The 112,150-nt window shown below is 43.3% G+C and overlaps 1 protein-coding gene and 1 long non-coding RNA gene across 4 annotated transcripts; both read left to right on the top strand.

Moving 5' to 3' along the window:
- Positions 1-2,210: 2,210 nt before the first annotated feature.
- Positions 2,211-70,552, top strand: LOC124867126 (solute carrier family 2, facilitated glucose transporter member 1-like). Of its 3 annotated transcripts, none has more exons than XM_047363435.1 (10): positions 2,211-2,388; positions 9,670-9,762; positions 15,647-15,807; positions 15,899-16,139; positions 35,600-35,762; positions 59,051-59,238; positions 60,923-61,027; positions 61,115-61,216; positions 61,302-61,505; positions 69,489-70,552. In XM_047363435.1, exons 1-10 carry the CDS (start codon positions 2,371-2,373, stop codon positions 69,693-69,695), a joined length of 1,482 nt encoding a protein of 493 aa, XP_047219391.1. In that variant the 5' UTR covers positions 2,211-2,370; the 3' UTR covers positions 69,696-70,552. The 3 variants fall into 3 exon arrangements, with proteins under 3 accessions (XP_047219391.1, XP_047219555.1, XP_047219471.1); XM_047363599.1 differs by lacking the exon at positions 69,489-70,552 and adding an exon at positions 61,703-61,780; XM_047363515.1 differs by lacking the exon at positions 9,670-9,762.
- On the top strand, positions 17,709-18,913 carry LOC124867299. The gene is made up of 3 exons (XR_007038013.1): positions 17,709-17,842; positions 18,624-18,717; positions 18,856-18,913. It is a non-coding gene; the product is annotated as an uncharacterized LOC124867299 (long non-coding RNA).
- Positions 70,553-112,150: the final 41,598 nt, after the last annotated feature.

The following is a 112,150-nucleotide window of genomic DNA, read 5'->3' on the forward strand; positions in this document are numbered from 1 at the left end:
AATAATAGACTTCCGGCTAACCAATCCAGCGAATCCGCCACTTTTTTTTTCACAGTATTCTTGTAGTTCAAGTTGAAGGATGCCAAAGCAGCAAGCAGAAAAATCTAACTGTTCTGTTCTGTTACACCGTCCCCCAAAATCAGAACCTCTTCGGCGTGCCTGGTTAAATTTTATTTTTCATGGAAACGTGCCGACATCAGTGCGGAAAGTCCTCTTTGTTTGCGCGAGGCACTTCAGGGAGGAGTGTTTTAGCAACCTCGGCCAGTATGAAGGAGGATTAGTCGAAAGACTCCGTCTGTCTGAGGGATCAGTTCCTTCTGTCTATGGAAGCGACGGGCAGAGCAAAGACGTAAGTTGCAGATAACGGTAAAATGACAACCTGCTTTATTGTGGAGGTGGTGCTATAACTTACTGCCTTTTGTTTTGATAGCGCAGCTTCGTGCCTCCTACTAATGTTAGCTTTTAGCAACATCACCTTATTGTGTATTTTGAATAACAATATTAAACAAACAGTATTGCAAACTGTTTGGTTGCCCTTTTTGCCTTGGGAAACACATGATCCAAATGCATTCAGTGATATTCTTGATGCTAGCATTAGCTAACGCGTTAACTACATTGGGGCCTTGTTTAAAAGTTGTGTTCATTCAATTTGTGGTAGCATTAACATTTTAAAAGGTATCTTATCTTTTAGGTAACACTTCTACTATCTTTTTAGACATTTGTTAAAATTTATCGAGGGCAAGTAAAGTAATGGAATCTTGTATGGCTTGTATGGCTCTGCAGCCTGGAGGGGGGCGGGGTGTGAATTGCCTCATTTGCATTTAAAGAAACTGCAGCAAAATTAAAAGGTCAAAAGGGAAGCTTAAAAAATGAGTAAATGAATGCTTAAAGAGCTACAATAACGACAAATTCAAACCAAAGCATTGCAGTTCCATTTTATACAGACCACATCTGAATGATTTAAATAGAAAAACGAAGGATTTAAAAGCATGGTATCTCCCCTTTTAAGTGATCACACTAAGAAAATGTCTATGTAAGTTTAGTTTATTAACTGCACAAACAGATTGTTTAATGTATTGTTACTCGGAAAAACAAGTCTGATCTATTTACATCAGAGTACCCTGCCTGAATCCCCTGAAGCATCCTCTGTCCATTATCCAAGATTATTTAACATGACCCTCTTCCTTCTTCTCTGCTTTCACATTGTGCCTGGTTGGTGAGAAATGTGTGGAGAGCTTCTTAGGTCCACACAAGTACACAACAGATTTCTCTGTGGAGTAATACGTTAAGAGAAGCACCATCTGGTGGCTAAAACAGATACAACATTACACTCTGGAGTTGGTTGGTTTTATTTACAAAAAGAAATATACAAAACTGTGTAAATATTTTAAGTCACTCCCTCATTGTCTTACTTTTGCCTTTTAAGCAGCCAGACTTTTCTGTTATCATTTAAGTGATATTGATTGATGGTTCTCCACTTTAAACTTTATTTCCTTTATCACTCAGTTCTGTTTAGAACCTGACAATTTTTATAAGTTCACTTTGCTTTCACAGTCAAAATGTTAAAGCCAAATATTAAACAATTTTATAGGAGGACAGGGATCATAATTCACCGCTACAGGAGATCCTTCCTGCCCACAGCCATCAGCACCTACAACAGCTCTTTGAAAAAACCTGCAGAATATGAGCTACAACAACATTTAATTTCCCTTTGGGATTAATAAAGTATTTTTGAATTGAATTGAATTTAATAAAATTATTTAGATTAAGATAGATTTTACACCCTTTACATGAAGTAAATTGACTTAGCAGACAAATAAATCTACAGAAAATGCTCCGTTGCTGGACTAAAAACGTGATGAAAAGCTGCAAAATCCACATAAAATGAAATATGAATAAACACTTTAGACAGGATGGAAAACTATTGATCAAGACCACTTTACAAGAATAGAAAAAAATCTGTCTGGTTAAAAAAAATTAGATGAAGTTTTATAAAGGACTTTTCTAAAAGGAAAAATAATGTTTTTTTAAATAGGTCCTTATGTGCTCTCTGCTCTCATTAAGTTATCTCTTTAGGATTATCGATCTGCTAAAGCTGCTATTAGCACTGATAAACGTGTTAGTTTTGCGGTGAGCCCCTCTTGACCAATCAGCGAGTGAAGATCAACTTAGCGGTGACATCAGTAATCTTCTTACTTCTGCGGGTGAATGGAGGAGGAAACTGAACTCTTGTTTACATTGACTTCGGACTGAATAAAAGAGCAAAGCACATTTTGTTTGAAAGCAGATTAGTTTGAGTGGACGGATTAACGACTATTGTTCTCCTTTTCATATTCTGGAGGTCAAGAACAGTGGACCGTTTGAGGCGACATGGAGTGCAGCGGGAAGGTAACTGCCACCCCCCATCTGAGGATATCCTTCTGTGCCAGCAGCCAGTTCAGGCAGCATAAAGTCTGTCCTATTTTATAGCTAAAATATATAATGTTAATTTAAAGAGTTAATTTGTTCATTTTTTTATTGAAATGTTTTCTGGCAGTTATATGTTTTTCTGCTTCAGTCAGCATAAAGTGGTCAGAAGAAAAAGAGAAATTGGGCCTGACATCCCATAAAAAAAACAAACACACCCACAAACTTGAGTGCTTACTCATTATTAAATGACGTATTATGTAACATTAAGAAAACTTTTAAATGTGAATAAAATGTTGATATGATTATATTAGATCTAGATGGATAAATGACTCAACCTTTAATTGCTGTAAAATAATTCAGTTTAGTTTTGACCAGTAAAAATAAGGCGCTTTACTTGCTTCTTTCAACATAAAGTGGTTCCAATGCCATTAATGAATTGTTAAAAAGGAATTCAAACACATTGAGGGTTTGTATATACTTCACACTTTCCTTTAAAGAATCTGTTCAGTGTATAATTATTCAGTTGAGATATGACCTCTTCATGTAACACTTTGAACTGGAGATTGTCAAATGAAGTCAAGACACTTTAACATTAAAATAGCCCTTTACTTTTATCTGCATCGTAAACCACATGAGGGACAGCAATGCTTTCTCATTGTGTGCACACCATATGGCCTACTTAAACTGTCCATGGAAATATAATTCAATTTTCAATTCAGTTAAATTCAGTTTATTTAAATAGCGTTAATTCACAACACATGTTGTCTCAAGGCACTTCATAAAGTCAGGTACATACATTCCAATTAATCCTAACCATTGAACAGTGCAGTCAGATTCAGTTATTTATTCAAATTGGATACAAAGTTTTTCTATCTAAGGAAACCCAGCAGATTGCATCGAGTCAGAGACTTGTAGCAGTCACTCCTCCTGGATGAGCATGTAGAGACAGTGGACAGTCACTGGCGTTGACTTTGCAGCAATCCCTCATACTGAGCATGCATGTAGCGACAGTGGAGAGGAAAAACTCCCTTTTAACAGGAAGAAACCTCCAGCAGAACCAGGCTGAGTGTGAGCGGCCACCTGCCACGACCGACTGGGGGTTTGAGAGAAAAGAGCAGAGACACAAAGAGAACCCAGAAGCACTGATCCAGGAGTACTTTCTATGGGAAGGAAAAGTAAATGTTAATGAATGTAGCTCCTTTAGTCGTTTCATCTAGAAAGAAAGAACAGATAAACTCTGAGCCAGTTTTCAAGATTAGAGTCTGAAAGAGAGCACATGTAATTAGTTACAGTAAAAGCTCCCTCAGTAGCTATGTCTTGGAGAGAGATGGGGTTAAACACTGAAAGACAGGGCCAAGTGGATCATCAGTAGAGGGTGAGCATTAAGTTGTTGACAGCAGAAGCTTGGACGATGACGCCCTCCAGGAAAGTGTCACAGGTAGACACAGTCAGGCCAGGTGTAGCTTCTAGGGAGAGAAAAGAGAGAGAACATAAAGTTAAAGGCTGAAATAACAGTAAATAATGCAAAATTGGAGAGTAGTGTGAGAATGTAGTGAAGAGAGTGAAAGTGGTCGTTATGTCCTCCAGCAGCCTAAGCCTATAGCAGCATAACTACAGAGATAGCTCAGGATAACCTAAGCCACTCTAACTATTAGCTTTATCAAAAAGGAAAGTTTTAAGCCTAGCCTTAAAAGTAGACAGGGTGTCTGCCTCACGGACTAAAACTGGGAGCTGGTTCCACAGGAGAGGAGCCTGATAACGAAAGTATTTGCCTCACGTTCTACTTCTAGAGACTTTAGGAACCACCAGTAAACCTGCAGTCTGAGAACAAAGTGCTCTGTTAGGAACATATGGAACAATCAGATCTCTGATGTATGATGGAGCTAGATCATTAAGGGCTTTATATATGAGGAGGAGAATTTAAATTCTATTCTGAAATTCACTCACTTAAAACTGTGCACTTATATTTATATTATATTGTAGATATGTTTGTACTGTTTAATTTGTACTGTATTGCACCGACTACGCCAAAACAAATTCCTTGTATGTCCAAAAACGTACTTGGCAATAAAGCTTTTCTGATTCTGATTCTGATTCTGATTCTGAAATTAACAGGGAGCCAATGAAGGGAAGCTAAAATAGGAGAAATATGATCTCTCTTTTTAATTTTCATCTGAACTCTTGCTGCAGCATTTTGAATCAGCTGAAGGCTTTTTTAACTGCATTTCGTGGACATCCTGATTGTAAAGAATTACAATAGTCCAACCTTGAAGTAACAAATGCATGGACTAGTTTTTCAGCATCACTCCTGGACAGGATATTTCTAATTTTGACAATGTTCTGGAGATGAAAGAAGGCAATCCTAGAAACCTGTTTAATATGGGATTTAAATGACATGCCATGGTCAAAAATAACACCAAGATTTTTTACTTTATTATCAGAGGTCAATTTAATGCCATCCAGGTTAAGTGATTGACTAAGCAGTTTATTTTTCAAAGACTCCGGTCCAAAGGCAACAACGTTTGTCTTGTCTGAATTTAGAAGCAGAAAATTTAAAGCCATCCAAGTTTTTGTCTTCAAGACATGCTTGTAGTCTATCTAGTTGGTTGGGCTCATCAGGATTTATGGATAAGTAAAGCCTAGTATCATCTGCGTAACAGTGAAAATACTGAACCCTGTGGTACTCCACAATTAACCCTGGAGTTTTAAGATGATTTATCATATACATGAACAAACTGGAATCTGTCAGACAAATAAGACTTAAACCAGCCTAGTGCTGTTCCCCTGATCCCTACAGCATATTCCAGCCTTTCTAAGAGAATATTATGATCGACTGTATCAAACGCAACACTGAGATCTAACAGAACAAGTACAGACACAGGTCCATTATCTGAGGCCATAAGAATATCATTAATGGTCATTGCTGTGTAAATCCTCACACATTTGATTAGCAACTATTTTCTCAAGAATTGAACGGAAGATTGGATATAGGTCTGTAATTTTTCAAGTCATCTCGATCAAGCGAAGGTTTCTTAAGTAAAGGTTTAATTACAGCTACCTTAAAAGCCTGTGGTACATATCTAAGGAACTAAGGATAGGTTAATAATACCTAAAATGAGGCTGGTAATCAGAGGGAACACTTCCTTAAATACTTTGGTTGGGATTGGTTCTAACATACAAGTTGAAGGTTTAGATGAAGCTTATATTTCTGATAACTCAGGAAGCTCCAAAGGATCAAAACAGTCCAAACACAATTCAGGTTCTACAGTTACTTCCAATGTTGTCTCACTTGCTAAGGATGAAGTAAACATCTTTGGAAGTGTGTCAAAGATTTTATTTTTAATAGAATCAATTTTATTTAAGAAGAATCCCACAAAGCCATGACTGCTGAGAGTTAAGGGAATGGATGGCTCAACAGAGCTATGACTGTGTAAGTTTAGCAACTGTACTAAAGAGAAACCTAGGATTATTCCTGTTCTCTTCTATTATTGATGAGAAATAAACTGTTCTGGCTTGGCAAAGTGTCTTTTTATGCAACAGTAAGCTATTTTTCCAGATTAAGTAGGAATCCTCTAGGTGCGTACAGCGCCATTTTCTCTCCAATTTTCTTACATTGTGCTTTAAAGTACGCAGCTCTGAATTAAACCAGGGAACCAGCCTCCTATAAATAATTACCTTCTTTTTCAAGGGGGCTGCATTGTCTAATGCACCACACAATGATTAAGTAACACTATGAACAAGAGAATCAATTTGTGAAGGAGAAGAAACAAAATTATTGCCCTTCATTGTGTTTTTCTGTGATAATGAGGAAATTAAAAGTGGAACAGATTCTTTAAAGGTTGTTACAGCATTGTCTGATAATGATCTACTATAATGAAATTTTCCTTCAAGTGTGGACTACTCGGTTAAATTAAACTCATAGGTTATTAAAAAATGGTCAGACAGGACAGGGTTATGAGAAAATATTGTTATTTCTTTACACTCAATGCCATATGTCAGCGCAAGGTCCAGAGAATGAAGACAAATGTTAATGTTTTGAGCAAAGCCAATTGAGTCTAAGATAGCATTAAACGCTATATTTAAGCTATCACTTTCAGTGTCAACATGAATGTTAATATCCCCCACTATAATAACCTTATCTGTATTTAACACTAAATCAGATAAAAGGTCTGAAAACTGATCTAAAAATTGAGAGTAAGGGCCTGGTGGACGGTACAAAATGACAAACAGAAGTTGTTTTAGTGCTTTGCAATTTGGATGAGGAAAACTAAGGATTAAATATTCAAAAGAGTTGTAGCTATTAATTGGTCTGGGACTAATCAATAAATCGGACTGAAAGATGGTTGTTGCTATTCCTCCTCCTCGCCCAGTATTTCGAGGTATGTGAAAATTTAAATAATTAGTATTAGTTGACTCATTTATGGTTACATAGTCCTCTTGCTGTATCTGATTGTCACAAATCAAGTCACTAACTAGCAAAGTCTTTGAAGAGAGAAATCTTATGTTCAGTAAGCCACATTCAATTGTTTTATTTTTCTTTTTGTCTGAGTTGTGTTTATTTTTATGAGATTTTCCTGATTTCCTCCTTTTGGATTATTTTTGTATCTATTCAATTTTAATATTAATAGGGTAATGGGTGGGTAGCAGTACAGAAGCTGCAGAGAGGAGTGTTAAACTACGACCCTGCTTTCTGGTCTGAACCCTGGGTTGTCAGAGTTTTGGAGAACTAATAAATTCGGCCAGATTCCTAGAAAGAAGAGCAGCTCCATCCAAAGTGGGATGGATGCCGTCTCTCCGGATCAGACCAGGTTTTCCCCAAAATGTTCGCCAGTTATCAATGTAACCCACATCGTTTTCTGGACACCACCTAGACAGCCAGCTGTTGAATGACAGCATGCGGCTAAACATATCGTCACTGGTCAGATCAGGGAGGGGACCAGAGAAAATTACGGAGTGCGACATTATTTTGGCAAACTTACACACCGAAGCAACACTAACTTTGGTGGCCTCCGACTGGCGTAACTGGGTGTCATCCTTACGCTTATCCATAGCCAGCAGTTTCAGGTAGGATTTGATGTCACCCGTTCTGGCCCCTGGCAGACATTTGACTATGGTCGCTGATGTCTCTAGTGCCCAGTTCTGAGCTGCCAATTACCAGAGTTGGCTTCTCAGCGTGTGTGTCGCTGAGCAGGGAAAATCTGTTAGAAACGCAGACGGGTTGGTGGTGGCCTGTGGGCTGGAACCTAGGGCTTTAAATGTACCGTCACCCAGCCAGCCCGAGGCCCCGGCTGCGCGGGCTCTGCTGAAGGACTGCTACGGGGAGCTACCCTCGGTGGCTCCGCGCTGGCTATGGGGCCTTGGCTATCTGCTGGTTTTTCAACAGCACAGAGCCGGGCCTCCAATTCTGACACCCTCGCCTCCGAAGCTACAAACATGCTACATTTATTACACGTACCATTATCACTAAAGGAGGCAGAGGAATAACTGAACATCTGACACAGAGAGCAGGAAAGAGGAGGAGACTCAGAGAGAGAAACAGCAGAACGGGTAACCATGGTGGAGTTAAAGCTAATGCTAAGCTAGCGACCCCTTACCACTACTAGAAAAATCGTGTAAGACACGGAGTCCCCAAACGTTAAATGCAGCAACAGAAAGTATGTTTTTTAACGTGCTTATGTATTAGAACAAGTAAGAGATATCACAGTAGAGAGAAATCAGATCAAACGAGAGAGCCTTCACACACCAAACAATCCACCGAGTGCTACAGTGAAAACAGGAAGTGACAAATACACATTACCACGCCTTCTTACCCTAAGTAAGAAGTAAAGTAGTTTGTTAACAGTTTTAAGATTAACAGAACAAATTAAGACGAGTTTGATTTACGTCTTCATCTAGGCCTTAAAGGAATCTTTTGGGAGCATTTAAAAAGGATATTAATGAAACATTTCAGTTAAAATTGCGCTGTATAAATTCAAGCCATTTACTATTTAAGATGCAAGCATGTTGGGTGGTGGGGGGGGGGGGGGGGGGGGGGGAGTGCATTTGGCAAGGAAACATTGATAAAATATTTTAAAGGTAAATTAATGCAGCTGAAATGAACAGTTGTTGGCATATAAATTATACTAAAAAGGCACTTCAAGACTATGCCTTTGCAATTTTGTAACACTCTTTCATGACATGAAAGGGGAACCCGGCCCAAATAGTGACAAATGTCTACAATGGCTGACAACAAAGACGGTGGCGAAGAATCTGATGTTTCTTTAGATATCCCAACTTCCCCTCTGTCCCTCATCAGTTTTATAACTCTGATCCAGGCAGCTCTTATCTTCTTGGCTTCAGGAAAGTAGTACAAACTAAAGGTTGCTGTCATAGTATTGCTGCAACCAACAGCAATGCACCGTTTCACCATATTAATGATGTTATTACACAGCTTGGCTTCTACCTGAACAGTTTATCATTGACCGGGGAGTTTCCTTTCACATAATTTCCGGGTGACTTTGGACTTGTAAATTTTATGGTCATTGTCTAGGCCGATTGTGTTGAAGGTTGAGCTGAAGTCCAAAAAACAGAATCCTGGTGTATGTCTCTGGGTGGTCAAAATGTTGCAGTAGAAGTGTAATCCCAGGTTGACTGCATCAACTGCTGACCTGTTTGCCTGGTAAGCAACGTGCAGGAGGTCTAGCGGTGAGTGTTTGATGTCCTTCAGACTCTTCAACAAGATTTTATGACCACAGACGTCAAGACGAGAGGCCTGTAGCCATTTTATTCTGTGATGTTGTGTTTTTTGGGAACCGAAACCTTTGTGGGACAGATCCTTTGAAGCAGGAGGAAACCTCAAACAACTCCTGAGACTTACTGAAGATCTGACTGAACATGGGGTCAGTTGGTCGGCACAGGCTCTCAGGCAGATGGGAGAAACATCTTGAGGTCCTTTAGCTTTCCTGGTTTACTGATACCAAAAGAGCCTATTTACATTTTCCTCTGAGATCTTTAGTGCAGACAGGATGTTGAAGGAGGAGAGGGCAGGGAGTTACAGAGTTGTTGATTGGTGTGTGGATGAAAGGTGCAAATCATCACACAGCTCCTGCAGTTAGTAAGGTTGTGCAGACTCCACCACCCCAAGATTTTTAATAGCCCCATGTCCGACCCCCACCAGTCACCCCCCACCACCCCTTCTCCCATGAAATATTTCTCAGGGCAACAATGGTCTCTATCTTTTTGTAAGTATTTTCTAACTTTATATTTCTTTACCTGAAACAGGTGACGCCCAAGCTGATGTTGGCTGTGGGTACAGCTGTGATTGGCTCCCTGCAGTTTGGTTATAACACGGGAGTTATCAACGCACCTCAGAATGTGAGCAATTCTTTGTGACGAAGAAGGCTGTGCTCTTTATATAGATAGACAGACAGACAGACAGACAGACAGACAGACAGACAGACAGACAGACAGACAGACAGACAGACAGACAGACAGACAGACAGACAGACAGACAGACAGATAGATAGATAGATAGATAGATAGATAGATAGATAGATAGATAGATAGATAGATAGATAGATAGATAGATAGATAGATAGATAGATAGATAGATAGATAGATAGATAGATAGATAGATAGATAGATAGATAGATAGATAGATAGATAGATAGATAGATAGATAGATAGATAGATAGATAGATAGATAGATAGATAGATAGATAGATAGATAGATAGATAGATAGATAGATAGATAGATAGATAGATAGATAGATAGATAGATAGATAGATAGATAGATAGATAGATAGATAGATAGATAGATAGATAGATAGATAGATAGATAGATAGATAGATAGATAGATAGATAGATAGATAGATAGATAGATAGATAGATAGATAGATAGATAGATAGATAGATAGATAGATAGATAGATAGATAGATAGATAGATAGAGTTAGTGTTGGTTTTTCAAAACAAAGTAAATTTTAGGGTATATATATATATATATATATATATATATATATATATATATATATATATATACTCACTGGCCACTTTATTAGGTGCTCTATTGGATAAGATCTGATGACTGTGGAGGCCATTTGAGTACAGTGAACTCATTGTCACGTTCAAGAAACCAGTCTGAGATGATTTGTGCTTTATGACATGGCACGTTATCCTACTGGAAGTAACCATCAGAAGATGGGTACATTATAGTCATAAAAGGATTGACATGGTCAGCAACAATACTCAGGTAGGTTGTGTTGTGACTATGATTCTGAAAATATTATTTAATATTTAATATTAATATTTTAATATTTTATCAAATAATATTTCGGTCTGTTAAGGGTTATCCTGTGAATACCAGGCCAGTAAGGCAGTGGTATCAGGACAAAATAGAAAGGTGTGAGCCAAGCTCTGACATTATTGAACAGCCAAACTCTTCACACACATGGAAGAATTTATTAACAAAAATAAGTCAACTCAAAGTCAAACATATTTCAATCAACAAACTCTTTACTATGCTAAAACAATCCAACTAAAGTACCAAGCAGAAGGAGAAATGGGCCTAAGTATGCAAACATGTCCCTACCTGTTAGCAGTGAAAGGTAACAAAAGAAGCTCATAGCTTAGCACCAGAATCAAACACACACCTTTAAAATACCATCAATAAAAGGGTTACAATGCATAAGCGCAGATATGATCAATCTTCTATGTTTAAATCACCCTTCAAGTAAAGTTTTTCTTAACTTTAAAAACACACAAACACAGAACACAAAGCTGAGTACGTGTGCTACAGATAGCCTGCTAGCTCCAAGATAGCAGAGTTCAACACAAACAAAACCAAACTTCATAAAATGAAAAACGTTTAGATCATTTCATCCTAAATATCTCTCTATTACTCTGCCCAAACACCTAACCTCGTATGAACCATGCTGAGGAGTTGTCCGGGCGACGACGAAGTTTGAAGAAAGCTCTGTGAACAAAGGGTTAGCTTCCAGCTAACCTCTGTAGCTATTGATGGAAGACAGCTCGTGCTGTTCGCCAACCAACTGCACATTACCGTAACCACAGTGATCCAGGGCCATTTTCCTTCCTTCAGACTCAGCTTATAGAGAGAGTGTCTCTACTGGGGACTTCTCTGGAACACAGTTTGCTTCTGCAGGCCTCAGAGAGAGAAAGTCAAGCCAGGCTTGTACCTTAATTATTACCCCCTTTCTTGAATGAATACCGGATACACAGACAGTAATTCATTATTTCTGTACTTAACTTAGTGCATATGATCGATTATCTTATGACACCCTTGGATCCAGTTTGAAGAGTTTATGTCTGCTTGCCAGCAAAGAGACATTAGCACGCTGCCTCCCTTATCCTGGTCCCGCAGTGGAGAAGTGGAAGAGAAAGGACCATTGGAAAGGTGGGGGGTTTATACGGGCAGTGGCATCATGGGAAGTCCGCTGCTACCCCCCTTTCCCCTGCTGGAAGTCGGTTAAATGCAATTTATTTTGAAAGTTCCAGAAAAGTTTGTACCGGAGTTTTCATGTTGAAATCCATGGCTGTAGTCCCAACAGCTGTGGCGTTGACATAATGTTCAATTGGTAGGGGCACAAAGTGTCCCAAGAAAATATCCCCCCACACCATTACACCACCACCAGCAGGCTGAACTGTTGATACAAGGCAGGATGGATCCGTGCTTTCATGTTGTTGATGCCAAATTCTGACCCTACTATCTGAATGTCGCAGCAGAAATCGAGACTTATCAGACCAGGCAACGTTTTTCCAATCAGAGCAGTCAAAACAGAAAGCGCACAAATTTCCAGGAATTCTTTTTTACCCGGGACGGAGGAAAATGGGGTTATGCTTTCAGTAGGTCTTTCGGAATTTGTCTTTGGACTGCTTTTGTACTCCTCCCTTGTTAAACCTCATCAGGTGAAAGGATTCTAAACATAGAGACTGACCCAACTGGTCCTTCAACCGTCACATTACAATAAAGATTCTTTATTTTCAAAATATGCCTGTTTGTAAAAAAGATTTTGAAATTATATTAAAAGTTACATTAATATAAATTACATTAAAAGTTTTCATCATTATTTGTTTTCCTAATAGTCTTTGCAGTAGTAGTTCATCTCACCCTCTTTTCCAAAAACAAAATTGTTTGTCCATTGACAAAACTTCACTGCTCTAGTAAAAGGGAAATTTGTGGCTTACAGTGGGGAGAGCAAGTATTTGATACATTCCGGTTTTGCAGGTTTTCTAACTTGCAAAGCATGCAGAAGTCTTTCATTTTTATCATACGTACTGTGAGTGATGGAATCTATAAAAGAAAAATCCAGAAAATCACATTGTGTGATTTTAAGTAATTAATTTACAGTCTATTACATGACATGAGTATTTAAAATCAGAAAAACCAAACTTAATATATGGTGCAGAAACCTTTGTTTGTAATTACATTTTATTATCTTCAGACTTCTTGTAGTTCTTGATGAGGTTTGCACACACTGCTGCAGGGATTTTGGACTACTCCATACAGAGCTTCTCGGCGGGCTGGAGGGTGGGGTGGAGGGGTTGTTTTCAAGTAATTAATTTGCATTTTATTGCATGACCTTAGTAATTGATACATCAGGAACTGGTAAGAATTTCTGCTCTTACAGGCCTGTTAGTTCTTCTTTAAGAAGCCCTCCTGTTCTCCACTCATTACCTGTATTAACCTGTTTTAACTCGTTATCTGTATAAAAGACACCTGTCCACACATTCAATCAAACAAACTCCAACCTCTCCACAATGGCCAAGACCAGAAATATGTGTAAGGGGATCAGGGATAAAATAGTAGACCTGCACAAGACTGGGATGGGCTATAGGAAAATAGCCAAGCAGCTTGGTGGCAACGAAGCAACAAGGCGCAATCATAAGAAAATGGAAGAAGTTCAAGATGACGGTCAATCTCACTCTCACTCAGTCTGGGCTCCATGCAAGATCTCACCTCATGGGGCATCAATGATCATGAGGAAGGTGAGGGATCAGCCCAGAACAACACAACAGGACCGGGTCAATGACCTGAAGAGAGCTGAGACCACAGTCTCAAAGAAGACTATTAGTAACACACTATGCCACCATGGATTGAAATTCTGCAGCGCACGCAAGATCCTGCTGCTCAAGCCAGCACTTGTCCAGGTCAGTCTGAAGCCTGTCAATGACCATCTGGATGATCCAGAGGAGGAATGGGAGATGGTCATGTGGTCTGATGAGACAAAAATAGAGCTTTTTGGTCTAAACTCCACTCACCGTTTCTGGAGGAAGAAGAAGGATGAGTACATCCCCAAGAACACAATCCGTACCGTGAAGCATGGAGGTGGAAACATCATTCTTTGGAGATGCTTTTCCACAAAGGGGAGGATCAACGGGGCCATGTATCAGGAGATCTTAGCCAATAAAGCTAACTCCGACTGCACTGTTCAATTGTTAGGATTAATTGGAATGTATGTACCTGACTGCTGTGAAGTGCCTTAAGACAACATGTGTTGTGAATTGGCACTATATAAATAAAACTGAATTGAAAACTGAATTGAATAACCTCCTTCCCTCAGTAAGGGCACTGAAGATGGGTCGTGGCTGGGTCTTCCATCATAACAACGATCCGAAGCACACAGCCAAGGCAACTAAGGAGTGGCTCCATAACAAGCATCTCAAGGTCCTGGAGTGGGCTAGCCAGTCTCCAGACCTGAACCCAATCAAAAATCTTTGGAGGGAGCTGAAAGTTTGTTTTGCCCAGCGACAGCCCCGAAACCTAAAGGATCTGGAGAAGATCTGTTTGGAGGAGTGGTCCAAAATCCCTGCTGCAGTCCTCCTTGTCAAGAACTACAGGAAACATCTGATACCTGTAATTACAAACAAAGGTTTCTGTACCAAATATTACGTTTTGTTTTTCTGATGTTTCAAATACTTCTGTCATGCAAAAAATGCAAATTAATTACTTCACCAGAAAAAAAGAAAAATCCAAATTATTATTTATAACCTTTTTATTTATTAAATTGTGGCAATAATGACCTTCCATTCCTTACAAAAAAAAAGGTTGCAAATTATTATTTATTGGCTGCACGGTGGCACAGTTGGTATCACTGTTGCCTTGTAGCAAGAAGGTCCTGGGTTCGATTCCGACCGGGGGTCTTTCTGCATGGAGTTTGCATGTTCTCCTCGTGCATGCATGGGTTCTCACCGGGTACTCCGGCTTCCTCCCACAGTCCAAAGACATGCCTGTTAGGTTAATTGGTCACTCTAAATTGCCCTTAGGTGTGTGAATGAGTGTGTGCGTGGTTGTTTGTGTGTTGCCCTGCGATGGACTGGCGACTTGTCCAGGGTGTACCCTGCCTCTCGCCCATAGATTGCTGGAGATAGGCACCAGCTCCCCCGTGACCCACTATGGAATAAGTGGTAGAAAATGACTGACTGACTTATTATTTATACATATACATAATTTTCAATAAAACTCAAGATACATGTGCCAAATAAATACAGTATGTTTATATCAATCTTAAGCAAATAATGCAAATCATAGTCTTTTATTTTAATATTTGTGCAGTACACCATGATTGTTTTTTAACTCTCGGCCATACATCTCTAAATTACTCAGCAGGGCTAAAACTACTATAGAATTGATGACTGGTCAGCCACTGAGTCATACAGGTTAACCAGTCAGATGTGTAGGTTTATTTAATGAGACACAGTAGTAGTTTAAATTATTTTATAATGTATTGTAGCACAAGAAGTAAACATATAATTACCTAATTAAGTAATATATTGAGGTCTTTAAAATATGCACCTGAATTTAATAATGTTTTTGAAATGTCTATACCAATTTTGGATTTGTGTCACAGCCTTCTACGTTGGTAATAACATCTAGAACCTGTTTCAAGGAAGAAGACTCCTCCATAAAATATATGGAGGGGTAAGAAGGAAAACAGAGACAGAATGCACTATAAGCCATGTCTTTAAATGGTAAATATTCAATCATTTTCAACAGGTTACAGAATGCTGTTGGTCGGGGCCCAGATTATCTTGGGCCAGGCAATACTTTCAACTGGCCTGGCCTCAGGTGTCAGGGAAACACAAAAGTTTTTGGAAAGGCACAGTAGCATCAAAATGATAGGAGAGAAATGTCTAATCTGTGAAATCTGAACAGCAGTGGTAAACTGATCAATAGGGTCAAGAACTAGATCTGAGGGTTTGGTCTGACTGTTTTTCATTGTGCTGTTTGTCTTTAAGATCATTGAGAGCTTCTACAATGAGACATGGATCAACAGGTTTTCAGAACCTATTTCTCGGAGCACTTTAACAACTCTTTGGTCTTTTTCTGTGTCCATCTTCTCTGTGGGAGGAATGTTTGGCTCCTTCTCTGTCAGCCTTTTTGTCAATCGCTTTGGCAGGTAAGACGTCATTTATAGAAATGAGAATTTTGACTTAACTAAAGAACAGAAGAAAATATTCTTGATGGTAAAATTAATCTGATCTTTAAAGGAGGAACTCCATGCTTATGGCCAATGTATTAGCTATCCTTGCTGCTGTCTTTATGGGCTTCTGCAAACTGGCAACTTCCTTCGAGATGCTCATCATTGGACGCTTTGTTGTGGGTTTGTACTCTGGTCTCTCTACGGGCTTTGTACCCATGTATGTTGAGGAAATCTCTCCTACATCTCTTCGTGGAGCATTGGGCACTGTGCATCAGCTCGGAGTCGTGATTGGAATCCTCATGGCCCAGGTGAGAACCTTAAACCATCATTGCCCTCCTTTTCCTTCCTCCTTAAGCATCAGGTATATCTTTGCATGTCAAATGTTTCACGAGACTTTGTATTTCAAGAAAGTCCCTTTTGATTTTTATATTATTGCTTGGGGTACTCAGCATTTACTGCAGTTTCTATTTTAAAATGAATTTTGCTGCAGATTCTCTACAGATTCTGTCTGTATTAATCAACTGGCGGCAGAAGAAGAATCTATACATGCGGTACCTTTCTAATAGACAACAAAGTTTGACCCTACAGCTTGTGAACATTTATTGTTTTAGAAGTGTCAGTAGCACTTTGCAAAATTATTCCTTCTGTTTATACTCAACCACTTATATGCCCGTAGAAACAAATGTGGTTTCACACTACCCTACAGCTCTTTTTGCTTAGCAAGTTCCACTAGTGCTGTGCATGGAACATTCCAAAAATTGTAATGTGACTGATTGAAATGACAGGATACACCAATGGTGTTTACGCATCTGCTGCTTCAGAAGCTATAGGTTGGAATTAACTCAGTGTAGCATGTAAATGCTAAAGTCAATGACTGATATGTCCAATGGCCCTAATCACTTTTACACCCACTGGTTTAACTGGAATTAGCTTAGGAGAGCTTAAGCTGCAGATCACGCCCAGGAATAACCTTTTTTAAAAAGAGCAATATTTAAGCTTAATTGATGTGGAAGGTACATGTTTTTAGACCGGGTCTTTTTGATATTTGGTGAGCAGTTAAAAAATGGTAAAGACTATAGGGTTGGGGGGGGGGAGTTCAAGTGGAGGAAAGGGTTGTGACAATTCTATGTCTAAAAGCAAATAAAATTAGAAGCTTCTATACTGTCAAAGAGATTGTAGTGGGGTGGTTTAGGGGTGTATTCTTTTCCTAAAATTGTATTATTTTAAAATTCCACTTAAAAATGTATAACGTAGTAAGCGTCAAATCTTTGTTTTTGCAGTGACTGAGAATGAGGATCTGTTTTTTGTGTGAAGCAGCAAAGCTATCTAAGGAGAGAAAATTAATTACAAGATGGTAATGGGTCCTAGAATTGTAAGTTTAAACTAGGCAAATCTAATAAAACAGCAACAAATTATGTTAGTTAACACTACACTTGCCAGTACAGATACAAATCACTTCATATTACTTTCTCTTCTGGGCTGCCTTTCTATGAGAACCCCACATTGAGGGGGTATTCAATGGAACATTACCCAAACCTTGTAGAGTCTATGGAGGACCGATCCTGACAAAATAAAAAAAAAAGCAGAAATATATATATTTTCTTTTTCCTTTTCCTTAAACATGCGTTTTCATCAAGAAATGTATATATTTTCTTTTTCCTTTTCCTTAAACATACGTTTTCATCAAGAAATTTATATATTTTCTTTTTCCTTTTCCTTACACATGCCTTTGTTCTTTTTAAATTTCCTTTTCTCTCTTTTTCCTTTACTGTATATGCATTTCTCCTTCATTATGCAAATGAGGAGGGCTGCCTTCTTCTCTCCAGCTCCTCTACTATTGGTCAATAAACAGGAAGGAGGAGGATCCATGTGCAGGCCGAGGGTGTGTCCCAATTCAGGGGCTGGATCCTTCCAAGTCCGTACTTGTGGGCCGATTACGTCACAGCGCGGCACGGAAGGTCTTTCAAATGCGGCAGACAAATGTGTCCTTCTTTTGCCCGATTTGGTTGTTGTGAGTATCCTTCGCGATCCATCTTTTCATGATTCATTGCGGGTCGAAGCAGTTTGGTCAAACAGGGGCAGCCATGGCGGACCACAGTGGCAAAAGCTGTGAGTAAACTGTGAACAATTACACAATCTGTGACACAAATGAACTTTTACAATGTTTTTAGTGCAGGAATATAACTGTGTAGACGTGAAAAATCTGCTTGATTTATCAAGACATCGCTTAATTTCAAACGTGCTCCGACGTGTTCGGAGTTTTATGATCCAATAGTAACTGCCGGCTTGCCTCGCCGGACTATCGGCACTGAGCTCCCGCTGGCAGTCATCACAGTGAACGTTAAACACAAGTGATTTCTAACAGTTTGTGTTAGTATTATTTTAATGTATTGTGTCATTTGTTCATGTAAGTCAATTTGACATTACAGGTGATATTAAAGTTAACCTGAATAAATGGACAATTCTACGTAATCCTACCGTATCGCTGGAGAGTGTGATTGAGAATAAATAAGCTTTTAAATATTAATTTTTGATGAAGAAATGTGCTATGTTTTTAAAAGTATATTTATAATTCAGCTAGCATTATACTTCGTGATTCCAGGTACAGCTGAAGAGAAATACACTTTCAAATGCAAGCAAATCTCAGTAAAGAAGTGAAAAGTTTGAAAGAGCTTGGTTTAGGCATTTGCATAGAAAAATTTTAATATGTTCTGCCAATTAAGACAAATGTCAAATTAAAAAAGGCTTGTTTTACACTGATATTAATCAAGATGGGTTTTTTTGTTGTTTAGGGAAAAAGGAGCTGACGGGCCAGTTTGTTAAGCTCAGGGGTGAGAATGACCACCTTTTTACTGGAGCTAAAAACTCAGCCACCGTGGCTTGGAGGTAAAATAACAACATTCTTTGCAGTCAGTTTCTGTCCAGTTTCAAAAACTCCTATCTTTCTAACTTTCATAAATATCCATCCAGTGATTAACAAACTTCTTTTGGTTTTCCCTCTTTCCTTTTGCTTGTTGACGACAGTTCTGGAGAAGACGGGCCAACAGGGGAAGGTCACCCCCTTGCAGGACAAAAAAAAGTGGGACAATGTGAAAAGGAAATATAAAGTTTGTTCAGAACTTCTCATGTCACACACAAATAAAAAATATTTCTAAAAGTCTTATTGGTTTCTCTGTTTAGTCAACTCTTTTTTTTCTTCCTTCTAACTTTAGGATTGTAAGTATCCAGGGTCAGGAGAGGGAGTCAGTGAAAAGCCCACTGCAGCTACTTAGCCCTGGTTTGTCCTTATGGATGAGGTGTTGGGACAGAGGCCTTCCCCAACACCTCCTGTCCTAATTGCCTCCAGGGCCAAGCGGAGCGGTGGGCAACCAGATGGAGAAGGAAGACAGTGAGCCAGCAGGAAGGGGTCAGAAAAGAAAGAGGGACAGATATGAGGAGATGATGGAGTTGATCAGGGAGGACATGAGAGAACCAGAAGAGAGGAGGGCACAGAGAATGGACAGACTGTTTTCCAAAGAATGGCACCAAAATAAGGTGCTACATAAGAAATAAATAAAATAGTTTCTTAAAGTTTTAAGCTATTGTAATAAATTTCAAAATTGTTTTTGTCACCAATGTATTTTATTTCCATTTGACCTAACAATACATCAACTTCATTTAAATTTCTAAACACAAAGTTTATTTTGAAAATTAGAAATAGCATTTTAAACAGAATGTGGAAAAAAACATTCTAACAGATCAAGATTACAAGACACAAAAGGCTTAAAATAAAACTATGTACAAGTATTTACAATGGCGACAGCAGGAACAACCTAGTGACCGGTTCCTGGAACACCTCTTCAACAGAACAAAGAGGCAGATGTCTTTCTGAACAGAAGGTCTCTGGCGGTGGGCCTAAATCTCTCACAAGGTCAGAGATATGGATGGGATGAGACCTGTGGTTTGTCTTTCTGGATGGTGAGCGAAGCATCACACAGGTGGTCTGCAGATGTTTGTGATGCCTCTTTCATCCATCAAGTGTAAAGGGTTGGCTGGACCACATCACTAAGATATAATCAGGAATATGCAGAATTAGAAGATGGTGCTTACAAAGTATTACAATTAGTTATACCCCTCAAACATTAATCACATCTATAATATTATACTTGCCTGCAAACAGTAGTCATGTTCTGGTGGTGTGTATATACAGGTCCTTCTCAAAATATTAGCATATTGTGATAAAGTTCATTATTTTCCATAATGTAATGATCAAAATTTAACCTTCATATATTTTAGATTCATTGCACACTAACTGAAATATTTCAGGTCTTTTATTGTCTTAATACGGATGATTTTGGCATACAGCTCATGAAAACCCAAAATTCCTATCTCACAAAATTAGCATATTTCATCCGACCAATAAAAGAAAAGTGTTTTTAATACAAAAAACGTCAACCTTCAAATAATCATGTACAGTTATGCACTCAATACTTGGTCGGGAATCCTTTTGCAGAAATGACTGCTTCAGTGCGGCGTGGCATGGAGGCAATCAGCCTGTGGCACTGCTGAGGTCTTATGGAGGCCCAAGATGCTTCGATAGCGGCCTTTAGCTCATCCAGAGTGTTGGGTCTTGAGTCTCTCAACGTTCTCTTCACAATATCCCATAGATTCTCTATGGGGTTCAGGTCTGGAGAGTTGGCAGGCCAATTGAGCACAGTGATACCATGGTCAGTAAACCATTTACCAGTGGTTTTGGCACTGTGAGCAGGTGCCAGGTCGTGCTGAAAAATGAAATCTTCATCTCCATAAAGCTTTTCAGCAGATGGAAGCATGAAGTGCTCCAAAATCTCCTGATAGCTAGCTGCATTGACCCTGTCCTTGATAAAACACAGTGGACCAACACCAGCAGCTGACATGGCACCCCAGACCATCACTGACTGTGGGTACTTGACACTGGACTTCTGGCATTTTGGCATTTCCTTCTCCCCAGTCTTCCTCCAGACTCTGGCACCTTGATTTCCGAATGACATGCAAAATTTGCTTTCATCCGCAAAAAGTACTTTGGACCACTGAGCAACAGTCCAGGGCTGCTTCACTGTAGCCCAGGTCAGGCGCTTCTGCCGCTGTTTCTGGTTCAAAAGTGGCTTGACCTGGGGAATGCGGCACCTGTAGCCCATTTCCTGCACATGCCTGTGCACGGTGGCTCTGGATGTTTCTACTCCAGACTCAGTCCACTGCTTCCGAAGGTCCCCCAAGGTCTGGAATCGGCCCTTCTCCACAATCTTCCTCAGGGTCCGGTCACCTCTTCTCGTTGTGCAGCGTTTTCTGCTACACTTTTTCCTTCCCGCAGACTTCCCACTGAGGTGCCTTGATACAGCACTCTGGGAACAGCCTATTCGTTCAGAAATTTCTTTCTGTGTCTTACCCTCTTGCTTGAGGGTGTCAATAGTGGCCTTCTGGACAGCAGTCAGGTCGGCAGTCTTACCCATGATTGGGGTTTTGAGTGATGAACCAGGCTGGGAGTTTTAAAGGCCTCAGGAATCTTTTGCAAGTGTTTAGAGTTAACTCGTTGATTCAAATGATTAGGTTCATAGCTCGTTTAGAGACCCTTTTAATGATATGCTAATTTTGTGAGATAGGTATTTTGGGTTTTCATGAGCTGTATGCCAAAATAATCCATATTAAGACAATAAAAGACCTGAAATATTTCAGTTGGTGTGCAATGAATCTAAAATATATGAATGTTAAATTTTCATCATGACATTATGGAAAATAATGAACTTTATCACAATATGCTAATATTTTGAGAAGGACCTGTATATACAGGGGTTGGACAATGAAACTGAAACACCTGTCATTTTAGTGTTTTGAGGTTTCATGGCTAAATTGGACCAGCCTGGCAGCCAGTCTTCATTGATTGCACATTGCACCAGTAAGAGCAGAATGTGAAGGTTCAATTAGCAGGGTAAGAGCACAATTTTGTTCAAAATATTGAAATGCACACAACATTATGGGTGACATACCAGAGTTCAAAAGAGGACAAATTGTTGGTGCACGTCTTGCTGGCGCATCTGTGACCAAGACAGCAAGTATTTGTGATGTATGAAGAGCCACGGTATCCAGGGTAATGTCAGCATACCACCAAGAAGAACGAACCACATCCAACAGGATTAACTGTGGACGCAAGAGGAAGCTGTCTGAAAGGGATGTTCAGATGATAACCCGGATTGTATCCAAAAAACATAAAACCATGGCTGCCCAAATCACGGCAGAATTAAATGTGCACCTCAACTCTCCTGTTTCCACCAGAACTGTCCGTTGGGAGCTCAACAGAGTCAATATACACGGCCGGGCTGCTATAGCCAAACCTTTGGTCACTCATACCAATGCCAAACGTCGGTTTATATATATATATTTATTTATGTATATACACTGCTCAAAAAAATAAAGGGAACACTTAAACAACAAAATATAACTCTAAGTAAATCAAACTTCTGTGAAATGAAATGGTCCACTTAGGAAGCAACACTGATTGACAATCAATTTCACATGCTGTTGTGCAAATGGAATAGACAACAGGGGGAAATCTTTGGCAATTAGCAAGACACACTCAATAAAGGAGTGGTTCTGCAGGTGGGGACCACAGACCACTTCTCAGTACCTATGCTTTCTGGCTGATGTTTTGGTCACTTTTGAATGTTGGTGGTGCTTTCACGCTCGTTGTAGCATGAACCAGACTCTATAACCCACATAAGTGGCTCAGGTAGTGCAGCTCATCCAGGATGGCACATCAATGCGAGCTGTGGCAAGAAGGTTTGCTGTGTCTGTCAGCGTAGTGTCCAGAGCCTGGAGGCGCTACCAGAAGACAGGCCAGTACACCAGGAGACTTGGAAGAGGCCGTAGGAGGGCAACAACCCAGCAGCAGGACAGCTACCTCTGTCTTTGTGCAAAGAGGAACAGGAGGAGCACTGCCAGAGCCCTGCAAAATGACCTCCAGCAGGCCACAAATGTGCATGTGTCTGCACAGACGGTTAGAAACCGGCTCCATGAGGATGGTATGAGGGCCCGACGTCCACAAATGGGGGTTTAGCTCACAGCCCAACACCGTGCAGGATGCTTGGCATTTGCAAGAGAACACCAGGATTGGCAAATTCGCCACTAGGGCCCTGTGCTCTTCACAGATGAAAGCAGGTTCACACTGAGCACATGTGACAGACGTGACAGAGTCTGTAGACACCGTGGAGAGCGATCTGCTGCCTGCAACATCCTTCAGCATGACCGGTTTGGCAGTGGGTCAGTAATGGTGTGAGGTGGCATTTCTTTGGAGGGCCGCACGGCCCTCCGTGTGCTCGCCAGAGGTAGCCTGAATGCCATTAGGTACTGAGATGAGATCCTCAGACCCCTTGTGAAACCATATGCTGGTGTGTTTGTCCCTGGGTTCCTCCTAATGCAGGACAATGCTAGACCTCATGTGGCTGGAGTGTGTCAGCAGTTCCTGCAAGATGAAGACACCGAGGCTATGGACTGGCCCGCCCGTTCCCCAGACCTAAATTCGATTGAGCACATCTGGGACATCTTGTCTCGTTCCATCCACCAACGTCACGTTGCACCACAGACTGTCCAGGAGTTGGCAGATGTTTTAGTCCAGGTCTGGGAGGAGATCCCTCAGGAGACCATCCGCCGTCTCATCAGGAGCATGCCCGGGCATTGTAGGGAGGTCATACAGGCACGTGGAGGCCACACACAATACGGAGCCTCATTTTAACTTGTTTTAAGGACATTACATCAAAGTTGGATCAGCCTGTAGTGTGTTTTTCCAGTTTAGTTTTCAATTCAATTCAATTAAATTCAAAGATACTTTATTGATCCCCAAGGGGAAATTAGAATTCCAGTACAACCCATCCAAACATACATCATGACACAAGACAAGGGGGGAACGGGTCACCGAGGCTTTGCTGCCCACTCACAGGCGCTGCCCTTGCTAGAGAAGAAAAGAGGCCACATTAGGTAAGTAGAGGGAAAAAAATCATATTTCACAGTTTATCCTTAGCAGGATACAATTTGAGATTGCAAAAAACCTCAGCACAAAGAAGCAACAAGTTTAAAAAACAACATCATGCCGGGAACGGTAAAGGCGGTGTAAGTGGGTGCATATGTTTATCTTGAGCATGTGTGTGTGTCAAGTGAGTGTGTGCAAGTAAGTCCATGAAGCACTGTCCCAGAGGCCATTGTCCTTGATGGTACTTTGGAATGTTCATCAACCGGCCACAAAGTTCTGAGCAGGTCCACAGATGTCCTCAGGGAAGGGAGGGGGCAGAGGGAGCAGAGCGTCATGTTTACACAACTTCCAGGAGAAGTTGAAGATGGCCAGCCCTCAAGGCCGTGCAGGGGAGCCAGATTCAGAAAAACAATAATTATTTGGGTTAGGCTGACTCTAAATTTTCCGTCAGCCCTGAGAGTCTCGCTGGTGCTTCTCAAAGGCGAATCCAAACAGCCAAATTCCTGGTCTTTCGCCAGATCCGAGCGAACAACTTTCTCCAAGATTTATCCCATTTCACCCCTGAGTCCAGGAACTGCAACCTGCCTGCGATCCTGTGTAAGGATCACATCCAGTCTGCAATTTGATCAATTGCATTGAGAGACCAGCTGACCAAATCCATATTTTGGAAGAATTTGGAAGATATGCAAAAAGAGGCTCCAAAAAAAGACAAGACACAGAGCTGAAGCAAGGCAAATATGGGAGGGCTGCGGGAGACAGAGAAAAAGCGTCCTCCTCCACCGAAAGCAACTCCAAATCCAGGCCTCCATTAGTTAATAAATTTGATTTCCATTGATGATTTTTGTGTGATTTAGTTGTCAGCACATTCAACTTTGTACAGAACAAAGTATTCAATGAGAATATTTCTTTCTTTCAGATCTAGGATGTGTTATTTGAGTGTTCCCTTTATTTTTTTGAGCAATATACAGACAGACAGATAGAGAAAAATAAGTATTTGAACACATTGCGACTTTGCAAGTTCTCCAACTTAGAAATCATGGAGGGGTCTGAAACTTTCATCTTAGGTGCACATCTATTGTGAGAGACACAATCTAAAAAAAACAATGATTTTTAAAAATAATTTATTTGTGTGTTACTGCTGCAAATAAGTATTTGAACACCAGCCAATCAGCAAAAATTCTGGCCCTCAAAGACCTGTTAGTCCGCCTCTAAAAAGTCCACCTCCACTCCACTTATTATTCTAAATTAGAACCACCGGTTTGAGGTCGTTAGCTGCATAAAGACACCTGTTGACCCATCTTCTCCAGAATTGTCCTAAACAAGCAAAAGGCAAGAGAGAAAACCAAAAGAAGTATGTTAATCACTGGATGGATATTTATGAAAGTTAGAAAGATTGGAGTTTTTGAAACTGGACAGAAACTGACTGCAAAGAATGTTGTTATTTTACCTCCAAGCCACGGTGGCTGAGTTTTTAGCTCCAGTAAAAAGGTGGTCATTCTCACCCCTGAGCTTAACAAGCTGGCCTGTCTGCTCCTTTGTACCTAAACAATAAAAACAACAAAAAAACACATCTTGCTTAATATCAGTGTAAAAAAAGCCTTTTTTAATTTTACATTTGTCTTAACATATTAAAATATTTCTATGCAAATGCCTAAACCAAGCTCTTTCAAACTTTTCACTTCTTTACTGAGATTTGCTTGCATTTGAAAGTGTATTTCTCTTCAGCTGTACCTGGAATCACGAATTATAATGCTAGCTGAATTATAAATATACATTTAAAAACACATATAGCACATTTCTTCATCAAACCTGAATATTTAAAAGCTTATTTATTCTCAATCACACTCTCCAGCGATACGGTAAGATTACGTAGAATTGTCCATTTATTCAGGTTAACTTTAATATCACCTGTAATGTCAAATTGACTTACATGAACAAATGACACAATACATTAAGATAATACTAACACAAACTGTTAGAAATCACTTGTGTTTAATGTTCACTGTGATGACTGCCAGCGGGAGCTCAGTGCCAACAGTCCAGCGAGGCAAGCCGGCAGTTACTATCGGATCGTAAAACTCCGAACACATCGGAACACATTTGAAATTAAGCGATGTCTTGATAAATCAAGCAGATTTTTCACGTCTACACAGTTATATTCCCGCACTAAAAACATTGTAAATGTTCATTTGTGTCACAGAAAGTGTAATTGTTCACAGTTTACTCACAGCTTTTGCCACTGTGGTTCGCCATGGCTGCCCCTGCTTGACCAAACCACTTCGACCCGCAATGAATCATGGGAAAAGATGGATCGCGAAGGATACTCACAACAGTCCATGTTTCAAATCGGGTAAAAGAAGGACACATTTGTCTGCCGCATTTGAAAGACCTTTCGTGCCACGCTGTGACGTAATCGGCCCACAAGTATGGACTTGGAAGGATCCGGCTCCTGAATTGGGACACACCCTCGGCCTGCACATGGATCCTCCTCCTTCCTGTTTATTGACCAATAGTAGAGGAGCTGGAGAGAAGAAGGCAGCACTTCTCACTTGCATAATGAAGGAGAAATGCATACAGTAAAGGAAAAAGAGAGAAAAGGAAATTTAAAAACAAAGGCATGTGTAAGGAAAAGGAAAAAGAAAATATATACATTTCTTGATGAAAACGCATGTCTAAGGAAAAGGAAAGAGAAAATATATACATTTCTTGATGAAAACGCATGTTTAAGGAAAAGGAAAAAGAAAATATATATACTTCTTGAACAAAACGCATGTCTAAGGAAAAGGAAAAAGAAGATATATACATTTCTTGATGAAAATGCATGTCTAAGGAAAAGGAAAAACAAAACATATATATTTCTGCTTTTTTATTTTTTATTTTGTCATGATCGGTCCTCCATAAGAGTCGAGTAAGGTGAAGTTGTGCTGAGCAGGTACTAATGAAAAGATCCCAAACAAAGTCCAAGTAGTGCCAGGACCATCTCCCATACATCATTCTAGGGAGTCATTCAAGGGATTGGGTGACCAGCTTAAGGAATGGCAGCAGGCAGGTGTTTCTATATGCACAATGAGGTGGAGACGTTTGGATGCTGGCAGAGTGCTTAGCTGTGCTTTTTCATGGGATCTGCTTAGGCCAGCTCCACTCCATTTACTGTATTCCAGTTTGCAAGCGTTTCCATTACAGTGTTTTTTGGCTTGGTACCTGCTTTTTAGTAGTAGAGTGTGGGCTAAATGTGACATGAACAAACTGCTGTTCACTAATTGGTCATTAAAACAAGGAGACTTTTTAGGGTTTTTGCTGAAGATGTGCAGGAAAATGTTAATAAAACTCAAGAGCAACTATAGGAATATTAAGGACCACAAAGGCTGGAGTGGGTCAAACCAAAACATAGTTTTACTATTTACAAATCATAAACCCAAATGATCCTAGAGGCTATGTTGTCTGGAGCTTAAATGCTCCTGGCAGAGTCTCCCATGGCAAACAGGCTCTAGGTAACAGGTCAGACAAAGGGCGGTTCAAGACACCCTCATGAGGACTAAACAATCGAGGCACATGACGTCGTCCGGTACGGTGGAGCCGGGGTCCCACCCTGGAGCCAGACCTGGGTTAAGAACCCGTCAGAGAGTGCATGCTGGCTGGGTTGTTCCTCGCGGGACCCGGCCGGGCCGCATGTTTTGGACACTCGGGTGAAGAGGGGGGCTGAGCTGTCCACTGATCACCACCTGGTGGTGAGTTGGATCTGCTGGAAGAGGAGAAAGCCGGACTGATCTGGCAGGCCCAAGCGCATAGTCAGGGTCTCCTGGGAATGTGTGGCAGAGGCCTCAGCCAGGGACGTATTCAACTCCCACCTCCGGGAGAGCTTTGACCAGATTTGGGGGGATGTTGGAGACATAGAGTCCAAGTGGACCATGTTCCCCGCATCTATTGTCAATGCTGCTGCCTGTAGCTGTGGCCGTAAGGTCTGCGTTGCCTGTCGCGGCAGCAATCCTCGAACCCGGTGGTGGACACCGGCAGTAAGGGACGCTGTCAAGCTGAAGAAGGAGTCCTATCGGTTGTGGTTGGCTTGTGGGACTCCTGTGGCAGCTGACGGGTACCGTGAGGCCAAGCGTGCCGCGGCCCGGGCTGTGGCAGAGGCAAAAACCCGTGCCTGGGAGGAGTTTGGTGAGGCCATGGAGAAGGACTACCGGTTGGCCTCGAAGCGATTATGGCAAACCGTCCGGCCCCTCAAGAAGGGGAAGCAGTGCTTCGCCAACACTGTTTACAATGGGGGTGGGAGGCTGCTGACCTCGAATGGGGACATTATGAGGCAGTGGAAGGAGTACTTCCAGGATCTCCTCAATCCTGCCATCACGCATTCCGTGGTGGAAACAGAGGCTGGGGACTCGGGGTTGGACTCTTTCGTTACCCAGGCTGAAGTCACCAAGGTGGTTAAAAAGCTCTGCGGTGCCAGGGCTTCAGGGGTGGATGAGATCCACCCTGAGTACCTCAAGTCTCTGGATGTTGTAGGGCTTTCATGGTTGACACGCCTCTTCAACATTGCGTGGCGGTCGGGAACAGTGCCTCTGTACTGGCAGACTGGGGTGGTGGTCCCCCTTCATAAGAAGGCTGACCGGAGAGTGTGTTCCAACTACAGAGGGATCACACTTCTCAGCCTAGCTGGTAAGACCTACGCCAGGGTATTGGAGAGGAGAGTCCGGCCAATAGTCGAACCTCGGCTTCAGGAGGAGCAGTGTGGTTTTCGTCCCGGCCGTGGAACACTGGACCAGCTCTATACTCTCTACAGGGTACTCGAGGGTTCATAGGAGTTTGCCCAAAGTTTTGTGGACCTGGAGAAAGCATTCGACTGTGTCCCTCGTGATGCCTTGTGGGGGGTGCTCCAGGAGTATGGAATCGGGGGCGCTTTATTAGGGGCCATCCAGTCTCTGTACAAGCGGAGCAGGAGTTTGGTCCGCAACAACGGCACTAAGTCGGACCTGTTCCCTGTACATGTTGGACTCTGGCAGGGCTGCGCTTTGTCCCAGGTCCTGTTCATAACTTTTATGGACAGGATTTCTGGCGCAGCCAAGGGCCAGAGGGGGTCTGGTTTGGGGACCAGTGGATTTCGTCTATTCTTTTTGCGGATGACGTGGTCCTGCTGGCCCCCTCTAGCCAAGACCTACAGTATGCGATGGAGCGGTTCGCAGCCGAGTGTGAAGTGGTTGGGATGAAGATCAGCTCCTCCAAGTCCGAGGCCATGGTTCTCGACCGCAAAAGGGTGGCTTACCCTCTTCAGGTTCGAGGGGAGTTCCTGCCTCAAGGGGAGGAGTTCAAGTATCTCTGGGTCTTGTTCACGAGTGAGGGAAGAATGGAGCGGTTGATCGACAGACGGATCGGTGCGGCTGCCGTAGTAATGGGGTCACTGTGCCAGTCCGTTGTGGTGAAGAGAGAGCTGAGCCGAAAAGTGAAGCTCTCGATTTACCGGTCCGTCTAAGTTCCTACCCTCACCTATAGCCGTGAACTTTGGGTCAGATTAGGGTGAGGAGCTTGGCCATCCGTGAGGGGCTCGGAGTGGGGCAGCTGCTCCTCCACATCGAGAGGAGCCAGTTGAGGTGGCTCGGGCATCAATATTGGATGCCTCCTGGACACCTTCCTCGGGAAGTATTCCAGGCACGTCCCACCGGGAGGAGGCCCAGGGGATGTCCCAGGACACACTGGAGGGACTTTGTCTCTTGGCTGGCCTGGGAACGCCTTGGGCTCCCCCCTGAGGAGCTGGAAGAGGTGTCTGGGGAGTGGGACGTGTGGGCGTTTCTGCTGAGTCTGCTGCCCCCGCGACCCGGTCCCGGATGAAGTGGAAAACGACGAGTACAAGTACGTCTCCAAATCATAAACTATGCCTGAAGGCTGAAAGAAAAGAAACATGACACATCATCTTTCTGAATTACATGCAAGAAGGGTGTTGTATTCAATAATAACCTAAATCTGCTCAATACACATAAAATTAGCTGTTCAGATGCACATACATTTCCCCCAAAACACACAAAACAATACCACCATGTACAAGCTCGTGCAATAGTCCAAGGGTGGACAACTACAGTCCTTGAGGGCTGGTGTCCTGAATCTTTGGATGTGTCTTCCACATCAAATGTATGGCTCATTAGAAGAGCTAGTCAAGAAGGGCTTGATCCAAGAGACGTGAAACATGGGATGGATACGGAGACTTGAAGGCAGACGAAGGCGGACAGCAGTGAGCCTGACCACAGACTCTATCTCACAAGGCCCGATGAAATGGGAAGAAAGCTTCCTGGACATGGACTTGAGGGGAATGTCTTGAGAAAGCCAGACCTTTTGACCGGGGCGATATTCTGGAACCGGTCTGAGTCTTCGATCAGCAAATTTAATATTTTGTTCTGCAGTGCGGTAAAGAGCTTGAATGGTCGATTCCCAAATGTTCTTACAATGGCGGATGTGGTGGCAGACTGAAGTGACAGTATTTCTCTTTCGTCAACAGAAAAAAAGGGTGGTTGATAGCCAATGGACACTTCGAAGGGTGAGAAGCCGTTGGCAGAGGATTTGTGTGAATTGTGTGCATAATCGATCCAAGGAATAAATGAGCACCAGTCTGTTGGGTTGGTGGACGTGAGGCATCTGAGAGAGGACTCTAGCTGCTGGTTCATTCTCCGTTTGATTGAGGATGGTAGTCAGAAGTCAATGACACTTTAGCCCCGAGAGCTGAGCAAAACTGTTTCCAAACCTGTGAGATGAAGTGGGGTCCTCGATCTGAGAGAATATCCTGAGGGATGCCATGCAGGCAGTAGACGTGCTTGGTGAGTAGCTTAGCTGTCTAGGGGGGTGGATGGTGGTTTCCTTAGAGGAATGAGATGGCAGGCAATCTAAGTTCTTATGATCAGTCCAGACCAAAACAGGATGTTCAGTGCCCTCTAGCCAGTGACGCCATTCCTCCAGGGCCAACTTTATTGCTAGAATTTATCTGTCCCCCATGTCATAGTTTCATTCCCTGTTGTTGAGTCTGTGAGAAAAAAAGGCACAAGTGTGTAGTTTTCCATCAGTTTGAGAAACCTGTGACAGAACTGCCCCCACTCCTGTGTCAGAGGCATCAACCTCCAAAACGAACTGTTTGGAGGGATCAGGATGAACCAGGATGGGAGCCTGAGATAACTTTTCCTTTAAGGCTAGGAAAGCTGTGTTTGCTTCCTGTGTCCAGGTGAATGGGGTCTTGGAGGAGGTTGAGGCAGTAAGGGGAGTAGCTGTCTGACTGTAGTTCCTTATAAACCTCCGATAAAAGTTTGCAAACCCTAGGAAACGTTTCAACTGTTTGCGGGAGTCTGGTACTGGCCATTCGAGAACTGTTCTTATCTTTTCAGGATCTGAGCGAACCTGTCCACCCTCTAGGACAAAACCCAAAAATGTAACAGGATCGGTGAAATCTTGCTTTTCTCGGCTTTTACAAAGAGTCTATTTTCTAGAAGCCGCTGAAGGACCTGGCAGACATGGCGGCGATTCTCCTCAATGTTCCTTGAATAGATCAGAATGTCATCAAGCAATACAAAAACGAAGACGTTCAGGAAATCCCTGAGGATGTCGTTAACCAGGGCCTGAAAGGGCATTGCAAAGGCTGAACGGCATCACCAAATATTCAAAGTGTCCAGTAGGTGATTTGAAAGCAGTTTTCCACTCATCCCCCTGGCGGATTCTGACTAGGTGGTAAGCGTTTCTGAGGTCCAAATTTGGGAAAACAGTTGACCATTAACTGGTTCAAAGGCTGAGGTGATAAGAGGGAGAGGGTACTTATTTTTTTACAGTTATCTGGTTTAAACCTCTATAATCAATGCAAGGACGGAGGGACCCATCCTTCTTCCCTACAAAGAAAAAACCTGCCCCTAGGGGAGAAGATGAGTGGCGAATAATACCAGCTGCCAGAGACTCATTAATATATTTCTCCATGGCTTGTTGTTCTGGTCGCGAGATGCTATACAATCTACTAGAGGGAAGAGGGGCCCCTGGAAGTAGGTCTATGGTGCAATCGTAAGGTCTGTGATGAGGCAATGACAGGGCTTTGGTCTTATTAAAGACTTGCTTTAGGTCATGATACTCAGTGGCAACCTGTGAGAGATCTGGAGCGTTATCTTCATCGATATCTAGGTCGGGGGGCGGCTTAGGGAAACAGCAGACTGGAGGCAGGAGGAAAGACAATTGGTGGACCAGGACTCTACGCGACACTTGGACCAATCCAAGTGGGGGCTGTGTTTCTGTAACCAAGGAAACCACTTTCAACTAATCCCTGATCTATGAGGTTCTGTTCACTGCCCGAATCGATCAGGGCTGACAAGTTAATAATAATATTGAGGCAAGGAGGCTGAATCTAGGGGCTCTAAGACAAATGTGTTGGTCCGTCAGGCCCCCATTTACAGCTGACGAACCCTGTCTTTTGGCCACATGGGACAAGCGGGACAAGTGGCTATAAAATGATCTAAGGAGCCATAGTATAAACATTGATTAGCCTGCCTGCGTCTCTGTCTTTCTTCAGGCGAAAGGCGAGTGCGTTCCACCTGCATGGGTTCGGGCTCGGAAATGGGAGTCTGAGGTGGAGCTCGGTTGGAGATGAGTTAACAGGAAATTGGGGTCTCACAGCCGCACGCCCTACTTGGGACTTTCTCCTATCTCTTAATCTGTTATCATCTTAAAGCTTTTCCAGTCAGTAATCCTAGAATATATGATATCTTTACATCATGGTGGAAAAGAATGTGGGAGCGATTGAAGACAAGCGTACACTGAAGGAGGAAACCCCGACAATTACTCACCTCTCCGGAGAACTTCTCCAGGTTACGGGAAATGACGTCACGTGAGTGAGGAAGCTGCTGTGAGACCGGGGTTGCTGCAGCGCCATCTGCAGTTGTGGGGGTCTGTCTGTTCAGGGTATGTTCTAGCATAGAAGTAATCTGCTCAAGCTCTAGGTTGGCTTGTCTCTGCTGTTCTGCAAGGGAAGGAAGGGTTGAACCGTGAGTTTGTAATTGGTGTGTGTTCAGGGTTCTCCTGAGCGCGTCTGCTGGGTCTGGATGGCCTGAGTGTTCTGTCATGATTCTAGGAATGGATCTGACCCACATGCAGAAATACACTCAGGAGAATTTCACAGATTTTTAGAGGTTTATTTTCACAGGAATTATTTTATGGCGAGAGAACCAGGACCAACAGATCACCAACTGCACAGAGAAAGGCAAAACAGGTAAGACTAGAGAGATGATATTACTATTGGACTTAAAGTAATATGAGATGCTTAGAGAAGGAGATGATTGAAAAGTGATTGGGGAAAGAGAAATGTGGAGCCTGGGAGCACGAGAACGGAGGAGACTGAGGAAGGTGATATCCAAGGTAAGTTGGTCTAAGGATGCTTGAAGGAACTTTTTGGGAAGTCCAGTCAAGCTCAGTCCGTGGTGTGAAGAAGGTGGTGTGGTGCGCTGGGTGGTGGTACTTGCACGGGAGCTCGTTGGAGGGTGAACATGGTTCGCTTATGATTTTGGACGGTTAAACGCGGAGCCAGGAAGCTGCCAGCTTGGAGTTTGTCCAGAGAAGGTAACTGGATGCTTTATCTTAGATCTAAAAGACAGGAAACAAACTGGAAACAGAACCAGGGCTTGAAAGCAACCTGAGGAGGGGAATGCACGAAGGTTAGTCGAAGCACTGAGAAAGCCAGAAACTTAGTCACAAGAGGCTTAGGTTTGGGGAGAGACTTTTACCACTGTTGACTAGCACTCAGGCAGTGAAGTGCTGGCAGCCTCCTGCTTAAATGCTCCCGGTAACAATCAACATGATAAGGAACACCTGTCACCTCTACATCCATGAGCTCCCACGCCACCTATGGACTGAGCAAAGTAAATAGCAGGCAAGAAAGAGAAAACAAACAAACTCCCAGTCCCCGACACTGACAAGCATTCAGAAATAATACATTGAAAATAACATTGGGCCCAAAGAAAACTCAGTCTGGGTATATATATGTAATGATTTATGATTGTTGATTATAAATATTTTTTTTACATTTTTATTAAAAATCATAATTCAGAAGTAATAAGTTGTAACCAAAATCATTTCTTATGAATCGATATCAAAGATACACTCTGGGGTTGTGATTATTGGGCGAACTGCACTTAACAATTACAATTAATTTCCTACTCTTTACCCAGCCCAGACTTTTCGAAAAGCAGCAAAATAAAGAAAAGAACAAATTTACTTTGATTTCCTTCCTTCTGCCTTCTGCATTCTCTGAGTCAGAGAATGGGGGTGTGTAGGCAAGTGGTCATGCATCCGTAAACAGCTTGAAAATGGTCAACTTCTCCTTTGGCAATAAAAGGAAAAATATGATAAACTGTTGGAAGTTGACTGAAACAAAAAAGGAGGAAATTCCATCTTAGAAAAACCTCAGTGTTTTTTCTTTCACTTTACCTGGGTAGCAGCACCACCGCCAGGTCTTTGATCAGTAAATCTTCGGATCTTTTTTCCCAGCAAGGTTCTCAGCTTTGTCAAGCTTTCCTCATAGTTGACAAATGTGGAGAAGGGATATAAACCTGCCTGCGAGCTTCTGCTTCTCCAAAGATTGCTTCCTGTGGTGGTCCAAACTGGAATAGTGGCTAGCATTAGCTTGAGCTAGCTATTTATTGCCTCTGCTGATGACGTCAGAACTGTAAGGTGTAGTAACAGTCAGTTTAACTGACTATATTGACGATGGGCCACAGTATCAAAAGACAATGAGGCGACTGTGGCTCAGTAGGAAGAGTAGTTGTCTTGCAATCGGAAGGTTGTGGGTTCGATTCCAGCTTCCTCCTGCTGTATGTTGATGTGCCCTTGGGCAAGGCACTTAACCTCAAGTTGCCTACCGATTTGCGTATCAGTGTATGAATGTGTGAGCGTTAGTGAGTACCATTGGGTGAATGTGGCTCTAGTGTAAAGCGCTTTGAGTGTTCTGTATGACTGGATGACTCAGTCCATTTACAACAAAAAGAAAGTCTCACCAAGTTGGTGTTGCTGTTTGCTAATGGTTTCCCTCTCCTGGCATGGTACAAACTCCAGTTAGTGAGTCTGTATTGCTCCATGTGGCGATCAATTACAGAGAAGTTATTGTCTTCATTCTTGCCATGTCTGAGACAAAATACTTCTTCATAAAGCCCAAATTTGTAACTTCTTCAGGCAAACTTTGGAATATTACCAGTCCAGACAGCAGCGTCTCACCTCTCAGCTTTTCCAACCACATGCCCCTCATATCAACACCCCTGACGCTTATTTTAGAATTTCTTGCTGGGCTGTGTTCCAGTGAATTGTTTTAATGAAAAAAATATATATATATAACACATTCTTGCATATACAATAACACAAATAATATTTATATCACATGTATGGATTTATTTTCTATTTATTTATTCATTCATTCATTAATTACTGTTTCACACTGACTATAGATGCTTTCCATAAAGTTTATATACTTTAAAAAAAGGTTGCTTACTTCATCATACACTAGAGACATCTGACAAGATGCTATTACAACAGTGAAGCAGTAAAGGTTTTGAAAAAAACACTTTTCTGTCAGTCCCAATATTGCTCGGCCAGGACTATATAATGGTTCACTTCTGTTGAACAAAAATTCAAGATTTTTCTGCCACTTGTTTGTTCAGGAATCTTGTGAAAACTGTTTTTTAATGAGTTAATCTAAATGAAGTTATTGTGATCTGGAAAACTCTTTCTAAAATATTTCTACTCTGTTTTTACATTTGTTTATATAAAGCCTGTTTTGTGTCTGTGCTGCAGATTTTGGGGATTGAATCTTTTTTGGGGAATGCCTCCCTGTGGCCATTCTTGCTGGGTTTCACTCTGCTGCCAGCCTTGTTACAGTGTGTTCTACTGCCATTCTGTCCTGAGAGTCCCCGGTACCTCCTCATTAACTGCAACGAAGAGAGCAAAGCCTGCAGCAGTAAGACACATACATTCAGTTATGCACTCCTTTTAATGAGTTATTTTATTTACCAATAGGTAATGTTGTGGAAAATTTGCATTTAACAAAGAAAGAAATCAAGGATCATCACTGAATCAGCATTATTAAGTGACAGTGTCCAGTATGGGGGAAATTTACTGCCAAAAATCAAGACCACATATTTTCAGTTTGAGAGCAGGAGTTCATTCTGCTTGTACTCAAACTTAATAATCTCGTGGTGCGACATTTTGGTCTTTGTTTGTGGTTTTGTGTTTTGTTTACCTTAGCTAGATGTTTCTCGTTTTTGGTTTGTATTCATGTTTGGCTATTGTTTTTGCTTTCCTGACTGTTCTGGTTTCCTTCTCCCTCCCAGTGTGTGTTCCTCTCACCCTTGTTCCCTTAGTTTTGCTCCCCTATTTTACTTAGAATGATTTCTTGATTATTATTATTATCGTTTCTTTGGTTCTTTAGCTTTTGCTCTCGTTTTAGATTTATGTTTGGTATTGGTCCCTCTTAGCCTTGTTTATCGTTATTTTCTGGTCCCTCCCTTATAGGTTAGCCTTATTATTGTTTACTCTTATTCCAGCCCTCGTTTCCTCTGTTCCATTCTCAGTTTGTTCCTTTAGGGTTGGTTTAGGTTTGTTTACTTTGTAATCAGGGTTTTCTCCAGTTTTCTCAGTTACCTTTTAGTTCTTGGTTATTCTAGATTTCTTATGTTTCTTTGGGTTATTCTATCTTTGTCTTTAGTTTTGCGTAGGGTTATTTCTCTTTATTGTATTAGTCCTTTCCCTCTTGTGTTAGTCTTCATATTAGGTTCACCTGCTCCCTCTGTCTCACTGCGTCCCTGTCACACCTGTTCCCTGTTTCTGTGATTATCTGCCCTGTGTTCCCCTCTCACATCTTTCTGTATATTAGTTGGTCTGTGTTCTTTGTTCCCCGGTGGTTCCTCTCGTCTCTCACCTCGTTCACTATCCTCGTCCATGCCTAGAGTTCCACATGGTCCTGCAGAGTCTCTGTAAGTTTGGATGTTCTGACTCTGGTTTACACCTGCAGTGTTTTTTTGTTACTTTTCATTTTTGGAATAAAACTAAAGACTGCTTGAAATGCTTCTCCCGAGCTCTTGTCTGCGCTTTGGTCCAACCTCAAACCTGAATGTGACAAGTAATGCTTGCACTCAAAACTAGTAATGCTTGCACTCAAAACGTCTGCTTTCTTTCAAATATACTCTGTTCTCTCTCAAATCTTTGTTCTAATGCTTCTTGCATAGATAATTTCTCCTCCTGGTTGCTTCATTCTCCATCTGCACAAACTTGCTCTCTGCTCGGATCAAAACTGCGCTCTCAAGTTTCTTCCCTGCTCGCAAATTCTTTTTGCCCTCTTTCAGATTAAAGTTGTATCATCCCCTAGCAACCATATCAGCTAATAGAATGACAGTGTGCAAATGCTAGGTCACAGGCTTAGTTTGGGGTGCGCTTGTTTCCTTCTACTGACTGTGCCTGTGTTGCTACAATTGATGACTGAGAATATACAGGTCCTTCTCAAAATATTAGCATATTGTGATAAAGTTCATTATTTTCCATAATGTCATGATGAAAATTTAACATTCATATATTTTAGATTCATTGCACACTAACTGAAATATTTCAGGTCTTTTATTGTCTTAATACGGATGATTTTGGCATACAGCTCATGAAAACCCAAAATTCCTATCTCACAAAATTAGCATATCATTAAAAGGGTCTCTAAACGAGCTATGAACCTAATCATCTGAATCAACGAGTTAACTCTAAACACCTGCAAAGGATTCCTGAGGCCTTTAAAACTCCCAGCCTGGTTCATTACTCAAAACCCCAATCATGGGTAAGACTGCCGACCTGACTGCTGTCCAGAAGGCCACTATTGACACCCTCAATCAAGAGGGTAAGACACAGAAAGAAATTTCTGAACGAATAGGCTGTTCCCAGAGTGCTGTATCAAGGCACCTCAGTGGGAAGTCTGTGGGAAGTAAAAAGTGTGGCAGAAAACGCTGCACAACGAGAAGAGGTGACCGGACCTTGAGGAAGATTGTGGAGAAGGGCTGATTCCAGACCTTGGGGGAACTGCGGAAGCAGTGGACTGAGTCTGGAGTAGAAACATCCAGAGCCACCGTGCACAGGCGTGTGCAGGAAATGGGCTACAGATGCCGCATTCCCCAGGTCAAGCCACTTTTGAACCAGAAACAGCGGCAGAAGCGCCTGACCTGGGCTACAGAGAAGCAGCACTGGACTGTTGCTCAGTGGTACAAAGTACTTTTTTCGGATGAAAGCAAATTCTGCATGTCATTCAGAAATCAAGGTGCCAGAGTCTGGAGGAAGACTGGGGAGAAGGAAATGCCAAAATGCCAGACGTCCAGTGTCAAGTACCCACAGTCAGTGATGGTCTGGGGTGCCGTGTCAGCTGCTGGTGTTGGTCCACTGTGTTTTATCAAGGGCAGGGTCAATGCAGCTAGCTATCAGGAGATTTTGAAGCACTTCATGCTTCCATCTGCTGAAAAGCTTTATGTAGATGAAGATTTCATTTTTCAGCACGACCTGGCACCTGCTCACAGTTCCAAAACCACTGGTAAATGGTTTACTGACCGTGGTATCACTGTGCTCAATTGGCCTACCAACTCTCCTGACCTGAACCCCATAGAGAATCTGTGGGATATTGTGAAGAGAACGTTGAGAGACTCAAGACCCAACACTCTGGATGAGCTAAAGGCCGCTATCGAAGCATCCTGGGCCTCCATAAGACCTCAGCGGTGCCACAGGCTGATTGCCTCCATGCCACGCCACATTGAAGCAGTCATTTCTGCAAAAGGATTCCCGACCAAGTATTGAGTGCATAACTGTACATGATTATTTGAAGGTTGACGTTTTTTGTATTAAAAACACTTTTCTTTTATTGGTCGGATGAAATATGCTAATTTTGTGAGATAGGAATTTTGGGTTTTCATGAGCTGTATGCCAAAATCATCTGTATTAAGACAATAAAAGACCTAAAATATTTCAGTTAGTGTGCAATGAATCTAAAATATATGAAAGTAAAATTTTCATCATGACATTATGGAAAATAATGAACTTTATAACAATATGCTAATATTTTGAGAAGGACCTGTATAAGATTGGGGATCCTGTGTGGTATCTCATTAAAGGAACACGTCATGTCAAGAACAAAGTCAAAAAGTTTCTTCCATCATATGAAGGACCCTTCTTCATTCTTGGACAACTGGACGACTTAGTTTACCGAATACAGAAGAGCCCAAGGTCCAGAGTGAAGGTCGTCCACCATGACCAGCTGAAGCGATACCTCTGTCGTGAGCCCCTGGACAACACCTGGGTTCTGGACCAAGTTCAACAGTGGGAGCCTATGGAGGTCCCACCACCAACTTTAGAGGAGGAGCAGGCGGACAGTGGTCTAGGTCTGCGCAGTTTGTTCTCCACTGATATCAGCCAAGGTTTCAGCTCTTTCCAGCCGCCTGTCCCAGTTGCAGCTAAACCCAATTCAGATGTGTTTGTCTCATCCTTCCCTTCCCATGTAAATTCTGAGAATGGTGGGGGCGCGGTGGGAGGTTCACACCATCTGGGCCAGCCGGAGAGACAGTCAAAGCGTCAGCGCAAAACACCAGATCGGTATGGTGAATGGATCGCATAGTTTGGTTCAGCTGCAATGGACAGTTCCAATTGAAGCCACAGGTTTAGTTTAAGTTCTTGTAATTCCAGTTCCCTGCAATGTAGTTAAACGTGGTTTAACAAAGTTTTCTTTTTCACTGTTCATTTGTTGAAAAAAAAATGTTTGAGGAGCCAATTGGTTTATCCGTAAGCACATATTTGTTTGTATTTCCACCCAGAGTCAGGGCGATGGGGGGTTATTAATGCCATGCCCGGTCGCCATAGAATAGTTACTATCATATAATTCCTTCTCTATGCTATAGCGCTTAAATCTTTCATTTGCACATAAAGTACACCTTAAATGGGCTAATCCTGTCACTTAGGTATGTTTGATGCTATGCCCCATATTTTCTTTTATGTAATAATTGTTGACACAGACATCTCTTGTGGACTTATAGGGATTGTGTACCAGTTTAAGCATTACAATGCTGGAGTGGAATTATTGTTTAATTGCCATCCAGAGTGGGGGTAGTGTTGCAGGAGTTGCCTGAGCTGTGTGTGGTTGGAAGCTCGGTGTGTGGGGTGTGTGTTTTGTGTGTGTGTGTGTGGAGGATGTTGACGTTGCTCCTCCGGACGGAGGTGGCGCTGTGTGCTGCCGTGGCTGAGGGTCAGGAGTGAAGGATTGACGTTGGTGTTGTTGTGTGTGGGGGTGGGTAGAGACGGCGACCGGAGCAGCAGTGTATGAGTCTGTAAGCCCTGTGTTTTACGTTCTGCAAAGTCATTAAAAAGAACCCCGAATCTCGTTAACAACTCAGTGTTTTGATGCAGTTTCTTGATGCTCAACTCAGCAACGTATGAGTGAGGGAGTTAACCCCGAGGAAACTAGTAACTTCGGCCCTGGAGAAAGCGTCTCCCCTGTGTCATCAGACTACGGTCAGGGGACAGAAACAGGAAAGGTTAACAACGTGTTCTTACCAGTTAGCGTTGAGCTAACAAAAGAAGCGGATAGCTTAGCACCAGAAACAAACACATAACTTCAAAATACCTCGGTTAATATAAGGGTTAAAATACATAAACGCGGACGGCGCGTTATGAGCAATCTTCTGTGTTTAAAATCACCCTTCAAGTAAAGTTTGACTTAACTTTGAAAACACAAACACAGAACACAAACAGGGCACGTGTGCAGCAGATAGCCTGCTAGCACTAAGATAGCCGAGTTTCACACAAACAAAACCAAACTTCATACAATGAAAACGTTCAGGTCATTTCATCCTAACTGTTAATCTGCCCAAACCTAACCTCTAGCCATGGTGAGGAAATGTTGTCCGAGGGGCGAAGTTTTAACAAACGTCCACAGTCAACAAGCGGTTAGCTCGGTAGCTTCGTGGGGGGGTTGAAGGTGCGTTCGCACTGTGAACAAAAGGGTTAGCTCCGGAGCTGTAGCTGGGCGGCCCGTCCTGTCCGCTGACCACACGGGTTAACACGATGATGCGGTCTCTGGTGTCTTCCTTCCAGACTGGGAGACCGCGTCTTTGCAGGGGCTTCTCTCGAACAGCGTTTGCTTCTACAGGGCTCGGAGAGAAAGTCAGCAATGCTTATACCTTAATTTCCCCTCTTTATGTATGAAATCACCGGGTACACAAACAGCAGTCTTCTGGATCAACTGCAGTTGTCTGATCGACTTCCTAAGCAGACCTGTGAAGACACCGTTGCAGTAATCAATTCTACTACAGATGAACGCATGAATACGTTTTTCAAGGTCCTGCTGAGACATTCGTCCTTTAATCCTGGAGATGTTCTTTAGGTGATTGAAGGCCAATCTTGTTACTGTCTTTATGTGCCTCTGAAGATTCAGGTCTGAGTCCATCACTACACCCAGGTTTCGAGCCTGACTGGTGGTTTCTAGCTGTATTAACTGAAGCTGTGTGGTAACTTTTAAACACTGCCTTTGGTCGAAATTACTTCAGTTTTGTTTTGATTCAGGTGAAGAAAATTTTGGCACATCCATGCATTGACGACTTCTATGCATTTACCCAGCACATGAATGGGTTCTGTTGAGGTATAATAATTTCACCACTAATAACAAACATCCTCAACCTCTTCCAGTCCGGATGTTGTGAGAAAGAACAGATGAAGACCAGGAAATTCAGATTACCACAAGTTTAATTTGATATATAAGTCCAATGATTTCCAATGCATACTTGAATACAAAACAATAATATAAAGAAGAAAGATTACCTAAGGCCTTAGGGAGAGAGAGACTCGGGTCAGCTAAGCTAGGGCTGGATTCACCGAGTGTCTGTCTCACTATAAGTGTTAAAGCTTTTTATACCTTTATCGAACTTCAAAGCTGACTGCTGAAACTCCCTCTCAAGGAATTATTTACGAAGCCAGAGGTCCCTAATGGAGTTTTCTACATTTCTGTAAATTAGTTACCCCCTATGGGAGTTCTTTATTGCCCATACCATGCCGAACAGCCCGCATTTACTGCTTACAGTTGCTGGCAAACATCCTGTCCTGAGGTTGAACCTTCTTCCACCCTGAAGCCTGCTGTGACCTCTCTCCCTGCGGTCCCAGGTTCACAATACATGATATACAGGGGTTGGACAATGAAACTGAAACACCTGCCATTTTAGTGTGGGAGGTTTCATGGCTAAATTGGACCAGCCTGGTAGCCAGTCTTCGTTGATTGCACATTGCACCAGTAAGAGCAGAGTGTGAAGGTTCAATTAGCAGGGTAAGAGCACAGTTTTGCTCAAAATATTGAAATGCACACAACATTATGGGTGACATACCAGAGTTCAAAAGAGGACAAATTGTTGGTGCACGTCTTGCTGGCGCATCTGTGACCAAGACCGCAAGTCTTTGTGATGTATCAAGAGCCACGGTATCCAGGGTAATGTCAGCATAAAACCAAGAAGGACAAACCACATGCAACAGGATTAACTGTGGACGTGAGAGGAAGCTGTCTGAAAGGGATGTTCAGGTGCTAACCCGGATTGTATCCAAAAAACATAAAACCACGGCTGCTCAAATCATGGCAGAATTAAATGTGCACCTCAACTCTCCTGTTTCCACCACAACTGTCCGTCGGGAGCTCCACAGGGTCAATATACACGGCCGGGCTGCTATAGCCAAACCTTTGGTCACTCATGCCAATGCCAAACGTCGGTTTCAATGGTGCAAGGAGCGCACATCTTTGGCGGTGGACAATGTGAAACATGTATTGTTCTCTGATGAGTCCATCTTTACTGTTTTCCCCACATCCGGGAGAGTTACAGTGTGGAGAAGTCCCAAAGAAGCGTACCACCCAGACTGTTGCATGCTCAGAGTGAAGCATGGGGGTGGATCAGTGATGGTTTGGGCTGACTTATCATGGCATTCCCTTGGCCCAATACTTGTGCTAGATGGGCGCGTCACTGCCAAGGACTACCGAACCATTCTTGAGGACTATGTGCATCCAATGGTTCAAACATTGTATCCTGAAGGCGGTGCCATGTATCAGGATGACAATGCACCAATACACACAGCAAGACTGGTGAAGGATTGGTTTGATGAACATGAAAGTGAAGTTGAACATCTCCCATGGCCTGCACAGTCACCAGATCTAAATATTATTGAGCCACTTTGGGGTGTTTTGGAGGAGCGAGTCAGGAAACATTTTCCTCCACCAGTATCACGTAGTGACCTGGCCACTATCCTGCAAGAAGAATGGCTTAAAATCCCTCTGACCACTGTGCAGGACTTGTATATGTCATTCCCAAGACGAATTGAAACTGTATTGGCCGCAAAAGGAGGCCTTACACCATACTAATAAATTATTGTGGTCTAAAACCAGGTGTTTCAGTTTCATTGTCCAACCCCTGTATTTCAGTTTTATGCATACACATGCAAACACATATTATGAAACTAAATGATTTTAATTTTCAACAGTTCATAGTCACCTGGTGACATTGTGACATACAGGTCCTTCTCAAAATATTAGCATATTGTGATAAAGTTCATTATTTTCCATAATGTCATGATGAAAATTTAACATTCATAAATTTTAGATTCATTGCACACTAACTGAAATATTTCAGGTCTTTTATTGTCTTAATACGGATGATTTTGGCATACAGCTCATGAAAACCCAAAATTCCTATCTCACAAAATTAGCATATCATTAAAAGGGTCTCTAAACGAGCTATGAACCTAATCATCTGAATCAACGAGTTAACTCTAAACACCTGCAAAAGATTCCTGAGGCCTTTAAAACTCCCAGCCTGGTTCATCACACAAAACCCCAATCATGGGTAAGACTGCCGACCTGACTGCTGTCCAGAAGGCCACTATTGACACCCTCAAGCAAGAGGGTAAGACACAGAAAGAAATTTCTGAACGAATAGGCTATTCCCAGAGTGCTGTATCAAGGCACCTCAGTGGGAAGTCTGTGGGAAGGAAAAAGTGTGGCAGAAAACGCTGCACAACGAGAAGAGGTGACCGGACCCTGAGGAAGATTGTGGAGAAGGGCCGATTCCAGACCTTGGGGGACCTGTGGAAGCAGTGGACTGAGTCTGGAGTAGAAATATCCAGAGCCACCGTGCACAGGTGTGTGCAGGAAATGGGCTACAGGTGCCGCATTCCCCAGGTCAAGCCACTTTTGAACCAGAAACAGCGGCAGAAGCGCCTGACCTGGGCTACAGAGAAGCAGCACTGGACTGTTGCTCAGTGGTCCAAAGTACTTTTTTCGGATGAAAGCAACTTCTGCATGTCAGTCGGAAATCAAGGTGCAAGAGTCTGGAGGAAGACTGGGGAGAAGAAAATGCCAGAAGTCCAGTGTCAAGTACCCACAGTCAGTGATGGTCTGGGGTGCCGTGTCAGCTGCTGGTGTTGGTCCACTGTGTTTTATCAAGGGCAGGGTCAATTCAGCTAGCTATCAGGAGATTTTGGAGCACTTCATGCTTCCATCTGCTGAAAAGCTTTATGGAGATGAAGATTTCATTTTTCAGCACGACCTGGCACCTGCTCACAGTTCCAAAACCACTGGTAAATGGTTTACTGACCATGGTATCACTGTGCTCAATTGGCCTGCCAACTCTCCTGACCTGAACCCCATAGAGAATCTGTGGGATATTGTGAAGAGAACGTTGAGAGACTCAAGACCCAACACTCTGGATGAGCTAAAGGCCGCTATCGAAGCATCCTGGGCCTCCATAAGATCTCAGCAGTGCCACAGGTTGATTGCCTCCATGCCACGCCGCATTGAAGCAGTCATTTCTGCAAAAGGATTCCCAACCAAGTATTGAGTGCATAACTGTACATGATTATTTGAAGGTTGACGTTTTTTGTATTAAAAACACTTTTCTTTTATTGGTCGGATGAAATATGCTAATTTTGTGAGATAGGAATTTTGGGTTTTCATGAGCTGTATGCCAAAATCATCCGTATTAAGACAATAAAAGACCTGAAATATTTCAGTTAGTGTGCAATGAATCTAAAATATATGAATGTTAAATTTTCATCATGACATTATGGAAAATAATGAACTTTATCACAATATACTAATATTTTGAGAAGGACCTGTATAGCTGTGCTTCGTCTGCACAGTTATGATAACTTACGTTGTTGTTTATTAAAATCTGAGTTAGGGGAAGCAGAAATGGAGTGATCAACAGTGTCAAATGCTGCATTAAGGTCCAATAATACCAGCACTGTGGTTCTTCCACAGTCTGCATTTATACGGATGTCATTGAACACCTTGACAAGAGCATCCTCTGTACTGTGGTGAGCACAGAAGCCTGAATGGAAGACATCGAAGCAGCTGGTCATTGTTAGGAAGTTGTTTACTGTTGAAACACAGCTTTTTCAATAATCTTACTGATGAAGGGGAGGTTTGAGATAGGCCTGTAGTTCTCAGTAGCAGCTTGTCCAAGTTGCTCTTTTTCAATAGAGGTTTGATAATTGCTGTTTTTAGGGCCTGGGGGAAAACACCTGACAAAAGGGATGTGTTTATTATTTTAAATAAATCAGAAGTTATGACAGGCAAAGCTTTCTTAAGGGAAGCTGTGGGTAAAACATCGAGACTGCAGGAAGAAGAGCATAGTTGGTTTACGATTTTTGGCAAAAGTTTGGCAAAATCAGTTTTGTCAATTATCACTAACATATCTAAGCCTCTGAACTCGGCTGTCTGCACCCATGTCAGTAAAATCAATGCTGAAGTCTTTGAAAGGTGCAGGGGGTACAGGAAACCAGCCTAGGGGACACTTGAACGGCTTCTTTGAGTTATTTTAACTACACATTTGACAGTCTTCCACATAGTTAGTGAGTATTTCTGCCATGAAGGGGTGCCATCAATCCACTTCCATGTTGGCTTGAGTCTTTTTCTTGCTCTCATACGCTGGGCCGTGGGCTTGTTTAAGCAGCAGATTACATAGATCCGCAACGAGATTTTCACAATTGTGCGGTTGATCAGATGTTTGCTGTATTGTGGTTGCCAGGTTAACCTGTTCTGTTCCATAAATAATGTGAGGTTACAACAGGATTTCAGCAATTTTCTGTTTTCTCCCTGCAGACATGTTGAAGGCTTGAGAGCCTAAAAAGGCTACAACACCATGATTTGTGTTGACTTTGAGTTCATGGCACATCACCATATGTGCTGTTTTTTGGATGGCTTTTATGAGGGCCGCTAAATGTCTTGTGCATCTTGTGTGTCCTGTCTCAATGTTATCCAGCTGAGTGGAGGGATACATCAGGACCCTTCTTTCTCCCTCTTTTTTCAGCAAAAGCACAACAGAAATTATTCCTGCTTTTTCAGAAACATCCAAGAAGTCATGATGATGAAAGCTTGATCAGCCTTGGATGTCCGGTGAGGTGTTGTTTCAACACGTAGTTACAACACGAATCACGTGACGAAATTACGTTTTGACCTACCGCAGAGCGTGAAGACTCTGCCTAATTTATAGCTATGTTAAAGGAACTCTATAGTTGTTATCAATCATATATGGAACTCCAGGAAGCATTTTTCTCTCGCCGTCAGCAAGATGGTGAAACACTACAGGAGTTTTTGTTGGCTCTAATGAGTCTTATGGAGGCTGTAAAATGCCGTGCTCCTAGAGATTTTCAAAATACAGAAACACTGCTGCGTGACCAATATGTTGACCACGTGTTTGATGGGGCTCTTCGTCGTTAGTGAAAACAGTTTGTGCGCGGGAAGCCAACACCTACCTGGCTTGAGGTTAGAGCAGAGGCACTTTACTGGGAGCGTGAGCTGGCTTTGGCTTAGAGATACCAATGGCCTTGCTATCCCCTACATTGGTTATCTAGAGTTGGATATTGAACTCTTCGGTAAGCTTGTTCTCCAATGTGGGGTACTGGTGGTCAAAGATCCTTCTGGTGGTGTGTTATTGGAGGCTCCAGGTGTTCTGGGGATGAACGTTATTAGTCGCTGTTATGGCAAGCTTTTTAAACACCATGGTTCAACTTTGTTTAAATCACCTGCAGTCTCCACTGCACCAGGGTCCATTAAACAAGCTCTCCACAGGTGCCATCATGCCACAACTCAGCCTCCAGATGTCTTGTCTTGTCTTGTGTCATGATGTATGTTGTACTGGAATTCTAATTTCCCCTCGGGGATCAATAAAGTATCTTTGAATTGAATTGAATGAGGTTGTTGGTGTTGTGAAGGTGTATGGTGAGAAGGCTCACCATATTCCTGGTGGCACGCTCAAGACTGTTCCAACCATGTGTTCTGATAGTTATTCAGGTAAAGCTGTTTTGTTTGAATCTTTGTACTCCAGCCTGCCAGCTGGACTCCTTATTTCATCTTCTTTGATCCAGGTCAAAATGGGGACTGCTTACATCCCTATTGTGAATGTGGGCACTACAGTAGTGGTGTTACACCCTTGTACCTGCATTGGTACATTGAGTGCTGTGGGAAAACAAGTTGCTAATCATTCAGCTCAGGATCAGATAGAGGCACTAGATGTTACTTGTTTGTCAGCTGAGGACCAGGGTGAGGTAAGAGCTTTACTTACAAGGTATAGCTTAGTCTGTTCTGCACATGATGGCAATTTGAGGTGTACCAATTTGGTCACCCACGATATCCCCCTCTTGGATGATACACCTGTCAAACAAAGTTATAGGCACATACCTCTCTCTGCGTATGAGACTGCTAAGAAGCACATCCACAAATTACTTGAAGCACAAGAAATTAGGCAAAGCAGCAGCCCCTACGCTAGTCCCATTGTGCTTGTTAAAAAGAAGGATGGGAGTTTGCGTATGTGTGTTGACTACAGGCATCTAAATGCTAACACCAGGAAAGATGCCTTTCCTCTCCTTCGTATAAAGGAGTCCCTGGATGCACTGGGGGGTGCGTGCTGGTTTTCAACTTTGGATTTGGTGAGTGGGTATAATCAGGTGCTAGTAACAGAGGCAGACCGGCCTAAAACTACATTTTGCACTCCATTCGGCCTTTTTGAATGGAACCGCATGCCCTTTGGCCACTGTAATGCACCCAGCACCTTCCAAAGATTAATGCAGCAACTATTTGGTGATCAGCAGTGCAAAGGTCTCTTGTTGTACCTAGATGACATTGTCGTGTTTTCCTCCACAGTCTGCATTTGGAGAGCTTGGAGGTGATTTTGAGTCGGCTCCAAAGTGAAGGCCTCAAAGTGAAGCTAACCAAAGGGGCCTTCTTCAAGCCTGAGGTGCAGTATCTGGGGCATGTAATTTCTGCAGAGGGTGTTGCAACCGATCCCAGTAAAACTGAGGTCATGGTTAACTGGCCCCCCTGCAACAGTTTCTGAGCTATGATCCTTTCTTGGGTTTACTAGCTATTACTGCCAGTTTGTGGAGGGCTTTGCAAAGTTAGCCACTCCTCTTCATAGGCTGGTTGCAGAGCTAGGGGGCACCAGGTCAAAGAGACGGCCAGAGCAGAATGTTATCCAGGGCTGGATAGAGGAGTGTCAAAACAGTTTGGAAGAACTGAAAAGCAGATTGACAACCCCACCAGTGTTGGGTTATGCAGATTTTTCACTTCCCTTCATTTTAGAGGTAGATGCAAGTCATGGTGATTTGGGGGCTGTACTCTCGCAGGAACAGGAAGGTAAGGTGAGGCCCATTGCCTATGCAAACCGTGGTTTAAGGCCAACAGAGAGCAATATGCTGAATTACAGCTCCATGAAATTGAAGTTTTTGGCTCTGAAGTGGGCCAACAAAAAGTTTCAGGACTACCTTTTGGGTCATAAGTGTGTTGTCTTTACTGACAACAGTCCATTGAGTCTTTTGGGAGCAACAGAGCTGCGTTGGGCTGCCCAGCTGGCATTATTTGATTTTGAAATCAAATATTGTTCTGGCAGAGCCAGACTGTTGGTGAACTTGGAAATGATGGTCCCTGGTACAGTTCTTCCTGAACCCTTGAGAGAGGTTTTTCAGGGGAAGCAAAGGGGGGTTACTCAAGTGGCTGTTATAAACCTGCCTAACCATACTATTTCTGAAATTGCTGCTGGGGATGTTCGAGAACACTAAGGGTTATAAAACTTTTGGCGGTAACTCATAAAACATGAAGTTGAAGACAAAGAAAATGGTTGATTTTCACCATAAGGTTATTATAGCAGTCCAGTTTCACAGCGCACCTGCTCTCAGGTGTTCACATGGTGAAAGCACAATCTTGCGAGACTCGGCGGCCTCAGAAAGCAACAGTAATCACGTTTCAAAAGAACAATGGCATGCACATACAATTCAGAACACATTAGACTATGTGTGGCGATTCTACATCGCACTAAAACCTCCTCTACCCTGCCCAGGCTATTCCTAATAAAGAAATAAAAATAAAAGGTGGATTTTACTTGTCGTTGTCTCCTCTGAGCAGAGGGAGAGGGGGGGGGAGGGTGAAGAGTTCCATGCGTCCGCGGATACTCAGCAAATTCCTTGGTGGCCTCCGTGGCAGAAAGGTAGAAAAATGATGATGGACCGTCACTAGTCAACTGGTACAAAACAAGGAGGGAAAGTTGCGTCTCCTTGAAACTCCGTGGTTTTTTGGTTACGTGTTAAACTCACGTCTCCGATCGGCAAAGTGACATTTCTGGCCTTCCTATTCCAGAAATCTCTTTCATGAATTTTTCGTTGGCCAACAAAGGAGAATAATAATCCACCTGGGACCTCTTCTTCTCCAGAGGGATGTTTCAGTTGCGTGGTAACCGTGTCGAGGTCCCCAGCTGTAGGCAAAGTGTGGGCTGTCTCATAGTCCGTTTATATAGTTCAGTGGGGCATCAGAACTGGGACACCGCCATCTTATCAGCCGCAGTGGCCGCTGGGATTTGTAGGACAGACTATCCTGCAGTACAAAATGGCCAATGACGTTGGAAAGGCATAATGGCGTCCAGCAACGTGCAAATGGTCCAATATTCAGCAAACAAGTGATCCAACAGTGGGTGAATTGGTTCCTGCTGCCAGCATGCCTTTCTGTGCCCATTCCTGTTTGGGTGGGAGCGAGGAAAGAGATCGGCCTGATCGGTATAGCAAACTCAGTAGCAAACTTTTATTTTTAACCTATTTACCCTAAAATGTAATGTTTTTACAGCAGGACTGGTAGACACGGTTCCAGTTACCACTGCTGTTTTGTCGAGTTTAGAATACCTCAGAGACGCCGCCCATCCGGCAGTGTATTGAAAGTGCCATCTGAGACACACCCAGGCCCCCTACAAGAGGGGAGAGGGGATGAAGGATCTTGTTCAGCAGTGCTGGCCGTATTCCAGACTTTAACTATTTTATTGTACTTCCTTACCTGTACCTTATTAGTAACTGTTGTATTTTTCTTTCGTTGTTTGTTTTTTTATGTACATTTTTGCAGATTGGTGGGGGAGGTGCATGTGTCCTGGGTGGTGGCGTCCCCTTTTTGGTGTGATTGCAGTGATCAGCACAGATAGGTGGAGGGATTCAACGAGTGTGTGTGAGTTCACGGGTGTTTGTAGTGACTTTTGTTTGGGAGCCTTCCATCCAGGACTTGGGTAGGCCTCGCCAACTGGGTTTTATTTTTTTGTAATGTTTTACATACAGGTACTTTTATTTGGGTTTTAATAAACTCAAAACCCTGTCTCTTGCTTATTGCAAAAACGAACTTGTGTGCTAATTGATTCCCTGGGTGAAAGTCCCGGGTTGCGTTGCTGGCACAAAATCCAATCTTTTTGTGTATGTTGAACCTTCGAACGCCACATCTATTTTAGGAGCAGAGGGACCCATATTTCATCTCCTTCCAGGACATCCTTAACATTTTATGACCTACCATAGAACAAGTTCGTCAGAGCATATTTTTACATTTCTACATGCTGTAGAGACATTTTGTGGAGCATTTCAATTTGCTAGACATCAATACAATCCTTACATCCCAATTTTTTTTATAATTTGTACATGATAACTCTATATAAACTAAGTAAATTGCTAAAAAAAAAAAGTGCAATTAACCACCACAACAAGTTTTATCATTTTAGTTTTTACACATATTTTCCTAAATACAGAAATAACATAGCTGTATCCCTGTAATGTAAAAAAGTTGCACAAAACCCTTTCAAACCACAGAAAATTTATTTGGAGTGTGTCCATAACTTCATTTTCAAAATACACAAATGTTTATAACCAGAGACAAAAATGGAAATAAAATGTACATTGTGAGCAATTTGAGAAAAGATAATATGTACATCAAAATATTTACAGAAGTGTAATCACATCTCTAAGTGTGCTGGATACCCATGAGCACACATATGTTCATTAGACCATTTTCAATAAAACAATAAAAAGTGTTTGATACTGTGCTGAAACCTTAGAACAGATTAACTCAAATTTAAATTATATTTTAATCAAGATACTGTCAGGATCTATCTGTTAGGGTTATGTTTGTATTCATTTCCATTAGATCTGGTTTCCTTTAGTTTTGTCATTGTGTCTGGTCCCTTGTTTACCTTCTGTTCTGTGCTGTCTCCCTGCAGCCCTGATCCACACCTGTTCCAGATTTCTCCTGATTGCCTGTCTCTCTGCTCTATTGTTCTCACTCAACTTCCCTCAGTTTATGAGCTCTCTGGATTGCATTGTTCTCGACTGATTCCTTCCGTTAACACCCTGTTATCATCATTGTTACCCTGTGTCTTTGCCCTGGTCCAGTCCTGAGTTCTTCCATGTCTGTTGCCTGGATTTTCATGCACCTGCTACCAACCTGTTTATGTTGTTTTTAACCTGTCTGTAACTGGTCATCTGCAAGTTCATTTTCTTCATTAAACTTTTTTTCAACTCCACTCAATCCTTTATTTGGGTCCTACCTCCACAACAAATCATGACAGAAGGAACCAGTCCATCACACCCAGCAGGATTTATTTCTGAGGAGACTTATACCGAACTCTTTTCGTTGGTTAAAATTATTGTGCTGCGGGTGCCCAGCCACATAGACCTTGGGAGCGTTGGCAGCAGCATGCCATTTTCTCCAGCTGCAACCATTTGTTCCTCATCTTCCTCCTCTTGGGTTCGAAGAAGTGTTGGAGGAAGCTTATGAACACTATTGTAAACCAGGGGTGGAGATCTCCCAGTGTTTACCTCCATCACAGCCTCCGGCTCAACTGCCTCCACCACCGTTCGGGTCACAGAGTACTGCAGCACAGCCAGCAGCTGTGTTCCTGAGCATTGCCATCCAGCCAGCTTCCTGCCCCCAGACTGCTAAGACCCAACCCATCTCTGCCTCCTTTGCACGCCGCAGATGGTGTCATAAGGTTGATGCTTCAGCTCCTGTCTCCACTGAAGGTCAGCGCAATGGTTCAGTTCCTGGCTCCACTGAAGTTCGGCATGACGCTTCAGCTCCTGGCTTCCCTGAAGTTCAGCTAGAGATTCCAGCTTTCGCTTCTCCTGATCAGCCATCATCACTGCTGCTGGCTCCTGATCAGCCACCTACTTTATCATCATCACCTCCTGCTTTAGGCTCCACTGAGGCTTCTGCCAGCAATTCAGCTCCTATTTCTGCTGGAGGTCAGCCAAACGCCTCAGCTTCAGCACCTGCTCAGTCTCTGGACTCTGTTCCTGCATTCTGTGAGGAGTTCGAGGACAAACCACCTCCACTCCCTGTTTTTGTTTTGGAGGGGTTCGAAGATGAACCGCCTGCCCTTCCTGTTCGTGTTCTGGAGGGGTTCGAGGACGAACCGCCTTTACTTCCTCAACCTGTTCCTGAGGGGTTCGAGGACAAACCGCCTCCCCCTCCTGTCTAGAAGGGTATGAGGACGAAAAGCCTCTCCTTCCTGTTCCAATTCAATTCAGTATTTTTTATATAGCGCCAATTCACAACACGTCGTCTGAAGGCTCTTCACAAAGTTTTTGGAATGATGAGGGGTTGTTGGGGAGGTTAGAATAAACTACTGAGTGTTAGTTTGGCCATTTTAGAATGGGCTATGTGTAGGGTAGTAAGTAAAATAATAAATTGATAATGTTTTTCCATCTAGAGCCCACTGGTGGCCATTGTTATACTAAAAACCACAAGGATTGGGGGTACCTCTCTCTGTCAGACTGATTATAACCATTGGAAAAGAAAAGGGGTCGCACAGGTAGCAGAAATGGAGGGTGTGTTTGGACCTCAACCATAACTGAGCCGGTTTAGGCTAAACCTGACTCTCCCTTACTCCATCCAGCAGGGAGGGAGGAAGGAAGGCAAAGGTAAAAAATAATTGGAGAGTGTTGTTTCCTGTTGCATTGTGTGAAAGGTGGGTAACTTTAAAATGGGCTAAATCAATTATATAGATTTCAAGTCAGGTACATATACTTTCCAATTAATCCTAACTATTGAACAGTGCAGACAGATTCAGTTATTAATTCAAATTGGTTAAAACGTTTCTATCTAAGGAAACCCAGCAGATTGCATCGAGTCAGTGACTTGTAGCAGTCATTCCTCTTGGATGAGCATGTAGCGACAGTGGACAGTCACTGAGTCCATTATTTGAGGCTAGGAGAATATCATTAGTGACTTTCAGCAGAGCTGTTTCAGTGCTATGATGAGCTCTGAAACCTGACTGAAAATCTTCACACAGGTCATAGCTGTGTAAATGGTCACACATTTCATTAGCAACTATTTTCTCAAGAATTTTAGATAGGAACAGAAGATTGGATATAGGTCTGTAATTTATTAAATCATCTTGATCAAGCAAATGTTTCTTAAGTAAAGGTTTAATTACAGCTACCTTAAAAGCTTGTGGTACATATCCATTTACTAAGGATAGATTAATCATATCTAAAATGGGGCTGGTAATCAGAGGGAACACTTACTTAAATAATTTGGTTGGGACTGGGTCTAATATACAAGTTTGAAGGTTTAGATGAAGCTAATATGTCTGATAGCTCAGGAAGATCCAAAGGATCAAAACAGTCCAAACACAGATCAGGTTCTGCAGTTACTTCCAAAGTTGTCTCACTTGCTGAGGATTAGGTAGTCACCTTCAGGAGTATGTCAATGATTTTATTTTTAATATAATCAGTTTTATTTAAGAAGAATCCCATAAAGTCATGACTGCTGAGAGCTAAGGGAATGGATGGCTCAACAGAGCTATGACTCTGTATAAGTTTAGCAATTGTACTAAAGAGAAACCTAGAATTATTCTTGTTCTCTTCTATTAATGATGAGAAATAAGCTGTTCTGGCTTGGCAAAGTGTCTTTTTATACAACAGAAGGCTATTTTTTCAGATTACGTAGGAATCCTGTAGGTGTGTAGAGCGCCATTTTCTCTCCAATTTTCTTACATTGTACTTTAAAGTACGCAGCTCTGAATTAAACCAGGGAGCCAGCCTCCTATGAATAATTACCTTCTTTTTCAAGGGGGCTGCATTGTCTAATGCACCATGCAATGAAGAAGTAACGCTATGAACAAGAGAATCAATTTGTGAAGGGGAAATTATCTATTATAATGAAAATGTCTTTCAGGTGTGGTGTACTCGGTTAAATTAAACTCAAAGGTTATTAAAAACTGGTCAGACAGGACACAGTTATTAGGAAATATGGAAATATTGTTATTTCTTTACACTCAATACCATATATCAGCACAAGGTCCAGAGAATGAAGACAAAGGTGGGTAGGTTTGTTAATGTTTTCAGCAAAGCCAATTGAGTGTAAGATAGCATTAAACGCTATACAGGTCCTTCTCAAAATATTAGCATATTGTGATAAAGTTCATTATTTTCCATAATGTGATGATGAAAATTTAACATTCACATATGTTAGATTCATTGCACACTAACCGAAATATTTCAGGTCTTTTATTGTCTTAATATGGATGATTTTGGCATACAGCTCATGAAAACCCAAAATTCCTATCTCACAAAATTAGCATATCATTAAAAGGGTCTCTAAACGAGCTATGAACCTAATCATCTGAATCAATGAGTTAACTCTAAACACCTGCAAAAGATTCCTGAGGCCTTTAAAACTCCCAGCCTGGTTCATCACTCAAAACCCCAATCATGGGTAAGACTGCCGACCTGACTGCTGTCCAGAAGGCCACTATTGACACCCTCAAGCAAGAGGGTAAGACACAGAAAGACATTTCTGAACGAATAGGCTGTTCCCAGAGTGCTGTATCAAGGCACCTCAGTGGGAAGTCTGTGGGAAGGAAAAAGTGTGGCAGAAAACGCTGCACAACGAGAAGAGGTGACCGGACCCTGAGGAAGATTGTGGAGAAGGGCCGATTCCAGACCTTGGGGGACCTGCGGAAGCAGTGGACTGAGTCTGGAGTAGAAACATCCAGAGCCACCGTGCACAGGCGTGTGCAGGAAATGGGCTACAGGTGCCGCATTCCCCAGGTCAAGCCACTTTTGAACCAGAAACAGCGGCAGAAGCGCCTGACCTGGGCTACAGAGAAGCAGCACTGGACTGTTGCTCAGTGGTCCAAAGTACTTTTTTCGGATGAAAGCAAATTCTGCATGTCATTCGGAAATCAAGGTGCCAGAGTCTGGAGGAAGACTGGGGAGAAGGAAATGCCAAAATGCCAGAAGTCCAGTGTCAAGTACCCACAGTCAGTGATGGTCTGGGGTGCCGTGTCAGCTGCTGGTGTTGGTCCACTGTGTTTTATCAAGGGCAGGGTCAATGCAGCTAGCTATCAGGAGATTTTGGAGCACTTCATGCTTCCATCTGCTGAAAAGCTTTATGGAGATGAAGATTTCATTTTTCAGCACGACCTGGCACCTGCTCACAGTTCCAAAACCACTGGTAAATGGTTTACTGACCATGGTATTACTGTGCTCAATTGGCCTGCCAACTCTCCTGACCTAAACCCCATAGAGAATCTGTGGGATATTGTGAAGAGAACGTTGAGAGACTCAAGACCCAACACTCTGGATGAGCTAAAGGCCGCTATCGAAGCATCCTGGGCCTCCATAAGACCTCAGCAGTGCCACAGGCTGATTGCTTCCATGCCACGCCGCATTGAAGCAGTCATTTCTGCAAAAGGATTCCCGACCAAGTATTGAGTGCATAACTGTACATGATTATTTGAAGGTTGACGTTTTTTGTATTAAAAACACTTTTCTTTTATTGGTCGGATGAAATATGCTAATTTTGTGAGATAGGAATTTTGGGTTTTCATGAGCTGTATGCCAAAATCATCCGTATTAAGACAATAAAAGACCTGAAATATTTCAGTTAGTGTGCAATGAATCTAAAATACATGAATGTTAAATTTTCATCATGACATTATGGAAAATAATGAACTTTATAACAATATGCTAATATTTTGAGAAGGACCTGTATTTAGGCTATCACTTTCATTGTCAACATGAATGTTAAAGTCCCCCACTATAATAACCTTATCTGTATTTAACACTAAATCAGATAAAATGTCTGAAAACTGATCTAAAAATTGAGAATAAGGACCTGGTGGACAATACAAAACAACAAACAGAAGTGGTTTTAGTGTTTTGCAATTTCGATGAGGAAAACTAAGGATTAAATATTCAAAAGAGTTGTAGCTATTGATTGATCTGGGACTGATCAATAAATCAGATTGAAAGATGGTTGCTACTCCTCCTCGCCCAGTATTTTGAGGAATGTGAAAATTTAAATATTTAGTAGGAGTTGACTCATTTATAGTAGCATAATCCTCTTACTGCAGCCAGGTTTCTGTGAGGCAAAATAAATCAATCTGATTGTCACAAATTAGGTCACTAACTAGCGAAGTCTTTGAAGAGAGAGATCTTATGTTCAGTAAGACACATTAAATTGTTTTCTTTTTCTTTTTAGTCTGAGTTGTGTGTATTTTTATGAGATTTTCCTGATTTCCTCCATTTAGATTATTTTTTAATCTATTCGATTTTGGTCGTGGACAAGACACTGTCTTAATAGGGTAATGGGTGGGTAGCAGTACAGACGCTACATAGAGGAGTGTTAAACTACGACCCTGCTTCCTGGTCTGAACCCTGAGTTGTCAGAGGTTTGGAGAACTAATACATTCGGCAAGATTTCTAGAAAGAAGAGCTGCTCCTTCCAAAGAGAGGTGGATGCCATCTCTCCGGATCAGACCAGGTTTTCCCCAAAAAAGAGTGAGAAACAGAAGACAAATTCACAGGGGTGTCGGATTTTGCAAAAGTACTGTAAGGGGTGGATGACTAATGTGTATGTTGGCTTCAGAATTTTCCGAAGGGTTTTCAAGAACAGGAACAGAGATGGAGAAATTGTTCCGTCACCCACATATATCTTTACTGTTATCCTGACTACCTGCCATTGGTTTAGAATATTTCTTTCTCTGGTGCTTCTCAGCTTCCCACTTCCAACATTGTATGTCAATGCTTTATGTTTTTTCAAAGCCTGCAAATCTTTCTGATAAATGTTCTTTTGTACTTCTAATATATCTCTTTTTTATGTAGCTTCCTCACCTTTTGGTAAAATGGTAAGAGTAAACGAACTACCTGAAGGAAAATTTTATTCTTTAACCCATACATTAATGCACTTGTTGCTTTTCACTCCATATTTTTTTCCATGTTGTCAAACATTTCTCCCTGAGGAGGAAGTGTTTCCTTAGAACTCGTCTGGCCCATTTTGCGTCTGGGTAATGGGGCGATATTCCTTAAAACCTGCAGACGTCTCCACGTGTTCAGAGCTTTATGGCACTCTAACGGCCTTCTCACTGTTTAAATAGTTAGGAGAGCCTCACTCAACCACACAAGGATGGGTCTTTGCCGGTGAACCACTGTTCACTGCACACAACAACGTCCTTTATACTGCATGTTCTAAGGTAGAAAAATCCCACAACACTTTCATCCTCAGTAGAAAATATTTTACAATTTTAATATTTTAATTTAATTAGTAGGACCTTTTAAATTTGTAAAAAAATAAATGTATCTGGGTATTTTTGTTATCATTTGTCTTAAATTAAAACCAAGCTTGTTAAGCAAAGTATTGATAATAATTTTTAAATTATGCTGATTCAGGATCTCACCGTCTCTGGGGAAAAATCTGGTTCTTTCTTGATTTCAGTGCTGAGTCTTCAAGAACCTTGACGTAGAGGACCTCCTTCCCTGTAACAGTAAATCGGGGTATGAGACAAGGAAACTCTTCCAAGGCTGGTCTAGCCTTTCTCCATCGATGTCCTCTGAAAAATTCAGTCAAGGAATCCTGCCATCAATGCCATATTGATCTTTACTTATGTGTGTGTTGCTTACCCCTGCTGAGATTTTTTTTTTGTACTGTTTCAGACTCTATTCTGCTAAGAATAGAGTCTGAAATATGATTTTTTTCCCTCCTATCTTACTTTACCTAAATGTGTGATTTAATTACTTTTCATAGATTTTACCAGCGAAAACCAAACATTATTAGTAACTTGGACTTTAGCTGCTCTTACACCAATGACCCAGCTTTCTTATTTAGATTACTTAGTTCAACTTCAGCACCAGTAAAAGCAATATATTATTAGCACCTGAAAATGTGGATTAAAGCTGTTTTGTACCAGTGACTCAGCTTCACTAGTTAGAATTCAGTGGAATGATGAGACTTCTTAGCACAAGATGCTTTCCCCCCTACATAGAGGACTTAATGATATAATTACCTCTTTAGAAAGATTGGTTTAGAACCAGCTCTTACCAGTAAAACCCAAAGGATTATTAATGTTATCTATATCATTGTATTAGAGATTTTTAGATTTCTCAGAAGGATTCATATATTTTTAGATTTCTTAGCATTTGATTTGTTTTTCTGTGTTCTTTGTGATTGTATTGTAATTGTATGTACAGCGCTTTGAGTGTCTCGTTACTGAAAAGCGCTATATAAATAAACTTACCTTACCTACCTTACCTATTGTTGAGGACAAATTGTGTTTATTAAAAGAAAGAGATCGATAATCAGTTCTCAATCAGCTTTATTAATTTAGCCTTATAAGGGAGACAGTTGGCAGTTAATAATTATCCATAATAATAGTGTGGCCCTGAACAGTCAAATAAATCTAAATCATTTGATTGGTCTAAGACATGTGAAGAAAGTTAAAACTGATTAGAAAATTTTGCCAAAGACCACATTTGTGGTATATGAAAATAATTGACTTATTCCAACATTGTATTTACCTTTTACTTTGCATCCATTAACATTTTGAATAACACAAAATTGGCATACAGTAAGAACTGTATTTGTGTCAAAGTGTTCCAAACAATGTTGATGTTGCTCATGTGTTCCAGTTTTAATGAAGTTGCGGGGCACTGAAGAGGTGAATAACGACATACAGGACATGAGGGAGGAGAGCCAGAAGATGATGAGGGAGAAAAAAGTGACTATTGCTGAGCTGTTCCGGTCTCCCATCTACCGCCAGCCGATCTTCATTGCCATCATGCTGCAGCTGTCACAGCAGTTGTCTGGCATTAATGCTGTAAGTTAGAAAAATGTTTTGTTTTTGTTTTTTATCAGCAGAGGGTCAATTATGAACAATCTCCTTGACCTCCAAAGCTTCCATGATTACAGATAAACTTCATAGTAGCACCATGACTAAAGAAGACTTTTAATATAAATGTGATTTCTTTGCACTCTATTCCAAATAATAAACAGCTCTTATAGCTACAGAACAAAGAAGAACAAACAAGCAGTGGCAATAATTATTGATACTTGGTTTGGCTTCCATGTCAAATGTTTCTTTGTGCACAATGGCATGTATTGTCGTTTCAGAACAAAGCTAAAACACCACCATAAAAAACATGAGAAGGTTGTATCATACACACTCACCGGCCACTTTATTACGTACACCTGTCCAACTGCTCGTCAACACAAATTTCTAATCAGCCAATCACATGGCAGCAACTCAATGCATTTAGACATGTAGACATGGTCAAGACGATCTGCTTCAGTTCAAACCGAGCATGAGAATGGGGAAGGTGATTTAAGTGACTTTGAACGTGGCATGGTTGTTGGTGCCAGACACTCTGGTCTGAGTATTTCAGAAACTGCTGATCTACTGGGATTTTCACGCACTATCATCTCTAGGGTTTACAGAGAATGGTCCAAAACAGAGAAAATATCCAGTAAGTGGTTTTAGCTGACAAAAAGGCAAGAGTAACTGAAATAACCACTCGTTACAACCAAGGCATGCAGAAGAGTATCTCTGAACGCACAACACGTTGAACCTTGAGGCAGATGGGCTACAGCAGCAGAAGACCACACCGGGTGCCATTCCTGTCAGCTAAGAACAGGAAACTGAGGCTACAATTTGCACAGGCTCACCAAAATTGAACAATAGAAGATTGGAAAAACATTGCCTGGTCTGATGAGACTTGATTTCTGCTGTGACATTTGGAATTTGGCATCAACAACATGAAAGCATGGATCCATCCTGCCTTGTATCAACAGTTCAGGCTGGTGGTGGTGGTCTAATGATGTGGGGGATATTTCCTTGGTGCACTATGGGCCCCTTAGTACCAATTGAGCATCGTGTCAATGCCACAGCCTACCTGAGTATTGTTGCTGTCCATGTCCATCCCTTTATGACCACAGTGTACCCATCTTCTGATGGTTACTTCCAGCAGGATAACGCTCCATGTCATAAAGCACGAATCATCTCAGACTGGTTTCTTGAACATGCCAATGAGTTCACTGTAGTCACCAGATCTCAATCCACTAGAGCACCTTGTGATGGAATGGGAGATTTGCATCATGGATGTGCAGCCGACAAATCTGCTATCGTCAATATGGACCAAACTCTCTGAGGAATGTTTCCAGTATCTTTTTGAATCTCTGCCAGGAAGGATTAAGGCAGTTCTGAAGGCAAAAGAGGGTCCAACCTAGTACTAGCAAGGTATACCTAATAAAGTGGCCGCTGAGTGTATATTGTAGGGCCACCAACTGAGTAGTTGCAGCATTGATCTAACATGGAGATATCCAGTTGTGATGAACCAACACATTTATTGAGTTTAAAACAGATTAGACTTAACTAATCTGATCTGATCCTTAAAGAGAAAACCTTAAATTCCATATTTCTCACCCTTATCCGAGTGACTCTAGTTCAGTCCTTTGGGAGAACCTAAATGTATCATTTCATTTCTGGTGATTGTTATTCTTTGCAGGTATTTTACTATTCTACTGGGATCTTTGAGCGAGCAGGTGTTTCCCAGCCTGTCTATGCCACCGTTGGTGCTGGGGTGGTCAATACTGCCTTCACTGTGGTTTCTGTAAGTTGATAAAGAACTTAAGAGCAAAAGATGTAAAGTCCTTGGGACATTTTGCAGTGTTATGACTTTTCTCTTTTTTTAATAAAGCTATTTGTGGTAGAGCATGTGGGCAGACGTCCTCTTCATCTTATTGGTTTGATGGGGATGGCAGTTTCTGCAGTTTTTTTAACTGTTGCCATGGCGTTGTTGGTAAGTATTTCTGATCATCCACGCTGCATCCATCAGACATTTTTGGTTATACCTAATATCCCCTATTGTGTTTTTTGTTGCTAAGGATCAGCTCCAGTGGATGTCTTATGTAAGCATTGTGGCCATCTTCAGCTTTGTAGCCTTTTTTGAAATTGGCCCCGGCCCTATCCCGTGGTTCATTGTAGCTGAGCTTTTCAGCCAGGGGCCTCGGCCGGCTGCTGTTGCAGTTGCTGGTTTCTGCAACTGGTCTGCCAACTTCTTAGTGGGGATGAGTTTTCAATATGTTGAGGTAAGAAATTGTTCGCAATATACTGTGAGAGTTGTTGATTTTGTTGATTTTTTTAGAATTTTAAAGCAGATCTATAAAACAGAAGCATTTACTTCAGGATGATTACATTGAATTATATCCTGTCCAATAGTTCATAGAGCTTAACCTGCACATTAATCTTTGTATTTAATGTCACCAACTATTCTGGAACAAAACAGAAAACAGACCCTCCACAAGCAACGAGATGAGACCTGCACCATGTAGGACATTCAAAAAAATCATTATCAACATCACAAACAGGTAGCTGTTACTACCAAACAGTATTTACAGCAGCTCTGTTCTTCACCAGTGATAAAGACTTTGTACAATAATTTCATATATCTACGGTTTTCTTGTGAATATTTCAGTTCGGGAAATAACCTTGTTCTTCTTTATTTAGCAAATTTCTGTTCCACTAGTAACACTCAGGAAGTTATACATAGATCAACAAATTATTCTGGGAAATATTTTTGAAAAGATAACAACACTTTGATTTTAAGTGTCCTATCTTTCACAGTAGTTTAAAACACCAATACAGTTTCAGGGTTTCCTTATTGTTAACAAGTATTAGGTCATGGGGTATTAACAACTGACTACTTTTTATATTAAAATCAGAAATGATGGAAATTAACACTATGTTCTGCTGGTTGCTATTGCTGTAATGGTTTCAGGAGTAGGACCCAAATGCAGACAAGCAGGAGCAGATGTAATATAAAAGATTTAATGCAAAAACAAAAGGCGACTTACAGGAGGCTAGATGAAGCTGAGGCAGGTATGAACAAAAGGCTTTAATGTAGCAACAGTTTAGAACATGGTCAGGTTTGGCTTGGCAAAACAAACAGTTGTGGACGGGTTTGGCATGGGTGACGGTATAATGATCCAGCAACAAACTGGGATGGGAATTGATAAGAATTTAGACATACCAATTCCATTATCGATCTTGCTTATTAATTCAAGTCCTTATTGATTGTCTAATCGATTCTCGTTGAGTTAGGAAATAAAATATAGTACAAATGGGTTTGGTTGCAGTAACTCTTTTATTTAAAGTAAGCACCAACATTTTGGATTGGAATCAAACAAAATTAAAGCTGACTTAAAAAAATTAAATATTCCTCTGTCAAATCAATATTTTAACATAAAATGCAACTGCAGTTATTAACTTTTGCATGTCAACAGTTTTTGTGCAGGAAAATTGAGCACATTTGCCATTTCAGGAATGATACAAGACCGTTCAAGTCTTAAGGTGTCTCCAGCTGTGGAAAACACCCTCTTAGCTATGGAAAACACCATCTCAGGAGTAAAGGATTATTGGAAAAGGAGATTAAATATGAAAAAGCTTTTGTGTATGTAGTTTAGTTTATTTATTTAATGTCAGTCAATTTACCTTGTACCATCTGGAAAGATCATTCCAAATGTTTTTCTTGATGCTCCTGATGAATGCAGAGTCATCATCTTGCACTGTGTAATAATTCGCCAGCTTCTGAAGGCTGGGCAGTATCTGGCCACAGGTTGGATGTTTTACAAACGAGACAGCAAGTGTGGATGTATAATGTTACATCATCAAAAACAGAGAGTTCCATCTTGTTCTCACATCTAAGAGAAGCATGTGCTGGGGCAGCTCTGAAAAGCATACATGCAGAAAAAAACATTACATTATCATTTTGGATTGATCCTAATCCATTCATTTACATTTTGGTTGAATTTAAATCAAGTATTTAAAATGCATTTTTACCAAGAAGTTGCTGCTTCTCCTTGAGGACTACTTTTGCCACGTGGGATCCCGTACTCGTACTCGTACTCGTCGTCTTCCGCTTATCCGGGACCGGGTCGCGGGGGCAGCAGACTCAGCAGAGACGCCCAGATGTCCCTCTCTCCAGACACCTCCTCCAGTTCCTCCAGGGGGAGCCCAAGGCGTTCCCAGGCCAGCCGAGAGACATAGTCCCTCCAGCGTGTCCTGGGCCATCCCCTGGGCCTCCTCCCGGTGGGACGTGCCTGGAACACCTCCCAAGGAAGGCGTCCAGGAGGCATCCGGTATAGATGCCCGAGCCACCTCAACTGGCTCCTCTCGATGTGGAGGAGCAGCGGCTCTACTCCGAGCCCCTCCCGGATGGCCGAGCTCCTCACCCTATCTCTAAGGGAGTGCCCGGCCACCCTACGGAGGAAGCTCATTTCAGCCGCTTGTATCCAGGATCTCGTTCTTTCGGTCATGACCCAAAGTTCATGGCCATAAGTGAGGGTAGGAACGTACACCGACCAGTAAATTGAGAGCTTTGCTTTTCGGCTCAGCTCTCTCTTCACCACAACGGACCGGCACAGCGCCCCCATTACTGTGGCAGCCGCACCGATCCGTCTGTCGATCTCCCGCTCCATTCTTCCCTCACTCGTGAACAAGACCCCGAGATACTTAAACTCCTCCACTTGAGGCAGGAACTCCCCTCCAACCTGAAGAGGACAAGCCACCCTTTTCCGGTCGAGTACCATGGCCTCGGACTTGGACGAGCTGATCCTCATCCCAGCTGCTTCACACTCGGCTGCGAACCGCCACAGCGCATGCTGTAGGTCTTGGCTAGAGGGGGCCAGCAGGACCACGTCATCTGCATAAAGAAGAGACGAAATCCACTAGTCCCCAAACCCGACCCCCTCCGGCCCTTGGCTGCGTCTAGAAATCCTGTCCATAAAAGTTATGAACAGGACCGGTGACAAAGGGCAGCCCTGCCGGAGTCCAACATGCACCGGGAACAGGTCCGACTTAGTGCCGGCAATGCGGACCAAATTCCTGCTCCGCTCGTACAGGGACCGGGTGGCCCCTAGTAAAGGCCCCCCGATTCCATACTCCTGGAGCAACCCCACAGGGCATCACGAGGGACACAGTCGAATGCCTTCTCCAGGTCCACAAAACACATGTGAACCGGTTGGGCAAACTCCCATGAACCCTCGAGCACCCTGTAGAGGGTATAGAGCTGGTCCAGTGTTCCACGGCTGGGACGAAAACCACACTGCTCCTCCTGAAGCCGAGGTTCGACTATCGGTCGGACTCTCCTCTCCAATACCCTGGCGTAGGCCTTACCAGGGAGGCTGAGGAGTGTGATCCCCCTGTAGTTGGAACACACCCTCCGGTCCCCCTTCTTATGAAGGGGGACCACCACCCCAGTCTGCCAGTCCAGAGGCACTGTCCCCGACCGCCACGCAATGTTGAAGAGACGTGTCAACCATGACAGCCCTAGAACATCCAGAGACTTGAGGTACTCAGGGCGGATCTCATCCACCCCCGAAGCCCTGCCACCGCGGAGCTTTTTAACCACCTCGGTGACTTCAGCCTGGGTGATGAAAGAGTCCGACCCCAAGTCCCCAGCCTCTGTTTCCACCACGGAATGTGTGATGGCAGGATTGAGGAGATCCTCGAAGTATTCCTTCCACCGCCCAATAATGTCCTCAGTCGAGGTCAGCAGTCCCCCGCCCCCACTATAAACAGTGTTGGCGAAGCACTGCTTTCCCCTCCTGAGGCGACGGACGGTTGGCCAGAATCGCTTCGAGGCCAACCAGTAGTCCTTCTCCATGGCCTCACCGAACTCCTCCCAGGCCCGTGTTTTTGCCTCTGCCGCAGCCTGGGCCGCAGCACGCTTGGCCTCACGGTACCCGTCAGACGCCTCAGGAGTCCCACAAGCCAACCACAGCCGATAGGACTCCTTCTTCAGCTTAACAGCATCCCTTACTGCCGGTGTCCACCACCGGGTTCTGGGATTGCCGCCGCGACAGGCACCGCAGACCTTACGGCCACAGCTACGGGCAGCAGCATCGACAATAGATGCGGAGAACATGGTCCACTCGGACTCTATGTCTCCAACATCCCCCGGGATCTGGTCGAAGCTCTCCCGGAGGTGGGAGTTGAATACATCCCTGGCCGAGGGCTCCGCCAGACGTTCCCAGCAGTCCCTCACTATGCGCTTGGGCCTGCCAAGTCTGACTGGCTTTCTCCTCCTCCAGCGGATCCAACTCACCACCAGGTGATGATCAGTGGACAGCTCAGCCCCTTTCTTCACCCGAGTGTCCAAAACATGCGGCCGAAGCTCTGATGATACGACAACAAAGTCGATCATCGACCTCCTGCCTAGGGTGTCCTGGTGCCAAGTCCACTGATGGACACCCTTATGTTTGAACATGGTGTTCGTTATGGACAATCCGTGACTAGCACAGAAGTCCAATAACAAAACACCACTCGGATTCAGATCGGGGAGGCCATTCCTCCCGATCACGCCTCTCCAGGTGTCACTGTCGTTCCCCACGTGGGCGTTGAAGTTCCCCAGCAGAATAATGGAGTCCCCGGGATCCCCGGATGCTTAGGCTGGCTCTAGGGACGTGGAATGTCATGTGGGATCTCTTCATCCATAATATCCCAGAACGAATCCTTGCTGCCCAGTTGGAAATATGTACGACCTCCAAGGTGTGTGCAAAACTCAGAAGCTTGATGAAGTTTAGCTTTTTCACATCTACAGGTCCTTCTCAAAATATTAGCATATTGTGATAAAGTTCATTATTTTCCATAATGTCATGATGAAAATTTAACATTCATATATTTTAGATTCATTGCACACGAACTGAAATATTTCAGGTCTTTTATTGTCTTAATACGGATGATTTTGGCATACAGCTCATGAAAACCCAAAATTCCTATCTCACAAAAGTAGCATATTTCATCCGACCAATAAAAGAAAAGGGTTTTTAATACAAAAAACGTCAACCTTCAAATAATCATGTACAGTTATGCACTCAATACTTGGTCGAGAATCCTTTGGCAGAAATGACTGCTTCAATGCGGCGTGGCATGGAGGCAATCAGCCTGTGGCACTGCTGAGGTCTTATGGAGGCCCAGGATGCTTCGATAGTGGCCTTTAGCTCATCCAGAGTGTTGGGTCTTGAGTCTCTCAACGTTCTCTTCACAATATCCCACAGATTCTCTATGTGGTTCAGGTCAGGAGAGTTGGCAGGCCAATTGAGCACAGTGATACCATGGTCAGTAAACCATTTACCAGTGGTTTTGGCACTGTGAGCAGGTGCCAGGTCGTGCTGAAAAATGAAATCTTCATCTCCATAAAGCTTTTCAGCAGATGGAAGCATGAAGTGCTCCAAAATCTCCTGATAGCTAGCTGCATTGACCCTGCCCTTGATAAAACACAGTGGACCAACACCAGCAGCTGACACGGCACCCCAGACCATCACTGACTGTGGGTACTTGACACTGGACTTCTGGCATTTTGGCATTTCCTTCTCCCCAGTCTTCCTCCAGACTCTGGCACCTTGATTTCCGAATGACATGCAGAATTTGTTTTCATCCGAAAAAAGTACTTTGGACCACTGAGCAACAGTCCAGTGCTGCTTCTCTGTAGCCCAGGTCAGGCGCTTCTGCCACTGTTTCTGGTTCAACAGTGGCTTGACCTGGGGAATGCGGCACCTGTAGCCCATTTCCTGCACACGCCTGTGCACAGTGGCTCTGGATGTTTCTACTCCAGACTCAGTCCACTGCTCCCGCAGGTCCCCCAAGGTCTGGAATCGGCCCTTCTCCATAATCTTCCTCAGGGTCCGGTCACCTCTTCTCGTTGTGCAGCGTTTTCTGCCACACTTTTTCCTTCCCACAGACTTCCCACTGAGGTGCCTTGATACAGCACTCTGGGAACAGCCTATTCGTTCAGAAATTTCTTTCTGTGTCTTACCCTCTCGCTTGAGGGTGTCAATAGTGGCCTTCTGGACAGCAGTCAGGTCGGCAGTCTTACCCATGATTGGGGTTTCGAGTGATGAACCAGGCTGGGAGTTTTAAAGGCCTCAGGAATCTTTTGAAGGTGTTTAGAGTTAACTCGTTGATTCGGATGATTAGGTTCATAGCTCGTTTAGAGACCCTTTTAATGATATGCTAATTTTGTGAGATAGGAATTTTGGGTTTTCATGAGCTATATGCCAAAATCATCCGTATTAAGACAATAAAAGACCTGAAATATTTCAGTTAGTGTGCAATGAATCTAAAATATATAAATGTTAAATTTTCATCATGACATTATGAAAATTAATGAACTTCATCACAATATGCTAATATTTTGAGAAGGACCTGTACACTGATGTTTGCTACATTATCCACAGTGGCTGCCACGACCTACTCTTTTACTCCAAATTCCTCAAAGATGCTATTAATCTCCTTTGCCTCAGCTCTTTCTTTCTGCGATTCATAGACTGCTTTGGTTTTGAGGACTTTTTCCTTCCCTTACATAGAGTAGTGTTACAGGGATTTAATGGTCTTGGGTAAAATTTGGCCATCCATCAACTGTGATGGCTGCCTTTGGGACATGCTTCAGGTCTGAGATAAGATTGCTCTTTTCAGCTCCATACCAAGCTGGGATCAAATGGTTTGTTAAGCTGTCTCTACTTGGAGGACGGTATTTTGAGTTGATAGTCTTTCTCATCCACCTAGAGAGAATATGTAATTGAAATTAAAAAAACAGAGCTGTACTGGGTAAAATAACATTTAGACAGTTTTAATTTTCATGCCAGACACTAAATTATCCTACCGAAATGCAGGGGCTTCCACTGTGCACAGATTTAGTGACTGCTCTGTGACATTCCTGTATTTTTGCCTCTGTCGTTTTACTCTTCCCTGCCTCGATGACAGGGGTAGCCAAAGGTATGCAAGAACCAGCATCTGAGACAGCCTCACTCTGGCAGTCCTTGTCAGCTAAATGTAAATATGGCCCTAAAATTAATACAATCAACAACGCCTAGATGAGTTCAACATTACCTGGGACATTTAAAGCAGAAGGCTATGTGCTGCAAGCTCCTACTCATGAGTAACCACTATTGATAAGCAGCGTATTGAAGACTTTACGTGTGTGCAAATTAGTTGCGTGTTGCGTGGTCAAATGCTTGAGCATGTTGGAGGTATTTCCTCCTTTTGTTGTGATCAAAGCTTTGCACATGTTGCAACTTGCCCAAGTATTGCGTTTATTTGTAAAATACAACCACACTTTGGAGCGCTTCTGCCTCCACGCCATCTTGGATATGTTCTGAATCAAAGGCCCTGTCCCAGTGCTTCCACTTCCACCCTCAATTGCGTGTTCCCATTGATGGGTTTGAGTGCATAATGTGTCCCAATTGTCCAGAGTGGTCTTTTCACCCCAGGTGACATTTTGAGCAAAAAACAATTACAACCATCAATGTAATCAACCATCAAATCAGAATAATAAGAACTGTGTAAACTTTAGACAGCAAGCTGACAATATATTTTTATTAGTAGTTTTCCAACCTCAACATTTTAAGACGCCATTGGTTTCAGGGTGATTCTGGGCAGTCAGTAGCCTGTAACTTTGAAATTAACTTTCGAACAAACACTGGTGCCGTGGCGAGTCTGGTATATAAGCCTCCTTCAGTTCCTGCATTTGTTTCTCCTTAACAATTGCTTGTTGCAATTTTAAAATATATTTTTAGCAGCAGGATGGCAAAAACAGCGAGTGGTCCCACCATTTTCTAAAGTCGCAGTTACTTTGCAGAGGTGCAAGTTGATGACGTGACCCCTACTGTCCCAATCCTCCAATTTTGCACGCTTCTAACCTGCACACTTCAACCCTTTGTGCACTTTTACAAACGACACACTTCATAGATGGACACAGGATGTAGTGTGGTTATCAGGACAGGGCCAAAATACGGAGCGTGTTCATGACGTCATCGTGCAGAACATAAACTACAATGCATGATAAAACGAATACATGAATAAGTAAAGAAAAAAGTGACACCTTGAAAACATTCACAATAATTAGAACAAGAAACTAAACTTAAAGTAAATTAACTAAAGCATCACATGGAAAACAATCATGAACAAGGTCCAAAACAAATCAAGAAATACCCTCAGATCATGACAGGTATGTTGCATACTTCGGTTTACATAGCAGTGTCTGCTTATATCAAATTAAACTCTTGTTGTTGCAGCAACTCCTTGGTCCATATGTCTTCATCATCTTTACCTTTCTGCTACTCGACTTCTTCGTCTTCACATACTTCAAGGTACCAGAGACAAAGGGTCGCACCTTTGATGAGATTGCAGCAGGTTTTTGGCATTCCTCTGGTCAGGGGGCTGACAAGTATTCAGCTCCAGAAGAATTTAACACTCTCAAGGGGGATGACCCTGATTTGTAGAAACTGCCAAATGTCAACATGCATCTGAGTAGTAAAAAGTCACACACTCAAATTTAACTGCTCAATGTAATACCACTTGTTTAATATTCACATTGTAATTTATAGATTGATAATGTAACACATGATTGTGGCCTTAGTCTGTAGCACAAACTGCCATAATAGAGAAAATAATCTTAACAACACATGAGGAACTAAACTGAAGGTGTTATGTGGTGCAAAAGAAAAAGATACAGGAATTTATAATTTCACCATCCATCCATCCATCCATCCCATCCATCCATCCATCCTGACACAGATGGATTGTTAGGAAAAATAGCTAGTTATCATACTTTTCCTGGCTACTTATTTGTCTACTCTTATTCTTTTTGTTGTATCTGAACTTCAAATCACATTAATTTCATTCAAGGTAATGTTTATTTTATAGATTTTCACAAAATCGCGCAACAGTTATAATAAAAAAACAAAGAACAAATTTCTTGTGTCTTGTGTCTTCTTGCATCAGCCTAAAGTTTGTTTTGCATTAGCTTCATTTACTGTATTTGCTGAAGTTAATTAATTACATTTGTCATTATGTGTTTTGTATCGTCTTCTGTTTTAAGCAGTTAATGCTGTTTCTCTATTATAGGTTGTGAGATACAAAGTTCAGGATCTTTAAATGTGTGTATGTCTAAATTAATTACATCATGTCTCCTACAGTGTACAAACTTTTCTATGTACAGTATATTTCTATATTTAACATAATATTTAGTCATAAAGAGGTGAATGTTTTTGTATTAAAATGTAATTCAACTTTACGTTGTGTGTAATTTACCATGTCTCACTGTGTAGTAGAAAATAAAGATTAAAAATCCAGAAAACATTGTTAGTCTTCCTTTTTTCAGTTAAAGCAGTACATTCAAACTATTGTCACCAGTGGTAGGCACAGCCAAGACGTTAGCTTCACTAACCTATATTCTGCTAACTAAACTTTTAGCTTTACTGACCACTAAACAGCTAAAATAATTAGGGCAAGCTGACACTAAACTTTAAGTACACCCATACTGTGACACACATCTTTTTCTGCTTCCAAGACTGGTTGGATTGACACTGCGCAGATTTATTCATGCGTGGAGGAAGCTTATTTCAGCTGCTTGTATCCAAGATCTTGTTCTTTCGGTCATGACCCAAAGTTCATGGCCGTAGGTGAAGGTAGGAACGTAGACCGACCGGTAAAGAGAGAGCTTCGCTTTTTTGCTCAACTCTCTCTTCACCACAATGGACCGGCACAGCGTCCCCATTACTGCGGCAGCCACACCGATCCGTCTGTCAATCTTCTGCTTCATTCTTCCCTCACTCATGAACAAGACCCCAAGATACTTGAACTCCTCCACTTGAGGCAGAAACTCCACTCCAACCTGAAGAGGACAAGCCACCCTTTTCCGGTCGAGAACCATGGCCTCAGACTTGGAGGAGCTGATCTTCATCCCAGCCGCTTCGCACTTGTCTGCAAACCGCCCCAGTGCATGCTGTAGGTCTTGGGTAGAGGGGGCCAGCAGGACCACGTCACCTACAAAAAGAAGAGACGAAATCCTCTGGTCCCCAAACCAGACCCCCTCTGGCAGGACCGGTGACAAAGGGCAGCCCTGTCGGAGTCCAACATGCACCGGGAACAGGTCCAATTTAATGCCAGCAATGGGGACCACACTCCTGCTCCGCTTGTACAGAGACCGGATGGTCCCTAATAAAGGGCCCCCGATTCCACGCTCCTGGAGCGCCCCCGACAGGGCATCACAGTCAAATGATTTCTCCAGGTCAACAAAACACATGTGGACCGGTTGGGCAAACTCCCATGAACCCTCGAGTACCCTGTAGAGGGTATAGAGATAGTCCAGTGTTCCACGGCCGGGACGAAAACCACACTGCTCCTCCTGAAGCCGAGGTTCGACTATCAGCCGGTCTCTCAAATACCCTGGCATAAGCCTTACTAGGGAGGCTGAGGAGTGTGATCCCCTGTAGTTGGAACACACCCTCCGGTCACTCTTCTTATGAAGGGGGACCACCACCCCAGTCTGCCAGTCCAGAGGCACTGTCCTCGACCGCCACGCAATGTTGAAGAGGCATGTCAACCATGATAACCCCATAACATCCAGAGACTTGAGGTACTCAGGGCGGATCTCATCCAGCCCGGAAGCCCTGCCACCGCGGAACTTTTTAACCACCTCGGTGACTTCAGCCTGGCTGATGAAAGAGTCTAACCCCAAGTCCCCAGCCTCTGTTTCCACCAGGTAATGGGTGATGGCAGGATTGAGGAGATCCTCGAAGTACTCCTTCCACTGCCCAATAATGTCCCCAGTCGAGGTCAGCATCCTCCCACCCCCACAGTAAACAGTGTTGGCGAAGCACTGCTTCCCCCTCCTGAGGCGCTGGACGGTTTGCCAGAATCGCGTAGAGGCCAACCGGGAGTCCTTTTCCATGGCCTCATCGAACTCCTCCCAGGCCCGAGTTTTTGCCTCTGCCACAACCCGTCAGCCGCCTCAGGAGTCCCACAAGCCAACCACAGCCGATAGGACTCCTTCTTCGTCTTGACCCTTACTACCGGTGTCCACTACTCGGTTCGGGGATTGCCGCCGCGACAGGCACCGCAGACCATACGGCCACTGCTGCGGGCAGCAGCATCGACAATAAATGCAGAGAACATGGTCCACTCGGACTCTATGTCTCCAACATCCCCCGGAATCTGGTCAAAGCAGTCCCGGAGGTGGGAGTTGAATACATCCCTGGCCAAGGGCTCCGCCAGACGTTCCCAGCAGACCCTCATTATGCGCTTGGACCTGCCAGGTCAGGCCGGCTTTCTTCTCTTCCATCGGATCCAACTCACCACCAAGTGGTGATCAGTGGACAGCTCAGCCCCTCTCTTCACTCGAGTGCCCAAAACATGCGGCCGAAGGTCTGATGATATGACAACAAAGTCGATCACTGACCTCCTGCCTAGGGTATCCTGGTGCCAAGTACACTGATGGACACCCTTATGTTTGAACATGGTGTTCATTATGGACAATCCGTGACTAGCACAGAAGTCCAATAACAAAGCACCACTCGGATTCAGATCGGGGAGGCCATTCCTCCCGATCACGCCTCTCCAGGTGTCACTGTCGTTTCCCACGTGGGCGTTGAAGTCCCCCAGCAGAATAATGGAGTCCCCGGGAGGGGCACTATCCAGCACCCCCGACAGGGACGCCAAGAAGACCGGGTACTCCGCACTACCACTCGGCCCGTAGGCTGAAATGATAGTCAGAGACCACTCCCCAACCCGAAGGCGCAGGGATGCGACCCTCTCATCCACTGGGGTAAACCCCAACACGAGACAGCTGAGCTGGGGGGCGACAAGCAAACCCACCCCAGCCCGCCGCCTCTCCCTGTGGGCCACTCCAGAGTAAAAGAGAGTCCAGCCCCTCTCGAGGAGATGGGTTGCAGAGCCCACGCTGTGTGTGGAGGAGAGCCCGACTATTTCTAGTCGATATCTCTCGACCTCCCGCACCAGCTCATGCTCCTTGCCCGCCCAGCGAGGTGACATTCCACATCCCTAGAGCCAGCCTAAGCATCCGGGGATCGGGCCGCCGAGGTCTCCACCTTCGTCCGCCGCCCAATCCCCTTTGCACCGGTCCCTCACGGTTCCCCCTGCAAGTGGTGGGCCCACTGGGGGATAGTCTCGCGTCTCTCGTTCGGGCTTGGCCTGGCCAGGTCCCGCGAGGAGCAACCCAGCCACCAGGCGCTCTCCGACGAGTCCCGACCCCAGGCCTGGCTCCAGGGTGGGACCCCGGCTCCGCCGTGCCGGGCGACGTTACGTGCCTCAATTTTGTGGTCGTCATGAGGGTTTCTTGAACCGCTCTTTGTCTGACTCGTCACCTAGAGCCTGTTTGCCATGGGAGACCCTACCAGGGGCATTTAAGCCCCAGACAACATAGCCTCTAGGATCATTCGAGCACTCAAACCCCTCCACCACGTTAAGGTGGCGGTTCAAGGAGGGGTATTTATATACCCCTCTTTGAACCGCCATATATATATATATATATATATATATATATAAACAACAACTTTCAATTTTAAGATGGGAATTATAAAGTATTTGATCCCCTCTGGCTGTTCTTAGATAATTTTATAATAATGCAGTGTTTTTGGTGTATTAGTATCTACTTGCTTTGATCAATTAAAATATCTAGAAGCATGTGTTTTTCCATCTCCATTCTTCCCTTTTCTAGACCAGACCCCTTTATTGCAGGATCAACCTGAGTGTCCCAGTCCTGAAACGCTTCTTCAACCAGGAGGACACCAGGCTTGATTTTTGACTGAGCAGGGAGTCTCTGGCATTGCTGCTTAATCTTTTGCACCAGGATAGGCAACATGGATGGGGTGCTACTATTGAGACCTTGGTTTTTCTTTTCTGGCTGGCAAGTGGCACATCCTACAGAGTGGTCTGCAGAGTGTTTGGGATGCCTCGCTCTACTGTCCATCGCATCGTCCACAGAGTTACAGAGGAGATCATGGCTATTCGTCACCAGGTCATCTACCTTCTAAAGACCCCTGAGGACTTGAAGGCAGTGTCCCGTGAGTTTGCAGGGCTGGCACGCCACAGAGCCTTTCTTAAAGCTGTTGGTGCAATTGACGGCTGCCATATCCGCTTCAGGTGTCCAAGCAGCCCTGATGGTCAGTGATACAGGAACAGGAAACTCTTCCCTTCCATAATCCTGCAAGCAGTTTCTGAGAGCCATTTTATTGACACGTATGTGGGCTAGCCTGGGTCAGTGCATAACTCTAGGGTGCTCCACCACAGCCCACTGTACAGTTTATCCTCCTCCAGGGCATTTTACCCTTGCTGATGGAGGGTACCCATGCCTCCAATATCCACTCCCCCTCATCACTCCCTACAAGAGGACAAGACAAGGTGTGGGAGCCCAGCGCTTTAACAGCCATAATTTGAAAAACACGCTCTTGTTTTTGGAATGATGAAAACCAGATTCAGGCCATCTTCCTGCAAGCGCTGGAGGTGCACGACACCTTTGTACCTCATGCACGTTTTGACCTAGATCCATTTTATATATACATTATACATAATATATACACATACACATATATGCACCCTCTTTTAAATTGTTTTCAGGTCATAACAGCATGCGCCATCCTCCACATCTGCCTTGGTGCTGGGGATGTCATGGCCCCAGAGGATGACCCAGAGGAGGCTGTAGAAGAGGATGAGGGTGAGGTTTGGACTGAGGCAGTCAGCGTTGCTCTCTGGCAGGACCAGCTTTCAGCTGAGGTGTCTGCCCTGGAGGAGGTACCACCAGAACATGACTACTGTGTCAGCCAAGTATAATATTATAGATGTGATTAATTTTTGAGGGGTATAACTAATTGTAATATTTTGTGAGCACCATCTTCTAATTCTGCATTTTTCCGATTACCTCTTAGTGATGTGGCAGCCGTCAATTCAGCCAGCCCTTTAAACCCACTTGATACCGTGGACAGCGGAGAGAGGCATCACAAACATCTGCAGACCACCATCCAGAAAGAGTAACCAAAGGTCTCAGTTGCAGCATCCCATCCAAGTCTCTGACCTTGTGAAAGATTTAGCCACACCGCCAGACTTTCTGTTCACAAAGACATCTGCCTTTTTGTTCTGCTGAAGAGGTGTTCCAGGAACCGGTCACTCAGGTTGATCCTGCTGTCGCCATTGTAAATACTTGTACATAGTTTTATTTTATGCCTTTTGTCTTGTAATCTTGATCTGTTTGAATGTTTTCTTCCCCCATTCTGTTTAAAGTGCTGTTTGAATTTTTTATAATAAATTCTGTTTATAACTTTAAATGAAATTGATGTACTGTTAGATCAAATGTAAATAACATTAGTGACAAAAACAATTTTGAAATTTATTAGAACACCATAAAACTTTAAGAAACAATCTGAACAAAACTTAATATTTCTTCTGTAGCACCTTATTTTGGTGTCATTCTTTGGAAAACAGTCTGTCCGTTCTCTGTGCCCTCATGTCCTCCCTGATCAACTCCATCATCTCCTCATATCTGTCCCTCTTTCTTTTCTGATCCCTTCCTGCTGGCTCACTGTCTTCCTTCTCCATCTGGTTGCCCACCGCTCCGCTTGGCCCGGGAGTGTCCTCAGGGATGGAGGCAATTAGAACAGGAAGTGTTGTGGAAGACCTCTGTCCCAACACCTCATCCATAAGGACAAACCAGGGCCAAGTAGCAGCAGTAGGCTTTTCACTGACTCCCTCTCCTGACCCTGGATACTTGCAATCCTAAAGTTAGATGGAATAAAAAAAAAATTGACTAAACAGAGAAACCAACAAGACTTTTAGAAATATTTTTTTATTTGTGTGTGACATGAGAACTTCTGAACATACTCTAATTTTTTTTTTTTTTTTTTTTATTGTCCCACATTGTTTTGGCCTGCAAAGGGGGTGACCTTCCCCTGCTGGTCCATCTTCTCCGGAATTGTCCTAAACCGAAAGAAGTATGTTAATCACTGGATGGATATTTATGAAAGTTAGAAAGATAGGAGTTATTGAAACTGGACAGAAACCGGCTGAGTTTTTAGCTCCAGTAAAAAGGTGGTGGTTCTCACCACTGAGCTTAATAAACTGGCCCGTCTGCTCCTTTGTACCTAAAAAAAAAGGAAAATACCAAAACAAAAACATCTTGCTTAATATCAGAGCAAAAATAAAGCCTTTTCAGTGCATTCTCACTTATTGTTTTTCTGTTTTTCTTTGTGTGAATGCTGTAGGCATTCACACGACCTATTGAGATCCTGTTTGTCTTTATTGTGTTTCTCTTTATTCTTTATTATTCCGTCTTCTTCTTATTCTGGTTGCTTCCGTACACTTTTTGATTCGCTAATCCTCCTGCATACTTTGTGCTATTTCAACCGTTCAACTTTCACATTATTCAGCCCTTTCAGGACATTCCGGCTATGACTTTTGGTATTTATAACTTATATACTTTTTAAAATATTCAGCTTTTTATGGTTTTTTTGCTCCTATTGAAATGAATGGTAAACCTCAAAAATTCTGCTAAAATTTCACTGTTTAACTACTTCCGTATACTTTCAGCTAGAAACACCATTCAACTTTTAAAATGCTTTCACAACCTTCTGCTTTTACTGTTTAATTCAACTTTTTGATATCTTTTACAGTTTTTCTACAATTTGGATTCAAACTTTATTACGATTTTGTCAGATTTTTAATTTTATAATGTAATCCAATGACGGAATTCTTCTGTAGATTTTTTAATAACCTGAAAAAGAACGAACAAACTCTCTTCACTCGCTCAATTTTCAATTTACCTATACAAATTATACATCAAAACGTAGGATACTCTTTCGCGATTAAGAAAATGTCACCCTCATTGATGTGGGACATACAGTTTTCCGGCAACAAGCCCCAAAGCAATGCAAAGTCAACACACCCTGTATAGGAAATCTGTAGGAATTTCAAAATAAATCTGAGATAAAAATCCTTAAACTCACACATTTTCGAATCGCCGCCTCTCGTAAATCATTTGAGGTAGAGACATGAGCCTTGTGGAGATTTATCTTCAGACCTTGCTGGCGCTCACAGTGAAGGAACTGTTTTGATACCTTTTATTGTTATGTCATAAAAAAGGTTTGTTTAGGAGTACCAAATCTGTCCTTCCCAAAATCGCTAAAATTGAAATATTTCTAAATTATCCACTTTTCTACACTGTCATATCTCCTACACAGATTTATGTAGACAGACGAAAATCTCCAGGATTGTTCACCGATCCCTGCTGATAGCTACGGTCCAAAAATATTTTGGATACCTTTTATCTTTTTGTCGTGAAGTAGGTTTGTTTGAGAGTGAAAAATTCACCTTCACTCAGGTTAAAAATCGTCAAAATGATTCACTTTTTCACAGGGTCACACCTCCCAGACAGATTTTTGTAGAACCCTGAGAAGCTCCATGATTGTTCATCAAGGCCTGCTTATTCATACAATGCATGAATGAAATCGATAGCCCTTATAGTTTCCGAGTTATTAGACATGGTACGAGAGCATGTTCAGGCATTTATTGTTTTTCTCCATTTTTCCCTTTTTTTCACCTAGTGTTGTGCCTTTAATATTATATTTTCAGCAAAAATGTGTTAATATTCTCGTTCCCTTCCCCTGTCCGTTCTGAAAAAAACGGTCCAAGAATGACGTCGATAGCCCTTACGGTTTCCGAGGTATGGGCGGTAGTTTGGGAGCATGCGCCTCCATGTTAAAAGCCCAGGCCAGGGGGAGACAATAGTGAGGTGCTGCATTAGAAATGCTGCAGGTGTTACACTGACGCTCTTTGCTGATTGGCTGATTCATTCCTCATTGTTCTATTTATAGCTCTGTGTATCTCCTACTGTCTATGTCTGTTTATGATTCTGTCTATGTTTCTGCCTCTATTCTCTCCGTGTCTCACACTCGGACACACACACACGCTCACACACACTCCCACACACATTCATGGATTACTATCTTTGTGAGGACTTTTCATTGACTTCCATTCATTTTCATTCGTTTCCATGGCCTAAACCTGACCCGACCCCCTAATCCTTTGACCATCTTCATAGGAGGCAACTACTGGCGGCCATTTTGTGTTGAGTACTTAAACAGCATGTACTGCTGTTCTAACAGTTAGACAACAGTGATTAAATTTAAAAGGCAATTTCATAGACTTTTGTATATAGGCTGTTAGCGCATCAGAACCAGGAAGAAAACTTCGCCAAAGCCAGGTCCAAATCTCCTTCAGAATCAGGAGGTCCCTTCTATCAGAACCATGGTCCAACATTCCTCAGAACCAGACCCAAACTCAATCAGAACCAGGAGGAATTCTTCATCAGAACCAGTTAGGAACCCTCCAGCAGAACCAGACCCAAACTTCAGCAGAACCAGGAAGAAATCTCCATCAGAACCAGACACAAACTCCAGCAGAACCAGATCCAAACTCCATCAAAACCAGGAGCAATTCTCCATCAGGACCAGTTAGTCACCCTCCACCAGAACCAAGTCCAAACTCAAATCAGAACCAGGAGAAAACTTCTATCAGAACCAGATCCAAACTCCAGCAGAACCAGGAACAAATCTCCATCAGAAACGGACACAAACTCCATCAGAACCAGTTAGGAACCCTCCATCAGAACCAGACCCAAACTCCATCAGAACCAGGAGGAATTCTATATCAGGACCAGTTAGTCACCCACTATCAGAACCAGGTCAAAACTAAATCAGAACCAGGAGGAACCTTCTATCAGAACCAGGTCCAAATTCCTTCAGAACCTGGCAAAAAGCTCCATCAGAACCAGACCCAAACTCCAGCAGAACCAGGAACAAATCTCTTTCAGAACCGGACACAAACTCCATCAGAACTAGTTAGGACCCCTCCATCAGAACCAGATCCAAACTCCATCAAAACCAGGAGGAATTCTCCATCAGGACCAGTTAGTCATCCACTATCGGAACCAGGTCCAAACTCAATCAGAACCAGGATGAACCTTCTATCAGAACCAGGTCCAAACTCCTTCAGAACCTGGCAAAAAGCTCCATCAGTACATGGAAAGAAAAACTCCATCAGAACCAGATCCAAACTCCATCAAAACCAGGAGCAATTCTCAATCACGACCAGTTAGTCACCCACTATCAGAACCAGGTCCAAACTCATTCAGAACCAGAAAGAAACCTCTATCAGAACCAGTTCCAAGAAGCATCAGAACCTGGAATAAATCTCCACAGGAACTGGACCCAAACTCCATCAGAAGCAGTTAGGGACCCTCCACCAGAACCACGTCCAAACTCAAATCAGAACCAGGAGGAAACTTCTATCAGAACCAGATCCAAACTCCAGCAGAACCAGGAACAAATCTCCATCAGAACCGGACACAAACTCCATCAGAACCAGTTAGGACCCCTCCATCAGAACCAGATCCAAACTCCATCAGAACCAGGAGGAATTCTCCATCAGGACCAGTTAGTCATCCACTATCAGAACCAGGTCCAAACTCAATCAGAACCAGGAGGAACCTTCTATCAGAACCAGGTCCAACATTCCTCAGAACCAGACCCAAACTCAATCAGAACCAGGAGGAATTCTTCATCAGAACCAGTTAGGAACCCTCCATCAGAACCAGACCCAAACTCCAGCAGAACCAGGAACAAATCTCCATCAGAACTGGACACAAACTCCATCAGAACCAGTTAGGACCCCTCCATCAGAACCAGACCCGAACTCCATCAGAACCAGGAGGAACCTTCTATCAGAACCAGGTCCAAACCCCTTCAGAACCTGGCAAAAAGCTCCATCAGTACAAGGAAAGAAAAACTCCATCAGAACCAGATCCAATCTCCATCAGAACCAGTTAGGAACCCTCCATCAGAACCGGACACAAACTCCATCAGAACCAGTTAGGACCGCTCCATCAGAACCAGGAGGAATTCTGTATCAGGACCAGTTAGTCACCCACTATCAGAACCAGGTCCAAACTCAATCAGAACCAGGAGGAACCTTCTATCAGAACCAGGTCCAAACTCCTTCAGAACCTGGAAAAAAGCTCCATCAGTACAAGGAAAGAAAAACTCCATCAGAACCAGATCCAAACTCCATCAAAACCAGGAAGAAACTTCTATCAGAACCAGGAACAAATCTCCATCAGAACCGGACACAAACTCCATCAGATCCAGTTAGGAACCCTCCATCAGAACCAGACCCAAACTCCAGCAGAACCAGGAACAAATCTCTTTCAGAACCGGATACAATCTCCATCAGAACCACTTAGGAACCCTCCATCAGAACCAGACCCAAACTCCATCAGAACCAGGAGGAATTCTGTATCAGGACCAATTAGTCACCCACTATCAGAACCAGGTCCAAACTCAATCAGAACCAGGAGGAACCTTCTATCAGAACCAGGTCAAAACTCCTTCAGAACCTGGCAAAAAGCTCCATCAGTACAAGGAAAGAAAAACTCCATCAGAACCAGATCCAATCTCCATCAGAACCAGTTAGGAACCCTCCATCAGAACCAGACCCAAACTCCATCAGAACCAGGAGGAATTCTGTATCAGGACCAATTAGTCACCCACTATCAGAACCAGGTCCAAACTCAATCAGAACCAGGATGAACCTTCTATCTGAACCAGGTCAAAACTCCTTCAGAACCTGGCAAAAGGCTCCATCAGTACATGGAAAGAAAAACTCCATCAGAACCAGATCCAAACTCCAGCAGAACCAGGAACAAATCTCCATCAGAACTGGACACAAACTCCATCAGAACCAGTTAGGACCCCTCCATCAGAACCAGACCCAAACTCCAGCAGAACCAGGAACAAATCTCCATCAGAACTGGACACAAACTCCGTCAGAACCAGTTAGGACCCCTCCATCAGAACCAGACCCAAACTCCATCAGAACCAGGAGGAACCTTCTATCAGAACCAGGTCCAAACCCCTTCAGAACCTGGCAAAAAGCTCCATCAGTACAAGGAAAGAAAAACTCCATCAGAACCAGATCCAATCTCCATCAAAACCAGTAAGGAACCCTCCATCAGAACCAGATCCAAACTCCATCAAAACCAGGAGGAATTCTCCATCAGGACCAGTTAGTCATCCACTATCAGAACCAGGTCCAAACTCAATCAGAACCAGGATGAACCTTCTATCAGAACCAGGTCCAAACTCCTTCAGAACCTGGCAAAAAGCTCCATCAGTACATGGAAAGAAAAACTCCATCAGAACCAGATCCAAACTCCATCAAAACCAGGAGCAATTCTCCATCACGACCAGTTAGTCACCCACTATCAGAACCAGGTCCAAACTCATTCAGAACCAGAAAGAAACCTCTATCAGAACCAGTTCCAAGAAGCATCAGAACCTGGAATAAATCTCCACCAGAACTGGACCCAAACTCCATCAGAACCAGTTAGGGACCCTCCACCAGAACCAAGTCCAAACTAAATCAGAACCAGGAGGAACCTTCTATCAGAACCAGGTCCAAACTCCTTCAGAACCTGGCAAAAAGCTCCATCAGAACCACACCCAAACTCCAGCAGAACCAGGAACAAATCTCTTTCAGAACCGGACACAAACTCCATCAGAACCAGTTAGGACCCCTCTATCATAACCAGATCCAAACTCCATCAAAACCAGGAGCAATTCTCCATCACGACCAGTTAGTCACCCACTATCAGAACCAGGTCCAAACTCATTCAGAACCAGAAAGAAACCTCTATCAGAACCAGTTCCAAGAAGCATCAGAACCTGGAATAAATCTCCACAAGAACTGGACCCAAACTCCATCAGAAGCAGTTAGGGACCCTCCACCAGAACCACGTCCAAACTCAAATCAGAACCAGGAGGAAACTTCTATCAGAACCAGATCCAAACTCCAGCAGAACCAGGAACAAATCTCCATCAGAACCGGACACAAACTCCATCAGGACCAGTTAGTCATCCACTATCAGAACCAGATCCAAACTCCATCAGAACCAGGAGGAATTCTCCATCAGGACCAGTTAGTCATCCACTATCAAAACCAGGTCCAAACTCAATCAGAACCAGGAGGAACCTTCTATCAGAACCAGGTCCAACATTCCTCAGAACCAGACCCAAACTCAATCAGAACCAGGAGGAATTCTTCATCAGAACCAGTTAGGAACCCTCCATCAGAACCAGACCCAAACTCCAGCAGAACCAGGAACAAATCTCCATCAGAACTGGACACAAACTCCATCAGAACCAGTTAGGACCCCTCCATCAGAACCAGACCAAAACTCCATCAGAACCAGGAGGAACCTTCTATCAGAACCAGGTCCAACATTCCTCAGAACCAGACCCAAACTCAATTGAACCAGGAGGAATTCTTCATCAGAACCAGTTAGGAACCCTCCATCAGAACCAGACCCAAACTCCAGCAGAACCAGGAACAAATCTCCATCAGAACTGGACACAAACTCCATCAGAACCAGTTAGGACCCCTCCATCAGAACCAGACCCGAACTCCATCAGAACCAGGAGGAACCTTCTATCAGAACCAGGTCCAAACCCCTTCAGAACCTGGCAAAAAGCTCCATCAGTACAAGGAAAGAAAAACTCCATCAGAACCAGTTAGGAACCCTCCATCAGAACCGGACACAAACTCCATCAGAACCAGTTAGGACCGCTCCATCAGATCCAGGAGGAATTCTCCATCAGGACCAGTTAGTCATCCACTATCAGAACCAGGTCCAAACTCAATCAGAGACAGGAGGAACCTTCTATCAGAACCAGGTCCAACATTCCTCAGAACCAGACCCAAACTCAATCAGAACCAGGAGGAATTCTTCAACAGAACCAGAAAGAAACCTCTATCAGAACCAGTTCCAAGAAGCATCAGAACCTGGAATAAATCTCCACCAGAACTGGACCCAAACTCCATCAGAACCAGGAGGAAACTTCTATCAGAACCAGGAAAAAATTTCCATCGGAACCTTGTACAATTCTTCATCAGAACCAGGTACAAACGTCTATCAGAACCAGGAACAAACAGCCATCAGAACCAGGTCCCAACTCCACCAGAACCTGGCAAAAAACTCCATAAGAACCTCGAACAATTCTATACCTGAACCATGTACAAGCATCCATCAGAACAAGACCCAAACTCCATCAGAACCAGGAACAAATCTCCATCAAATCCAGACTCAAACTCCATCAGAACCAGGAGGAATTCTCCATCAGGACCAGTTAGGCACCCAATATCAGAACCAGGTCCAAACTCAGTCAGAACCAGAAAGAAACCTCTATCAGAACCAGTTCAGAAATCCATCAGAACCTGGAGAAAATCTCCATCAGAACTGGACCGAAACTCCATCAGAACCAGGTCAAAGTCTATTAGAACCAGGTCAAACCTATCAGAACCAGGAAGAAAACTTCACCAGAGCCAGGTCCAAATCTCGTTCAGAATCCGGAGGTCCCTTCTATCAGAACCATGGTCCAACATTCCTCAGAACCAGGCCCTAACTCAATCAGAACCAGGAGGAATTCTTCATCAGAACAAGTTAGGAACCCTTCATCAGAACCAGACCCAAACTCCAGCAGAAGCAGGAACAAATCTCCATCAGAACCAGTTAGGACCCCTCCATCAGAACCAGACCCAAACTCCATCAGAACCAGGAGGAACCTTCTATCAGAACCAGGTCCAAACCCCTTCAGAACCTGGCAAAAAGCTCCATCAGTACAAGGAAAGAAAAACTCCATCAGAACCAGATCCAATCTCCATCAGAACCAGTTAGGAACCCTCCATCAGAACCGGACACAAACTCCATCAGAACCAGTTAGGACCGCTCCATCAGAACCAGGAGGAATTTTCCATCAGGACCAGTTAGTCATCCACTATCAGAACCAGGTCCAAACTCAATCAGAACCAGGATGAACCTTCTATCAGAACCAGGTCCAAACTCCTTCAGAACCTGGCAAAAAGCTCCATCAGTACATGGAAAGAAAAACTCCATCAGAACCAGATCCAAACTCCATCAAAACCAGGAGGAATTCTCCATCAGGACCAGTTAGTCATCCACTATCAGAACCAGGTCCAAACTCAATCAGAACCAGGATGAACCTTCTATCAGAACCGGACACAAACTCCATCAGAACCAGTTAGGACCCTCCATCAGAACCAGATCCAAACTCCATTAAAACCAGGAGGAATTCTCCATCAGGACCAGTTAGTCATCCACTATCAGAACCAGGTCCAAACTCAATCAGAACCAGGATGAACCTTCTATCAGAACCAGGTCCAAACTCCTTCAGAACCTGGCAAAAAGCTCCATCAGTACATGGAAAGAAAAACTCCATCAGAACCAGATCCAAACTCCATCAAAACCAGGAGCAATTCTCCATCACGACCAGTTAGTCACCCACTATCAGAACCAGGTCCAAACTCATTCAGAACCAGAAAGAAACCTCTATTAGAACCAGTTCCAAGCAGCATCAGAACCTGGAATAAATCTCCACCAGAACTGGACCCAAACTCCATCAGAACCAGTTAGGGACCCTCCACCAGAACCAAGTCCAAACTAAATCAGAACCAGGAGGAACCTTCTATCAGAACCAGGTCCAAACTCCTTCAGAACCTGGCAAAAAGCTCCATCAGAACCAGACCCAAACTCCAGCAGAACCAGGAACAAATCTCTTTCAGAACCGGACACAAACTCCATCAGAACCAGTTAGGACCCTCCATCAGAACCAGATCCAAACTCCATCAAAACCAGGAGGAATTCTCCATCAGGACCAGTTAGTCATCCACTATCAGAACCAGGTCCAAACTCAATCAGAACCAGGAGGAACCTTCTATCAGAACCAGGTCCAAACTCCTTCAGAACCTGGCAAAAAGCTCCATCAGTACATGGAAAGAAAAACTCCATCAGAACCAGATCCAAACTCCATCAAAACCAGGAGCAATTCTCCATCAGGACCAGTTAGTCACCCACTATCAGAACCAGGTCCAAACTCATTCAGAACCAGAAAGAAACCTCTATCAGAACCAGTTCCAAGAAGCATCAGAACCTGGAATAAATCTCCACCAGAACTGGACCCAAACTCCATCAGAACCAGTTAGGGAACCTCCACCAGAACCAAGTCCAAACTCAATCAGAACCAGGAGGAACCTTCTATCAGAACCAGGTCCAAACTCCTTCAGAACCTGGCAAAAAGCTCCATCAGAACCAGACCCAAACTCCAGCAGAACCAGGAACAAATCTCTTTCAGAGCCGGACACAAACTCCATCAGAACCAGTTAGGACCCCTCCATCAGAACCAGATCCAAACTCCATCAAAACCAGGAGGAATTCTCCATCAGGACCAGTTAGTCATCCACTATCAGAACCAGGTCCAAACTCAATCAGAGCCAGGAGGAACCTTCTATCAGAACCAGGTCCAACATTCCTCAGAACCAGACCCAAACTCAATCAGAACCAGGAGGAATTCTTCAACAGAACCAGAAAGAAACCTCTATCAGAACCAGTTCCAAGAAGCATCAGAACCTGGAATAAATCTCCACCAGAACTGGACCCAAACTCCATCAGAACCAGTTAGGGACCCTCCACCAGAACCAGACCCAAACTCCATCAGAACCAGGAGGAATTCTGTATCAGGACCAGTTAGTCACCCACTATCAGAACCAGGTCCAAACTCAATCAGAACCAGAAAGAAACCTCTATCAGAACCAGTTCCAAGAAGCATCAGAACCTGGAATAAATCTCCACAAGAACTGGACCCAAACTCCATCAGAACCAGGAGGAAACTTCTATCAGAACCAGGAAAAAATTTCCATCGGAACCTTGTACAATTCTTCATCACAACCAGGTACAAACGTCTATCAGAACCAGGAAGAAACAGCCATCAGAACCAGGTCCCAATTCCACCCGAACCTGGCAAAAAACTCCATAAGAACCTTGAACAATTCTATACCTGAACCATGTACAAGCATCCATCAGAAAAATACCCAAACTCCATCAGAACCAGGAACAAATCTCCATCAAAACCAGACCCAAACTCCATCAGAACCAGGAGGAATTCTCCATCAGGACCAGTTAGGCACCCAATATCAGAACCAGGTCCAAACTCAGTCAGAACCAGAAAGAAACCTCTATCAGAACCAGTTCAGAAATCCATCAGAACCTGGAGAAAATCTCCATCAGAACTGGACCGAAACTCCATCAGAACCAGGTCAAAGTCTATTAGAACCAGGTCAAACCTATCAGAACCAGGAAGAAAACTTCACCAGAGCCAGGTCCAAATCTCGTTCAGAATCCGGAGGTCCCTTCTATCAGAACCATGGTCCAACATTCCTCAGAACCAGGCCCTAACTCAATCAGAACCAGGAGGAATTCTTCATCAGAACCAGTTAGGAACCCTTCATCAGAACCAGACCCAAACTCCAGCAGAAGCAGGAACAAATCTCCATCAGAACTGGACACAAACTCTATCAGAACCAGTTAGGACCCCTCCATCAGAACCAAACCCAAACTCCAGCAAAACCAGGCACAAATCTCCATCAGAACCGGACACAAACTCCATCAGAACCAGGAAGAATTCTGTATCAGGACCAGTTAGTCATCCACTATCAGAACCAGGTCCAAACTCAATCAGAACCAGGAGGAACCTTCTATCAGAACCAGGTCCAAACTCCTTCAGAACCTTGCAAAAAGCTCCATCAGTACAAGGAAAGAAAAACTCCATCAGAACCAGATCCAAATTCCATCAAAACCAGGAGCAAATCTCCATCAGGACCAGTTAGTCACCCACTATCAGAACCAGGTCCAAACTGATTCAGAACCAGAAAGAAACCTCTATCACAACCAGTTCCAAGAAGCATCAGAACCTCGAATAAATATCCACAAGAACTGGACTCAAACTCAAATCAGAACTAGGAGGAAACTTCGATCAGAACCAGATCCAAACTCCAGCAGAACCAGGAACAAATCTCCATTAGAACCAGACACAAACTCCATCAGAACCAGTTAGGACCCCTCCATCAGAACCAGGAGGAATTCTGTATCAGGACCAGTTAGTCACCCACTATCAGAACCAGGTCCAAACTCAATCAGAACCAGGAGGAACCTTCTATCAGAACCAGGTCCAAACTCCTTCAGAACCTGGCAAAAAGCTCCATCAGAACCAGACCCAAACTCCAGCTGAACCAGGAACAAATCTCTTTCAGAACCGGACACAAACTCCATCAGAACCAGTTAGGACCCCTCCATCAGAACCAGATCCAAACTCCATCAAAACCAGGAGGAATTCTCTATCAGGACCAGTTAGTCATCCACTATCAGAACCAGGTCCAAACTCAATCAGAACCAGGAGGAACCTTCTATCAGAACCATGGTCCAACATTCCTCAGAACCAGGCCCAAACTCAATCAGAACCAGGAGGAATTCTTCATCAGAACCAGTTAGGAACCCTCCATCAGAACCAGACCCAAACTCCAGCAGAACCAGGAACAAATCTCCATCAGAACCGGACACAAACTCCATCAGAACCAGTTGGGACCCCTCCATATGAACCATGTCCAAACTCAATCAGAACCAGGAGGAACCTTCTATCAGAACCAGGTCCAAACCCCTTCAGAACCTGGCAAAAAGCTCCATCAGTACAAGGAAAGAAAAACTCCATCAGAACCAGATCCAATCTCCATCAGAACCAGGAGGAATTCTGTATCAGGACCAATTAGTCACCCACTATCAGAACCAGGTCCAAACTCAATCAGAACCAGGAGGAACCTTCTATCAGAACCAGGTCAAAACTCCTTCAGAACCTGGCAAAAAGCTCCATCAGTACAAGGAAAGAAAAACTCCATCAGAACCAGATCCAATCTCCATCAGAACCAGTTAGGAACCCTCCATCAGAACCAGACCCAAACTCCATCAGAACCAGGAGGAATTCTGTATCAGGACCAATTAGTCACCCACTATCAGAACCAGGTCCAAACTCAATCAGAACCAGGAGGAACCTTCTATCAGAACCAGGTCAAAACTCCTTCAGAACCTGGCAAAAAGCTCCATCAGTACAAGGAAAGAAAAAATCCATCAGAACCAGATCCAATCTCCATCAGAACCAGTTAGGAACCCTCCATCAGAACCAGACCCAAACTCCAGCAGAACCAGGAACAAATCTCCATCAGAACAGGACACAAACTCCATCAGAACCAGTTGGGACACCTCCATCAGAACCAGACCCAAACTCCATCAGAACCAGGAGGAACCTTCTATCAGAACCAGGTCCAAACCCCTTCAGAACCTGGCAAAAAGCTCCATCAGTACAAGGAAAGAAAAACTCCATCAGAACCAGATCCAATCTCCATCAGAACCAGGAGGAATTCTGTATCAGGACCAATTAGTCACCCACTATCAGAACCAGGTCCAAACTCAATCAGAACCAGGAGGAACCTTCTATCAGAACCAGGTCAAAACTCCTTCAGAACCTGGCAAAAAGCTCCATCAGTACAAGGAAAGAAAAACTCCATCAGAACCAGATCCAATCTCCATCAGAACCAGTTAGGAACCCTCCATCAGAACCAGACCCAAACTCCATCAGAACCAGGAGGAATTCTGTATCAGGACCAATTAGTCACCCACTATCAGAACCAGGTCCAAACTCAATCAGAACCAGGAGGAACCTTCTATCAGAACCAGGTCAAAACTCCTTCAGAACCTGGCAAAAAGCTCCATCAGTACAAGGAAAGAAAAAATCCATCAGAACCAGATCCAATCTCCATCAGAACCAGTTAGGAACCCTCCATCAGAACCAGACCCAAACTCCAGCAGAACCAGGAACAAATCTCCATCAGAACAGGACACAAACTCCATCAGAACCAGTTGGGACACCTCCATCAGAACCAGACCCAAACTCCATCAGAACCAGGAGGAACCTTCTATCAGAACCAGGTCCAAACCCCTTCAGAACCTGGCAAAAAGCTCCATCAGTACAAGGAAAGAAAAACTCCATCAGAACCAGATCCAATCTCCATCAGAACCAGTTAGGAACCCTCCATCAGAACCGGACACAAACTCCATCAGAACCAGTTAGGACCGCTCCATCAGAACCAGGAGGAATTCTGTATCAGGACCAGTTAGTCACCCACTATCAGAACCAGGTCCAACATTCCTCAGAACCAGACCCAAACTCAATCAGAACCAGGAGGAATTCTTCATCAGAACCAGTTAGGAACCCTCCATCAGAACCAGACCCAAACTCCAGCAGAACCAGGAACAAATCTCCATCAGAACTGGACACAAACTCCATCAGAACCAGTTAGGACCCCTCCATCAGAACCAGACCCGAACTCCATCAGAACCAGGAGGAACCTTCTATCAGAACCAGGTCCAAACCCCTTCAGAACCTGGCAAAAAGCTCCATCAGTACAAGGAAAGAAAAACTCCATCAGAACCAGATCCAATCTCCATCAGAACCAGTTAGGGACCCTCCATCAGAAACAAGTCCAAACTCAATCAGAACCAGGAGGAAGCTTCTATCAGAACCAGGAACAAATCTCCATCAGAACCGGACACAAACTCCATCAGAACCAGTTAGGACCCCTCCATCAGAACCAGGAGGAATTCTGTATCAGGACCAGTTAGTCACCCAATATCAGAACCAGGTCCAAACTCAGTCAGAACCAGAAAGAAACCTCTATCAGAACCAGTTCAGAAATCCATCAGAACCTGGAGAAAATCTCCATCAGAACTGGACCGAAACTCCATCAGAACCAGGTCAAAGTCTATTAGAACCAGGTCAAACCTATCAGAACCAGGAAGAAAACTTCACCAGAGCCAGGTCCAAATCTCGTTCAGAATCCGGAGGTCCCTTCTATCAGAACCATGGTCCAACATTCCTCAGAACCAGGCCCTAACTCAATCAGAACCAGGAGGAATTCTTCATCAGAACCAGTTAGGAACCCTTCATCAGAACCAGACCCAAACTCCAGCAGAAGCAGGAACAAATCTCCATCAGAACCAGTTAGGACCCCTCCATCAGAACCAGACCCAAACTCCATCAGAACCAGGAGGAACCTTCTATCAGAACCAGGTCCAAACCCCTTCAGAACCTGGCAAAAAGCTCCATCAGTACAAGGAAAGAAAAACTCCATCAGAACCAGATCCAATCTCCATCAGAACCAGTTAGGAACCCTCCATCAGAACCGGACACAAACTCCATCAGAACCAGTTAGGACCGCTCCATCAGAACCAGGAGGAATTTTCCATCAGGACCAGTTAGTCATCCACTATCAGAACCAGGTCCAAACTCAATCAGAACCAGGATGAACCTTCTATCAGAACCAGGTCCAAACCCCTTCAGAACCTGGCAAAAAGCTCCATCAGTACAAGGAAAGAAAAACTCCATCAGAACCAGATCCAATCTCCATCAGAACCAGTTAGGAACCCTCCATCAGAACCGGACACAAACTCCATCAGAACCAGTTAGGACCGCTCCATCAGAACCAGGAGGAATTTTCCATCAGGACCAGTTAGTCATCCACTATCAGAACCAGGTCCAAACTCAATCAGAACCAGGATGAACCTTCTATCAGAACCAGGTCCAAACTCCTTCAGAACCTGGCAAAAGGCTCCATCAGTACATGGAAAGAAAAACTCCATCAGAACCAGATCCAAACTCCATCAAAACCAGGAGGAATTCTCCATCAGGACCAGTTAGTCATCCACTATCAGAACCAGGTCCAAACTCAATCAGAACCAGGATGAACCTTCTATCAGAACCGGACACAAACTCCATCAGAACCAGTTAGGACCCTCCATCAGAACCAGATCCAAACTCCATTAAAACCAGGAGGAATTCTCCATCAGGACCAGTTAGTCATCCACTATCAGAACCAGGTCCAAACTCAATCAGAACCAGGATGAACCTTCTATCAGAACCAGGTCCAAACTCCTTCAGAACCTGGCAAAAAGCTCCATCAGTACATGGAAAGAAAAACTCCATCAGAACCAGATCCAAACTCCATCAAAACCAGGAGCAATTCTCCATCACGACCAGTTAGTCACCCACTATCAGAACCAGGTCCAAACTCATTCAGAACCAGAAAGAAACCTCTATCAGAACCAGTTCCAAGCAGCATCAGAACCTGGAATAAATCTCCACCAGAACTGGACCCAAACTCCATCAGAACCAGTTAGGGACCCTCCACCAGAACCAAGTCCAAACTAAATCAGAACCAGGAGGAACCTTCTATCAGAACCAGGTCCAAACTCCTTCAGAACCTGGCAAAAAGCTCCATCAGTACATGGAAAGAAAAACTCCATCAGAACCAGATCCAAACTCCATCAAAACCAGGAGCAATTCTCCATCACGACCAGTTAGTCACCCACTATCAGAACCAGGTCCAAACTCATTCAGAACCAGAAAGAAACCTCTATCAGAACCAGTTCCAAGCAGCATCAGAACCTGGAATAAATCTCCACCAGAACTGGACCCAAACTCCATCAGAACCAGTTAGGGACCCTCCACCAGAACCAAGTCCAAACTAAATCAGAACCAGGAGGAACCTTCTATCAGAACCAGGTCCAAACTCCTTCAGAACCTGGCAAAAAGCTCCATCAGAACCAGACCCAAACTCCAGCAGAACCAGGAACAAATCTCTTTCAGAACCGGACACAAACTCCATCAGAACCAGTTAGGACCCTCCATCAGAACCAGATCCAAACTCCATCAAAACCAGGAGGAATTCTCCATCAGGACCAGTTAGTCATCCACTATCAGAACCAGGTCCAAACTCAATCAGAACCAGGAGGAACCTTCTATCAGAACCAGGTCCAAACTCCTTCAGAACCTGGCAAAAAGCTCCATCAGTACATGGAAAGAAAAACTCCATCAGAACCAGATCCAAACTCCATCAAAACCAGGAGCAATTCTCCATCAGGACCAGTTAGTCACCCACTATCAGAACCAGGTCCAAACTCATTCAGAACCAGAAAGAAACCTCTATCAGAACCAGTTCCAAGAAGCATCAGAACCTGGAATAAATCTCCACCAGAACTGGACCCAAACTCCATCAGAACCAGTTAGGGACCCTCCACCAGAACCAAGTCCAAACTCAATCAGAACCAGGAGGAACCTTCTATCAGAACCAGGTCCAAACTCCTTCAGAACCTGGCAAAAAGCTCCATCAGAACCAGACCCAAACTCCAGCAGAACCAGGAACAAATCTCTTTCAGAACCGGACACAAACTCCATCAGAACCAGTTAGGACCCCTCCATCAGAACCAGATCCAAACTCCATCAAATCCAGGAGGAATTCTCCATCAGGACCAGTTAGTCATCCACTATCAGAACCAGGTCCAAACTCAATCAGAACCAGGAGGAACCTTCTATCAGAACCAGGTCCAACATTCCTCAGAACCAGACCCAAACTCAATCAGAACCAGGAGGAATTCTTCAACAGAACCAGAAAGAAACCTCTATCAGAACCGGTTCCAAGAAGCATCAGAACCTGGAATAAATCTCCACCAGAACTGGACCCAAACTCCATCAGAACCAGTTAGGGACCCTCCACCAGAACCAGACCCAAACTCCATCAGAACCAGGAGGAATTCTGTATCAGGACCAGTTAGTCACCCACTATCAGAACCAGGTCCAAACTCAATCAGAACCAGAAAGAAACCTCTATCAGAACCAGTTCCAAGAAGCATCAGAACCTGGAATAAATCTCCACAAGAACTGGACCCAAACTCCATCAGAACCAGGAGGAAACTTCTATCAGAACCAGGAAAAAATTTCCATCGGAACCTTGTACAATTCTTCATCAGAACCAGGTACAAACGTCTATCAGAACCAGGAACAAACAGCCATCAGAACCAGGTCCCAACTCCACCAGAACCTGGCAAAAAACTCCATAAGAACCTTGAACAATTCTATACCTGAACCATGTACAAGCATCCATCAGAACAAGACCCAAACTCCATCAGAACCAGGAACAAATCTCCATCAAATCCAGACTCAAACTCCATCAGAACCAGGAGGAATTCTCCATCAGGACCAGTTAGGCACCCAATATCAGAACCAGGTCCAAACTCAGTCAGAACCAGAAAGAAACCTCTATCAGAACCAGTACAGAAATCCATCAGAACCTGGAGAAAATCTCCATCAGAACTGGACCGAAACTCCATCAGAACCAGGTCAAAGTCTATTAGAACCAGGTCAAACCTATCAGAACCAGGAAGAAAACTTCACCAGAGCCAGGTCCAAATCTCGTTCAGAATCCGGAGGTCCCTTCTATCAGAACCATGGTCCAACATTCCTCAGAACCAGGCCCTAACTCAATCAGAACCAGGAGGAATTCTTCATCAGAACCAGTTATGAACCCTTCATCAGAACCAGACCCAAACTCCAGCAGAAGCAGGAACAAATCTCCATCAGAACTGGACACAAACTCTATCAGAACCAGTTAGGACCCCTCCATCAGAACCAAACCCAAACTCCAGCAAAACCAGGCACAAATCTCCATCAGAACCGGACACAAACTCCATCAGAACCAGGAGGAATTCTGTATCAGGACCAGTTAGTCATCCACTATCAGAACCAGGTCCAAACTCAATCAGAACCAGGAGGAACCTTCTATCAGAACCAGGTCCAAACTCCTTCAGAACCTTGCAAAAAGCTCCATCAGTACAAGGAAAGAAAAACTCCATCAGAACCAGATCCAAACTCCATCAAAACCAGGAGCAAATCTCCATCAGGACCAGTTAGTCACCCACTATCAGAACCAGGTCCAAACTGATTCAGAACCAGAAAGAAACCTCTATCACAACCAGTTCCAAGAAGCATCAGAACCTCGAATAAATATCCACAAGAACTGGACTCAAACTCAAATCAGAACTAGGAGGAAACTTCGATCAGAACCAGATCCAAACTCCAGCAGAACCAGGAACAAATCTCCATTAGAACCAGACACAAACTCCATCAGAACCAGTTAGGACCCCTCCATCAGAACCAGGAGGAATTCTGTATCAGGACCAGTTAGTCACCCACTATCAGAACCAGGTCCAAACTCAATCAGAACCAGGAGGAACCTTCTATCAGAACCAGGTCCAAACTCCTTCAGAACCTGGCAAAAAGCTCCATCAGAACCAGACCCAAACTCCAGCTGAACCAGGAACAAATCTCTTTCAGAACCGGACACAAACTCCATCAGAACCAGTTAGGACCCCTCCATCAGAACCAGATCCAAACTCCATCAAAACCAGGAGGAATTCTCCATCAGGACCAGTTAGTCATCCACTATCAGAACCAGGTCCAAACTCAATCAGAACCAGGAGGAACCTTCTATCAGAACCATGGTCCAACATTCCTCAGAACCAGGCCCAAACTCAATCAGAACCAGGAGGAGTTCTTCATCAGAACCAGTTAGGAACCCTCCATCAGAACCAGACCCAAACTCCAGCAGAACCAGGAACAAATCTCCATCAGAACCGGACACAAACTCCATCAGAACCAGTTGGGACCCCTCCATATGAACCATGTCCAAACTCAATCAGAACCAGGAGGAACCTTCTATCAGAACCAGGTCCAAACCCCTTCAGAACCTGGCAAAAAGCTCCATCAGTACAAGGAAAGAAAAACTCCATCAGAACCAGATCCAATCTCCATCAGAACCACTTAGGAACCCTCCATCAGAACCAGACCCAAACTCCATCAGAACCAGGAGGAATTCTGTATCAGGACCAATTAGTCACCCACTATCAGAACCAGGTCCAAACTCAATCAGAACCAGGAGGAACCTTCTATCAGAACCAGGTCAAAACTCCTTCAGAACCTGGCAAAAAGCTCCATCAGTACAAGGAAAGAAAAACTCCATCAGAACCAGATCCAATCTCCATCAGAACCAGTTAGGAACCCTCCATCAGAACCAGACCCAAACTCCATCAGAACCAGGAGGAATTCTGTATCAGGACCAATTAGTCACCCACTATCAGAACCAGGTCCAAACTCAATCAGAACCAGGAGGAATTCTGTATCAGGACCAATTAGTCACCCACTATCAGAACCAGGTCCAAACTCAATCAGAACCAGGAGGAACCTTCTATCAGAACCAGGTCCAAACCCCTTCAGAACCTGGCAAAAAGCTCCATCAGTACAAGGAAAGAAAAACTCCATCAGAACCAGATCCAATCTCCATCAGAACCAGTTAGGGACCCTCCATCAGAAACAAGTCCAAACTCAATCAGAACCAGGAGGAAGCTTCTATCAGAACCAGGAATAAATCTCCATCAGAACCGGACACAAACTCCATCAGAACCAGTTAGGACCCCTCCATCAGAACCAGGAGGAATTCTGTATCAGGACCAGTTAGTCACCCACTACCAGAACCAGGTCCAAACTAAATCAGAACCAGGAGGAACCTTCTATCAGAACCAGGTCCAAACTCCTTCAGAACCTGGCAAAAAGCTCCATCAGTACAAGGAAAGAAAAACTCCATCAGAACCAGATCCAAACTCCATCAAAACCAGGAGCAAATCTCCATCAGGACCAGTTAGTCACCCACTATCAGAACCAGGTCCAAACTCATTCAGAACCAGAAAGAAACCTCTATCAGAACCAGTTCCAAGAAGCATCAGAACCTGGAATAAATCTCCACAAGAACTGGACCCAAACTCCATCAGAACCAGTTAGGGACCCTCCACCAGAACCAAGTCCAAACTCAAATCAGAACCAGGAGGAAACTTCTATCAGAACCAGATCCAAACTCCAGCAGAACCAGGAACAAATCTCCATCAGAACCGGACACAAACTCCATCAGAACCAGGAGGAACCTTCTATCAGAACCAGGTCCAAACTCCTTCAGAACCTGGCAAAAAGCTCCATCAGTACATGGAAGAAAAACTCCATCAGAACCAGATCCAAACTCCATCAAAACCAGGAGCAATTCTCCATCAGGACCAGTTAGTCACCCACTATCAGAACCAGGTCCAAACTCATTCAGAACCAGAAAGAAACCTCTATCAGAACCAGTTCCAAGAAGCATCAGAACCTGGAATAAATCTCCACCAGAACTGGATCCAAACTCCATCAGAACCAGTTAGGGACCCTCCACCAAAACCAAGTCCAAACTCAATCAGAACCAGGAGGAAACTTCTATCAGAACAAGATCCAAACTCCTTCAGAATCTGGCAAAAAGCTCCATCAGTACAAGGAAAGAAAAACTCCATCAGAACCAGGTACAAACATGTATCACAACCAGGTACAAACCTGTATCAGAACCAGGTCCAGACTCTATCAAAGCCAAGGAGAAGCATCCATTATAACCAAGTACAGACTTCCACCAGAACCAAATACAGATCTCCATCAGAGCCAGATCCAAACTATCAGAACCAGGAAGAAACCTCTATAAGAACCAGGTCAAAACTCCATCAGAACCTCGCAGAAAGCTACATCAGAACCAGGTACAAACGTCTATCAGATCCAGGTCCATACTCTATCAGAACCAGGAAGAAAGAGCCATCAGAACCAGGTCCCAATTCCACCAGAACCTGGCAAAAACCTCCATAAGAACCTTGAACAATTCTATACCTGAACCATGTACAAGCATCCATCAGAACAAGACCCAAACTCCATCAGAACCAGGAATAAATCTCCATCAAAACCAGACCCAAACTCCATCAGAACCAGGAGGAATTCTCCATCAGGACCAGTTAGGCAGCCATTATCAGAACCAGGTCCAAACTCAATCAGAACCAGAAAGAATATGCTAACGTTAGGATTGTAGTTTCTTTTTCTCCTCTCTTAGCTAAAGAACACATTTGCGTTTTTTAGGCAATTTCCTGTTTGTTTTTGTGTTTCTTCAGCGTATTTGTTGTTAGTTCATTTTTTCTGAAATTTCTCCTATTTTTTTATGTATTTTAGCTCTGACTTCAACTTCTTAGGCTATATTTTTGCTTCAGTCTATGCTTTTTCAGCTCATCTATGGGCAGATCTTTCCTGCTTTTTTCAAGTTTTTGTCAGTTCTTGCATTTCAACAACTCTTTCAACAAGTAGTTTTGAGGTAACTTTAACTTGTTAAACTGTTTTATAGCTAATAGTCTTCCTGCTTAAACAGATCAGATGACAGTTTTTCTTTGCTGTTTCTATTTCTACTAATTTATCAGATTTCAGCAGATTTTCTGCAGTCAATTTCAGCTTTTTTCTGGCAGCTTTCAGCTAAAACATTCAGCTTACAGCATTCACACTGCATTTTCGCAGGAAATGCAAATTTGTCTAGTTATTCTTCTAGTTGCTCTCCGCTTTTTTGATTCGCTACTTCTTCTGCATACTTTGTGGTATTTTTACCATTCAAGTTTTAAAATATTCTGCTCATTAAGGACATTCCAGCTATATCTCTTGGTATTTATACCTTTTATACTTTTTTAAATATTCCGCTTTTTCTGCTGATTTTGGCCCCATTGAAATGAATGGAAAACGACAAAAATTCCGCTAAATTCTGCTAAAACTTCACTGTTTTTGCCATTTAACTACTTCTGCATACTTTCAGCTAGAAACGCCATTCAACTTTTAGAATACTTTCACAGCCTTCTGCTATTACAGTTTAATTCAACTTTTTGATATCTTTTACAGTTTTTCTACAATTTTAATTCAAACTTTATTACAATTTTTTCAGATTTTCAGATTTATAATGGATTCTAATGACGGAATGTTCGTGCCGCTAGAGTTTATCCTCTAGGTTTTTGAATAACCTGAAAAAGAACGAACAAACTCTCCTCACCCGCTCAATTTTCAATCTACCTATACAAATTATACATCAAAACGTAGGATACTCTTTCGCGATTAAGAAAATGTCACCCTCATTGATGTGGGACAAAGAGTTTTCCAGCAACACGCCCCGAAGCAACACAAAGTCAACACACCCTCTATAGGAAATCTATAGGGATTTCAGAAAAAATCAGAGCAAAAAATCCTTAAAGTCACATGTTTTCGAATCGTCGCCTCTCGTAAACCGTTCGAGGTAGAGACATGAGCCTTGTGCAGATTTATCTTCAGACCTTGCTGGCGCTCACAGTGAAGGAATTGTTTTGATACCTTTTATCGTTTTGTCATAAAAAAGGTTTGTTTAGGAGTATCAAATCTGTCCTTCCCAAAATCGCTTAAAATTGGAAAATTTCAAAATCATCCACTTTTCTACACTGTCACATCTCCTACACGGATTTATGTAGACACATGAAAATCTCCAGGATTGTTCACCGATCCCTGCTGATACCTACGGTCCAACAATTATTTGGATACCTTTTATCGTTTCCTCGTGACGTAATTTTGTTTGAGAGAGAAAAATTCACCTTCACCCAGTTTAAAAATGGTCAAAATTATACAATTTTTCACAGGGTCACATCTCCCAGACAGACTTTTGTAGAAACTTGAGAAGCTCCATGATTGTTCAGCAAGGCCTGCTGATTCATACGGTGCATGAATCAAATCGATAGCCCTTATAGTTTCCGAGTTGTTAGACGTTGTTTGAGATCATGTTCAGGCATTTTTGTGTTTTTCTCCATTTTTTCCTTTTTTTTACCTGATGTTCCTTTAATATTATATTTTCAGCAAAAACGTGTTAATATTCTTGTTCCCCTGTCCGTTCTGAGAAAAACGGTCCGAGAATGATATTGATAGCTGCCGAGTTATGGGCAGTAGTTCAGGAGCATGAGCCTCCATGTTAAAAGCCCAGGGAAGGGGGAGACAATAGTGAGGTGCTGCATTAGAAAAGCTGCAGGTGTCAAGTTACAATGACACTCCTTGCTGATTGGCTGATTCATTCCTCACTGTTCCATTTATACCTCTGTGTATCTCCCACTGTCTATGTCTGTATGTGATTCTGTCTTTGTTTCTGCATCTATTCTCGCCGTGTCTCACACACATTCATGGATTACTATCTTTTTGAGGACTTTACATTGACTTCCATCCATTTTCATTCATTTCTATGGCCTAAACCTGATCCGACACCTAACCCTTTGACCATCTTCATAGGAGGCAACTACATGGCGGCCATTTTGTGTGGAATACTTAAACAGCATGTACTGCTGTTCCAACACCCAGACAACAGTGATTAAATTTAAAAGGCAGTTTCATAGACCTTTGCATATAGGCTTTAGCACATAAGAACCTGGAACAAATCTCTATCAGAACCAGACCCAAACTCTATCAGAACCAAGGGGAAACCTCTATCAGAACCAGGTCCAATATCCATCAGAACCTGGAACAAATCTCCATCAGCAGTGGATTCAAACTCCGTCAGAGGCAGTTAGGGAACCTCCACCAAAACAAGGTCCAATTCGCCTTCAGAACCAGGAAAACCCTTCTATCAGAACCGGGTTTGAACTCCATCAGAGCGACGAACAACCCTCTATCAGAACCAGGTCCAAATCTCCTTCAGAACCAGGAGGAACCTTCTATCAGAACCAAGTCCAAACTGCATCAGTACCAAGAGGAAATCCCCATCAGAACCTGTTAGAAATATCCATCAGAACCAGTTAGGAACGCTCCATCAGAACCAGGTCCAAATTTATCAGAACCAGTAAGAAAGCACTACGCTGTGACTTATGATGCTAAGACCATCTTCATAGGTCCCAGGGGAGCAACAAAACAGCACCCACTTCATGTCAGCTGTTTAAACAGCTTCTACTGCTGTTCAAATACCTGAACAAGAATGAATCATTTTAAAGGGCAATTTCATAGACTTTTGCATATGGGCTGTACTAAGCATTATAGATGGACTGAGTTAATATTAGCCAACATGCTAGTCTTACTATAATGACATTTAGGTAGCCTTAGCATTTTAGCTAATTTCAGCTCTTTTGCACAGTAGAAGGGGTAAACAAATGTCAGCCTTCATTGTAGTGGTAGCCGATATGTTAATGTTAACATTTTAGCCTCTCTCTTTGTATCTCTCTGCTTCTGTCCCTTCCTTTTCTTGTCTCTCTTTTTCTCCTTTATACCTCTTTCTTCTCTTTCTATTCTTTTTGCTTCTTTCCCCCGTTTTTCCTTTTTCTCTGTCTATCCTTTCTGTTGTTGTTTTTTATTTTTGCAAATTTTTACTTTTCCAAATTTCTTTGGCATGTTCTGCTTCCTTCATTCGGCATTTACATTTTCTGTTTCTTTTTATTCCTATTTCTCTTCTTTCTGCCTCCTTCTATTTCATGTGTTCTTCAGCTAATTATTGCTTATTACGTTTTCACATTTGTTTAGCATCTTCTGCTTCGTTCATTCTGCAGAATGCATTCTCATGTACTGTTTCACTGAAACAGCGATTTTTCTAGTTTAATTTTACGTTTGTCTTAATTTGAAGAAAATATTAAAATATTTCTATGCGAATGTCTAAAACAAGCTCTTTCAAATTTTTAACTTCTTTACTGAGATTCACTTACATTTGGAGGTGTATTCCTCGTCGGGTTTACCTGGAATCAGAAATTATAATGCTAGCTGAATTATAAATAAACTTTTAAAACATATAGCACATTTCTTCATTAGAAATTAATATTGAAAAGCTTATTTATTCTCAATCACACTCTCCAGCTGTTATGATTCTGGCACGTCTGCTCTACCCTGTCTCCCTGGCTGCAATCAGCAGATTAGATGCGTTGTGGCTGCTGCAGTGTAGTGCAATCTGTGGAATGCCAAGCACCTGTGTCTTCCCTGATATATACTGACTCTGACAAGCAGACGGTGCCAGATTTTTGAAAGCCATTGTGTGAGTAGATAGCGTTCCTTCCTGTGTGATCATTGTTCTTGACCTTGCCTTGCCTTTTGGATTTATGCCTCTGCCTGCTCCCTGTCGGACTATTTGGATTTTGGTTGTCGACCTTGTTTCCTGCATCTGGTTTATGCCTCTGCCTGCCCCTTGCCTGACGCCTAGTTCCGATGGTTGACCCTGTTTCTGTCCTTGGATTATTGAGCCAGCCTAGCCCCCGGATTATTCAGCCTGGAGTCACTTCTTACCTGTGCTGTGGAGATCACCACCTGCCGCCCACTGAGGTTTCCCCTCTGAGTTTCAAGTTCCACTCAAGACAAAAGCAGGTTTGTGGCTTTTCTGATCCCTGCAAAATCTGGAGAGACTACAAGTCACTAATCCCTCTTTCTGCCTCAGTGATTCCTGGAAGCTGTGAGGAGTGTTACCTGTGTGACGTTTTCCTGTGGCTGAATAAACCTTTTAAACTTTCAGTACTGTGTCTGGCTGAATCTTGGGTCCGCCTTTTTCTGATTCATAGCAAAAATGGACCCATCGCCAGCACAACAGTTGTGTACCCATGTTGATGAGACCCTTTCCTGGTTGGGTTCCGGCATGGAGGAAATAATTTCCACATTACGTTCTGGCAATCTTGTCTTCGAGCCGCCACCGTCACAAAGAAACCAAGCCCAAGTAACACGGACAACAGCAGAGGTAAGGGAGCCACGCCTCTCTCCACCTGAGATGTTCAGGGGAGACTCAGACCAATGTCGAACTTTTCTAACTCAGTGTGAAATTCATTTTGAGCTTCAGCCGTCATCCTTTCCCACTGAACTTTCCAAGGTGGCGTTTGTTATATCTCTGCTGGCAGGAAAGGAAAAACAGTGGGGAACTGCTGAATGGCATAACAGGTCTGCATCTTGTAATCTTTATGAAACTTTCCAAGGAACTCATTCGAGTTTTGGACCCGGTCATTCCAAGTCGTGAGGCCGCAAGAGGATTATTGTCCTTCAAACAGGGTGATCAGCCTGTCTCGACCCATATAATTGACTTTCATTTGTTGGCTGCAGAAAGCTGTTGGAATGAGGCAGCACAAATGGATGCATTCATGAAAGGATTAAACAAAGACATCAAGGAGGAGCTAGCGACCCGTGACTATCCTTCTTCCCTGAAACTACTCGAGGATTTGGCTGCTCGCATTGATATTCGGCTGGCAGAGAGAAGGAAGGAGAAGCGCCATGAGAAGGGTCGCTCATCATTAACTCAGGTTTCTGCACAACAGTATGAGAGAAGGAGTCGGTCACCTCTCACTGAGGAAAATGATAATTGTGAGCCCATGCAATTGGGCAGAACCAAGATTACCCCTGAGGAGAAAGATCGTCGGAGAAGATTCAAGCTCTGTTTGTATTGTGGAGAGAAGGGACATTTAGCACTCAGGTGTCCACTAAAAGGACAGGCTCAGCAGAGGAAGGGAGGTCTCTACTGAGCCGAAGTCAACTATCTGCCTCCTCCTTCTTGTTTCCTGCCCATTTTCAAACCTCTTCTTGGTCTCTCCAGGGGGCCATATTTATTGATTCAGGAGCAGATACTGAATTCATGGACGAAACATTTGCAAATAAGAACGGCATAAAACTTATTCTGTCAGCTGACACAAGAAACGTGCTAGCTTTGGATGGTCACAGCATGAACAATTCACATCTCAGGACGGAGATTACCTTGGCAGTTGGAGGTAATCATCAAGAAAAAGTAACTTTCATGATCATTAATTCACCTGAACTTCCTGTAGTCCTAGGGGCCTCCTGGTTGCAGCAACACAACCCTCACATCGACTGGAAGAAAAAAGAAGTTCTGGGTTGGTCTGAGTCATGTTCCGCTGACTGTCTTTTGTCTGCTGCTACGGAGGTCAGTGTGGAGAATGAGGTTGAGGAGACCTATCCAGATTTATCCAAGGTGCCGCAAGAATACCATGATTTAAGGGAGGTTTTTAATAAAATCAAGGCCACAGCTCTGCCACCCCATAGACCTTATGATTGTGCTATTGATTTGCTTCCTGGCACATCACCCCCTAAAGGCAGAACCTATTCATTGTATTGTCCAGAGCACAGGGCCATGAAGAGTTATGTTGATGAGGCATTAAAGGCAGGGCACATTCAACCCTCTTCCTCTCCTGCAGGTGCTGGTTTCTTTTTTGTTGGGAAGAAGGATGGTTCGTTGAGACCATGCATTGATTATAGAGTCCTTAATGAGATAACAGTTAAAAATAGATATCCCTTACCACTCATGAACACAGCTTTTGATCAGATCCAGGGAGCCAAGATATTTTCTAAGCTGGATCTAAGGAATGCATATCATCTGGTCCGAATCAGAGAAGGAGATGAGTGGAAAACGGCTTTCAACACGCCTACGGGCCATTATGAATACAAGGTCATGCCATTTGGACTTACTAACGCTCCTGCAGTTTTTCAGTCATTGGTCAATGATGTTCTAAGAGACATGGTGGGTCAATTCGTATTTGTTTATCTTGATGACATACTGATTTATTCTCAAGATCTGGAAACCCACAGAAAACATGTCAGAGCTGTTGTTCTGCGTCTTCTCCAAAACCAGTTGTTTGTCAAGGCAGAGAAATGTGAGTTCCACATAACTACCAATTCCTTTTTGGGCTTCATCATTTCCCCAGATCAAGTGCTTGTCGACCCCTCCAAAGTTAAGGCCGTATTGGAATGGCCTGTTCCAACTGATCGCAAGCAGCTTCAAAGATTTCTGGGCTTCGCAAACTTCTATAGGAGGTTTATTAGAAATTACAGCCTGGTTGCTACTCCCCTAAACGCTCTTACCTCTTCCAAGGTGAAATTTGTGTGGAATAAGGATGCAGAGAAGGCCTTCAATAGGTTAAAGGAACTCTTCACGTCAGCTCCAGTGTTATGGTCTCCTGACCCAGAGAGACAGTTTATCGTGGAGGTGGATGCCTCAAGCACTGGGGTCGGAGCTGTATTAAGCCAGAGGTGAGGATGATCGTGTTCACCCATGTGCCTTCTTTTCAAGGACTCTGTCACAGGCTGAGCGGAATTATGACGTGAGAGACAGAGAGTTATTGGCTGTCAAGTTGGCATTGACAGAGCGGAGACATTGGCTGGAGGGGACTAAGGAGCCGTTTATGGTGTGGACTGACCATAAGAACTTGGAGTACCTGAAATCAGCAAAACGGCTAAACCCCAGACAGGCTAGGTGGGCTCTGTTTTTCGGTCGTTTTAATTTCTCCCTGTCTTACAGGGAGTAAAAATGGCAAACCTGACGCCCTATCCCGGATTCAAGAGCCTGAAGAATCTCAGTCTGCAGGTGAAGAGGAGTTTATCCTTCCTGAAACCATCAGGTTGTCTGTGTCCCGAGTGGAGGTGGAAAGGGAGGTCCAGGAAGCCATTAGGGATCTGCCTACCCCACCATCATGTCCACCTGACCGCTGTTTTGTCCCTGAATGCCTTGTGCCTGAGGTACTGGAGTCTTGTCATTGCTCTCGTTTAGCTTGTCATCCAGGAATCAGCAGAACCATTCAGACAGTTCGAACTCAGTTTTGGTGGCCATCGCTGGTCAAGGATGTCAAAGACTTTGTTGCTGAATGCACTCAATGTTGTTGAGCCAAGCCTTCTCGTCGCCCCCCTGCGGGGTTGTTGTACCCTTTGCCAATTCCCCCTCGCCCATGGTCACAAATTGCGATGGATTTTGTGACAGGTCTACCGGTTTCTAATGGTCACTCTGTACTACTAACCATAATTGACAGATTTTCAAAAATGGTTCATCTGGTGCCCTTGGAGAAGCTTCCATCTGCTAAGGAGATGGGTGAGATATTGACCCGAGAAGTTTTCAGGCTCCATGGAATTCCAAATGACATTGTTTCCGATAGAGGACCCCAATTTGTGTCACGTTTCTGGAAGGAGTTTTGTTCGTTGTTGGGAATTTCTATTAGTCTTTCCTCAGGGTTTCATCCTCAGTCTGATGGCAAAACCAAGAGAGCCAACCAAGAAGCTGAAACCAAACTTTGTATCTTATGTGAGTCTGACCCGACCAAGTGGTCACAAAATTTGCCCTGGGTTGAATACGCCATGAACTCTATGCAATCAAGTGCCACTGGTTTGTCCCCTTTTCATGTTGTGTTTGGTTTCCAGCCACCCTTGTTTTCAGTTCAGGAGAGAGAAGCTAATGTTCCGTCTGCTCAAGCGGCTGCCCTAAGGTGTCAAAGAATATGGAGAAAGGCCAGGAGATCAATGATCAGAATGTTACTGGTTCAGTCAGGAACGGCCAACCGGAGACAGATCCCTGCCCCTAAGTACCAGGTGGGGCAGAAAGTTTGGCTCTCTGCCAAGGACCTCCCATTAAGGGTAGAATCCCGGAAATTGGCACCCCGATTTGTTGGACCTTTCCCAATCTCTAAGATCATCAACCCTGTCGCTGTACAACTGAGATTACCCAACTCCATGAGGATTCACCCCACGTTCCACGTTTCTCAGGTCAAGCCACGAAGGCGTGGAGCCCCGACTTGGGCCCACCTCCGGGCCCCCTCCATCCACCCGGGTCATTGATGGTGGCCCAGTGTTCTCGGTCCGGCGCATTCTCAGGCCCAGGCGAAGAGGACGTGGATTGCAATACCTGGTTGACTGGGAGGGCTATGGGCCCGAGGAGCGGACTTGGATTCCTATGAGGTTCATCATTGATAAGGACCTAATTCGCGAGTTTCATCGTCTCCATCCTGATCAGCCTCGTGGTCCGTCAGGAGCCGGACCTTAGAGGGGGTTACTGTTATGATTCTGGCACGTCTGCTCTACCCTGTCTCAAGACAAAAGCAGGTTAGTGGCTTTTCTGATCCCTGCAAAATCTGGAGAGACTACAAGTCACTAATCCCTCTTTCTGCCTCAGTGATTCCTGGAAGCTGTGAGGAGTGTTACCTGTGTACGTTTTCCTGTGGCTGAATAAACCTTTTAAACTTTCAGTACTGTGTCTGGCTGAATCTTGGGTCCGTTTTTTTCTGATTCATAGCAGGTATGCTGTCATTACCCTGGATACAGTGGCTCTTGATACATCACAAAACTTGCTGTCTTGGTCACAGATGCGCCAGCAAGACGTGCACCAACAATTTGTCCTCTTTTGAACTCTGGTATGTCACCCATAATGTGTGCATTTCAATATTTTGAGCAAAACTGTGCTCTTACCCTGCTAATTGAACCTTCACACTCTGCTCTTACTGGTGCAATGTGCAATCAATGAAGACTGGCTACTAGGCTGGTCCAATTTAGCCATGAAACCACCCACACTAAAATGACAGGTGTTTCAGTTTCATTGTCCAACCCCTGTATCTCTCTATCATCAGTAACATCTAGGAAGATCCTAAAGATCGATTCTGGTTGCCCACCCTGCATCTACTCGACAGGAGGATTGTTGCTATTCGGACCCATAACTCCCCTGATTCACCTCCTCCAGGCACTGATGACAAAGGATGCCAGGTGTCTACTACTGCAGAGAGTATTACTCAAACCTCTGTCACCACCAAGAACGTCACCTGTCAAACCTCTGCTGGTGATGATGAAGAGCAACACGAGCCTGTCGCACTGGAGGAACTGATCTCCCAGACTTCTGCAACGAGTGATGCCATGCGACACGACATGGATCTTCCACAACTGTCTGATGAATTGCTGGCCAAAGTCATATCAGCAATCTCTCCCCAACACTTCTTCCCCGCTCTGTCCTTACCCCCAATGCTCTCACCTCTGCATAGCCCTGTTGACATCATCTCACATGGATGGTAGCAATTCCCCGCTGCTGATGGGTCTCCCTCACCACCTGTCCTAAAGAGGGAGTCTGTGTCATCTTCCCTTTTGTTGCATCCTGACTTCATTGACAAGTTTGAGATTCTCGACGCCTGGTCCCCGCCGCAAGTCCTTCGATCTCCATATCATTTAGACTTCTTGAAAGATGAGGTCCTCTCCTTGTGTGTTTACAGTCTGATCTTGAGAAGGGGGTGTCAAAATAAGGTGAGATCTTTCCATGTAATCCATGCAACAATTATTAAATGCACAGTTTAAGCAATAAAAAGTAAAATAAGTATAAAAATAAGTATATTCTCAGGATTCTCTGGATTCTCTGGGACTAAAAGACTGGAGAGGCCTGTATGGAGTCACATATTACCGTTTATTATCTTTTGCAGAAGTATAAACTACAAGTGTAACCAAAGAAATGATGTATGAAGATTTTCTATTTTCTACATGTATTAAATGAAATGTGTTTATCAAGTTAATACACATATGATTGAAATATGATTGTGAACTCAGTTAGTCATTTTCTACCGCTTATTCCATAGTGGGTCACGGGGGAGCTGGTGCCTATCTCCAGCAGTCTATGGGCAAGAGGCGTGGTACATCCTGGACAGGTTGCCAGTCCATCGCAGGGCAACACACAAACAACCACGCACACATCTAATGGCAATTTAGAGTTATCAATTAACCTAACAGGCATGTCTTTGGACTGTGGGAGGAAGCCGGAGTACCCGGTGAGAACATGCAAACTCCATGCAGAAAGACCCCTGGCTGGGAATTGAACCCAGGACCTTCTTGCTGCAAGGCAACAGGGCTACCAACTGCGCCACCATGCAGCCCCATGATGATGAACTGATGACTAAAATAAATCATCAAGGTTTAAAGATTATTATTCAACTATACATGAGAAAGAGATAATGATAATCAGTTGTGATGTATGAATAAGAAAGGATGAAGTTGAAGTGATGGTTTTATAACTGTAAAGTAAAAGCAGAAAGCTGAGAGTAGAATGTGTAATATTGTGTAAAGTTTAAGGTTGAGCAGATTAGAGAGAGAACTGTGTGCTGACTAGGAGTGAGAGCAGGGTTCTGACAGCGAACCTTTTGAAGGCCAGCAAGCAACACGAGGAAAGGAGGAAAAGGATAAAGCCAGCTGTGTGCTCACAGGCAAGCTTTTTCATCCGGACTCCTCTCCATCACCCTGCCCTTTACGGATGGTGAAGAAACCAAGCTTCTTAGAAACTTATTTATGCCTCAAAGACCACTCCTCCTGTATAAACGTATCTCACCAAGGCCACTCCGGTGCTGAGCTCCCAGACTCCACATCTCCATTCCCCCTGGTGGTTCAATTTCTCATCTCTGTAAGAAAAAACCTAGCAAAACAATAATCATTTACCTCATTATGCTAAACATACCTGTTTCCCTTTTCTCTGTGCAGTTGGCGGGTTCCCGATTCCAGATCTTAGAATCATTCTCCTGTGTAAAATAACCATCCTGAGTGTTATTCTGCATATGGGTCAAATTCGTACCTAAAACCGTGACAATTACTGACCCTGCAAGAGCGTTACTAATTAAAGAATCCATGTAAAAGTCTAGATAAATTGTGAACATCTAATTATTTGAGTCACCTTATTTTTGGTTTTTTGTTGGTGGTAAAAAGTCTTGTTGCCTGGTTCTAAGAGATTTTAGGAGGTTTTTATAGGTTGCCTTCAGCCAAGCTTGTTAAAACAGCTCCCTTAGGGCTGAGTCACTAAAATTAACCTAGCCCATATACCAAGAACCTGTTGTAATATTAGGGAATGAGCAGCCGTTAACAGAAGTGACTGTTGAGGAGTGGATAACTGCTGTGGGCTACTTGGTTGTCCAAACCACCAGTTGAAGAAGGGTGAGACTTCTGGATGTAGGCTGTTAGAGGTTAGGCGTGTCACTTCCCAACACCAGCTTGTACAGAACTTTCAGTAAACTTGCTTAGTAAGACCTTTCAGGTTTAGGGAAGTCCAGACCCGTTGGATGGAGAGCTGGATTGAGCAAACCCCTTAGAAATAGGGAAGTAGGAGGGAGGGGTTAGCTCATCGGACAACGAAAATGCATGTACATTTTAGAGGCAAAGGTATGCCAAGGGCGAGGGGAGTTCGCCATCCTGCCACGCCCACACTCTGGCCAACAGTCATTGTTCAAACAAGTACTCAACATCATCTTGTTCCATGTGTTGAAACATGTAAGAGTCATAGTGTAAAAGCAGGACATCCACCAGTGAAACATGTGACTTCCTGTTCTAAGTGGGCGGGGCTAAATTGATGTCATCAAATGACTATGCCAAAGTGCTCAGCATTTGTCCAGGATGATGCATATCAAATTTGAAGTGGATCCGATGATGTATGAGGGAAATAAAGTGGTTGAAGTGTCCTAGGGGGCCCCGTTTATCCAAATTCTGATGTAATGCAATAAAGCTGTTTGGGGGTTGACAAAGATCAACTATATTCAGTTTGGAGGAAATCGGCTCATGCATGTCTGATTTAAAGGAAAACATATGCCAATGGCGAGATATAAGAATATGCCACACAGTCCAGCCAACAGTATCCCAGTAGGATTCAACATCAGTTTTTCAAGCACAGTGTGATCAATGTGCTTGAAGCTTGTAAGAGTCAGACTCTAAGGACATCCACCACAGAAGCAGGTGATCTCCTGTTGTAAGTGGGCTGGGATAAAATCATGTCATCAATTCAGCATGTGAACAGGATTTGTGTTGGCTTGAGGTGATGTTGTGGAAAATTCTTTTAGTGCTCTGTACTTTTCTTTACCTCTCCTCTCTGACCTCTGTGATTTGGTTACTTAAGAGCAGATGGGCTCTAAATTCATTATCAGGACTTTTATGGTTAAACACTCCCTGAAGTGTTGTATCTCAAGGGATGGCAGATGGGTGCCCTCATAAATAACCTGGTTACCTCTGACCCGGGAGGGTCTAGGGGCTATATTTCCAAACTCTTTTAAGTTGAGGTAACACCACTTACTGGTATAAAATACTGTCTGTAAATTCTGTTCGGGGCTCTGCTTCACTGACTAAGCTCAGTGACAGAGTCTTCAAATCCTTATATGCCTTTGAATAAACTTATAAAGACAAAGTCCGGTCTTTCTCTTGTTAATGAGTTGACTTCTCTCCCACTTTGATAAGAAAAATCCACAACAATGGCACACAGAAAGTTATGTGCTGCAAGCTTCTGTGTTGAAGTTATTACAGTTTCGTGTTTTATGGCGAGAAGTCTGACTTTGAGGCTTGGCCAGGCCCACATGCCTTGATGAAGCAAAGAGCTCTTGATAACTTTTGATCCCCAATGCCATAAGAACATACCGAATGATTTTGAAGTCTGTAAATGAAAAGCTGTAGGAGTTTGCTCAGATACGTGTGTAAACAAGAGAAAATGGCGGGTTTGATCCAAAATAGCTGACTTCCTTACAATAGGCCTTCGCAGTCCATAGCAGCTCGGGCCTAATAATAATAAACAGAGTGATTACAATAGGCCTTCGCATCACTTAGGTGTTTGGGCCTAATTATAATATTAATAAGAAGAAATGGAGCAATTACAATAGGCCTTTGCAGCGAAGCGTGCTCGGGCCTAATAAAAAACGGAGCGATTATAGTAGACCTTCACAGCTCATAGCTACTCGGGCCAAATGAGGAACAAATGGGAGGAAACTGGAGATTTATGAAGATTACTGCCTGAAGAAAACATGCAAACTTCCACAGTAAAAGCACTGGGGACATCTTCAATAAATCCACAAGTTTATGTTGGCATTTTGAACACTTTTCTTATCCCATCAATTGAAATTATGTTTGGGGATGATGAAATCATTTGTCAAGATCATAATGCATCTTGCCATAGAGCAAAAACTGTAAAAACATTCCTTGAATGTCATGGCCTGCAAATATTCCTGATCTCAATCCAATTAAAAATCTGTGGTGGAGGTTTTAGAAAATGGCCCATGACAACGCTCCAACCTACAAAGCTGATCAGACAAAAGCAATCAGAGAAAGTTGGAGCCAGATTGATGGAGACTATTGTTTGTCAATCATTGAGTCAATGCCTCAGAGACTTCAGGTTGTTATAAATCCAGTGTTTTTCTGTTTGTTTCTTTTTCATAATTTTTTCCTCAGTTTTGATTGATTACGTAATGTTTTCCTCAGATTTGAGTGATTCCATAATTTTTTTCCCTCTGTTTGAGCTAAAACAGTGACTGTTACTGACAATGTTTTTTTTCCCTGATTTCTTTTGGTGTTTCTTAAAGCCAGTAAGTTGCCACTTAGGACTGTAGTTTTGTGATCTGCTTTTTTCAACAAAATTAAATAACTGAATTAACATCCACCGAGACTGGTGATTCCATTATTTTTGCCAGGGGTTGTATATTAACACAGGTATTTATAAAACAATAACCAAGAACCTGAGAGCTGTTTGGCTATTAATTCCTGATAATCAGGTGGTGCCCCAACTTGGTAATTCTGCTCGAAATTACTCACTTCGTGAATAAACCCTATTGTTGCACAAGACCTTGAACCCTTTTCTATATAAAAAATATCCAAGACTGAAATGAGATGCCAACATTTGCCTGACAGCTGAAGGTTGACTCTTACAACCAGATAATCCCAAATAAAGTTGTAAATCTCCAAACAGTCACTGAAAAAAATTCAAGGTGTGGGAATGTCCTAAACACAGTTCAGATCGCAACCTTATTATTATGCTGTGGCAGGAGACAGCTGTGCAGGAACTGTGCAGTTGTGTCTGCAAACTAAATGTACTGCAGCAATGAAAATGCAAAGAATGGCCTAAAATTCTTCCACAATTATGTGATGGACTAAAATCAAATAGTAGGAACTACTTATTCCTACTAAAGGAGGTTGTATCATGGAGGCTTGAGTATGGTTTATTTGTTCAGTAAAGAATGGTAGTTTGTTTTTATCCCAATGGTGCTGTCTCTAGAAAACAGTAGTACCTAGTGAGGATCAGATATCTTTTCTTAAAGGTTATACTAAACTTAAGGTAAAAGCTGAAGTCTAAAGTCAAAATATTTTTTTGAGCATTACAAGGTCAGCTAAAGTCAGTCTGACAGTTAACTCCTGGTCAACACTCTAGGTCAAGGTAAGGGCTTCCAGCTCACATGATGCTTGGACTTATTTCCACCCCCTCACACCATTCATCTGTGACGTATTTGGCATGCCCAGTTTATGACCGAGTTATTCAGTGAGTGGAAAACTCCCACCATTCCATTCACAGTCTGTTATGACCTGGACTTCGTATCTGCAGATATGTCATGGTAAAACAATCCCTTACAACCTTCCACAGACCATCAATATTACAACATACATCTGATGTTTTGCTTTCCACTGATTACTCAGGTGTTTGTTGTAGGAGCAAATAGACAACATGAATATAATAA

This window comes from Girardinichthys multiradiatus, chromosome 1, assembly GCF_021462225.1.
Source record: "Girardinichthys multiradiatus isolate DD_20200921_A chromosome 1, DD_fGirMul_XY1, whole genome shotgun sequence".
In the NCBI taxonomy this organism is placed as follows: domain Eukaryota; kingdom Metazoa; phylum Chordata; class Actinopteri; order Cyprinodontiformes; family Goodeidae; genus Girardinichthys; species Girardinichthys multiradiatus.

Coding starts and splice junctions, on each gene's coding strand:
- LOC124867126 (XM_047363435.1), top strand. Junction 9,763..15,646: donor TTATCAACGCACCTCAGAAT/GTGAGCAATTCT, acceptor TTTGTCTTTAAG/ATCATTGAGAGCTTCTACAA. Junction 16,140..35,599: donor TTGGAATCCTCATGGCCCAG/GTGAGAACCTTA, acceptor TCTGTGCTGCAG/ATTTTGGGGATTGAATCTTT.